Source organism: Haliotis rufescens, unplaced genomic scaffold, assembly GCF_023055435.1.
Source record: "Haliotis rufescens isolate VD_foot unplaced genomic scaffold, xgHalRufe1.0.p SCAF_17, whole genome shotgun sequence".
NCBI lineage: Eukaryota > Metazoa > Mollusca > Gastropoda > Lepetellida > Haliotidae > Haliotis > Haliotis rufescens.
Genome location: NW_025963857.1, coordinates 24,567,962 through 24,684,144, shown reverse-complemented (window position 1 = coordinate 24,684,144; position 116,183 = coordinate 24,567,962). Strand labels below are relative to the sequence as shown.

At 40.1% G+C, this 116,183-nt stretch overlaps 2 protein-coding genes across 5 annotated transcripts; both read right to left on the bottom strand.

Annotated features, from left to right (window-relative positions):
• Positions 1-11,241: 11,241 nt before the first annotated feature.
• On the bottom strand, positions 11,242-93,770 carry LOC124118755 (GTP-binding protein ypt1-like). Of its 4 annotated transcripts, none has more exons than XM_048397779.1 (3): positions 93,034-93,770; positions 23,702-23,888; positions 11,242-12,446 (listed from the first exon to the last, which is right to left on the bottom strand). In XM_048397779.1, the coding sequence occupies exons 1-3, from the start codon at positions 93,102-93,104 to the stop codon at positions 12,009-12,011; spliced, it is 696 nt and encodes a 231-aa protein (XP_048253736.1). In that variant the 5' UTR covers positions 93,105-93,770; the 3' UTR covers positions 11,242-12,008. The 4 variants fall into 4 exon arrangements, with proteins under 4 accessions (XP_048253736.1, XP_048253735.1, XP_048253734.1 ...); XM_048397778.1 differs by lacking the exon at positions 93,034-93,770 and adding an exon at positions 85,358-85,452; XM_048397777.1 differs by lacking the exon at positions 93,034-93,770 and adding an exon at positions 70,177-71,173.
• Positions 93,771-103,045: 9,275 nt separating this feature from the next.
• LOC124118766 (trace amine-associated receptor 6-like) lies at positions 103,046-116,101 on the bottom strand. Its single transcript, XM_046481022.2, has 3 exons — positions 114,739-116,101; positions 111,539-111,737; positions 103,046-103,699 (listed from the first exon to the last, which is right to left on the bottom strand). The coding sequence occupies exons 1-3, from the start codon at positions 115,579-115,581 to the stop codon at positions 103,449-103,451; spliced, it is 1,293 nt and encodes a 430-aa protein (XP_046336978.1). The 5' UTR covers positions 115,582-116,101; the 3' UTR covers positions 103,046-103,448.
• Between the last annotated feature and the right edge of the window lie 82 nt (positions 116,102-116,183).

Genomic DNA, 116,183 nt, shown 5'->3' with positions numbered 1-116,183 from the left:
TGAAACAACAAACAAACAAATCATGACAGATCAACCATTGTAATATGAATGAATTTGGTGTTCTTAACTTCTTATGAGTGGTAAATTGGTCTTCTACATCCGCAGTCTTAACACCAGTCCTATTTCTTCAAGGCCTGTAGAGACCGCCTCCGTTGTCTAATGGTAGAGTGTCCGCCCGGAGAGCGGAAGGTCCGGGGTTCAACTTCCGATCGCGTCATACCAAAAGACATTAAAAGATGGTACTTGTTGTTACCCTGTTTGGCGCTCGGCATTAAGGGGCTCAACCAAGGACTGGTCGGCTCGGAGTCAGTATACTGTGTCTGAGTGGGGTATTCATGTTAAACTGCGGCATGGTATCTCAGTGAGCTAGCACTATAAATCGGCATCAGTCCGGACAAGCACGCACGCACACACACACACACGTCGCTATATAAGTGCAATAATCTTGATCGCGACATTAAACCCTATTTCACCTCACCTCACCTCAAGGCCTGTAGCCTCAATGATTGCTGACATGAGGGGAGGTGAAATGGGGTTTAATGTCAAGTTAATAGCAACAATTATATAGTGACAGTTGTGTGCTTGTACCAGTCTGAACTAGTGCTTGTTTTATAGTGCTAGCCCACTGAGAGACCATGCAGGAGTTTAACATGCATGCCCCACTCACAGTATACTACATCCGAGCCGACCAGTCCTTGTTTTACCCCCTTAATGCCAAGCGCCAGGCAGGGTAACAACAAGTGCCATCTTTTGACATCTTAATGGTATGGGATTGAAACACCAACCTTTGCTCTATCCACAAGGCCCCTGCCAACTATGAATGAGTATCGGGTTTTTAGAGTTGGACCTAGCTTACTGTGCGGACCGTGAAGATCCGGGATAGAATAGGTCTTCAGCAACCCATGTTTGTCTTAAGAGGCGACTAACGGGATCGGGTGGTCAGGCTCGCTGACTTGGTTGATGCATGTCATTGTATTCCAGTTGCGTGGATCGATGCTCATGATGTCAATTACTGGATTGTCTTGTCCAGACTCGATTATTTACAGACTGCCATCATATAGCTGGAATATTGCTGAGTGTGGCGTTAAACAACACACTAACAAACATACTGTGCATCTTTGTTCCCCAACAGTGAATCATCTTCTTTTGTTGTCAACCACTGGCTTGTTGAAATAATGCCAATTGTTGCATAAAACAATGTTTGCTTATGTCAGCACCTGACAATATGACCGCATACTTGCAACAGCTGCAGACACACTTTTTGTGGCACTCTCATTTACTAGGTGGCAAGGCTGTACTGAATGATACGTCTATAGATGCATAGTAATTCTATCCTTACAATAAGAGACCCATGAAAATCTGGGGCTGAATATGTCTTCAACAACCCATGCATGCCATAAAAGGCGACTATGCTTGTCATAAGAGGTGACTATCAGAATCGGGTGGTTAGGCTTGCTGACTTGGATGATGCATGTCGTCATATCCCAATTGCGTGGATCGATGCTCATGATGTCAATCACTTGACTGTCTGGTCCAGACTGGATTATTTACAGACTGCCATCATAGAGCTGGAATATTGCTGAGTGCTGCGTTAAACAAACAACATGTGTCGGGCCATCATGTTTTTGAAAAAAATATTTTGCAGTGAATTTTTGTTTTAAAATGTGCTTGTCATAAAAAAAACCTGTCCCTTTTCACCAGAATATTTGATGGTCGTTTAGGATCGATCAGAATAATCAAGCACACACATGATACAGTGAATGTTTATTCAAGTCATATATGTATTTTGCAATTGTATTTACACTTGAGGTACAATTCCTCAAACAGAAGAATGGTATGCAGGTACTGAACTAGAGTTCAATACAGAACAAGGTAGCTGAAACATTGATACACCACAGAGGCATATATATCCACCATGCAAGGACTGGTACAGAAGTTATATTTCAAATTGTGTGCTTCCAGCAACAAGTTTCCTTGTCAATGTTGCACACAACACAGCTTTAGAACAGAAAATGATTTAGAACTTGACTCATTTGTTCTGAAGCTACGAACCACAAGGACTTGCATGACAGGGCAGCAAGACAGCCAGAGTTAGCTCCCCTCAACCACACTGCATTCAAAATGAAAACCTTACATGCCTTCAATCTGAGGCCATTTCACTGGAGGGAATGATAGCACCTGTACACACCCTTATCAGGCTTGGACATTCTAGATTTACTGTAGTCAACATAATATATGTCAAGTGGCACTTATTAAATGCAACAAAGAGGTGTCATTACACGGAATGATTTTCCAACTTTATTAAATTTCATTCCTTCTTTATGTTTTTGTTGTTGTTTCACGCGGCACTCAGCAATATTCCAGCTATATGACGGCGCTTCTTTATGTGGAAGATTTAATTACATTCTTAGGTGCATGTGCTGCATGGGTACCAGCCCATTTGCAGCCAAGGTCTTGTGTGTTGAACAAAGGCATCGTGTCTCTGTAATTAGGCCTTGTGAACATCCAATTTAGAATAAATCTTCAGCAACCAATTCTTGTCATAAGCGGCAACAAACTGGATTGGGTCTCAGGCTTGCTGACTTGGTTGATGCATGTCATCATAACTATAATTTAATAACGTTTTTTTTCTTTAAAATATGTTCATTTCAAAGACTAGATGTTAGTCTAACCTACATCAATAAAGTCTTGACATCAATCTTGTTTTCTGTGTCTTGAACTAAACAAAAATGCACTTCTTGTTCAAATATTTAAGTGAGAAACTAATTTAATAGAATATATATGCATCTATGACCCTGTGAAGATAGGGGTTAGAATTCAACTCTTCAGCAACCTGTTAGAATTCAGGTCTTCAGCAACCCATGCTGCAGTTGGTCTGGCTTGCTGTCTTGGCAGATGCATGCCATGGTATCAAAGTTGCATAGATGGATGCTCATAGTGTCAGTCATTGCATTGTCTAGTCCATACTTGATTATTTACAGATCCCCATCATATAGCTGGAATATTGCAATTAACAAACATGGATATTATGATATTCATTAACGATCAACCGGTATACATAATACATTTATAGTTGAAGACAAAAAAAGTGGATTTGCAATCATTTGCAATAATTTGAATCAATTTTGCTAGAAACTGGGGTTTGTCGTTTCTTCATTTACTCACAAAACAGGAAACTGGTATTTCTATTAAAGCCAATATTTTCTTGTTGACCCTCTGACACAAATAAAAACTATCGACACGGCTGATCCAATGAAAGTTGAAAATGAAAGAGAATACCACATTAATCCTAAGACAACAGGATCCTACTTTGTAAGACTAGTTTATTATTTTTCCATAAATTTATTTTCATTTTCCTAGTCCCAGACGAGAAGACTAGCATCCGCTTGGAGAGCAGAAGTTATGCGATTAAATGAGACCCTCTCAGGTAATGTCATCAACATGAAACCCAGCAGTTTAAGAGGACTTGTTTCTATGGCACATTCATCCATTACGAAAGCCAAACAATCAGCCTGGGACATGTACCGCAAAGCAATCTTAGCGCTATGACTGTTGCAGGTTAATGTTGGTGTATGAGACTTACGATCATCTAAGCTACGACTGTTGCAGGTTAATGTTGGTGTATGAGACTTACGATCATCTTAGCTACGACTGTTGCAGGTTAATGTTGGTGTATGAGACTTACGATCATTTAAGCTATGACTGTTGCAGGTTAATGTTGGTGTATGAGACTTACGATCATCTTAGCTACGACTGTTGCAGGTTAATGTTGGTGTATGAGACTTACGATCATTTAAGCTATGACTGTTGCAGGTTAATGTTGGTGTATGAGACTTACGATCATCTAAGCTATGACTGTTGCAGGTTAATGTTGGTGTATGAGACTTACGATAATCTTAGCTACGACTGTTGCAGGTTAATGTTGGTGTATGAGACTTACGATCATCTTAGCTACGACTGTTGCAGGTAAATGTTGGTGTATGAGACTTACGATCATCTAAGCTACGACTGTTGCAGGTTAATGTTAGTGTATGAGACTTACGATCATTTAAGCTATGACTGTTGCAGGTTAATGTTAGTGTATGAGACTTATGATCATCTAAGCTACGACTGTTGCAGGTTAATGTTGGTGTATGAGACTTACGATCATCTTAGCTACGACTGTTGCAGGTTAATGTTGGTGTATGAGACTTACGATCATTAAGGCTATGACTGTTGCAGGTTAATGTTGGTGTATGAGACTTACGATCATCTTAGCTGCGACTGTTGCAGGTTAATGTTGGTGTATGAGACTTACGATCATTTAAGCTATGACTGTTGCAGGTTAATGTTGGTGTATAAGACTTACGATCATATAAGCTATGACTGTTGCAGGTTAATGTTGGTGTATGAGACTTACGATAATCTTAGCTACGACTGTTGCAGGTTAATGTTGGTGTATGAGACTTACGATCATCTTAGCTACGACTGTTGCAGGTTAATGTTGGTGTATGAGACTTACGATCATTTAAGCTATGACTGTTGCAGGTTAATGTTGGTGTATGAGACTTACGATCATCTAAGCTACGACTGTTGCAGGTTAATGTTGGTGTATGAGACTTACGATCATCTTAGCTACGACTGTTGCAGGTTAATGTTGGTGTATGAGACTTACGATCATTTAAGCTATGACTGTTGCAGGTTAATGTTGGTGTATGAGACTTACGATAATCTTAGCTACGACTGTTGCAGGTTAATGTTGGTGTATGAGACTTACGATCATCTTAGCTACGACTGTTGCAGGTAAATGTTGGTGTATGAGACTTACGATCATTTAAGCTACGACTGTTGCAGGTTAATGTTGGTGTATGAGACTTACGATCATTTAAGCTATGACTGTTGCAGGTTAATGTTGGTGTATGAGACTTACGATAATCTTAGCTACGACTGTTGCAGGTTAATGTTGGTGTATGAGACTTACGATCATCTTAGCTACGACTGTTGCAGGTAAATGTTGGTGTATGAGACTTACGATCATTTAAGCTATGACTGTTGCAGGTTAATGTTGGTGTATGAGACTTACGATCATTTAAGCTACGACTGTTGCAGGTTAATGTTGGTGTATGAGACTTACGATCATTTAAGCTATGACTGTTGCAGGTCAATGTTAATGCATGAAATACATTTATCTTAGCGCTAAGATCTCTTTGTGGAAATAACCCTATGCATTACAGTTAACAAAAGTTTCTTTTAAAATACATACATATCTGTAATACAAATTAACGTTTTACAACAAAAAAGTATGATAATAAAATATAATCATCTAATATATATACGATTATTTCCATACATTCATTGATGCATAAGATCATTTCAATTCCTGCAATCTTGGGGTATACACACTCACAGAGTGTTTGCACGTTTCTGGTCATGCTGCCAGTATACATGGACAGAACAAGACTTGGAATAAATACAATGTACAACAAATGGTCCTTGAAGATTGTGCCTATTACCCATTATGTTTCCATACTATACTGAACAAAAGAAGTTAGGGATCATGATTTTGGGGATATTTTCTTGTGAACACTGAACACACAATTTCATGAACACATCCCCGAAATATTCATGAGCCTAAGTTGTTTTGTTCCGTATATTATATATACGTACCCTGAAAGCATTTGCCATCATAGTTTCGTTTCGGACATGATGCACCATCTTTATTTCTTATCCATCACTATCCTAGCACGTAATTACTCCCACTCATAGCTTGAAATCAACAACTTTTCTAAAAGAGTGTTTGTCATAAATTGGCACCCGCATAGATGAACTTAAAGTATTCCTTACTTTCACATAAAACAAATTGGCATGGAAATAAATAAAATTAGCTGCGAGACTGAGGAAAGTCAAAATACAAGCCAAATTAAACAATTTGGTTTTTCACCTTATCATCTGCATCGCTTGATTATGAGTGAGTGAGTGAGTTGGGTTTAACGCCGCTTTCAACAGTATTCCAGTTATATCACAGCGTGTCAGCTTGATGTGTGAGGAATGCCGAAGTGATGCAGGTCTCAGACACTTACCACTTCGGTGAAACCCACGATCACGGGTATGGTGCTGACAAACCTAGAAACATAATTGGGGCGAACTGGGATTCGAAACACAATCATAGGTTTCTGGCGTGCCCAGGGGACGCAACTCTGCACAGTGAATCGCGGCGCCTTAGACGACTGGGCCACATGTGCCCCCTGCTTGATTATGATATTGCTCAACAGATCATGTGGCTGGCTGCTGGTATGATTTGCATTTTAAAAAGTCACTGGAAGAAATAAATGCTGTATATATCCTGGTGTACATGCCACCTCAACAAGTGTGGAATCTTTTCTGAAAACGTTTCTGATTGACTATCCCTTATTCTCAATAATTCAGACATTTGTAGAAATCTACGTTTGTTAGGCGCTTACAATATATAAGATTCAAAATATATTTTAAAATAAATCTTTTGTATTTAGTGTAAAATTTGTAAAATTAATTTATGTATAGTACTCAAAGTTAGAGTAAAACAACATCAGTATCACTATCAAAAGTTGAGTAGTATATTAATTCTCCCCATATCTAGCATGCACAGAGGTCTTTTCTTTAATATAAGATATATAAAACTTTTAACAGGGAAAGATTTAGATTTAAAAAATAATTTTTGAATGAATTATCATGCTTATTCTTAATTTCTGTAATTACAGCTTGCTTTATGACAAATCACACCTTACAGCCCAGTTCCAGACGTGTAACAAAGGGACATCACTCTGCAACACAAGGTGTACCGCCATTGTGCTGCAGAGGTGGTACAAGGCTGAAGGTTGGTACACCTTCTGTAAACAGCTGTATGTCACCAGAGACCTCTATCATATGGTCTCTGATGTCACACAGTGGTGGCTTACGGTATTAACAACCATTCTTTGACCAGGCAAAGTCCACTGGGTACTCACAAAATATATTCGTCTACAAAGGAAGTTGTGTTAGGTGGACTTTCTAATCAGTATGGAGGTTTCAAAATCCTTGATTGGAGTAAATATATTTTTAATTATTTGGAGTAGCATAGTCTTATCTGACTTCTGTATCTCACAAGTGAAAGTAAAAAGGCAAAATGGTCGCTGTGTTTACGATCTATTTTACACTCTGTAATTTGAAACCTTGTCTTTCAATCAACAACATTAGGACTTCTCTATGCAGTGGTTTCATTTCTACGATACCATGCATATAGAACTCAAGGCAGCCATTTTTCCAATGAAGCCAAATAGTTTTAAAAAGCTGTCATCTGATTGGCTAAAACAGCATGCAGCCTCCAATGTGATTGGCCGGTCCAAATTCACCGAAGGTAGACTTCCAACTTCATCCAATGGAGGCTTTATCAGATCCTTTATTGAGGATCGGAAAAATAGATCTGATTTTAAGTTTGAATGAAAACTCCACAGATTATCAAGCAGTGATAAATAGGCATTACCCTTTATTTCAACAGGATATCCTTCATAAATATGACCAACTAAAATAATATCGCATGGCAACTGATCCATTCTTGTTATAATGCACCTATTTGTTGCTTCACGCTTCACACAGCAATATTTCAGCTATATGACAGTGGCCTGTAAATAATAAAGTCTGGATCAGACAATCCAGGGATTGAAATTGTGAACAAAGATCCACACACGGGTACGATGTCACACTTTCAAGCAAGTCACTAAGTCTGACCAACCGATGTTTGGTCGCCACTTACGACTAGCATAGGTTGCCACGCACCTATTCTGACTAGCATAGGTTGCCACGCACCTATTCTGACCCAGAATGCTACCACAGAATAATGCATCATCTTTGATGATAAAACAAATGTTACTTGCATCTCAGCTGCACATTCATTATTTCAGCTGTCCATTCTTTACAAAACTATATATATAAAGACAAAAATTATTGCTCAGCAACTGTCTCCAATGTGTAACTGGAACAAACAGAATTTGATGTCTACTACATATGCAAACAAATGCTCCTAGTTTTCAGTGAGGGAGTCACAGCTACTTGTAACAGTATTTCAGATTCATCATGGTGGGCTGTTTATATTGTGCATAGAAATACCCAATCTCATTAAAATCAGATCTTAGTTCTCCCTATCGCTAAACAAAGATCTGAGGACATCCCATGACGGGTCACGTCAGAACGACCTTTCATCCGACCAATCAGAGCGTCGCTTACCAGATTATGAAAGTGACAGACAGAATGTGTTTTCTGATCATGCAGCCTCGAAATATTTAACAGAGTATTCCAAACGACAGTTACGGGCTTTATGATTATATCCATACAATCTAGGTCATCTGTAAGCCATTCCAGAATGTTCTTTTTATCAGTTTAAGAAAGCTGCCTTCTGATTGGCTAATGTCGATTTCTTGTCAGTCATTTCATTGATCGGTCAAAGTTCGCGAGAGGTCATTCTGACGTGACCTGTAATGGGATGTCCTCAGATCTTTGTTTAGCGGTAGCGAAAACTAAGATTTGATTTTAATGTGATTGAGAAATACCCAGCCTTGATTATCCAGGGAATCATATCTGAATTTTTTAGGATAAAACCTTGGACCCATTCGCTGCCCTGGCTGGCATCACCGTCTCCATCTGTGTAATCAGTAACATTGTACAGAGGTTCGCCAGCTTATGGGTGCACATTGATTGGATGGCTGTTTCTAGCGTATCATGTTTCGAATCAGAGACTCAAACTGAATCAATCATGCAGAATGGGTCCAGAGTATTTATCAAAACAGAATGGAGGTATTATACGCTAGAAAATCGAACAAGGCAGTGGTTCCGGTTGAAGACAGCCACTCCCATTTTGTTAATTGGTCATAATCTAAGATTCAAACAGACATGCAGGCGAATTAGGCTCCCAAGGGACACAACTCTCCCAAATATGGTGCCTTAGACCATTAAGCTTTTTCACAAATTTGCTTTATGGATCATCCGACCCAAAATACTGAGGAAATGGAATTAAAAAAAATGTTTTTTATCACTGCCATCCCCAATACTTTTTGTAAAAGAATGAAAAATATACCCCGGTATTTCTAGAATCTTGAAATGCAGCAAAGAGATGAAAAAGTTATCGTAACTCGCTACTTTACAGAGGAAATCGCTTCTGCAATGAGTTACATGACAATGCATTGTGACACTAAGGGGCAGTAACTCCAATCGCATCCATGTACCTTGCCTTGTCCTGTCAAAACAGATTTTGGATTGAAAAGTCTGCTTACCAACAAAAACAGGAAGGAAAAGACCTTAGCCTTAGAACCACTCTGTAGCTTGCGGAAATAACACTTGAGATAAAAGTCTTGGTAGACAAGAAATATTTGGTGGAGATTACGGAAGACATGAAAACCATGTACACAACGTACAACAAAACATTCAACATGAACGTATATCCTCAACAGGGCTGTAACGATACTGTCACAATAGACCTATCACTCTGATACAGTCATAGTGTGATACACAATACGATGTATGACATATTCAGCATCGAAGGGACCAAACCACATTTCAGTTAAAACTAGTAATGAATAGGGGAGATATAGGAAAGATTAAGAAGGGAAATAGTATTTTATTTTACAATTCATTTTCATAGCATACAAGTGGTCCTTATATATATACGTATATATAATCTAGCATCTATACATCACCTCATGATACAATACACAGGGCTCCAGATATGGTTTTGAACCACTGAGTGTTTACTCGCAAGGGAGTGAGTGAGTGAGTGAATATGGTTTTACCCCGCTTTTAGCAATATTCCAGCAATATCACGGCAGGGGACACCAGAAATGGGCCTCACACATTGTATCCATGTCGGGAATCGAACCCGGGTCTTCAGCGTGACGAGCGAACGCTTTAACCACTAGGCTACCCGACCGCCCCTTACTCGCACGTTATCATTCACATTGGGTGTTGATAGTTCTCTTTGGGTACCGTATTCAATTAATATTTACTACCCTGGGGCCAGACTATCAGGTATTTTTACACCAATGAGTAGACATTTTTTAAAAGAATTCTCACTGGTTTAGTTGACTCCTAATTTGTGTTTGATTGTGAGTGAGTATGGTTTTACGCCGCTTTTAGCAATATTCCAGCAATATCACGGCAGGGGACACCAGAAATGGGCTTCACACATTGTACCCATGTCGGGAATCGAACCCGGGTCTTCTGCGTGACGAGCGAACGCTTTAACCACTAGGCTACCCGACCATCCCTTACTCGCACGTTATCATTCACATTGGGTGTTGATAGTTCTCTTTGGGTACCGTATTCAATCAATATTTACTACCCTGGGGCCAGACTATCAGGTATTTTTACACCAATGAGTAGACTTTTTTTAAAAGAATTCTCACTGGTTGAGTTGACTTCTAATTTGTGTTTGTGAGTGAGTTTGGTAAAAGTTTTATGCCGCTTTTAGCAATATTCCAGCAATATCACAGCAGGGGACACCAGAAATGGGCTTCATACATTGTACCCATGTCGGGAATCGAACCGGGTTTTCAGCGTGATGAGCGAACTCTGTAACCCCTAGGCTACCTGACCGCCCCTTGTGTTTGTTTGTGTGCTGTCCTAATTGTGCGGTGAGACATAGCTCTCTTTTAAGCATTATTCACTGCAGTGGAGTTCATGTGTGGGGGATGCCTGCATTCGATCAGTGAACAAGGACCTGTAAAGAAATGTAGGTACATCTGTTCCAATTTGTTGATTGGTATTTCCGCTGTTGCGTGCCAGTTATCAGCTGGTAATGTTATTTGCGATGGGGAAATAACATTGTGTCAGTGTAAAATTTGAGTTTATTAAAAATGTATATAAATTTTGGGACCTATGCCTTACCGCATGCCATACCCGAGTGAGTGTGTGAGTGTGAGTTGGATTTAACGCCGCTTTTAACAGTATTCCAGTTATAATCACGGCGTGTCAGCTTAATGTGGGAGGAAAGCCCCAAGTGATGCAGGTTTCAGACGTTTACCACTTTGGTGAAACCCACGAGCACGGGTATGGTGCTGACAAACCTAGAAACATAATCGGGCCGAACCGGGATTCGAACCCACAATCATAGGTTTCTGGCGTGCCCAAGGGACGCAACTCTGCACAGCGAATCGCGGTGCCTTAGACGACTTGGCCACCCGTGCCCCCCGGAGTGAGTACTATATTGAAGGACGCAATAGCAGGGAAACATTGTTATATTATAAGAAGGGTGTGTTCTTACACTATCAGTTTTTAAAAATCTTTCAAGGGTATTTGTTCACAAACAATTCAAACTTAATTGGGTAATGGTGATCTATTTTGCATATTTTACTCAACTACAGAGCATATCTGGAGCTCTGAATAGGTACATGATGGCACAGAAGGTAATATTTCACCAAAACTTGGATGAATTGTTACATCACATCCTCAGAGAACATTTGTAATACCACAAAGTCTGTTCACTTGAATCACTACATCAGCTTGATGGGATGACATGAAAAGCACCCACAGAAGAACACCACATGAACACCTCCATATGCAGTCACCATGATGAACATCCAATTGAAGAACATTCAATAGCATCCATCAGAAGACCAACATCTTGTAGAACATCCAATAGGATCAATCAGAAGACCAACATCTTGTAGAACATCCAATAGGATCAATCAGAAGACCAACATCTTGAAGAACATTCAGTAGCATCCATCCGAAGACCAACATCTTGTAGAACATCCAATAGCATCCATCCGAAGACCAACATCTTGTGGAACATCCAATAGGATCAATCAGAAGACCAACATCTTGTAGAACATCCAATAGCATCCATCAGAAGACCATACACAGTACCACCAGTCTTCATTGCAGACAATATCACATTGCCCAAGATCATGGATATACCCACCCATGCAACCATTATGAAGAACCACATCACCAATAGGGCTGGTTATTGCAACATCAAGAGATAATATCACATACAGACCATATATACACTCATGCACTCATCATCAACAACACTTTTTCTTCCCATTCAAATTATCGGGAGTTTCCCCCGGCCGTATGTAGTCTCGCCGAATCGTCATTTTGCTCATCGCCTCTTCATGTAATATTTTCGCCATATCGGTGAACATTTCCTGGATGCCAACATTGTCTTTACAAGAAACTTGGTACACGGCAGACAAAACGTCGCCACACTCACTCATGAAAGCGTCAAAGTCGCTCTCCGTGACAGTTTCACTGTCTCCATTGGAATCGGCCATGTTTCCACAGAGGAATATCTTGGCACCTTCAGCATTCATGACAATGTCAAGGATGTACTGGGAAAGGATTGTGAAGGTGTCTTTGTTATTCACATTGTAGCACAACAAGGCCGCCTGTGCCCCTCGATAGTAGCTCGACCCGATGAAGCTCATCCTCTCCATGCCGCCTGTGTCCCATAAGGTCAGCTGTAACAAAAAAACGAAAATGTTAACCAAATACAGTAGAGTACGGTTATAATGAACTCAAAGGGACTACTAATATTAGTTCGTAATAACCGTAGTTCGTTATAAGCATATATACAGCATAACTACAGCAAATAGTCAGGACCAAAAAAGTAGGTTTGTTATATCCGTCAGTTCGTTATAAGCGTGTTCGGTATAACTGTAGTTTACTGTAACACACCATCTAACAATCCAGCGTATATCTGCATCATATTATAATAAATAACACAGACTCTTTTGCTATCATAGCTTGTTTCAAGTGAAACCCATGTGTGTATGGTGCTGACAATCAAAGTATTATTAATCAAAGCTTTCTAATTCCTTATTCATAAAATTAATTCTTTGCAAAAGTTAAATTGTAAATTAATATATATTAAAGCAATTTTGTCTGTGTGTTATTGATCTAAAGTATAATTTTTTTCATATGTCCTTGTTGTGTTTCTATACTGCACGGAAGGAATACCAAAATATGGAAACGATACACTAACACATTTGAAATAGCCTAAATGCATATTGCTCCCAGATCCCTTCCCAGATTGTTAGTTTGTTGTTTAATTGTTTAACGCCACACCCAGCAATATTCCAGCTATATGATGGCAGTCTGTAAATAATTGTGTCTGTTTAGTTCAAGACACAGAAATCAAGATTGATGTCAAGACTTTATTGATGTAGGTTAGACTAACATCTAGTCTCTGAAATAAACATATTTTACAAAAAAACAAACAAACATTGTTAAATTATGGTTATAAAATAAAATAAAAAGGAGCCCAGAGACTTTCTTCATCCTCATAATGGAGTAATCTAGACTTGCCAAACATTATAGACTTGCATGGGCTGTATTGGATATATTTGTTTCAAGGTCCGTTTGACAGACTAGATGTAGGTATACAGTAGTAGTTACAAAGCTACAATAAACCTGACGAACCATTGATAAAAGAAATGATGTGGTAGCCTAGTGGTTCAAGCAATCGCTTATCATGCCGATGTCCGAGTTCGATTTCCACCAAGGTACAGTGAAACTAGGGCTGAAATGGTTACAAGTAAGAGTCAAGTATGAGACAACTACTTGAGCAGTAATATTACTTGAGTGCTCAAAGAGTTATCTCCCTTGTTCAGTTTAATTATCTCCCTTTCTTACTAGCTATGGTGGACAGCTACTGCTCATCTGTGTGGCAATTCTTGAACTGTCAGTGGATAAAACAAATACTAAATGCACAATTTGCACCATTTGACTCTCTTTTAAGGGTGGGACAGCTTGTACAATGAGTAAGTACCTGAAGCTGAAACATTCAGAGTGAGTGAGTGAGTTGGGTTTTATGCCACTTTTAACATTATTCCAGTTATATCACGGGGTGTCAGCTTAATGTGGGAGGAAAGCCTGAAGTGATGCAGGTCTCAGACGTTTACCACTTTGGTGAAACCCACGAGCACGGGTATGGTGCTGACAAACCTAGAAACATAATTGGGGCAAACCGAGATTCGAACCCACAAACATAAGTTTCTGGCATGCCCAAGGGAGGCAACTCTGCACAGTGAATCGCAGTGCCTCAGACGACTGGGCCACCCGTGCCCCCTGAAACATTCAGAACTACTGCAAACAGATTCAACTGCGTCCTCTTTGTCAAGTGTTGCTGGTGTAGCAGGACGTGGAGTCATCTCACAGATGACATCCTTACCTTGTGAACTTGCTGACGGGGTTAACCTCTTTGGTCATGTGGACAGAAGGTCCATGGTTCAAATCCCATCACGGGGACTCGGAGATTTTATGGCCGCTACATTGGCGACCAACGTTGGGCTGAGCACGTTCATATTAGATTTGAGCAAAATAAGCCTCATTACCCTACTATGCGGCCCGGGATGTGCCTTCTGTTGACGGGGGAGTATGTAGCAGGGCGTGGAGTCATCCCACAGATGACATCCTTACCTTTCCTTACCTTGTCAGCTTGCTGACAGGGTTAACCTCTTTGGTCATGTGGACAAGGCATCCGACCTTGGATCAGTAGGTCCGTAGTTTGAATCCCATCACGGGACTCTGAAATTTTATGGCCACTACAGTGGCAAGACTCAAGCCCGACTTTTTGACATTTACAGGCCAAACAGAACACATGTTGAGACTCCACTAACTACACTCCACTAACCACACATGTACAAAAACTGGCTGAGTAATGGCCATAAAGATGTTTTTCAAGATGTCTGCCATGGCAGCCATATTGAAAATAGGAATTGAACCTCGTGAACAAATTGGAGCGTCATCATTGGTTGGAACAAGTTTGTGAAGCTTCAGTTTTATTGGTTCCTGACGAGAAATTGTTTACAATAGACGATGCACGCCGAAAAAACAGGCCATGACATAAGTTTCCTTGACCTTGAGTCAGTCTGGGGATTGGATACAGAGCCAGACAGAGGTATGACAGGCAGACATACTCAGCATTAATTACATGGAAGTTTCATATTTATCAAAGTTTAAGTCTAAAATTCACAAATCATGCAACCCAAAATTCTACTGTCATTGTTTCATAAATGAATGTTGAAGCGTATATCCTTTAACCATTTACTTCACATCAAAGCTGCTAAAACTTCAGTCAAATATATCTTCCTTCTGATGAAACCCTGAAAACAGCAACTGGCTCTCCAAACTCCTTCACTCAATGAGGACATATGAAACTTGTGTGGTGAGTCACATTATCAGAAGTGTTGAAATAGAAAAATACAGTATCTCCAATGTGTCAGACATCATGTCTGAAAATGTTGTTTTATAACTAAAGAAACGCTCCTGATAATTTTCAAAACACATAAAAATTGAAATAAAAATATGTTTAAGTGATTAATGAATCTGTTCATTGACAGGTTGAGTAATTTTGTTGATAATGCTGCATGCTTATTTCACTTAAACATGCCCGAGGCCTATTTCATGGACCAGGAAGTTGTAATATGATACTCAAGAGAAAGCTGGCAAATAATTGTTACACTTTATTTACTGGACAAGCATTATTCCATAATTCTGTTTAACATTTTTTCATTTTGAAGAAGTTGAGCGAAACATTGCTTTTTTTGTTTACAGATTCGAGCAACTAAGCCTAAAGTTTTGTGTTTGTTGTCAAACACCAAACTCAGCAATATTGCAACTATTTGATGGCAGTCTGTAAATAGAGTGACTGACATCATGAGCATCGATCTACCCAGTTGGGATACGATGACCAAGTCAGTGAGTCTGACCATCCGATCCCATTAGTCACCTCTTACAACAAGAACAGGTTGCTGAAGACAAAGTCTAACACAGATCTTCATGGGTGACTGGCCTTGAGTGAGTGAGTGAGTGAGTGAGTGAGTGAGTGAGTGAGTGAGTGAGTGAGTGAGTGAGTGAGTGAGTGAGTGAGTGAGTGAGTGAGTGAGTGAGTGAGTGAGTGAGTGAGTACGGTTTTACTCCACTTTTGGCAATATTCCTGCAATATCACAGTGGTGGACACAAGAAATCGGCTTAACACATTGTACCCATGTGGGGAATCGAACCCAGGTCTTCGGCTTGATGAGCGAACGCATAAACCACAAGGCTACCCCACCGCCCCGGCCTTGAGTGCCATCATATCAATAAAATAGCCCAGAGTAAATACAAACATGAACATATCACTGATAGACCCAGTCAGCACTGAAAACAGAATTAATATTAATGTCTAATAAAACTGACCCAAACAAGTCCATAAAAAAACACAACAATTATTGAGGTACAAAACTATGTATATTTTGACTTTGACCTATCATACTGAAAGGGCTTTGAAGCATGGTATCTGGCTATCAGAGACCTTCTGTTGTCCATTTTCACCATTTTAGATACAAGGTAATTTTAATATATTATCACGCTAATAAATGATAAAGTTAAACATTTAAGTTCATAACAGTAAACATATTAACTGGTTGAATCACACAATCTGTAGACTATACAATTAAAATAAGTTGTTGAAAAGAATTTGAACAGATTAACCAGGCTCAGCATGTTAGAAAATTGGTTTGCAATTAAATGTTGAGAAAGAGTTGGGTTTAACACTGCTTTGAACAGTATTCCAGTTATATCACGGCGTGTCAGCTTAATGTGGAAGGAAAGCCTGATGTGATGCAGGTCTCAGACATTTACCACTTCGGTGAAACCTACAAACATTGGTATCACAATTAAAAGCGTTGATAATTTACAAGGGTTCAAATAATGAATCTGACCTTTCAAATACCAACTAAACTTTGCCCTTCATATTTCAATTTAGTGGTATACATTTACCTAATCAGCTATACAAATATTAGCTGGGACAAACAGCCCATATTCCCATCAATCATAACCAGACATGTTCAGAAGCCTATATGACAGTCTCAATGATACATTGACATCTGAACCACTTACTGGAGCTCAGGCCTCTCAGAGCATCCTTCCATTGTTATTGTTCGTGCCATCCGAAAGGTCACACCCAGAATGGCGACAATCATTCCAGCTATTTCAGCTAGTTATATGAGCATACACATGCAGTTATACCTCCCTGTTAACTTTTGAACTTCTAAAAGCAAAATAATCCATTGTAAAGGGAATCTGTTTTCAAGAACAGGTGTTAAGTATTTTGAGGCTTAAGTCTGCACATGTGGAAAACAAAATGGCTGCCAACTGAGTGAAACACCTTGGTGGTAATTGAAAGTTCATCACCTTGTTTTAGAGAGATCTTTCTTGGTGTTTCTAGCATGTTTTCAGGGATCTTTCAACACCAAATACCTTGCACCTGTTTCCTTGGGGGCTTAGGTTAATGGCAGATGCATGGTATTTAGTCATTGTCAGTCACATGAACAGAAATGTTTTTCCAAAACAAAAGTTCCTCAGTTGGTTCTTGTATACATTCTGTAGATACATTTGTCTTCCATTCTAGAACTATTTCTGCTGGGGTTCATCTGGATCTGCTAAGAGGCTGATATTCGACCCCAAGTCAGAAAATGTTGGTAAATATACCCCAGTTTAATGAACATCTTCGAATTCATGTTGTAATAGTTACAGAGCTACAGATAAGCTGCGTATCTGTGTGAAATACGCATCAGAAATGCAGAAATACACAGTAAAATAAAATCCAAACGTATCAAATACACAACGAACATTACAGATACGCTACAAAAATAAAACTTGCGCGTATCATCAAAATATTGTGAAGTAACCCTGCGTATTCAATCAGCAAATCAGCAACTTATTTTGAAATAATAAACGGACATTCCGTCAACCTTGCCAAACTCCACGATGACAGTTACATCATGATCATTTGCCATCACACTTTCTTGTGGAAGTATCGTGGTATTTTTGAGTCCTATAAAGCTCTCAAACCCACACGACACCAGTTTGCAGGAACTAGATGAATAATGTTTTTAAATATTTTACTTAAATACCCACATGTGTAAAAACTAGTGGGTAACAGAAATTTGAATACGCGGATAGAATTACTGATACCCAATGATTTTAAAATGCATGGGTAAAATACCCACAATACCAAAAGCTTATCTGGAGCTCTGAGTTACAACTAATGTTATGGCTTTGAATATATGTGTTCCCAGTCAAGAGTTTTAACAAAATGTTTCTTCCATTTGGTTTGCGGATTTGTAAAGAAACAGCTTTAGTCAACTTCTGTGTATGCATGATCAGATCATTTTATATGTGTCTCTAAACAGTTTTTGCCAGGGTTTCGGTAAAACAATTCACAATCGGACAACTCTTAAAACCTACAGCAGGTACCTGGGTTGAGTCAGGTAATAGGGGATCGGTTACCTGGGTAGTAAATTAGTTCTCGTTCCAGCCCCAGTGGAAGACACTTAAAAACTGTACATCCATTAACAACTTACTGTAATCGCCCATGCTATGAAAGAAATTTAATAATTAATGTAGACTTACACATAGTCCCTGATTACAAATGTAGAATAAAGTTACCTGGATGTGCCTGCTTTTATCAGACTTGTTTCTATTAGAACGTATATTCAGATATTTCGCGTAATGGTGCAGGATGATAACGAAATAGCAGGGATGAACACACAAACATTTTACTGACCAGCTTACAGTTATTTTACAAAACAAGATCATTCTATATCAAATGTTATATTTTGGGACAACACTTTCTCAGTAAACTACAGATTCTTGTACTTTTTGGGTTGAATCCCAATCAGGTTCGAACCCACCCTGATCCTTCTTGTGAAGGAGGAACGAGCTTACACTATATTACACAACAAGATCCTTCTAGATAGGTAGGGACTTTTTCTGTGAATTGCACCGTAGTGTACAGGTATCCCTATATTCTGTCATACAGACCCTGAAACAAATATAACCAATACAGCCCAAGCAAGTCTATAATAGTTGGCAAGTCTAGATTACTGCAGTTTCAGGGAAATGAATAAAGTCTCTGGGCTCCTTTTTATTAAATGTTAATATTATAAGTTGTAGCAGGATCACGAGGGGTACATGTTTTTTTTATGCGTCCCGCGTTACGTAGCCGGAGGGGTGTGGTATAAAACCTAACGAGGGATGCATAAAACCCCATGTACCCCTTGTGATCCTGCTACAACAAATTTATCTTACAGACATGTTTTAATGTGACATTGTAAGAGAATAAACACAAATTCAAAACTGATAGAAAAGAGCTGTTCAAGTGAGCTGAGGTCAACTTGTGCTATGTCATGTGACTTCCTTTGACTCGGGGGAAAAAGCGTACAGCTTTTTGCTTTGAAGCGGAGTGCAAAGGATTTATTTTTCCTCTCAGAAATCCACATGCAACCTGTATTGCTCGTGCTCCAAGGCGGTTCACACAGTATTTTATCAAGAACATGTGGACCAATCAGATCTTGTCATTCTGACACGGTGGTATGATAAGATAGTTTTACGTGTTTTTTTGTAAAATATTTGTATTTCAGAGACCAGATATTATTCTAGTATCCCAAAGGCTAGGAGATATTCAGGCTCCATGCATTATCGCTAGTCAGCATTTCAGGATTATTTCAACCACTGAAAGAGGCCACGTATTTTACCCTGGCCTCTGTGAGCCTAAACCTATGTGATATCTTTGAAACATTTTGATGATAATTAATTCCAACGAGGATAACGCTTTCTCACTCCAGAGCCCTGATTAAGTTCATCACAAAAAGTCATTAGTCATACTCCTGGCCTATCTTTGCACCCACAGCATACATTATCAATGTACACCTTTACAACCAGACCATGAGGATGAGATAACATGTCCTTTTCATCAAGGAACATTTTCTGAAATCTATTTCTAACCTGATGAAAAGTCTGTGTTGATAACAAAAATAAATGCATGTTATCTTAATCAGATAACCTCCCCTTCACAGAAGGCACGCAGTACATCAGCCTTTCAAAATAACTTGAATTAATTACCTTCGACCATCAACAAAATCTGCTTAATTATACACTAGCTACACACTATTACATATTCTATTTTATCTGTCCTTGATATACCACTAAAAAAATGTTAAGGACCACCCAATTCTTTCATATTATCAGTGAGTGAGTGAGTGAGTGGTTTGGGGTTAACGCCGCTTTTAACAGTATTCCAGTTATATCACGGCGTGTCAGCTTAATGTGGGAGGAAAGCCCCAAGTGATGCAGGTCTCAGACGTTTACCACTTCGGTGAAACCCACGAGCACGGGTATGGTGCTGACAAACCTAGAAAAAATAATCGGGGCGAACCGGGATTCGAACCCACAATCATAGGTTTCTGGACGTATCATAGTTTTAACTGTCGTGGCATGACAATAGTAATATGAAAGAATCGGGTGGTCCTTACTTTATCCAAGACTATCACTAAGTGACTGAGTGAGTTGGGTCAGATTCTGATTTAAACACTATTTCAGTCATCTGGTCACATGGCATATCAGTGTGGCACAGGTCTCAGAGAATAGTTTTTCAGCAACCCATGCTTGCCATAAAAGGAGACTGTGCTTGTTGCTAGAGGTGACTAACGGGATCGGGTGGTCAGGCTCACTGACTTGGTTGATGCATGTCATCGATCCCAATTGCGTGGATCGATGCTGATGATATCAATCACTAGACTGTCTGGTCCAGACCCGATTATTTACAGACCGTCATATAGCTGGAATATTGCTGAGTGCAGCATTCAACAAGAAAACCAACCAACCAACCAACAGGTCTCAGAATTTACTACCAGATGAAACCCAAGAGTACATGGATGGTGCTGACAGACCAAGAATCATAATTATAATGAATGAAGGCATCAAAGAAGGTACGGAATGCCTATGCCTATAACATGTATAACTGTTCTGAGGTAATTCACCTTTTCACAGATCACAGGTAATTTTTCCATATGTTTCACAATCATGGATAATTATCATCTAAATTAGTTCATATTTCATAGAGATAAGAAATGATCCATTCTTAGTTATCAATCTGATAGTGACTTAAACCAAATAATTTACAAGTTTGTTTTTGCAAGCATAAACTAGGGCAGCACCTCATATTCTTGTAATTCTTGGTAACAACTTGTCAGACAGACCACCTTGGGCGTTTCTTGAGAGTTTTGGGCTGTTCCCCAAATTTACTACATGGTGTTCCTAGTTTCGATATAAAAATCATAATGAATAATGTCATTTCATGAGAGAGAAAAAGACATTTCACGGCAAAAAATAATAATTATTTGCAAATTCCAGATAACAGGACTGTTGAGACATGGCAATTTAAAAGAGCAATTTAAAAGAGCCAATAATGTATAACGAAATGGGTATTCCCTACCCGTGTCAAACCCATGACCAGGTATCCTGGTAGCAAGACGATACTGGACATCAGACAGACCACTGGTTGGTTGGTTGGTTGTTTAACGCCACATTCAGCAATATTCCAGCTATATGACGGCGGTCTGTAAATAATCGAATCTGGACCAGACAATCCAGTGATTGATATCATAAGCATCGATCCACGCAATTGTTATTGATGACATGCATCAACCAAGTCTGCGAGCCTGACCACCCGATCCCGTTAGTCGCCTTTTACGACAAGCAAAGTCACCTTTTACGGCAAGAATGGGTTGCTGAAGACCTATTTTACCTGGAATCTTCACGGGTCGACAGACCACTGACGTGGTTCATGGTGTTAAATTGAATACTGATACATTTCATTGTTAATTTCATACAATTACCTGTATTTCAGTAGTCAGAGATAATCTCTTCAAGACAAATGTACTACTCAATAGTGAAAGAACACCCGATTCTTTCACATTACTATAGTTATGCCAAGACAGGTTATCTGTAGTAATATGAAAGAATTGAGTGTGCATTAACTTCTTTTAGGGCTGGGACGAGTCCAAATTTACTACCCAGGTACCCACACCCCTATTATCCGACCCTACCCAGGTACCCGCTGTTGGTGTCAAGAGATAGGTACAAAATGTTCCATTGGGAATAGTTTGACAGTAGCCCTGGCAGAATGTTTTTAGATACACGTATAAAACAATGTGGTCATGCATACACTGAAGTTGACTGAAGTTTTAGCTTTGTTCAAACATATTTAAGTTAGAAGGAACGTGTTCATAGTCATGAAGAAATGCGAACATTAGAGACTTAAAATTGTTGTGTAACCATGTAGTTATATAGTGAATTTTTGTCATGAAACAATATATCAAGTGACTCACCACGGGGTATTCCTGTGGGAACCCACGTCCTACTCAGTACCCACCCGACCCGGGTACCTGAGTTACCCGTCCCAGCCCTAACTTCTTTTGAGGAGTGTATATATAGTGACATTTGGCTTATGTCATTTTCAAAACAAACAGCTCCTTCGTTTCAAGTTATGACATTCTTACCAATTTCCAAACTTAAAACAAATTTATTTATTAGTTTTTCTATTTGGTCATGTATCCTGAGATGCTAATATAATTTCAAAATCTTAATATGCCTTACAACACAGATGTAAGAAAAAAAACCTTTGAAACACTTTATTCACTTCCTCATCATTGAGGAACAAGGTTCCGTAGTTGAAGAAACAGGATTTACTACAGGTTCTATAATTGCCTAACTAATCAAGAACACAAGAATGAGGTTTCTTCATTAAATGTCCCACTAATAATATGTAATACCGTATTTGACGTAATAAGCGCCCACGGCGATATTTGCTAATATATTGGCTAGTGAACAATCCCATTTAGCACCCCTTACGATTGATCAATGTACACAAGACTTATTTATTCGTGTATAATACGTGTGTTATATGCATCCTTAATTGTGGGAAATTAGATTCTGGAAAAATACATCTGTCGTATATAAACATTTCAGGCTGTCAGCATAAACCACGAAATTTACGATCTTTTAACCTGTTGTTTTTCACCAAAATAATATTCTAATAAGAGCCCCCTTTTTCTAATTTTGAGAGCGATCTGGGTGCTTATTATGTCGAATACGGTAAATATTTGTTGCCCCATCAGATTCAAACTTGTCAGCACTCATCTATGTAGACAGCCGGCAAATGAGCTATGTAGATAACTACCCAATATGTACTGTTCTGTTAAAAAGGTTCTGTAGTTGAAGAAACGATATATACTTAAGGTTCTATAATTGCCCAACTAATCAGATTCTTCTCACAGTGCTCTCAAGATGCGGACCTCGCCCTTTCAAGGGGTCAACAATTTGATGTGTGGGTCATATGACTGGAAGCCCTTATTGGAAACATCAGAATTAGTTCTTATTGTCATTATTATTCCACCGATTTCTGCACCAGAGATGACTGAATAATGAGTGGCCTGATCCTGTTTAAAATCTTTACATTAATTATCATCTTAAATGTTTTGAAGCACTGACTGAATACATACTTTGTCTCAAAGTGAGTGAGTGGGTGGGTGGGTGGGTGAGTGGGTGAGTGGGTGAGTGAGTGAGTGAGTGAGTGAGTGAGTGAGTGAGTGAGTGAGTGAGTGAGTGAGTGAGAGAGAGAGAGAGAGAGAGGGAAGGAGGGAGGGTGGGTGGGTGGGTGGGTGGGTGAGCGAGCGAGTATTGTTTTACATCTCTTTTAGCAATATTCCAGCAATATCATGGCGGGGGACACCAGAAATGGGCCTCACACATTGTACCCATGTGGGGAATCAACCTGTGTCTTCGGCGTGACGAGTAAACGCTTTAACCCAAAGGCTACCCGACTGCCCCTCAAGCCCAAAGAAAGTGAGTGATGGTCCTCAAGCATGTGAATGTTTGGAATTTCTACCTTTACATCGGAACCCTTGACTTCAAACACCTGCGTGCTCTGGTCCAATCCAATGGTAGATTTCTTCCCTGTTTCTTCAATGTAGGTATTATTGCGGAATCGTCTGAAGATAGAACTCTTGCCGACCCCATACTCCCCACACAAGATGATCTTGTAGTTGGGGCTGCCGGTCGCCATCTTCAGTGGTCTGAAAACAAATGAACAAATTGACGTCAAATTAAACAAATTCTCTTCCTGATTTTGTGAATGTTCCTGGTTAAATGAAACTACTACAAGTCTCTTAGTCAGATGAAGCAGATCAATATTCCCTGTCATGAAATATTATACAGATACAGTGACACAGGACTGTTTCCTGGGTTTGTCAGGGGTGTATACCTAATGCCTAATGGAGGAAGAAGGGCGGAGGGAGAGAAATCCCACGGCACCCCAAATACACCTGTGCTTTGAAATACACCTCCTGGTTGGACAGACAAGTGGACACGCACCCACCCTGAAAGTTAATATTTAAAAGAATGCCACCCACCAAATTCACACAGTCATCCTGGTGTGTCCCTTTAAATCAATGTCAAAGTCTGTCATTTACAACAGTTTTAGCACAGAGGCAGTTTGGAGGAAGCCATCATAATTACATTAAATCTATAATGAACAAAAGGGAGCTTCGACAGTCATACATCTACAATCTCCTCATGGAAAGAACTCTGGTCGTGTAAGTTAAGGTACAACTGACAAAGGTCATACGAGGCCACGACAAATTAATCATCACATTTTCATTCCTGCCTGACTCACTTATAAAAAGGCTTACGATACCATGTATTGTGTCCACATGTAGAAGAAAATCACTGCGTTCCCTTCCTCCTTACTTCAGGAAGTACACAGACTTGTATAAGTTTCGTAGGAAATGACAGTTAATTTAAATCACAATTCCTAGAATAAGCAATAAATAAGAACAAGTTGTCCCTATAAAAGGGTGGCGCTTACTGTCGGCTCATCATGACTTTCTTATTATAGGGTTTCAGTTTCATATTCTTTACCGCCGCACTCAGCAATATTCCAGCTATATGACGGCGGTCTGTAAATAATCAAGTCTGGACCAGACAATCAAGAAACAAACAAACAAACGCAGCAAGGCTATGAAGTAGACTGTTTAAAAAAAGATAAAATATAAATTCAATAGCTTTTCCTGAGTTATCTAAAAGTTTGGATGAAAAGCTAATAATTAATTTAATGTGGCCTAGGTGCATTGTCACGAGATTGACAGGGCTGAAAAAATGACACTAATTTGAGAAGGGCTGAAAGGATTCTCTATTTTAAATCCATTCAAAATCATTGAAGTAAGCTAAATAGGATTGACCAGACTGGTTTGATGTAGCATCAGAACTCCAGATCATTTTTTGAGCCATTGAATATTTACTCACATGTTATCATCCACAGTGGGTATTGATAGTTTTCTTGGGTATTCAATATACTCTTACTCTCTTGGGTTCAGTCTTTTGGGTTTTGAAAACCGATGAGTAGACATTTTATCAAATAATTCCGCTTCAATGCTGTTTCATGTAGTCTCTAATGTGTTCATGTGCTGCCCCAAGTGTGGTGCATGCTGCATAACCTCATAACAGTAATATATGTCTTATAGTAAGCAAGACCCGGGGAAGAATAGGTCTCCAGCAACCCATGCTTGTTGTAAGAGGCGACTATGCTTGTTGTAAGAGGCGACTAACGGGATCGGGTGGTCAGGCTCGCGGACTTGGTTGATGCATGTCATTGTATCCCAATTGCGTGGATCGATGCTCATGATGTCAATCACTAGACTGTCTGGTCCAGACTTGATTATTAAAAGACTGGAATATTGCTTAGTGCGGCGTTATACAACAAACAAAACAAAATACAGTAAGCAAGACGTAGCACATCTGTGCATTGCTCACTGCAGTGAGTTCATGTGTACATTGTGATGCCTACAATAACTCAGTAAGAAAAGGACCCGTGAAGATTCCGGGATAGAATAGGTCTTCAGCAACCCATGCTTGCCGTAAAAGGCGACTATGCTTGTCGTAAGAGGCGACTAACAGGATTGGGTGGTCAGGCTCGCTGACTTGGTTGATGCATGTCATCGATCCCAATTGCGTGGATCGATGCTCATGATATTAATCACTGGATTGTCTGGTCCAGACTTGATTATTTACAGACCGCCGTCATATAGCTGGAATATTGCTGGAGTGCGGCGTTAAACAACAAACCAACAACAGTAAGAGAAGACCTATAAAGAAATACATGTACACAAGCTGAAAAGGCTACATTGAATAATTACGTGTTTTTTTTACTGTTGGGTTATCAAATGTCTTCATACGTAAGTATGCAAGCGTCTCAAAATTAATTACGATGATTTAGGTTGCGTATTTTACAGAAATACACAGCTCTCTGGTAGCAAGCACTGCCACGATGGTGGAGTTTGAGCCTTCTAGCAGCACATGGATGGCTGCATGTTCTTCAATGGAATCAAAGTCCAGTAATAATGTGATCTTTGACCTCCTTGCTACATCGGCCAGGATTAACAAGTTGCTCTAGAGCACAATGACCTAGGTACATGTCTCCAATCTAGTACACAGGATAGTTTGTGCATTCCAACATGGAAACCATGCACCATATCTCCAGGGCTTGCGTTTCAGTAAACCTACAATAGCTCCTTGACCCCTTCCCCTGGTTCTTGCAAACCCAAATTACCTGCCCTTGATTTCCATTTGACAATTTGATTGGCTATGTTACCAATCAGAATGCGAGTTATTAACCAGCCTCAAAGTTTGGTTGTCAATATGGCGGCCAGTCACATTGATAATGATCGAGTTTGAGAGAAATTCAACATTGAAAAACTAACTGACATGTTAAAGAAAGCCCATAATAATCTTTTAGATGGAAAGGATGTCAGTGGCTTTGGTTTCTAGGTAATACAAGTCCTTTTACCCAATCAAGGAAGGGTAATTTGCGATCGCAAGAAGCACAGCAATGGATCCTGGGGTTAGCGTAGGTTTACTGAAATGCAAGCACTGGAAATATAGAGGATGCATGGAGCTTGTTCCTTCTGTGTAACAGACGTGACGAAGTGTAACACCTTGCCAGAATACCTTCGCCATCATCAACAGTTCCGTCACTCATACATTTCAAATCTCAACAGAAAACCCATCTTTTTGAAACATACTTCTCTTGAACCAGACTTTGTGTCAGTTTGTGTCAAGTGCTTGTTGGTAGAGAAGTGTGTTCACAGTGAACCACCAAGTTCCTGATGCCCCTCCCCTGAATAAGAACGCTCACTGGATTTAGCGCAAATTTAATGGACATATACTGAACAAAGAAAGTTAGGGATAATGAAATATGTTTCTATACCAGACACATTTAAAGAAAATATCCCCGAAAATATTCATTATCCTTACCCATTATTGTTCATTTTTATCATTTACAGATTAAATAAATAAATGCAGCAAAAGAGATGTGAGAGGAAAGCCCACAGCGATGCAGGTCTTACCACCTTGTTTACCTCTTTGGTGAAACCCACGAGTATTGGTCTGGTGCTGACAAACCTAGAAACCTAATCAGGGTGAATCTGGGATGAGAACTCACGATCACTGGTGTATAGCATGTCTAAGGGATGCAACTCTCAAGAAGAATCTCAACGACTTAGATGACCCTAAAAATGGCAGAAATGGGAAAAGAATATGACCAAATTACTCCACAATTCAACAGTGACAGTCGACCTGGGAAGATCCGGGGTAGTATAGGTCCTCAGCAACCCATGCTTGCCGTAAAAGCGACTATGCTTGTCGTAAGAGATGACACAGGATCGGGTGGTCGGGGTCGCTGACTTGGTTGATGCATGTCAACTAATCCAATTGTCTGGATCAATGCTCATCATTTTAATCATGGGTTGTCTGGTCCAGACTCAATTATTTACAGACCCCTGTCATATAGCTTGAATATTGCTGAGTGCGGCATTAAAAAACATACAACAACAGTGACAGTCCTAATGAAGTCTTCTCTCAACAGGCCTGCATCATGCCCAACTTACAAACGCTGTAACTTATTAATGACATTAGTTGTGTAACGATACGGCGATACAGTATTGTATCCCGATGTACAGCCCACGATACGATGCATCGATTTGGAAAGCATGTATCGCGATACATACAATATTTTCATAACACAGTTTTACTTACCGAATACTTTTAAACATGACATACGTTTAACAGTTTCAAAGCCAGTTTGTTGTTTCAGTAAAACATACTGTATTGCTGACAATTTGCTATAACAGTAAATAAACACCTTATATCTTCTTCAACTGTACTTGTCACATCTTTTAGAGAGCAGAAAGACTGTATTGTGATACGTATCGTATCGCGACCCCTGTATCGTGATACGTATCGTATCGCGACCCTCCCGTATTGTTACACCTCTAAATGACATGGTCTCATTAACATAACTACATATCATTATGGGACTGACTGTCCACACACAAACTGAAAGACATCCTGTCAACTCGTCACAAAGAAGCCCTATCCTACTGTACGACCCTGATTTATTAAGTTGCACCAGTGTGTTCCAACTACCCTCACCAGTAGAGACCTGTTTCATTATTCAGTCTCAAACATCTTTTTTTTAGGAATCAGAACAATATTTTGAAGTCTTAATTTCCTTCCTGTAAGCTGCAAAATGGACGATGAACTAACCGGATTCAAAATGTCAAAAATAAATCCCACTTCAGGCCCATTTCAATCGCACAAACTTTAGCTAAAGTCCAACCACAGGGGCTTACCTAGCAGTCCAAACTGCCCTTGCCGGGAAATTATCTAAAAAAGTGTTTTTTTGGTTAAAGTTCTTATTTTCAGAGGTTGCTCAACATCGCATTCAATACAATAATGTAACATTAAGCCACTTCCTGTTAACTGGTTCCATTATCTGTGAAGTCTCCTTGATCAAGCAATAACTTGAAATAGGAACTTCATAATTCCCATTTAGGAATTTTTACGAACAATTGCTGTAGACTTGGGTCCGAATATCGGTCTCTGGGCGGGTTCTAGCTAAACCCCTAAACCAATAGTCAAATAGAGCGGAGCTTACAATAAAGACCGGCACTGACAATTAATCATCTTGATATTTATCATAAGTATTACCTCACAAATACAGGGGGCGGTCGGGTAGCCTAGTGGTTAAAGCGTTCGCTCGTCATGCCGAAGACCCGGGTTCGAATCCCGACATGGGTACAATGTGTGAAGCCCATTTCTGGTGTCCCCCGCCGTGATATTGCTGGAATATTGCTAAAAGCGGCGTAAAACCAAACTCACTCACTCACTCACAAACACAGTCCATCCAGAACTATTTCAATAACTACCAATATCACAATACAGTAATGTGTTAGCTCAAACACAAGTCTGAAAGTTTCCCATTCGCTCTGGTGAGCTTAGGTATTACTGGCACTTAGTTTGACCTGATCAGAGCTTCCAGCTAGGGTCTATGACACTGCCTGCTGACCAGTGAATACCACTTTACTATATACCTTCATCGATTCTAACATATCTGCTAAATACTCAACAAGATACTCAACTCTTTTTCCGAGTCTTGTCCATGAATTTTCCTAAACGAGGACACTGTATCACTTTCTTCTGAGGACTCTTTTACATCCAGATCAGAGGAAATTCGAAGCTTAGTATCCGGGGCAAAACGCACACTTTTCTCCGATTTCTCCTTCATTTCAGAAGATCGCCTGTTTTTCTTAAACTCGGCAGATCTTCGCACGACAACAACTTCTTCCTCTTGGCCTTCCATCTTAATTCAGTGGCTCTCGAACACACTAACACACACTCCCTTGCACTCACTCTGCAGCTACTTAGCTGGAGCAACAGGAAGAAACAATCTAAAAGTTGACCATCTGATACTATTAAATATTTCCCTTTACGACCGAAACTTATTGACAGCTTGTCATTGTACATAGCACTTGAAAAACAACTTGACGAGGAAACATTGAAATAGACACCCATGATGACCCCATTTGTCATTTGTAAACACATTAAGAATTATGAATATGATCTATTTGGTTTCACATCAAAAGTGTCCTTGATGCGGTTATTCCGTATAAGATGTATACTTTTAAGTTCACATGTTTCTGCCATCTTCCTAAGGCAAGGGAGTTAACTGACCATAAAAGTCCAGTTTCCACCCTTGCCGCGAATTAGGCTGGAATTATGGAGTTCCAGCCAGGACCAGCCAGTCTATGCAGAGTCCAATCAAAATCGCGTTATGAAATCAACATCGGTTCGTAAACTGCCGTGCAGATTTCCATTGATTGCAGGATTTGCAAAGCATGTACATGTACCCCCATCTTGGCTTCAACAGATATTTTCCTAATCTTTTCATGTTTTTAATCAAGGTGCACAAATGATTTGTGAAGTAAGACCCATTTTATTACAAAATAGATCTTGATTATTGATCAGATTATCTGAACTGGGAGCCAACATTGTGTTTGAAGCAAATGCAAGTCATATGAGAAGTGTAATCTGATTGATCAATGTGGGACATAGAATGTACATTACTCGTAATAGCCACTGGGGGCGCTACGATTGAGCCCAGAAATTGGACTTTTACAGTCGGTCGACTACCTTGCCTCGGAAAGAGATGTTTCTGCATATGTGTCTGCATCTTAAACTGCACAGGGAACTATGGCATAGTGGGTTTCATAGTAAGTTACTGAGCTAGTGTTCAGTGTTTTATTATTACGAGTCAGCTTAATGTGGGAAAAAGCTCAGTTTCTAGCTTGCCCAAGGGACGGAACACTGCACAACAAGTCTGCGGCGCCTTAGATGACTGGGCCACCCATGACCCCTGGTCTGTTCTGTAAGCTCATCCCTATGGTGTAGTGGATAGAGCATCTGCTTCTAGAGCGGAAGGTGAGTGCTTTGATCCTTGGACGTGTCACACAAAAGATGGTACTTGTTGTTAACCTGCCTGGCACTCGTCATTAAGGGGACAGAGCATGGACTGGTCAGCTCGGGTGTGAGGGCATAACGTGTCAGAGCAGGGTATCCAGTTAAACTACGGCTAATCATCTCAGTGGGCTAGCACCATTAAATCAGCAATTTATCCAAGTAGTACAAGCACAAACCTCACAACAATAAGGATGTCTTTGGTTGTGTTTACATCTCGGTTACACATTACCAGAGTGACCAGAGTGAGTGAGTTTTGACGCTACTTCAGCAATATCCTAGCAATATCACAGCAGAGACACCAGAAAAAACAGCTCACACCTTAACCACGAGGCTATGGATATATTTTGCATTATTTCTGTTTGTGCTCGTAATCAACATTTCAGTCCAGGAGGCCCTCAGTAGTCAGTATTTAGGATGTTTACAGCATGCTGAACTCTGCTTCCTGACCAGTCACGATCACATATATATAGGAAGGATACATCATCATGGACCCGCCAGCCCATTGGAGGCATTGTGTCACAACATATTGAACAACCATCAGCACAACCAACCGTCCTCATCATATTCTAAACGGACTAGAAGTCATTCAATCCCTATCAACTAAAATATTCCAACTTATTTTACATAACTACTGATCTTTGCATGATGTATCTTCATTTAAAATATTAAATAAATAAATAAATAAATAAATAAATAAATAAATAAATAAAGTATATATTTATTATCATTTAAAATAAATAAATAAATAAATAAATAAATAAATAAATAAATAAATAAATATTTATAATGCGCCAACTCCACACCCTAAAGCATGCTCAAAGTGCTACATTATTACTCCAGTCAATTGGGAGTATACAACTCATGCTGCCTTAACAGTCACATTACAATCTCATCCCACTGTGAACTACCTTCAGCTGCAGTCACCAATTGTCCAGCTATATCTAGGGGGCTCATAAATAATCAAGTCTAGGCAATTCAAATAAAAAAATAAAAACCATCCAAATGAAAATCCATAAATATGACTTTTTGGATCACAAAAATAAAATGACATCAGTCTCAAACTAGACTAAACTCTTGTTTTTGAAATTAAAATATTTAAAAGAAAAAAATGGTAAAATTATCTAAATAAAATACAATAAAAAGGATCCCAGTAATCTGCAGTAATCTAGACTTGCTAGCTATCATAGACTCACATGGGCTCTATTGGATATATTTGTTTCATGGTCTGTATAACAGGCTACCTCAAACACGTACAGCCATAAGTGTTACACTTCAAAATTGGATAAGACCCAAAAATAACAAAAAGTATTAAAATGCTTAAATGCTGAAACACTGAAAACTGAAGGTCCAAGACACATCTATGATACCTGTATCAAATAAACCACAATTTCTGGTTGGTTTGAACTTTAACTCTTTCAACACCAGTCAACCAGAAGTGTTTACTGCTGGGACACCGAGTTCCCAGAGACTCTTGTGTGATAGATGAAGCCAACATTTATCAAAGAAAATACCTGCTTGTAAAATATATTTGCTACTACATGTTATACACCATTTGAAAGGTCTGATCCTATGGTTTATAAATATGAAAGTTATGTTTTTCACATTATTTAAAATAATGCATTTACAACTTAATTAAATTCGTTGTAAATAAAAAAATGTACGCTAACACGTTGTTAACATCCAGATTAAGGACCAAGGAAGCGAAAACTTGACGATTTTCGGCAAATATATGATTTCATAATATCCACGTACCTATTTCTGTTTTATTTTCATTGTTTACGTAATTGGAAAATCATTTTAAAAAGAATTATAGACAGTTTCTGTCATCACCCATTTCCCGATAACAGCGACTGTCCGTTCAGTAAAATGAAGAAATACCCCCGTTTTCGAGGTTTCGTATGAATAACACGTTCGTCGAAGAATGGCATATGACACATCGCTGGAAAGCTTATTCCTTCATCTACACGCACGTTACATCGACTGGTTTTTTTTCGTAGTTATAACAAGCGATTTCATTGGATTAAAATTGGTTTCTAATGACGCTTTCTTGCTGAAATCTGCTACAAGTTTCGTGATTGGTCAATTTTGAGCACGTGACCTAAGGCAGCCAATCAAATTACAGCTGTGATACCAAGCTCGTGGTCGAAAAATTACAGACGTTTGCGAAAGAATTTTGTTAAATCGTGTTATTCTGAACGTTTTTAGCAGGAAATCACGATATATATTAAAAATATGGAACTTCGTGAATGTATCGTGCTAGGTTACGAGCTGTGACAAAGATTTTTCATGCATATATTTTTGCATCAAACATCGTGTCCGAGCCGAGAATTCAAGGCGACGAAAGCCGAGATGTCATTTGACTTACATTACACGCGATCGCACGAAAAGATGGAAATAATAACTTAGATGTAAGTTTGATTACTTTAAGATATATTTTTGTTGATTTTATTTATTACTTTGTATAATATATTTAAAGATTTGTTTAAAACGTCTTTATTTTCTTCTTTGACATGTTCGATGTGGACCCGTTGTCGAAATGTGTGTCCGAGAATTTTATTTTCAATAACATCGCGAGAAATAGTGAATAATTTTTTAATTTAAAGATAAAAAATGTTAAATTGATATGGAATATGTATTTCAGACATTGTGAAATGTGATAGATTTAATAAATGAATGACATTACAGGTAGGTCCATAAAAATATATACTATTTTGACGTGACTACGGCTTGGCCGGATAACCGGCCTGCGGTGTCTGGGGACTCAATGCTTCTTGGCCGGATAACCGGCCTACGGTGTTGAAAGAGTTAACCACCATCAAACATGTGTCTGCTTTCTTTGCCCTACAGTTGATGTGTCTTTCATATCTTGATATAAGACTTTGGTTCTATCATTGTGCCTTGAATCACTTGTTCTGACTGTAGTACAAGTGTGCATGATTATGCATTATGATTAATTTAAGTCATAAATCATTACATCATGTACATGCATCCTTGCATTCTCGAAGATTCACTCAAAATTATCACAATAATTTTGTTTCACATTTGCACTCATCATTTTGATTGTTCCAGACCAGAAAAATATCAACAGGAACTCGTCAAATCTAAATAATTAATCATTATTCAAGAGTGAGTGAGTGAGTGAGTGAGTGAGTGAGTGAGTGAGTGAGTGAGTGAGTGAGTGAGTGAGTGAGTGAGTGAGTGAGTGAGTGAGTGGTTTTACGCCGCCTTTAGCAATATTCCAGCTATATCACCAGGGACACCAGAAATGAGCTTCACACATTGTATTATGCACCCATGTGGGGAATCAAACCCAGGTCTTCGGCGTGACGAGCGGACGCTTTAACCACCAGGCTACCCTACCATCCTTATTCAATACTGCTTGTGGGAGAGGTGTGTTAGCTATGACCACAGTGCTAGTTGTTGGCCCACTTTCCCATGCTCTGTGTACAACAGGAGGTGGTACATCCTGTGCATGCTGTGGGAGCTATGCAAGGGAAGGGTGCACTTCAATACAGTCGACACTCAACAACTCATTCAACAATCCATTTCAAGGAAGTATTTGAAAACATTATTTTCATAACCATTGCTAATGTCACCATCAACATTTAGTATCACCATCAACATTTAACATCACCATCAACATTTAACATCACCATCAACATTTAACATCACAATGTCACTGTCGACATTTAACATCACCATCAACATTTAACATCACCATCAACATTTAACATCACCATCAACATTTAACATCACCATCAACATTTAACATCACCAACAAAATTTAACATCACAATGTCACTGTCGACATTTAACATCACCACTAACATTTAACATCACCATGTCACCATCAACATTTAACATCACCAACAAAATTTAACATCACAATGTCACCATCAACATTTAACATCACCATCAACATTTAACATCACCATCAACATTTAACATCACCAACAAAATTTAACATCACAATGTCACTGTCGACATTTAACATCACCACTAACATTTAACATCACAATGTCACCATCAACATTTAACATCACCATTAACATTTAACATCACCATTGACATTTAGTATCAGATTATCTATTGTAATAGTGTATTTATTTGTTGTTTAACCTCGCAATATTCCAGCTATATGATGGCGGTTTGTACATAATCGAGTCTGGACAATCCAGTGATTGACATCATGAGTATCGATCTCAGCAATGAGGATATGACAAGCATGAACAAAATTATTAATACATGTATCAAGTTTGGATAATAAAGCTTGAATAGCGTTTTAGTTTTAATCAGGAAACGACATCTACCTCTGTTGTTTCCATGGAAGCAGGGAAAACGTAAATTTTGCAAAATTCTTAAATAGCAAAAGGCACCTCAGCCTCTAGTTATTACATGTACCAAGTTTGGATGGAAGTCTTTCAGGTTTTCTCAAGTTATGCTCCAGACACGAAATACAGATGGACAGAGACAGGGATACAAACTAACATAAATTCCACCGTCATGGCGCAGGACTATCCTCACTGACCAAGTAGCATTTGAGGCTTATAATTCTGAACCAGTTCTCAATGGTTCATTTTGGCTAATTGGAACTGAATAAAACGGGACTCAAGTAAATATTTTTGTCTCATTCAAGCAGGGCAGGACTAGCTGCAAACTGAGGAGTAGTGAAAAAAAGTTCCCACTAGTCCTCTGGACTGGGCTTAAAGGAAACAAATCTCTATGGCGGTGGTGAGGTGAAATGGGGTTTAACCTTGCATCCAAGATTATTGCACTTATATAGCGACGTGCATGTACGTGTGTGTGTTTGTGTGGCTGCTTGTACTAGTCCGATTTATAGTGCTAGCTCACTGAGATACCATGCCGCAGTTTAACATGAATACCCCACTCAGACACAGTATACTGACTCCGAGCCGACCAGTCCTTGTCGCGGCTGGGGATCGAATCCCGGACCTTCCGCTCTCCGGGCGGACGCTCTACCACTAGACCACGGAGGCAGTCAAATCTCTATGGCTTCCTTATTACATGTCTTGTTTGCCATTCATGACCCCAGGCAATCACCGAGCAATATATTTCATCCCATAAACGACTTCCTTCACCACCAATCAATGGGATTGGATGCCAACTACCAGTATATCTGCAACATTTCAGGGCATTAGCCCCATTGTGTGAGATCACTGCAACAACTACATCACGTACACCGCTCTTCAACCCAATGGAGGAAAATACCGCCAGTGCTATGCACAAGATGCTAACAGGTCTGTCTGACAGACACATGCCTTGGAAGCAAGCAGTTCGTTTGATAAATGGGCCCAGCTATCGTGTCCAAGTGCCCACATGTGGATCTAGAATCACTGGTGGAAGCCGAGGGGAAACACCTTGTGCAACCTGACTAATCAGACAGCCTTTCAACCCTGAGCTGGCCCCACCTTTGTACTGACCTTATAAACCGCCTGTGACATCATCCCTTTGTTCTGTAAGCTGGTTAAATCTCATAATCAAGGATGTTACAATATCCCAGGGCTCTTATGTATAAAATCCTAAAGATGTTACCTTCACTAAGGCCAAACGTTTTTAATTTTCTTTACCGATTTTTTGCGGGAAAATACCTGTTGGTAGGTGAAAAAAAGCAGCAATTCAATTTTTTATAGTTTTTTGCTCAACTACAGGTCGGCTGGGATAAAAGAATAAATACTTGTTTAACATGGAAAAAGAGCCTGCACCACACCTGAAAACCTGAACGATCAAACAGGAATACTGTTCTGTATCAATGCATCCTATCAATTTTAGGAAAAACAAACTTTATGGATCACTCGGGGTACATGTGGTTTTATGCATCCTGCGTTGGTTTTATACCATGTACCCTGAGTGATCCTGCTACAGCTTATATTGATATCCCACTGAGATCTCATGCCACAGTTTAACATGAATACCCACTCAGACACAATATGCAGACTCCCAAGATGACCAGTCTTATCCCTTTAATGACGAGTGCCACGCAGGATAACAACAAGCACCATCTTTCAACATCTAATTGTATAACGGAGGGATCGAACCATCTACATTGCTCTCTCCAGGTAGACGTTCTATCCACCAGACCACGAGACACAACAATGAATGAATAACAATGTATTAACCATGACAGCCCATCATGACCTGATGCGGATTAAAGTTCAGAGCTATAAATTCACACAGACCAGCCATCTGAAAAGCCAATCTTGAAAACTTTCATATTCTTAAAATTGCAATAAGACATTTATCACTCAGAATGATAAACGGTAAACCAAATTCTGACAACAGCTGCAAGATGCCAGATTATACCCAACAGAAGCTTCCACCAGAAGTTGTAGTCGTAGCTCACCTCTCAAGTTTAAAATAGCATGATAACATTCAGAGACTGATAAGTCCCGATAGTGGCTGATACCTATGGATGTGCAGGTGGTGTCAGGGAGCAAACAAGGTACCACCGATCAACAGCTGTCTTGTAATAATTTGTTTCTTTTTTGTTAAAAAACAGACAGAATGGTGACACTTTTCTTATTCTTTGATCTACAGATTTGAGCAAAAAAACACACTCAAAAATAAAAATAGTTTACATTTATTATTATAATTTGTCAGACCAGGATATATTTGGATTAGAAAAATACAAAGATGCAACTTCAAAATGAAACATTGACGTACCTGTTAACTTTTTATTGCAAATTTGGCAAACGTATTGCAAATTTTTTCTGACCACTCCAAATACCTATTAAAGGTCGACCAGATAGGAGTGCCCAACATCTGTAGCTAGCTGATGTTATCTACTTCATCATGAGGTAGAAGGGCCTTGTTTATACATGTATGTTTCAATTAACAAACTTTACTTATTAATAGTGTTGATTGCCTCTGTGGTCTCATGGAAGAGCGTCAGCCTGGAGAGAGGAAGGTTGGAGGTTCGCTGCTTTGGCCGCGTCATACCAAAAGACGTTAAAAGAAGGTACTTGTTGTTACCCTTTCTGGCGCTCGGCATTAAGGGGCTAAAACAAGGACTGGTTGGCTCGGAGTCAGTACACTGTGTCGGAGTGAGGTATTCATTCATGTTAACTGCAGCATGGCACCTCAGTGGGCTAGCACTATAAATCGGCATAAGTCCGGACTAGTACAAGCAGCCACACACACATGCACGCACAACTCTATATATAAGTGCAATAATCTTGGATGCGACGTCAAACCTCATTTCACCTCACCTTAATAGTGTCAATGGTTTGTCCAATTCTTGGTTTATGCTACCGTTTAAAAAGAAAAGATATGTCACTGAATGAAGAAAATATATCTACATGTCACAGTAAAATAGCAATTTCCCTGCACTTTGAAGAGAATAACATTTATTGTTTCCTTCTAAACCAACTTTCCAAAACAACTTTATGCCAAATAGTACAACAACATAGAGATTCACAAATTCATTATTATTTCTATTTAGACCTATCCAAGTTCATTCCAGACATACATTTGTAAGCTATGAAATTTTAAATGTGTGGCCTACAAAGCAGACCTTTCAGAGCCCCAATCCACAAAACGATCTTATAGGGCAAAAAGTTATGTTTTTTAGGTTTGTGGGATTCTTTTGGCTCAAGTTTATTTTTTTTACCCTCAATCAATTCTCTGTGCAAGGTTCAAGAAATCCATTACCAGGGGTAGTCCCATTGTTTTGTCAGCCATATTGGATTTCAAAATGGCCCAAATCCTAAATATACATATGCTGGTTGGATCCAAGCCAAGGGATTGTAAATTGTTTTATTTTTACATCAATAACATCAAATATTTTGTTGTTGCACCTTTTATTCAAAATTGAGATTCACTCAGTTACGCACATGTACAAACATCGGAAAGTTAGTACACTCAATCTTTCTTCCCAAAAGGTGATAAAGGAAACTTTATATTTTTAACATATATCACCAACATAAATCAGGAATTAATAGTAAGAATACATTATTTGTTACTGAAATACCTTCTGCTGTAAGAGATGTAGCAATCCAATAATGTCAATACTAATTTATCCCTAACCTTACACGCTTACTGATGATAGTCTTTACATGATCTGATTTCGGTGAGATCACATTAAGCCACGCTGAAAGCAGTCATTTGTTCATCCAGGCGAAATAATACTCAGGCTTCTAAAAGTGATCTCTTTATCATTACATGATTAGGCCCTGTGATGTCTGCATCAGTCTCACCAGTCTTATATTACTGTAGGCATCAAGTTAATGCAGAAAATTTTCAAATTACGTTTTCATAGGTTTCGGTAATGACTTTTGTGTTTCTATATCATTTGAAAAGTTAATTCTATCATTTCATTGTATGTATATTTAAACCAACGGACACTTTCTATTTTATTTTTTTGGAGGGAGGGGAGGATATTTTCATACATGATGAGTGAGTGAGTGAGTGAGTTGTGTTTAACGCCGCTTTTAACAGTATTCCAGTTATGTCGCGGCGTGTCAGCTTTAATGTGGGAGGAAAGCCCGAAGTGATGCAGGTCTCAGACGTTTATCACTTCGGTGAAACCCGCGAGCACGGGTAAGGTGCTGACAAACCTAGAAACATAATCAGGGCGAACCAGGATTCGAACCCACAATCATAGGTTTCTGGCGTGTCCACAGGACGCAACTCTGCACAGCGAATCGTGGCACCTTAGACGACTGGGCCACCCGTGCCCCCTACAAGATGAGTGAAATGAACACCTATTATCATGATTTTGTATCAATAATACTGCTTTTGTCGAAAAATATAATTCATTCAATAGTGAAGCAAAATTATTTTCGAATTAACCACATCCCAAGAAGCTAATGACATCTCTCATTTGAGCAAACATGTAATTTATAGATTCTGCAATTGGTCATCTATTTTCCATGTCAGTTGCTATAAGTCTTGTTAGAATATATTCCTTGTTCCTCACACCATCTGTACCCCTGATGACTCCACCTTAATATTTTTTGTTTTATTTAAAAGTACCCTTAAGATAGGACTTCAGTCCAGATTTCAACGCTTTGTAAATACTATGCCCTTTAGGCCTCCAGTGTGTCATATGGGCGCGGCGGTCACTATGGCCTGGGTCCACTTCTTCACATTTTGAGGGGACGATAGGGTAGCCTAATGGTTAAAGCATTTGCTTGTTACCCCAAAGGCCGGGTTCGATTCCCCACATGGGTACACCATGTAGCCTATTTCAAGTGTGATATTGCTGGAATAGCTGAAAGGGGCGTAAAATCAAACTCACTCACGCACATTTTTGGATGCAATGGAGCATGGCAAAAACAGGTCCAGTGGTTGCATATAATACAAGAGTCAAGTTTACCTACAGATTGTTTGCTTGTTGTTTAACACCGCACTCAGCAATATATGACAGCGGTCTGTAAATAATCGAGTCTGGACCAGACAATCTAGTGATCCACATCATGAACATCGATCCACGCAAATGGGATATGACATGCATCAACCAAGTCAGCAAGCCTGACCACCCGATCCCATTATTCGCCTCTTACGACAAGCATAGTTGCCATTTATGGCAAGCATGGTTTGCTGAAGACCTATTCTAACCCGGATCTTCACGGGTTTCTACAGAAGAGAAAAAATAAATATATACTACTCAAAAGAAGTTAAAGAACACCTGATTCTTTCATATGATTATAGTTCTGTCCTGGTGAACAATGTTGATGCATGACAGATCAGGGCTTGATTTAGTTATATAAAACATGTACCATGCAACCTATTATTGAAAAAAATTATGTCTGCCTAACCCCTACTTGTCCAGACAATGATCTTTGGGTACTACAAGATTATGTGCCTATACGTTTTAACATAAAACATCATTATTTAATGTGACACAGGCAGCAGATCGACCTAACCTTCAACTTTGATAAATTTGTGGGACATTCTAAGGGTGCAACCTGGTTCAGTCTGGGGAAACTGGGATTTCATGTCAATATGTAGACTAACATCTAGTCTCTGAAATGAACATATCTTACAGAAAAAAACCAGTTGTTAAACTATCTTTAAAAAAATATAATAAAAAGGAGCCCAGAGACTCTTTCATTTTCATTTTGCAGTAATCTAGACTTGCCAAACAGTATAGACTTGCATGGGCTGTATTGGAAATATTTGTATCAGGGTCTGTATGACAGACTACTTATGATGACTCCCAATTTTTAATGTCTAGGGCAAACCCTGGACTAGTGAACATGCACCAGGTGACCTTAAAAACGACATTTCCTACACAATCTGCCTGTCCTCACCTATGAAAATTATAACTTGTGTTAATACTGTCATATATACACATGTTAATACCTACACTTGTAACAATATACATGAAATGGAATAATAACAAGTATTTGTCACAGAAGTGACGAAATGTCCATAGTACCATAGTACCAAATATGAAGACAATCCAGCGATTACTTCTTGAGATATCGCGGCAACACCGTTTTCTAACTCCAAAAGCAGATTTACCTGCTGTGACCTTGAAAATGGGGTCAAGGTCACCAAAACCGACTGGTGTCTGCGGAGTCTGTATATACACCATAGTTCCAAATATGAAAACAATCCAGTGTTTAGTTCTTGAGATATCGCGGCAACACCGTTTTCCAACTCCAAAAGCAGATTTGCCTGCTGTGACCTTGAAAATGGGGTCAAGGTCACCAAAACCGACTGGTGTCTGCGGTGTCTGTATATACACCATAGTTCCAAATATGAAGACAATCCAGCGATTACTTCTTGAGATATCGCGGCAACACCGTTTTCCAACTCCAAAAGCAGATTTACCTGCTGTGACCTTGAAAATGGGGTCAAGGTCACCAAAACCGACTGGTGTCTGCGGAGTCTGTATATACACCATAGTTCCAAATATGAAAACAATCCAGTGTTTAGTTCTTGAGATATCGCGGCAACACCGTTTTCCAACTCCAAAAGCAGATTTGCCTGCTGTGACCTTGAAAATGGGGTCAAGGTCACCAAAACCGACTGGTGTCTGCGGTGTCTGTATATACACCATAGTTCCAAATATGAAGACAATCCAGCGATTACTTCTTGAGATATCGCGGCAACACCGTTTTCCAACTCCAAAAGCAGATTTACCTGCTGTGACCTTGAAAATGGGGTCAAGGTCACCAAAACCGACTGGTGTCTGTGGAGTCTGTATATACACCATAATTCCAAATATGAAAACAATCCAGTGTTTAGTTCTCGAGATATCACGGCAACACCGTTTTCAAACTCAAAAAGCAGATTTGCCTGCTGTGACCTTGAAAATGGGGTCAAGGTCATCAAAACCGACTGGTGTCTGCGGTGTCTGTATATACACAATAGTTCCAAACATGAAGACAATCCAGTGTTTAGTTCTTGAGATATCGCGGCAACAAACAGGTGGGACGTACGGACGTACGGACGGACGGACGGTCGTGAATACTATATCCCCCACTTTGCGCTTTCGCGCGGCGGGGGATAAAAAAACAAGTAAAAAAAACCATGCACCAGGTGCAAGTTAGATCAAATTCCTGAAATCAAACCCTGCAGATTAATTAAAGTAATATATGTTCTTTAACTTCTTTAACTTCTTTTGAGTAGTATAGAATCCTCCCCCCCTGTAAGGTTTCAAAAAAGGTACGAGAAACAAAAAGATAATTTAACTAGCTTAATCAGGGGAGTTCTGCATCCTGTCCATGCTTCAGTAGTCGGCAGTCAAGCTGTTTTTTTAACAGTAAACAACCATGCCTCAAAGCCAAGCTCTCAAAGCACTGGGACCATATGACCATATTTCTTCTTCAAATATGCTACAATAACATAACAGCAAATGTTAGCTCCAGATGGCAATAACACAATGTCAACACAATGTCGACACAACATCACCTCTACATATGGAGAACGCATCAGGCACACATGGCACAAAAACTCCAACCGGACTCTACCAAGATCACATGAATCTTCATCATGATCACACATCTGTGAGCATCACAGATTGTGCTGGGTGCAGTTAGGTAATAACACACATCTATGTGAGTGCTGGGTCTAATGGAAAGCCTGTTTTTAGCATCTCCTGGGGGCAATATCTTCTCAAATCTGAAGAACATTCAGTGCATCAAAATAAACCTGCTTCTCCATTCATCTTTGAGATAAATTGCTAGATCTTGACATATGTCTGCAAGTTTTTTCATCCTCGTCTCATGTGTACATGCATGTTACATAATGACGTTATCAGACACAGTATATGGTTTCACCTGGCTCCATTCATAAGATAGTCCGGGGCTCGCTACCTTTAAGACAGATATCCATGTTTTAACCTTTTAAAACAAAATTTCTTCAAGTTGAGTTTTCAAAAGAAATCCCAAAATGTGACTTGTTACTCTGCTCTGTCCTGGGTGTTCAACAAAAGAGAAATTCAAATAACTGGCACTGGAATTTAAAAACAACATAATTCTTGGAAATTGTGAGAACAAAAATAATTTGGACTTGGGAAAAAACTAACTGTTTGAAGGACATGCTGGAGAATGTCCTGAGAAAACGTGTTGTGGATACCCAACTAAAATTGTTTTACTTTTGATTGTTTGTTGTTTCATGCCGCACTCAGCAATACCGTGTATAATGCGCACCCCCTTCTACACAGCTGTGTTTTTTGGAAAAAAAGTGCACACTATACTCAAGAAAATGCGGTATTCCAGCTATGACGGTGGTCAAAGTGACAATCCAGTGATCCATGTCAGGAACATCGATCCACAAAATTGGGACACACTGACATGCATTAACGAAGACAGCGGGCTTGATTACCCGATCCCGTTAGTCATCTCTTACGACAAGTCTAGTCACCTCTTATGACAAGCAGTCACCTCTTATGACAAGCAGTCACCTCTTATGACAAGCGTAGGTTGCTGAAGCCTATTCTAATCCGGATCTTCACTTGACAATTGTTTTACTCCTCCATTCTGACAAAACAATTGTGTGGCCTGAAGCAGTGACAGAAACAGAAAGTATACATTGTCTCAAACAAAACTCCATGGCACACATCCCCTAGAGTATTTTATGTTTGGTTTCAAGCCATGCTAACAATGCGATTCTGTTATCAAGGTAGACAAATTTAAACCCATCTTTTTCTCATCTCAAATATTTTGAGTACGACTGAACACTTTGAGAATTTGCTGAAGATAATCAGTTTTGTGCCAATGCTACACAAGTGAGTGAGTGAGTGAGTGAGTGAGTGAGTGAGTATGGTTTTACGCCGCTTTTAGTAATATTCCAGCAATATCACGGCGAGGGACACCAGAAATGGGCTTCACACATTGTACCCATGTCGGGAATCGAACCCGGGTCTTTGGCTTGACGAGCGAACGCTTTAACCACTAGGCTACCCGACCGCCCCAAAGCTACACAAAGGCAGTAACTCCACAGGTCTACCACTCCCAGGTGGCCATCAAGTCATGTGCTGCCTCTCTGGCATGCTCCTATCTAGCAATGGTCAATTGATTCTCTGGCAGTAATACTCCTATCAACAACACACTGCCAGTACCATACACTGCCAGGTTCTGGGCCCACTTGCGCAAAGCGATCTTAGCGCTAAGACTGTTATAAGCCTATGCTGAAGTATGGGAGTAACAATCATCTTAGCGCTAAGATCGCTTTGTGCAAGTGGGCCCAGGTCTTTAATGAACCCAGCTTGTTTGACAAATGCTTCAGCAGGTTACCAAGGTCGTTCAGTGTGACAAGGTCACAGGCTGAACAGATGTCATCATATTCCTGGGGATAGTCCATCATCTTGGTCCAAGAATTAAGATAATTATGACAGTTTGAAATGGTGTCAGGAGGAACATAAATATAGTTAATGAGAAGAGCAATGTGTCTTTAATATCCTGGCAGGGCAACACCAGAAAAGGGCTTCACAACTTGATAATGTTGGGAATTGTACCAGCATCTTTGCTGTTGCAAGCCACAAAGCCAAATAACCACTAGACTGCCTCACCTCTGGCCATAAATGTTGTGCCAATGTGGGGAATTGAATCTGGTTCTTTTGGGAGGCAATTAAATGCTTTAACCACAAAAAAATTAGCATCAGCTAATAAATGTTGTGCCAATGTGGGGAATTGTACCAGGTTCTTTGTTGTGGCAAGCCATGCGGCCCAACCCTTTAACCTCTCGGCTGCCTCACATCTGGCAATAAATGTTGTGCCATGTAGGAAATTGAACCTGGTTGTTTGGTGGGGCAAGCAAACCCTTTGACCACAAGGCTACTCCACTGTATTAAGTAATAAATGTCATGGAATGTGTATTCCATATCAATCTGAACTCATAACCTAGAACCTGATCATGCACTCTTGACAGTAACGTTTGATACCTCACCTTCAGATCTAATTCTGAAATTAACGATCCAATGTCTGGAAATCAAATCTATGATGACTTTTGAATATTTCAGCTTGTGTCTTGCAGTTTGGTCAAGCTTTGGTCGGGACTAGAAGTGTAAGTTGCTTTTCTGATCAAATACACATCACTGAAGGAATTTCACACCTTGAATATCAATCACACAGACTTAAATCAAGCTAAAAACCACACTACAATAGAATGTATCCTGTCTAATTACTGGCTTGAATATTTCTTTCCTGCCTTGTCTCTCTTACAGTTTCTGAATCCAAGATATCCAAAAAATGGCCAAGCAAATCTACAATATTTTACCAAGTCATGGTTTCTACAGTTTCAGGCCTGAAATAATTACATATTTTTTCAATCATTTAACTAATCTTTTGCAGAAAACAATTCAACATTCTTCTATGATACACATGTCTCTGTTCACAGTTGTAGAAATAGTCTGCACACACCCTGAAACGATTATATCCAATATACCTAATGCAAGTTTATAATAGTTTGCAAGTTCTGGTTATGCCATCTCCCCGAGACAAGAGAGTTGACCGACTTTAAAAGTCCAGTTTCCACCCTTGCCAAACTAGGCTCGAATTCCTGGGCTCGATCGTAGCGCCACCAGTGGCTATTACGAGTTATGTCCCTTCTAAGGCTCTCCTATGGACCAATCAGATTCCACCTCTCGTTTCACTTGCATTTGCTTGAAACAACATGGAGGCGCCCAGTCAAGACGATCTGATCGATAATCAAGATCTATATTGTTATAAAATGGGTCTTACATCGTGCAGTGCATTGAATTGAATTATGTGAGCACTTTGATTAAAAACATGAAAAGATTGAGAAAATATCTGTTGACGAGTTGGCAGTGCACATGATTTGCAAATCCTGCAATCGACTGAAATCTGCCCGACAGTTCACAAAGCAGATTTCGATTTCATGGCACGATTTTGATTGGACTATGCATAGACTCGTTTGTTCGGCAAATTGGACTTTCATAGTCAGTGAATCCCTTTGCCTCAGGAAGATGAGGTTACGCCAATATCAGGCTGAAGAGTCTCTGGGCTCCTTTTTAATATATTTTATAAAGATAATTAAACAACTGTCTTTTCTGGAACATATTTTCATTTCCGAGTCTGGTCTATTGTAGAAACTATGAAACATTATTCAAAACGTCATTTATGTAGTCCTTATTGAAGGGAGGTAACTAGGTCTGACTGAACTGGGACACAACATGGCCGAAGCTGGGCAGTGTGGATCAGTTTCTGACGGACAACATCTATCATCTCTCACTTGTCCCAGAATCCCTACTTGCTGGATCTTTCAGCAGCCTGGGTCATATTGTCAATTAAGGCCCCTGCTGAGCACTTTCTGGAACTTATCAAGGCTTTTGTAATGGCTGATTAAAGCAGGAAGCAGCTTAAGTACACCAATGAGGTTCGGTGAATAGTAAAAATAGCTCCTATAGTCACCCGTAGTCACTCTTGTCACAATATTTTCACTTTGGAAAGAGGAACCTAGCCTTGCTCCAAGGCCATACTAAAAGATAAGTCCATGGATGTGTAGTAATTCTATCTTCCTAATAGGCAAATCTAGATAGCATGTATGTGGACAGTTTCTTATAGGGACAACTTGTTCTTATTATTTACATAATCTAGAAATTGAGATTCAAACTAATAATTATTGCCTTAGAGACTTGTACAAGTCAAGGAGGAACTGAACAATTTTCTCTTTCTACATTTTTTTCAGGAAGTCCAGTACCCCCACTGAACAATTATATTGTCCTCTAAAACCAGGGACAAAATTATATTATTTACAGTATTTTGTAAAGAAAGAGTCCCTAACTACCCAGAGTAATGGTGGGTCACATACAGCACTAATCAGCTTCCCATAAACTAAACTTGTCTGGATTACGGAAAAGAATATAGGTCCCCATTTATGCTAGTGGTAAGAGGCGACCACAAGGATCAGGTGGTCAGACTCTGTGACTTGGCTGATTGCATGTCATTGAGTGTCAATTGGATTTATCATCCAAAACTGGCTCCCACAGGAAATATGGCTTGGATTAGGTCAAGCGCTGCAATGAAATAACATCACAATGCTTTGCAGACCATTGTGACGTCATTGGTTACCATGACGTCACAATCAAATGACATCACTTATGGCTCTGCTACTGAAGCTGTTAGCAGTACTTTTTACACTGAAGACACTGCTAATTACTGTCTACAAATTGAAAATGTTGGAAGAATGATGTTGGATGATAAATAAAATCTCACCCTCGTGTCTTTTGATATCAAATATATCAACACTAGTTGATAAAAGTGGCAAATATCCTCTGCAAGCCTCGGAATTTTTCCCTTTTTATCAACTCGTGTTGATATATTTGATATCAAAAGACACTCGGGTGAGATTCTCTATATATGCTCATAATGTTAACGACTGGATTTTGCTGGCACAGACTCATTTATTTACAGATTGCCGTCATACAGCAGGAACATTGCTGAATGAGGTGTTTAACAACATTCAAAAAATTCCACATGTGCACTTTAGAGATTCACAGTGTTGATTGGACAGTTGAAGCCATATGCCATCAACGTGCATCAAATACCATATGACATTATCCACTGATCAGGACGACACACACTGATTATATCATGTCATGTGAACAATAGGCTGCTCAGAGAAGTTTCTCTGTAGGGTTGTCAACATGTCATTTCATACATTGTTCTTCATTTCTCTCCTGAAGTGTCATTAGACATGCATCAACCAAGTCAGCGAGTCCCTTCCGATCCCGTTAGTTGCCTCTTACGACAAGCATGGGTTGCTTATCATGCTTATGACCCCAGATCTTCACAGGTTTGTCAACATGTCATTTCACACATTTTGTCTTCATTTCTCTCCAGAATTGTCAATGAATAATCTATAGAATAACCTCAGGATTAACACCATGCCTTCACTCGGGACAGAATCCGTAATCCCTTGCAGCTGGTTGGACATCCTCTAGCTCTATCATGGCAATACTCAGGCATTATCTGCCCACAAACAGGGGCACCTGCTGCCAAATGCATCTCACAACAAACACCAGTTCATCTAAACAAAATAGGAAAATGTCGAACAATTTGTTCTTTCAATAAACACTCCAGCATCACACAAAACCCAAACCCCAGGCCATGGTCTGTAGTGTAAACTTATACCAGTGGGAGGTCTTGTATATATTGCAATACAGTCCACCTGGGAGATAGTACAAACAGAGTTGTCTTTCCTTGAGCATGTTAACTCCCATCATGGCCAGGTGTTCAGATTTGTGATGGAGACAAGATAGAAAGGGGCATGTTTGCGTTATACTTTGGTTATCTACTTGGTTACATCGAGTCCGTCCATCTGGCAGTATTTATCAAGTAGACAGGCTGCATCACAAACTTCCAGTAATTATATTTTGATTTCAGTGTGCAAAATATAAGCATTGCTATTATCATAGTTGAGAGATGAGAAGGGGATTACCGTATTCGACTTAATAAGCGCTCAGGTGCTCTCAAAATTAGAAATAGGGGGCTCTTATTAGAATATAATTTTGGTGAAAGAGTTGAAAGATCGTAAATTTCGTGGTTTATGCTGACAGCCTGAAATGATACGTAAGAAAAGTCTGTGAGTATTGTACACGACAGATATATTTTTCCAGAATTTAATTGCCCGTAATTAAGGGTGCATATAACACACGAGTGTGTATTATACACGAATAAATAAGTCTTGTGTACAAAATTATAAATCAGAAGAGGTGCTAATATATTAGCAAATATCACCGTAGGTGCTTATTAGAACGGGGCGCTTATTATGTTGAATACGGTAGTATAGGCTGCTTGAGTTGAGAAGGGTATGAAAGTGGAATAAAACTGGAATGAAGGTTCATGTTTTGTTTATTAAAAATATGCTCTGGGGCTAGGCTAAAATCTCATCCCTCAAGTGAAATACTGAACAGAAAAAAACAGTTGTTAAATTATCTTTATAAACTATAGACCCCAAAGACTTTCTTCATTTCTTGAAACTGCCGTAATCTAGACTTGCCAACTGTTTTGGACTTGCATGGGCTGTAGGACAGACAAGCTTTGGAGTCTGTCAGGGACCAACCATTTGAGAGGGTGGGGTGGGGGGTGGGCTGGGATTTTATCGAATAACTTGTCCCTGAAAATTCTTTAAAAAAATAGTTATGCTTCACAAAAATGACCTTGTTGCAAGGTGTTCTTCTTACAAAACATTCAGGATCATAGCTTAAAAAATATATATCTTGTTTTCAAGTTGATGCTGGAAAAAAATCCACACAAAATCCCAGGCCACCCCCCATAATATCAAATGGTTGGTCCCTAAGAGAGACTATGTTTTAGGCCTATTCTAGCAAGGTTCTTTAATCATTGAACAACATGACAACACTGAACATACAGAATCCCATTGAATATAATATCTAAAAGCCTTATTTACTATCATAACCATGATAAGTATGTAACAAATATCATACTTGGGATTACACTTTCACAGTGAAGTACAAATTCCAGTACATTTTGGGTTGAGTCCCATCCAGGATTCGAACCAATGGATGTGAACTATTTTTTTCGACTCTGTTTAATCAAAATTAACATAGAAATAGGCTCAGGGCAATATTCGCCAACATCTGGCATGTACTGTGATAAATACTTCAGCTACACATGGCGACAGCTAATATTCAGTGACAATGTCTAATAAAGCTCTTGTCATACTTATTAACACCAGCATATCATTGATCAGACATTTATTCTTGGGTTTGGAGGGACTTAGTTGTCATGGTGACGACCTATGGGGTCTGAATGAACATTTAATTCCAACGGCTTACTACCCTGTAGCAATAACATGCATATGTCTCGAATCACATAATTGATGCTAATCCCAAATGTTAATCCTCATTTCAAAGTACATTGACCGTCAGACATCTTGAACAAGCTGTGCAATGATGTCACTTCTCATAATTTCTGTTGCATATATTTATATGACTTTATCCATGTCAGTTAGGCAGGTGCTCCATGGACAGCATATATATATACAGTTAGGCAGGTGCTCCGTGGACAGTATATATATACAGTTAGGCAGGTGCTCCGTGGACAGCATATATATACAGTTAGGCAGGTGCTCCATGGACAGCATATATATACAGTTAGGCAGGTGCTCCGTGGACAGCATATATATACAGTTAGGCAGGTGCTCCGTGGACAGCATATATATACAGTTAGGCAGGTGCTCCGTGGACAGCATATATATACAGTTAGGCAGGTGCTCCGTGGACAGCATATATATACAGTTAGGCAGGTGCTCTGTGGACAGCATATATATATATATATATCCAGCAAACGTGTACACACTGCAAGCCACCAACTCCATGTTGTCAGTTCCTACCAAGAACTGTACACCGCGACCACATGCAACATGCATACAGGGGGGACCGGGTAGCCTAGTGGTTAAAACGTTCGCTCGTCACGCCGAATACCCGGTTTCGATTCCCAACATGGTTATAATGTGCGAAGCCCATTTCTGGTGTAGTCAGCCCTGATATTGCTGGAATATTGCTAAAAGGGGCGTAAAACCATACTCACTCACTGGCATACAGGAATATGCAAATAATCTTATCAACATCATGTGTGTCTTCAAAGCACCCACATCCCACATTGCCCATGAAGCCCAAAGGATGCATAGAGATGTATTTTGAAGTGTGCTGCATGGCACTCATAAAGAGTGAGTGAGTGAGTGAGTTGGGTTTAACGCCGCTTTTAACAGTATTCCAGTTATATCGCGGCGTGTCAGCTTAATGTGGGAGGAAAGCCCGAAGTGATGCAGGTCTCAGACGTTTACGACTTCGGTGAAACCCACGAGCACGGTTATGGTGCTGACAAACCTAGAAACATAATCGGGGCGAACCGGGATTCAACCCACAATCATAGGTTTCTGGCGTACCCAAGGGACGCAACTCTGCACAGCGAATCGCGGCGCCTTAGACGACTGTACCACCAGTGCCCCCCCACTCATAAAGAACTTAGAGATGTGCATTTGGGAATTAAAGTGTACCGACTAGAAGAATAGTTGTGATCCATCATCAAACTTGCTGAATGTTTTTTCGCCAGGCTAGATAATTAGCAGTTTTGCAAGTTTTCCCCCTCCTTTTCATTGACATTGATAATACGCTTTTCAGTTCCGAATAGTCAGACCCAATTTTATTCTGTGGACAAAGTGTGTTCATAATGTTCTTCCATATGTTTATCATGTTCAATTGTGGTTTTGTGGTTCCAAGGTATTGTTGTTAAATAAATAGCATTTCTAAGTTTATCATAACTTTTCACTTATTTTAACGATGCCATTACGACTTTAATCCTACCATCAGCACTACAACATTAGAAAATTAGAATCCTGCAATTTAATGTTTATCCGTCTCCACCAACGAACTGGACCAAACCATTCTGGAGAGTTAGACCTGCCGTGTCCCACAGAGGAAGTTAGCCCTAACCACTGCCGAAAGTCATAGTTCAAGCTGGGCATTAAGATCCTCACAATACTAACATTACAGTCCGCACCAATGAAATGCAAAATAAATACCCCGGTATATATCCAAAAGCGTGAAATGGCGTAAAAGTTATTTATTTTTCCATTCCAACTCATCACCATAATTTCAGACATTGTCATGAGGGGTAGAAAAAGTTGTTTAACACACTCTCATTTTGGTGGTTTAATGTCTGTTGTTACCATGGTTACAAGGGGGTCTGCACTGTAAACTGAACAGCCCCACATTCGCAAGTGAAATTTGCCCATGTCAGGTCGAACTACTGCTCTCTTTCCTGTAATAAAGTCTTGACAAATAAAAAGTCCAAATCATAATTTCTGTAGTAGTTATGAAACGGAATATACAATGAGAAGCTGTAAAACATTCTCAAAGCAGTGTTAGTGATGTTTTTGGTATTGTTATCCAGCCAATTTCAAATGCAAATAATAAAATAAACAGAAAATAAACAAGCTCAATATATCATTACATTATACAGATGATGTGAAACCCTTGGCATTCATGTTTATGATTATTGTAACATGTAACAGGGGGTGCACTGACAAAGTTGAACCCAGAATAAAAGCTTCATATTGTAAAAGAGATGGTTTAGATCATGCAACTGTCAGTCGAATTATTATTTCAGTTGACAGTAACAGTGACCTTGACGATGAAAATATTTCTGAATAGTAATTTTGAGACTATCCCTTTGTTCCGAGATGCCCTTAAGCTGTTATGCTTATTGTGCAAACTCCATTGTAACCATGGTAACAACAGGCATTAAACCTGTTGTTACATGATAGTTTGTAAAACAACTTTTTCTCTACTTCATGACAATGTCTGAAATTATGGAGACGAGTTGAAATTTTGAGACTATCCCTTTGTTCCGAGATGCCCTTAAGCTGTTATGCTTATTGTGCAAACTCCATTGTAACCATGGTAACAACAGGCATTAAACCTGTTGTTACATGATAGTTTGTAAAACAACTTTTTCTCTACTTCATGACAATGTCTGAAATTATGGAGACGAGTTGGTACGGACAAATAAACAACTTTCACGTCATTTAAGATTAATTGTTTGCGGATTTATGTCTATTTCGTATTTTATCGGTACGATTTTAAGCAAACGGACTGTACCTTGGGGGACCAAACATAAACTTCCAGGACCCTGTTGGGGAACAAAGATGCACAGTATGTTTGTTTGTGTGTTGTGTAATGCCGCACTCAACAATGTTCCAGCCATATGACGGCGGTCTGTAAATAATCGAGTCTGACCAGACAATTCAGTGATTGACATCATGAGCATCGATCTACGCAATTGGGAGCGATGTGCAACCAACGAATGAATGTTGTTAGTCAATATTAAACTATATGAGATACAAATATGCTTAAGGCCCACGTGCACAAAGCAGCCATCATCAACTTAAGCCCCATTCACATGGACACTTTTACTTACGTGAGTATATATACTTACGTAAGTAAATTTACTTAAGGTGGCATGTGATCGCATTTGCTTACATGAGTAAATATACTCCAGGAGTAAAGAGACTTGAGTAAAAGTATATTTGCTACACCTGATGAGGTCTAGTAAAAGTATATTTACTCATAAGTATAAATGCTCCTGGAGTATTTCTGGTCATGTGAACAGATTCACTATTTGCTTACGTAAGCATATTAAATCCAAGATACTGATAATCAGGAAAATACGGCTGTAGTTCCTTGCAAAGACATGTTCATAAAATGTTTCACGTGTCATGCGAAAGTTATCAATCCACAGTTTATCATGAAATGATCGTTTGACGACATTGTTCCACCAGTGTTGAGAACGTTGTCTCTTCCACAGTTCTCTTTCCTGGCATAATCCTAAGACTAATCCCACACTAAGAAAGTATGGAAAGTCTCTCTTTCGCCTCTGGTTGACTATCTCCGACAGCGACATGGCCTCAAGTGATAAAAGTCCACAATTTATTTATGAAATGATGTTTACTTCTGCCTTGCATAAACTTCATGTGAACGCAATGTAAATATACTTTTGCTTACATGAGTAAATATACTCCATGAGTAAATTTGCTTACATGAGTAAATTTTGTCCATGTGAATGGGGCTTTAGTGTCATGACTATCGTAAGTCTATATCAAAGTATGGGAGTTGTGATGGGTGTAGCGCTAGGATCTATCAGGACATGAATGGATGGGTGGACGTGGCTTGTTTGACAAAGCAATGTTAGTGCTAGACTAACATTTAGTCTCTGAAATATTATATTACACAATATCCTTCTTGACTCTAAAAATTAAAAAAAATTCCCTATGCTGTGGAATAGAGCTAGCTTGAGCTGGCTAGACTTGCTTTTGTATGCATTTCTAGATTATTTTTTCATAAAATAAATATATTCCACGGTCATGGTGCAGGACTATGTTAGTGCCAAAACTGTCGTAACTTGTTAGTTGAAACGACATTCATGATCGCCTTCTGAAATGAGGATCAGGTCCCGGATGTTCAAAGCTCCAGAAATACAGGTGTATGATTTGTTGGAGACCTTGTCTCATTCCACAAAGCTATCTTAGCACTAACAGTCGTAACGCTATGGTCACCTTTTGAAATGAGGCTCAGGTCCCACAAACAGAGATCACAACCCTGTTCCACAAACAATCTAAGCGTTAAAACAGTCATTATTCATCACTACTGAGACAGTTGTAGCACTTAGATCATTTTTTGGCACAGGGACAAGCAAGCTACAACTCAATATTTTACAAATAAAACCATCCCCAACCCGTGAAGATCCGGGTTAGAATAGGTCTTCAGCAACCCATGCTTGCTGTAAAAGGCGACTATGCTTGTCATAAGCATGATAAGAGGCGACAAACAGGTCATTTAAACGGGATCAGGCGGTCAGGCTCACTGATGTGGTTGATGCATATCATCGTATCCCCATTGCGTGGATCGACGCTCATGATATCAATCACTGGATTGTCTGTTCCAGACTCAATTATTTACAGACTGCTGGCACAAATCTCTCATATAGCTGAATGCAGCGTTAAACAAACAAACAAACAAATAAATCCCCAAAGTGAAAAACAGACATATGAGTATCCACCCACCTCTCGTCTTAATGACATCCATCATAACTGTTTCAAACAAAAAATCCATCTGGTATCCAAGTGGGTCTGTATCAGAAGCATAGGGGATGAAACTTGTGATGAAGGCATCACTCTTGGTGTTCACATCAGACTTTTGTTGACAGCAGAACATAACCCTTGACAGAAACCTCACAAAATCCCGCCAGCATCGACCCATCGCGAAATAATAATCTCACTTAACACGCAACTCCAAAACACACACTCTCTCATGTCACAGTAGACCTGGACTACTTGCTAAGCAACAGGTGATACACACTTGTGTGGAACATGAAATATACCAGTGTATTGTGACAAATGAATTGGTTTTGTCATTGTGTTTGTGGATGAATGCTTTTGTTATGTTTAGGCATTCTAATTATGCTTGTCACATCCAGGGACACCTGACACATCCTGTAATTCAACATTAGAATGATCCATCACACCATGACCACTTGATTAAAGAGCAATAATAGGGTATATCAAACATACATCATGATCAGGCTCCATGCAACGTTATATAACAAGCATGATCCATCCTTGATTATACAGCATGTTATTGTGAGTGAGTAGTCATAATCATTACAGCACTTTTGCAGTTATTCGCGTCGAGCACTGTATTATATGTCCAGGACAGCCTCTTTTTGGAAATGATGCTACCATTATTTTAACACCATCCTCATTTATCCAGTGTTGTTTGTTAGTTTGCTGTTTTATGCCGACTTAGCAACATTCCAGCTATATGATGAGTCTGTAAATAATCGAGTCTGGAAAAGACAATCCAGTGATTGACATCATGAGCATCGATCTACGCAATTGGGATACAATGACATGCATCACCCATGTCAGCGAGCCTGACCACCCGATCCCATTAGTCGCCTTTTACGACAAGCATATTCGCCATTTACGGCAAGCATGGGTTGCTGAAGACCTATTCTACCCCGGATCTTCATATTTATCCAGTGTATTATACCTCCATTGGGGCCGCCATAGGTTCATTATGGAAATGATGTCACCACCTCTTTTAACACGATGGTTGCATAGAGGTCATCTCACTCACAAAGTAATCTGTAGGACGGCTATATTCAGTGCTGTGTCACTTGACAGCACTTAAACAAAGGCATGGTCACGGCCGCGAATATGACCAGTGTATTATCATTGTCTTTGATGAGTTAGACTAAATGAAAGTTACAACAATAAGTCAAAGTCATTTTTCCCTAAACCAACTGAACAAAGGCACTGTGTAGAGGTGAGGTAAAATTGGGTTTAATGTCGCTTTCAAGCTTGTCGCACCTATATAGTGATGCGTATGTGTGTGTATTAGGGACTGCTTGTACTAGTCTGGACTAATGCCGGTTTTATAGTGCTAGCCCACTGATAAACCATAGGGAGATCACCATGTAACATAGTAGCATGAAGACGTGAGCATGTCTTACATGTTAGCCTGTTCTGACAAAACTTTGAAAGATGTCCTGGCTTGAGACATCCAAAGCACACTTGACTGTCTATGAAGAACTGTTTTCTTTCAATCAAAGGTTTAGACAACAATGTCTCACAATCATCAAGCTTGTGTTGACCTTTACAGAAAAGGCAAGTTTCAAATTTCACATTTGATTTCTTGTCTAATTTACCTGTGACAGTGCTTAGAGATGAATCTCTCAGATTTATGTCAAACACTGTACCATGTGGTCGTTTAGCTGTCTGATGCTGTGACGATGCACGAGTGTTCCGGGGTTGTTCTCATGTTTCAATTCCAAGGGAAAAGAAGTGACAGGATCACACATTATTTCTGCTTCCTTAGCAACGAAAGTCACAAATCTTGAGAATTTAGGAAATTCTGATGTCTGTTCCCTATATTCGGCGACTTTACGTCTCCAACAATTGAGGAGCCAATCAGGTAGCTTCTGAATAAGCTTACGATTTTCACGTTCATCATTTAGGATGTCTAGTGATCTGACGCTTGACATTGCTGTTTCACACTGTCTGAGAAAGTCTGCAAACTTACGTAATGCATTACCATCCCTTGCTGGTAGTTTCGGCCATGAATCTAGACGGTCACGAAACGCACCTCCAATAATGAAATGGTTTCCAAAACGTTCATCAAGCAATTTGATCGCCTCACTGAATGCATTCTCTGACGATAAAAGAAAAAATCCCTCGACAGCCTCTTTGGCTTGTCCACAAAGATAGCGTTGCAAATAATAGATTTTTTCACCTTCAGGAATACCTCGCCTCCCTATGAGGACATTGAATGCACTTTTCCATTTTGGGTACATTAGAGGGTCCCCAGAGAAAGTTCCTGGCTCTGGTGGAGGTAAACGCCCAATGTTTATCTGATTTGCTAAGGCCTTGATTAAATCTTCATTCTGAGAGTTTTTACTGAACAGAACATTTTGCGAGTCTTGAACGTTTTTAATCGGAACAGATTCTATGTCTACATTCACAATGTCACTTTTGACACATGACTCATGTGGAGCTTTAATTTCACTTTGTGTCAGATTCTCAACCTGAACTGAGTCAATATAATCTTGTACAAACATGTTTTTTCCATCCGGACATAAAGCAGGAGAATGAACAGAATCCTCATTCACTTCACTTTCTAATTTCTCTACAGCTTCTAATTGTGCCATAGCCATAGATAATTTCATTTCAGTTTGACACCTTTCAAGCTCAGCTCTCTTTTGATTTTCAACTTCAAGAAATTTCAATTTAGTCTTTAATGCTGCAGCTTCGGCTGTAGCGGCAATTTTGGTCTCATACAGTTTTGACACATTCGACATTTTTGATGACTTAGTCTTTACAGATTTACATGATTTGCTGTCAGCGAATTTCCGTTCACTCAAACCAAATTCAAGTTCACACAGTTTATCACTCACTGATTTAATTAAATCAAAATGTTTTGATTCAATCTCGTCAAATTTTGCAAGCATATGTTCATCAGAATAATTGAATTCAGTTAGTTTCCCATGTTCACTACACACAATTGCCATACGGTCTTCTAAACAATCACGAATTGAACGCAGTTCAGATATGTCCACACTGTCAGATACTAACTTCATGACACTACTCGCCTGCCGACGCCATGCAGATAGTGCAGATTTGAAACGTTTCACACATAGTTCAATCTTATAATCAGTGTATTCTTGTGTAGGTTTAGCCGCACGGCTTATATCATCATCACAATTGTTCATATTGTCAATATTCAAATCCATGCTGACACTATTGAAATTCAACTTACTCCCGGTACACGTTCTTTCCACTCAATCGATGTTTTACTATAATGTTTTCGAAAACTCTGAACGGAGAAACTGAGTATTCATGATGTTTATTTTACAGAATTTCTAATATAGAGAACTCACAGTTGTCCAATTCCCTGAAATCCGTAAAACATCTTGACGGAATGCGGATAAACATAGGCCTTTCTCACCGGAAAGCATGCTACTCGCTCCATACCCCAAGGGAGCTAAAAACAATACTCACCACTAATGAGAAGAAACAATAAAGCGCTATTAAAATATCTTATTACCATATCTGACTGACTACCGTTACACTATTGTTTCACATAAATACCCCACTCAGACACAGTATACTGATTCCAAGCTGACCAGTCCCTGTTTTAGCCCTAAATGACAATCAAAACCATACACAATTTAAATTTATTAAGTTCTCAGGGATTGGGAGGTAAAGTGAACACATTTAGTTCAAATGTTGTTTAAACTAAATACTTTTTCGATAATAGTGACTGTGCAATACTATATCCCTTCTGCAATTTCCATGTCCAAAACTATCTCAATCTATCACAATTGTACATTGTACCATCAGAATGAAATGTAAAATGTAACCGCCATTGCGATCATGGTATTCATTGCTTGTAATTGTTATGCTTTTGTACCAGCGTTGGTGGAAATTTGAGGATGAAGAATGAAATTGAATCAACTCAATGAATGTCAATTCACCAAGGCCAGATAATAAGCAGCTGTCATTTTGAAATTATACCCCTTACTTTTTATAACACTGATAATACTCTTTTTCTTTCTGAACAAAAAGACATATCCCTCGGTCTGGTGCAATTCAGAAATGGAGTTTGGCTACTTATACCCCACTTTTGGATCACAGCCCTTGGATACCTTCAGTTTGGTGAAGATAAAAATAATGCAGTTTAGTCAATATACCAATTCATCAAAAGGCACCAGTTTACTACTAGATTGATCTGTATGGCAAGCTTCATCAAGAAATATTCAACATTTTTGGACTTCTGCTCTGGAAACGAGCATGCTGATCGCTAAAAAACCAGGGGGAATATTAAATTAATTTTATGAATGATACTGTTTATTAATCATGTACACATGTTCATCATTTTCTATGTGTTTGTCACGTTTATTGTGACAGATTTCATTTAAAAACATTGTGACAAGGCATTCAATGTTATGAAAATATCAGATTTGAAAGTGCCCTTTAGGCACTGTTAACTATTTTAACCCTAACGTAATGACTTCAACAATGTCACTGGCACTAAATTACGAGGTATTTTCAACCTGTTATTAAGTGTCCATGTCGTATCTAGACAGGCAATGATCCCATTTCCTTGTACGTGCTACTCATCGGGTGCTCAAGAACACAGAACCACACTCCCTAAATTAGAGTCAAATCTCAATAGTAATTCATAGAAAATGTGAATTTCATCCCAACAGAGCAGCACAAAATCAATACAAAGTCCCTAACATCAAAGTTAGATAATGTAATTAACATACCTGAGATAACGAGTTTGACAGGTAGGTTTATTTACATGGCCACAACCTCCAGATCCCACTCGTCATTCACCTATGACCAATACAATCTACACGTCTAATCTTCCCTCGTTGACTGATAAGTTTCACTAAATATTTATAATGTCATTCATTCAAGGAGTGGCAGAGGCAAATGGGATATGACAATTCGTTTCCTAACCTGCTCCAATGTGTAATATGAATTATAATGTGGTGAATCCAACTTTGAAACATTTCACATACATGCATACTGTGAAACCTTGTTAACTGGACCCTGTTAATGTGGAAACCTCACCTTCTGGTTTGTTTGCTTGTTGTTTAACGCCGCACTCAGCAATATTCAAGCTATATGACAGTGGTCTGTAAATAATCGAGTCTGGACCAGAAAATCCAGTGATTGATGTCATGAGCATTGATCCACGCAATTGGGATAAGATGATAGCATCAACCAAGTCAGCGAGGTTGACCGATCTAGTTAGTCGCCTCTTATGACAAGCAAAGTTGCCTTTTATGGCAACCTGGATCTTTAAACTTTTAGGAAGATCTATACAGTAAAGACTACAGCATGGTTTAATCTAGAATTCCAAACTACAAGTTTGTTTGTTAGTTGTTTAACGCCACACTCAGCAATATTCCAGCTATATGACGGCGGTCCTTAAATAATTTAGTCTGGACCAGACAATCCAGTGATTGCCATCAACATGGATATACGCAATTGGATACGATGACATGCATCAACCAAGTCAGCAAGCCTCACCACCCGTCCCGTTGCCTCTTACGATAAGCATGAGTTGCTGAAGTTGCTGAAGACCTATTCTAACCCAGGTCTTTACGGGTTTAGAGGTTATTGTGAAAGTTCTTACACAAAATCATCTTACATATATAAGCAATGTCGACTCAGTGTACGTGAACTACACCTCATATTTACATCAGACTCTCTTACAGGTGAGACGAGGTTCAAGATTATTGCACTTATATAGCGACGTTGGATCGATGACATGCATCAACCAAGTCAGCGATCCTGACCACCCGATCCCGTTAGTCGCCTCTTACAAGCATAGTTGCCTTTTAAGGTTATAAAGCAAGGGTGGCTGAAAACCTATTCTAACCCGGATCTTCAAGGGTAGATAACAAATGTGCATGGTGACTTTATAAATTTAGTCTGAATGCATATAGGTCCACAAGCTGTATCATTAATCATGTCATTTGTTCCTTAACGCCACACTCGTAAACCTTCCGGCTATATGACATGTTTGACGTCAGTCTATAAATAATTACTTGTAGGCCTGACAAACCAGTGATTGAGATTATGAGCAACGTGCCACTATGTTGGGTTACAATGACACACATTCAACAATGCACCGAGTGACCACTTGATCCATTGCGTCACCTCAATTGACAAGCACAGTTTGCTGGGAACCTGATCTAACACAGAATTCCCACGGGGAGACGGTTACAGAAGTTGAACATATGTATTACTACTATAGGTGAGATAAGGACGTAAATACTTGCTGGTCTGCCTGAAACATTACTGGCCAAAAAAATAACAGGATGGGAAGACACGAAGAGGTGAATCCAACAAGTACAATGTTCAAGATACACTTGTGGATTATGTAGAACTTCTCGAGTTAAACATCAGAATAATAGCCACAACCAACCCAGACGGTGTCTAACCGGGAGAGCCACATTTCAGAAATGGCTATTGCCGGTAGAGCCACATTTTCAGCTGAGTGCATTTCACCTATTCTAGCGGGTAATTAATTAATCCGATTACCGATACCTTTATATGAGTGTCCCACATTTAAATTACTAAGCGTGATGTTCTTTAGAGATACCTTTAAATGAGTGTCCAAAATTTAAATTACTAAGCGTGGTGTTCTTGTAAAGTTTTGATGAATATGTTATCCTTGTTGAATAAAAAATGAGAAAACAAGACTTGTTTTGTTATATACGGTAACATGTTAGAATCACAAAGCATGTTTTGACAGCATAGCCGCGAGAGCCACATTATACAATCACGCAACCATAACCATTGCCGCGAGAGCCACATCAATTTGGGCTATCTATTTTCGAAATGTGGCTTTGCCGGCCTGTAACCACCCAGACCCACAATCAGGTACAGTGAGGACTTCCACTACAACACTGCCACAAGCTAATTTGCATATCATGTGACCAGACATTTCTCTGTCGGGCAGGACAATATATCTTTATACATAAAGCAACCGTACCGCCAGCTTTGTTTTTTTGGTTTGTTGTTTCACACCACACTCAAGCATATGACGGTGCTCTGTAAATAATCAAGCCTGGGCCAGACAATTCAGTATTTGACATCATGAGCATCGATCCACGCAGTCGAGATATGATGACATGCATCAACCAAGTCAGCGAGCCTGACCACCCGATCCCGTTAGTCGCCTCTTAGTCGCCTTTTATGGCAAGCATGGGATGCTGAAGACCTATTCTAACCTGGATCTTCACGGGCCCCTGGGTAGGAGAGTGACCTTGACTGTCATGCAGGTACTTCAGTCACACAGTGAAAAATACTGACCGCTGCCTGAACAGCGACAGAAATGAAATTTCATGAGTGCTAAAAATCAGCTAGAATGGACTCACTATTCACACGATTGTGTCGGCTTGGTGGTTATGCCCATATCATCAATGCTACATCTTCGTCACGCCTGTAGGTCATCGTCTGATACCATGGGAAGTTATCTTTGTGGTCAGGGTACAGGCAACATGATCAGCAGGTCACAGTGTACCTATCTCAGTCAGCATTTAGCCAGAATCCAGGTATGCTGCGTATTTGCATATAAAACGCAAAATAAATCACCATCACACAAATACTTTTGAGCTGCTTGCCCAGAATTTTTTTTTAAAATAACTCAGTTGTACAACACACTGGGTAATTACCTAATGAAAGGACCCGTGAAGATTCCGGGGTAGAATAGGTCTTCAGCAACCCATACTTGCCGTAAAAGGCGACTATGCTTGTCGTAAAAGGCGACTAACAGGATCGGGTGGTCAGGCTCGCTGACTTGGTTGATACATGTCATCGATCCCAATTGCATGGATCGATGCTCATGATGTCAATCACTGGATTGTCTGGTCCAGACTCGATTATTTTACAGACCGCCGTCATATAGCTGGAATATTGCTGAGAGCGGCGTTTAACAACAAACAAAAACAACCTAATGAATACTTTTCAACCTGTAGACCTGAATTTCTTTACAGATCTATATTTCCTGATCGAATGCAGGTATCACATATCCATGAACTCTACATAATATAATATGCATAGAAAAGGCCCTCAGTCTTACTTATAAATTGACTTTCACTTTGTGTGAGTTCATTGGAGTACGAACCTTCATAGAATGAGGACAAACTGTATGAATGTCAGAGATTGCGACAACGTTTATACAATATTTGGCCCTCACTCTATGAAGGTTCATACTCCAATGAACTCACACAAAGTGAAAGTCAGTTCTTATCATATTTTATTTCACTATGTTTTACCTCGAAGGATTGAGTGCTAGATCTCTACACAATTTTATTTAAAGAGGTAAGTGTCACTTCTTGTATAGACTGACAGCCATACAACAACATTAACGTCAAATTTCACAGTCATTTGACCGACCTCTCATCCCATGGAAAGCCGTATATTGTGTAAACTTCACATTAAAATTTATTTATTGTTAACTAGACATGTTGTTGTGACTTTAGCGACATGTTGCACATTTGGGGGAAGCACTGAACATGCTGAACAGATACAAAACAGAATTTTCAGCAGAATTATGTTAAACAAAATTCTGAACATTGGTGTCATAGACACCATCCAACAGACTTGACCCAAGGGAATAAAAAGCGAATAGTCGACGAAGTCATCTACATCCCCTGCCCATTTTAAAATGTTATGGTCCCAAACCAGGTAACTGACCCAACATTGCTCTTAGCCTGTCAAAATACCTGCAATTAAAATTCTAAAATATAAATTACTAAAAGTGCTAAATATCAAAAGGCACCAGTTCAGTATGTGCCTGGTAGCATGCAATGTTTTGTAAGAAAGTATTTAACAGTTTTTGAGTTGCGCTCCAGAAATGAACACCACCCTTATAGAACCTAAGTCAAACTTGTTGCCATGGAAACGTAAAAAAAAAGGTTTTGTTGAGAAATATTTAACGGTTTCTGAGTTATGCTCCGGAAATGATTTCGGGACACACGCACACACCGATGTACAGATGGAACCCATTTCAATATCCCCTGCCAACTTCGTTGGGGCAATGACTCAAAAAATATCTGGCGTCCTGCATAGGGTCCAATCACTAAATACTGTCCTTTCGGGAGGGAGACTGTGTGGAATCTTATTTGGTCCCTGCCACTGCTTCAAGACATACAAGGACACACAGGTGGCCCTGTCATCTGGGTCGCCACATTTCGCTGTGCAGAGTTGCATCCCCTGGGCATGGGCATCTGAATCCCAGTGCTTGTGGGTTTCACCAAAGTGGTATTCATCTGAGACCTGCATTACTTTGGGCTTTCCTCCCACATCAAGCCGACACACCATGAAATAAAACTGGAACACTGTTCAAAGCGGCAATAAACTCAATTCACTCACTCAAGGCAAACAATTATTTTTCTCGAAAAAACTACGTGATTTTACAGGTGACCATGATATCCAAAATGTTCAGCAAACAGTGTTGTTTATTATAGAGTGAAAAAACAAACAATCTCATTAAAATCAGATCTAAGTTCTCGCTGCCGCTAAACAAAGATCTGAGGACATCCCATTACGGGTCACGTCAGAACGACCTTTCGCAAACTTTGACCGATCATTGAAATGACTAACCAGAAGTCGACATCATCCAATTAGAAAGCAGCTTTCTCAAGCTTTACGGCACTCCTTTCAACCTGGCAACTTCCATTTCAGACTACACTTGAAAAATATGTTGACACAGTTCTCGATTAAAATTTTGAAAACTGAACAAACGAACATTCCGGAATGTCTAATATATGATTGAGATTGTATGGCAGTGCTTCTCGCGTACTGTGCAACGCCTCCCCCGTTCAAATGTTTATCCCACGGAAACGAGAGATAGACGATAATTTTGACGGAATCAGTCGTAACTGTCGTTAAGAATACCCCGTGTTAACGTTTTCAAGGTTGCATGACTAGAAAACACATTCCGAATGTCACTTTCATGATCTGGTAAGCGATGCTTTCATTGGTCGGATGAAAGGTTGTTCTGACGTGATCCCTAATGGGATGTCTTCAGATCTTTGTTTAGCGGTAGCGAGAACTAAGGTCTTGATTTTAATGAGAGTGAAAAAAACCAGGCAAAATGATCCCAGTCCCCATCCCACTAAGCCCCATGTCCAACGCATCCAATCTACTAGATAAAATAAAGATACTGTTTTCGTAACAGGTGAGGTGAGATGAAATGGGGTTTAACGCCATCCCGTTTACTACAGCTGTATGCATGCACTAGTGTGCTGGGCTGCTTGTACTCGTCCCGATTTATGCCGGTTTTTTTATACAGATGGCCCACTGAGATACCATGTCCTAGTTTAACTAAAAGGCACCAGTTAAGTATGTGCCTGGTAGACATGCAAAGTTTTGTTTTTGCTGTTTTTGCTGTGCAGAGACATATTATACCACACCGTGCTGACCAGTCCTTGTTTTATCCCCTTAACCGAGCCCCAGGCAGGGTAACAACATGTACCATCTTTTTACGTCTTTGGTATGCAGGGTCAAGGATTGAAGCACAGACTATTCATGATAGCATGGAGGTGGTTGTCTTTCAACAGGAAACTAGGACAGTATAAACACTACCATAACAGGGTGGAACAATTCATCATAGCTTTGTCTTGTTGGTTTGTTGTTTAATGCCGCACTCAGCAATATTCCAGCTATATGACGGCGGTCTGTAAATAATCAGGTCTGGACCAGACAATCCAGTGATTGCATGAGCATCAACCCACGCAATTGGGATAGGATGACATGCATCAACCAAGTCAGCAAGACTGACCACCCGATCCCGTTAGTCGCCTCTTACGACAAGCATAGTCACCTGTTTCAGCAAGCATGGGTTGCTGTAGACTAGTCTTACCCGTATCTGAATGGTGCTTCTGGCCTTGTATTCTCTTGCATAACCAACATCAAGAAGACAAAACCATAACAATGTCAAGCCTCCTAACTCACTTCCATGCTGTTCCATCAAATCAAGACACTGTTTTCCTAACAGGTGATTGGGACAACTTTAACACTACAATAGCAGAGTAGAACAATAACAATTTGCAAGCCCCCATCAGTGGGACGTCTAGTATCATTACCACAGTGTCAGCACCTAATGCTGTCTCTGATAGTCCATTCCCAACTGCTGAAATAATTTTCCTGCTTATCCCATGTTGTGACAGATGCTACTAGTTCTACAACTATTTATTGACACAATAGACCCTAACCTGGACAGTGCATATCGTTTCTCCTTAACCCCTGGTTATTATTTGTCCATATGTTTGAGAGGAGTTCATGGAAACAAAGAAATAACTGAGACGTGGGGAGTGGGAACATGAAAAAGACCACAGATCTCACTGAACACAATATTACCCTTCTAACTACAGATCTCACTGAACACAATATTACCCTTCTAACTACAGATCTCACTGAACACAATATTACCCTTCTAACTACAGATCTCACTGAACACAATATTACCCTTCTATTTACAGATCTCACTAAACACAATATTACCCTTCTTACTACATATCTCACTGAACACAATATTACCCTTCTAACTACAGATCTCACTAAACACAATATTACCCCTCTAACTACAAGTCTCACTAAACACAATATTACCCCTCTAACTACAAATTTCACTGAACACAATATTACCCTTCTAACTACAGATCTCTCTGAACACAATATTACCCTTCTAACTACAGATCTCACTGAACACAATATCACCTATCTAACTACAGATGTCACTGAACACAATATTACCCCTCTAACTACAGATCTCTCTGAACACAATATTACCCTTCAAACTACAGATCTCACTGAACACAATATTACCCTTCTAACTACATATCTCACTGAACACAATATTACCCTTCTAACTACAGATCTCACTGAACACAATATTACCCTTCTAACTACAGATCTCACTGAACACAATATTACCCTTCTAACTAAAGATCTCTCTGAACACAATATTACCCCTATAACTACAAGTCTCACTAAACACAATAATACCCCTCTAACTACAGATCTCACTAAACACAATATTACCCCTCTAACTACAAGTCTCACTAAACACAATATTACCCCTCTAACTACAGATCTCACTGAACACAATATTACCCCTCTAACTACAGATCTCACTAAACACAATATTACCCCTCTAACTACAGATCTCACTGAACACAATATTACCCTTCTAACTACAGATCTCACTGAACACAATATTACCCTTCTAACTACAGATCTCACTGAACACAATATTACCCCTCTAACTACAGATCTCTCTGAACACAATAGTACACCTCTAACTACAGATCTCACTGAACACAATATTACCCTTCTAACTACATATCTCACTGAACACAATATTACCCTTCTAACTACAGATCTCACTGAACACAATATTACCCTTCTAACTACAGATCTCACTGAACACAATATTACCCTTCTAACTAAAGATCTCTCTGAACACAATATTACCCCTCTAACTACAAGTCTCACTAAACACAATATTACCCCTCTAACTACAGATCCCACTGAACACAATATTACCCCTCTAACTACAGATCTCTCTGAACACAATATTACCCTTCTTACTACAGATCTCTCTGAACACAATATTACCCTTCTAACTACAGATCTCACTGAACACAATATTACCCTTCTAACTAAAGATCTCACTGAACACAATATTACCCCTCTAACTACAAGTCTCACTAAACACAATATTACCCCTCTAACTACAGATCTCACTGAACACAATATTACCCTTCTAACTACAGATCTCACTAAACACAATATTACCCCTCTAACTACAGATCTCTCTGAACACAATAGTACACCTCTAACTACAGATCTCAATGAACACAATATTACCCTTCTAACTACAGATCTCACTGAACACAATATTACCCTCTAACTACAGATCTCACTGAACACAATATTACCCCTCTAACTGCAGATCTCACTAAACACAATATTACCCTTCTAACTACAGATCTCACTGAACACAATATCACCTATCTAACTACAGATGTCACTGAACACAATATTACCCCTCTAACTACAGATCTCTCTGAACACAATATTACCCTTCAAACTACAGATCTCACTGAACACAATATTACCCTTCTAACTACAGATCTCACTGAACACAATATTACCCTTCTAACTACAGATCTCACTGAACACAATATTACCCTTCTAACTGCAGATCTCACTGAACACAATATTACCCTTCTAACTAAAGATCTCTCTGAACACAATATTACCCCTATAACTACAAGTCTCACTAAACACAATAATACCCCTCTAACTACAGATCTCACTGAACACAATATTACCCCTCTAACTACAGATCTCTCTGAACACAATATTACCCTTCTAACTACAGATCTCTCTGAACACAATATTACCCTTCTAACTACAGATCTCACTGAACACAATATTACCCTTCTAACTACAGATCTCACTGAACACAATATTACCCTCTAACTACAGATCTCACTGAACACAATATTACCCCTCTAACTACAGATCTCTCTGAATACAATATTACCCTTCTAACTACAGATCTCAATGAACACAATATTACCCTTCTAACTACAGATCTCTCTGAACACAATATTACCCTTCTTACTACTGATCTCACTGAACACAATATTACCCTTCTTACTACTGATCTCACTGAACACAATATTACCCCTCTAACTACAGATCTCACTGAACACAATATTACCCTTCTAACTACAGATCTCACTGAACACAATATTACCCCTCTAACTACAGACCTCACTGAACACAATATTACCCTTCTTACTACAGATCTTACTAAACACAATATTACCCTTCTAACTAAAGATCTCTCTGAACACAATATTACCCTTCTAACTGCAGATCTCACTGAACACAATATTACCCTTCTAACTAAAGATCTCTCTGAACACAATATTACCCCTATAACTACAAGTCTCACTAAACACAATAATACCCCTCTAACTACAGATCTCACTGAACACAATATTACCCCTCTAACTACAGATCTCTCTGAACACAATATTACCCTTCTAACTACAGATCTCTCTGAACACAATATTACCCTTCTAACTACAGATCTCACTGAACACAATATTACCCCTCTAACTACAGATCTCTCTGAATACAATATTACCCTTCTAACTACAGATCTCAATGAACACAATATTACCCTTCTAACTACAGATCTCTCTGAACACAATATTACCCTTCTTACTACTGATCTCACTGAACACAATATTACCCTTCTTACTACTGATCTCACTGAACACAATATTACCCCTCTAACTACAGATCTCACTGAACACAATATTACCCTTCTAACTACAGATCTCACTGAACACAATATTACCCCTCTAACTACAGACCTCACTGAACACAATATTACCCTTCTTACTACAGATCTTACTGAACACAATATTACCCTTCTAACTACAGATCTCTCTGAACACAATATTACCCTTCTTACTACTGATCTCACTGAACACAATATTACCCTTCTAACTAAAGATCTCACTGAACAAAATATTACCCTTCTAACTACAGTTCACACTGAACACAATATTACCCCTCTAACTACAGATCTCACTGAACACAATATTACCCTTCTTACTACTGATCTCACAGAACACAATATTACCCTTCTTACTACTGATCTCACAGAACACAATATTACCCACTGATTCTAGTTCCTTATAACCGTAGTTCATAATAAGCATATATACAGCATATACACAGCAAATGGACAGGACCAAAAAGCAGTTCGTAATATTCGTCATTTCGTTATAAGTGTGTTCGTTATAAATGTAGTTTACTGTACAAATATTACTGAACACACTATTATCCTTATAACTAAGAAGTATCAACGTCATAATCATTAAGACATCTTGTTCTGTCCTGAGAATTAGTTAACATTTCAATGGTATATTCAATGGCACACAAAGTTGTGCCAATGTGCCTGAGCATGTATTTGATACATTAACATAAGTGTGTGTCAATAACATGCTAACTGAATATTCTGTCTTTCCATTAAATGTTGTTGTTTTTTGTTGTTGTTTAATGCTGTACTCTGCAATATTCCAACATAATGACGTCAGTCTGAAAATAATGAAATCTGGACCAGACAGTCCAGTAATTGACTTCATGAGCATCGAGCTGCTCAACTGGGATACTATGACATGCATCAACCAAGTTAGCAAGCATGGCCTCCCGATCCTGCTAGTCGTTTTCTACGACAAGCTTAGTCGCTTCTTAAGACAAGCATGGGTTGCTCAACCCAGTGCAGCCAGCGGTTGATAGCGTGAACATCAATCAATATCATTAGGGTTCAGGGACACATTATCCAAGGATATAACAAGGAAAACATGTCACCATTAGTTTAAGAGGCAGAATTTTGATCCCATAAAAGGAATATTGAGATATTCCCATCATATAACCTACCTCTTATCCTCAACTGAATTGTCTGTACAATCGGGAGTGGAACTGGCGCCACGTTTGGTACATCCAATAACCGAACACAAAGGTCTCAGACACCCCTCCATAATGCCAGGCGCTATCTCCTCCTAATCACGACTTAAATAGAATATTCACTGCTTCCTCACTGACCACCATCGTACGGAATCGTCTCCACACAACCTGGCGACCAACTTCTTATATAGCGTATATCCATTGCTGCTGCTGAGTCAGACTATTTGTCCAATGTTGGCCAATTCCGTTACACTCCTTTCCATTATCGCGCTGCCCTCTGGAGGCAGAGCTATTGAATATTAACACACACTGCTGTTAGGAGTCATCAGCCAGACTTGCAGCATGCCACAACACAGGGAAAAACTTGCAGAATTTAACAAATACCATTTGTCTCTGGAGTGTTCACTGATTCCAGTCGGGCTTGAGGTTGAAGGACGATGTCAAAGGTAAAACCATTTATTATTAAATAACTTCCAGGAAGTCTAAATATTACATAATTCCTTGTAAAGATATTAACCACTGGCTAGCTTAACATAATGTTTACAAGTCACAAACACATTATTTGATTACATGCTGGCTCTAATGTATTATGCAGACGGAATGAATCACTAACCTCTGGGACATAAATATCCAGTTTATGGCACATGTTGAACAAGGGTGAGCGGTCAAATAGGAGCTTGGTTTTATGGTCATATAGAATTATTAATCCACAGTGAAAAAGAGTGTATTTTAAGAAAATTGATCTCAGTACCAGAGCAGTGCAGCGATCAACAAATACACTGTTGCACATATTAACACCACATTGCACACCGTCCACATGATGTTGCACACAGTTGTCGAGAGAGGGGAAAATATATCTTCATATCCACCAGCTTTGGGCACCATGACATAAAAGAAATCTTCAAATCACCATGACAAATCTTAGCATGGATGATGCAGAAACGTTATCTCCAACAAAATGGAAGTAAACTGTCAAATCACAAGTTCTTTCCTGCTACAGCAGACAAGATGTGCTGGATGCAGTAGACAGTCTGACGATAGACCAGTGTAGACAGACGTACCCAAACCTTAGCGTGGAGGAACACAGATATTGATTTTGGAGAACACCAATGCAAGATGCTCTGCCCCTGTTAGCTCATACATGGAAAACAATTTGTTGACTTGATTTATGACCAAACGTTTAATGGAAACATGCCTCTAACTGTGTCAACTTGTACTTGGGTCACCATGACCTGCACTGTTCAATGCTACACAGACATGGTGATGAAGTCAGGATTAGGTCTCCAGTCAGGGAGTAATGGCCACAAATTACACACACACATCCTTTCAGTGACTCACACATAGCAAACTTGGTCAATATCAGTGGATAACAGTTATGCTTTAAACATTTATTCACAGGGATGTTATCGATATTGTGATATCGATGTATCAATAATTTTTTTAAATTTTAATGTTGATACCAGGGCTGGACATCCATACAGATCATAGAGATTGATAATCGTTAACTAAATATCGATCAATTATCGATCAATTTAAAAAAAAGTAACTTTGAGCAAAAAAAAACTCCAAAAGAAAACGACATATTTCACTCCACTAGTGTGTGGTGGCACATTCAAGCAGGGGTTACTTTGTGGACATTTGAGTTACTTTCCATCTTCAGCAATTGACATTTTTGACAAAAAAAAGTCTGTTTTGGTCAATCTAAACTTTATTTCATAAGATATTATCGATGACACAATTTTCATATTGATAATCATTAATATTTCTTTCCATTGATGATAATTCTGATCATCAATCATTTTTGCCAGCCCTAGTTGATACAGTACCGTTGGTCTTATCTTGACTTTTAAAACAGGGGCTACAGGGGGTCTCTAATAATGGGTAGTTAATTCAAGAGTTCTTACAGGAAATATGCAGGTCCTGTAAAATGATTAAATGGTGTTGTGTAGTGTAATGTAAGATAATTACATTAATTACAGGAACATTACATTTCTTGTCAAGAATTTAGTACAATGAATATTATTGTGTCTCCCTCCAGACGTATTAGTTTTGTTCTAAGCATCCATTCTATACATTTGTGCACACTTGACAAGCATTTCCTCATCATGTAAAACCTTAGTATCGATACAAATTTATGAATATCAATGTTAAATGAATAATTCACTACCCCAGAAATGTTTACATTTATAAGATTGAAGCAGAAGCAGAAAATTCAATCTTCATCTATACACATACAGAATAATTAATCATATTATTAATCAATATATTGTGATATCCATGAGTCGATGTATCAATCCTAAAGTTCCCAATGACTTCTCAAGTATTTCAGTTCTGTCATGGTTTGTTTGTTTGTTTGTTGATTAACGCCACACTCAGCAATATTCCAGCTATATGACGGCGGTGTGTAAATAATCGAGTCTGGACCAGACAGTCCAGTGATTGACATCATGAGCATCAATCTATGCAATTGGGATACGATGACATGCATCAACCAAGTCAGCGAGCCTGACCACCTGATCCTGTTAGTCGCCTCTTACGACGCACATAGTCGCCTTTTACGTCAAGCATTGGTTGCTGAAGACCCATTTTAACCCAGGTCTTCACGAGTGTCAGGAATGGTTTGTCTAATCCAAACAAAAACAAACTTCATGTAAGAACCTTGTTTTCACAGAGGCAATATACCACAGCTGTAGTTAACTGTTACAGTCCTTGACGTGAAACCCGCTCACACAGTATGTATACATGCAATATGTTCCACACAGGTACAGCATAGCATAGTCGCTTTTTAAGGCAAGCATGGGTGGCTGAAGACCTATTCTACCCCGGATCTTCACGAGTGTCAGGAATGGTTTGTCTAACTTCATGAAAGAACCTTGTTTTCACAGAGGCAATATACCACAGCTGTAGTTAACTGTTACAGTCCTTGACGTGAAACTCGCTCACACAGTATGTATACATGCAATATGTTCCACACAGGTTTAGCCTTAGACATTCCTTCTTAAGACTAGTCCAAAGGACTAGTGTAAAGCTTATTCCACTTGTCCTCCGTGCTTGTAGCTAGTCCTGCTTGAACAAGACAAAAATGATTACTATTTACCATTTCTGTCAGTTTTAATCAGTTTCAATTAGTAGCCAAAATGAAGTATTATCCTCACAGTCGTAGCCAAGAAATGCTAGTAGTCAATGGGGACTACCATAATTCAAATTTTACTTGTCCCCAAGCATAATTTAGTTGTCCCAGACTGACGGAATAGCATGCATTTTGAAGGTTGGAGTTGCATTGCAGAACATGTTCATTCTCTCGTGTTCGGCTTAGTATCAGTATCTAATTTCATGCAACAATGTCACAACTGCAAATAACTCTGGAAGTAGCAGCCATTACCGTTACAGATGTTGCACAAACTGGTGTAAATATGCAATAAATCCCAGTTCTCTACATAGTTCCAGGTTGATGATACTGCATGTCCCATATGACCCGTACATTCCTCTCCAGGCATCTATTTAGTGTGACACAGACTCGTAAACACACCGTGTGTGAGATACGTGTGGACAGACTGGTATATGTGTTACGTCTATTATTGCATAAAGTCATAGTGAGATTATCAGCGGTATTTTTGTTCCGATCAACAGTGAAACCTCTTTAATCCAAACAGTACCACCTCCTTGTGAAACCCCATTAATTCACACAGTACCACAACTAGTCAAACCCCATTAATCCAGACAGTACTACTCCCAGTGAAACCTCACTAATCCAGACAGTACAATTCCAGGTGAAACCTCATTATTCCAGACAGTACCACTCCCAGGGAAACCCCATTATTCCAGGCAGAACCACTCCCAGTGAAACCCCATTAATCCAGACAGTACCACTCCCAGTGAAACCCCATTAATCCAGACAGTACCACTCCAAGTGAAAACCAATTATTCCAGACAGTACTACTCCCAGTAAAACGCCATTAATCCAGACAGTACCACTCCCAGTGAAACCCCATTAATCCAGGCAGTACCACTTCCAGTGAAACCCCATTATTCCAGGCAGAACCACTCCAAGTGAAACCCCATTAATCCAGACAGTACCACTCCCAGTAAAATGCCATTAATCCAGACAGTACCACTCCCAGTAAAACGCTATTAATACAGACAGTACCACTCCCAGTGAAACCCCATTAATCAAGACAGTACTACTCCCAGTGAAACCCCATTAATCCAGACAGTACCACTCCCAGTGAAACCCCATTAATCCAGACAGTACCACTCCCAGTGAAACCCAATTAATCAAGACAGTACTACTCCCAGTGAAACCCCATTAATCCAGACAGTACCGCTCCCAGTGAAACCCAATTAATCCAGACAGTACCGCTCTCCGTGAAACCCCATTAATCCAGACAGGTCCACTCCAAGTGAAACCCCATTAATCCAGACAGTACCACTCCCAGTAAAACGCCATTAATCCCGACAGTACCACTCCCAGTAAAACGCTATTAATACAGACAGTACCACTCCCAGTGAAACCCCATTAATCAAGACAGTACTACTCCCAGTGAAACCCCATTAATCCAGACAGTACCACTCCCAGTGAAACCCCATTAATCCAGACAGTACCACTCCCAGTGAAACCCAATTAATCAAGACAGTACTACTCCCAGTGAAACCCCATTAATCCAGACAGTACCGCTCCCAGTGAAACCCAATTAATCCAGACAGTACCGCTCTCCGTGAAACCCCATTAATCCAGACAGGTCCACTCCAAGTGAAACCCCATTAATCCAGACAGTACCACTCCCAGTAAAACGCCATTAATCCAGACAGTACCACTCCCAGTAAAACGCCATTAATCCAGACAGTACCACTCCCAGGGAAACCCAATTAATCCAGACAGTACCGCTCTCCGTGAAACCCCATTAATCCAGACAGTACCACTCCAAGTGAAACCCCATTAATCCAGACAGTACCACTCCCAGTAAAATGCCATTAATCCAGAAAGTACCACTCCCAGTGAAACCTCACTAATCCAGACAGTATTACTCCCAGTGAAACATCACTAATCCAGACAGTACCACTCCCCGTGAAACCCCATTAATCCAGACAGTACTTCTCCCAGGGAAACATCACTAATCCAGGCAGTACCACTCCCTGTGAAACCCCATTAATCCAGACAGTACTTCTCCCAGGGAAACATCACTAATCCAGACAGTACCACTCCCCATGAAACCCCATTAATCTAGACAGTACTTCTCCCAGGGAAACATCACTAATCCAGACAGTACCACTCCCAGTGAAACCTTACTTATCCAGAGAGTACTACTCCCAGTGAAACCTCACTAATCCGGACAATACCACTCCATGTGAAACCCCATTATTCCAGACAATACCACTCCTAGTGAAACCCCATTAATCCAGACAGTACTCCTCCCAGTGAAACCTCACTAATCCAGCCAATACCACACCAGGTGAAACCCCATTATTCCAGACAGTACCACTCCCAGTGAAACCTCACTAATCCAGCCAATACCACTCCAGGTGAAACCCCATTATTCCAGACAGTACCATTCCCAGTAAAACCCCATTAAACCAGACAGTACCATTCAAAGTGAAATCATCCAGGAAATGTTCATTATCAGATTATCAATACATAGTGACAGAGCAATGACGTTGGCATACACATAAAACTCACATACCCTTACTCAGCATTCACCCTATGGTTATCATATCTTCTTATATATACAAGGGGCGGTCGGGTAGCCTAGTGGTTAAAGCGTTCGCTTGTCACGCCGAAACCCAGGTTTGATTCCCGACATGGGTACAATGTGTGAAGCCCATTTCTGGTGTCCCCCGCCATGATATTGCGGGAATAATTGCTAAAAGCGGCGTAAAACCAAACTCACTCACTCACTCATTATATATACAAATGTAACAGTCCAGAAAGCAAGGTTTCCATATTAGCAGGGTCTGGTCTGACAGGGAACCAGTGCACATGTATTTACCTGGATTTTGCAGGTGTCCAATATATGATGTCAACTCCAGAGAATAATCCTGATTATCTGCCGAAAACAGATTCCATTGGGTGTACAAGGCAAATAGTAATGAAAAATATATGAATGGATCACTGGAAATCAGTGATGACACCAGGTGTTCGCGAATAGGGTAAGCATGACCTGCTCCACCTGGACAGAGAGAACAAAGGCCTCGGAAACAGAGCCTCTGTTACACAAGCATGCCTGTTCGTGACCCACAAACAAACTGTTCCAACAACGTCACGTAACCATGGGCCCTAGTACTTCATACTCTAGTCAGCCTGGTTGTAAATTTGGTTCTATGTGAACCAGGTACCTAGACTTGCACAAGTCTCTGAGGCAATTACTATTAGTTTAAATCAGAAGTTCTAGATTATGTAAATGATAAGAACAAGTTGTCCCTATAAGAGACTGGAGTCTGGACTTGCCTATTAGGAAGATAGAATTACTACATATCCCTGGACTTTTCTTTCAATACAGCCTTGGAGCAAGGCTACCAGGTACCTTGCCAAAGCCCTGGTAAACTTCACACGGGTTGATATTCCTTGTTGAGTAAGAATATGAGAGTGAGTGAGTTTTTATGCCACTTTTAGTAATATTGCAGCAATATTCCAGCAATATCAAGGCAGGGGACACCAGAAATGGGCTTCACACCATGTACCCATGTCAGGAATCGAACCCGGTCTTCGGTGTGATGAGCGAACGCTTTAACCACGACCGCCCAAGAATATGAGTGAGTGAGTGAGTTTATGCTTTATGTCACAACAGCAATATTTCAGCCATATCGTGACGAGGCAAGAATATTAGAGAAAAATTATTCATGATGTGAAACAAACAAGTGATTATGGATCCTTGAGAAACATTTAGAAGTTTGATATGTACCTAAAGACAAGATATCACTGATGATGAACTACTTATAAATATGGTTGTGATATTTATCCACCATAGCAGTTTGGAGTCTACCCGAATATGGTCTCGGACCACAGTAAATATTTTGTGCCTGGTAGAGTGTTCTCCAAAAGCCTTTTCAACCAAACATATGTGTTCTAGATGTACGGGTTGGCAGATATGTAGATCACGCTTGCATAAGTGCCTCTTCTGGTGATTATTAATAGATACTTATGAGTATGACTTTAGAAATATGTCGTACCCCTGGTTTTGTATTTGCACTGGACTTGGGAACCAGTCCTCACACTAGAGCATGTATACTAGCCTATATTAAAAATCTTTTGATAAGGGCCGGTGGACACTCTTGCCTTCAGGAAGATCACTTAGGCTGATAAAACTTGTAAATAATATATTTCGACAAATATTTGGATATACAGTGTATATAATAAATCAGTGTCATGATTTATTGCCAGTAAATATAAAATTGCTGATCTATCATTTTCATGATTTTAGGTGTTTTGTGAAAACAATTTTTATTTTTTTTAAAGATATTTAATATCTAAAACTAAGTACATACCCCTCAAATGCAATTTGGAAAAAAAATAATTTTTTGTTCGAAATTGGGATTTTAGCAAAGTTGTTATTTTCTTAAGATCAGATGTATTTTGACATTGCATTCAATGGAACAACTAAAACTAAAGCCTCTTCCTCGTACCATGCGTACTGGGGAGTGAAATACAAGACACCTCAACATAACATTAGTTATAACTATGTAACATAAATTGCGAAATTCGTAATCTGAATTGGGATTTTTTACTGACATTTGCTGTAGCCTTGGGGCTGAATATCAGCCTCTGAGCATGTCGAGCTAAATCCCTGGTCTACGTCTAGGAGCTATACAGCAAGTGTTTATCTACTGTCCCTTTAACAGAGCCTTTAACAATATACACTGTCAACGTCACTAGTTCCCTGGAAATTCCTGGAAATTCCTGGACAAGATAGGTCATCAGTATGACTGTGTGTCATCGTACCTTACTTAAAGATCTTTGCTCATTCTATCAACCACTAGTTTACACCCACGAGGATTCTAGGTTAGAATTGGTCCATAGCAACTTATGTTTGTCATATGTCGTGGCTAAAAGAATCAGTCGGTTAGGCTTGGTGACTTGGTAGATTGCATGTGATCAACCAAACCTGATTATTTATTTATGAGTGCGACATACAAACAAATAAACAAACAAATAACCATTGATTTGACTCGCCCAAACTTGACAATTTACATGCGACTGAGAGATGGCTGGAATATTGCTGACTGCGTAGTAAAACAATATTCACTCACTCACTCAAGATCAACAGAGCACAGCCCTGTCAGTATCATGGATCATTCCGGCATCCATCTGTAGCTGATACATGTGATATAAGATATGAAAATATGAAATTGGTCACTGATGATTAAACATGCACCTTGTGGTACAATTAATCACCCAGCATCATCAGCATGATAAAGCTCTGACCTCATTTCCCATTGTCAACAAAACTGCTGACTCGGCGTGCTGATTAATAATAACACTTATATTGTACTGACAGCTGTCACCACTTGTCATTAAACATGCTAAACAACCAGTGTCAATATAGCGATAACAATGCACAGATTGGCAACATTATATTACATAGGCATGATAGGTGAAATCACAATTCAGTTGTGCGAGGGGCAAGGGTGGCCCAGTCGTCAAAGGCGCCGCGATTCGCTGTGCAGAATTGCGTCCCTAGGGCATGCTAGAAACTTATGATTGTGGGTTCGAATCCAGGTTCGCCCCGTTTATGTTTCTAGGTTTGTCAGCACTATACCCGTGCTCGTGGGTTTCACCGAAGTGGTAAACGTCTGAGACCTGCATCACTTCGGGCTTTCCTCCCACGTTAAGCTGACACGCTGTGATATAACTGGAATCCTTTTAAACGCAGCATTAAACCCAACTCACTCACTCAGTTGGGCGAACTGTCTCAGTTTGGATTGTATAATGAATTTATATCATGTATATGGATCATCAGTCAGACGAGGGCCCACATGCACAAAGCAATCTTAGCACTACGATTATCGTAAGTCTATGTTTGGGTATCGAAACGACAATCCTAATCAGCTTGTTTACCCACATGCAAACCCTGATTTTTGCAAAAGTGAGGATAATTTATAAAAAGTACATTTATCTTTTGAAATTGGCATTCTTGTTTAACATTTTTAACAGCTTTTGCTCAAACTATTATTTCAAGAATATTTTTTAAGGACGCTCAAACATGTAAAATAAATCTAACAATTCTAAAAGAATAAAAAGTCCCCCTCCTCTTGAGTAAGTGACCAAGAAAACGAGGAATTACAGAGGCTGGCTTAGATGATATAACACATATAAGAGACACCATTCATTGATCAGGTTTTATCAAAATGTTAAACAACCAATATCATGAAGTCTTTGAATGGCATATGGAAGTGAAGTGATAGAAGTGTATATGCCTACTCCTTCATTAGATATCATGACTAAAAGCAGATATAAAAAGGGGAAATAATCACATAGTCATGCTCATCTTAAGAGGTAAATATTTTGTGCCTGGTAGAGTGTTCTCCAAAAGCCTTTTCAACCAAACATATGTGTTCTAGATGTACGGGTTGGCAGATATGTAGATCACGCTTGCATAAGTGCCTCTTCTGGTGATTATTAATAGATACTTATGAGTATGACTTTAGAAATATGTCGTACCCCTGGTTTTGTATTTGCACTGGACTTGGGAACCAGTCCTCACACTAGAGCATGTATACTAGCCTATATTAAAAATCTTTTGATAAGGGCCGGTGGACACTCTTGCCTTCAGGAAGATCACTTAGGCTGATAAAACTTGTAAATAATATATTTCGACAAATATTTGGATATACAGTGTATATAATAAATCAGTGTCATGATTTATTGCCAGTAAATATAAAATTGCTGATCTATCATTTTCATGATTTTAGGTGTTTTATGAAAACAATTTTTATTTTTTTTAAAGATATTTAATATCTAAAACTAAGTACATACCCCTCAAATGCAATTTGGAAAAAAAATAATTTTTTGTTCGAAATTGGGATTTTAGCAAAGTTGTTATTTTCTTAAGATCAGATGTATTTTGACATTGCATTCAATGGAACAACTAAAACTAAAGCCTCTTCCTCGTACCATGCGTACTGGGAAGTGAAATACAAGACACCTCAACATAACATTAGTTATAACTATGTAACATAAATTGCGAAATTCGTAATCTGAATTGGGATTTTTTACTGACATTTGCTGTAGCCTTGGGGCTGAATATCAGCCTCTGAGCATGTCGAGCTAAATCCCTGGTCTACGTCTAGGAGCTATACAGCAAGTGTTTATCTACTGTCCCTTTAACAGAGCCTTTAACAATATACACTGTCAACGTCACTAGTTCCCTGGAAATTCCTGGAAATTCCTGGACAAGATAGGTCATCAGTATGACTGTGTGTCATCGTACCTTACTTAAAGATCTTTGCTCATTCTATCAACCACTAGTTTACACCCACGAGGATTCTAGGTTAGAATTGGTCCATAGCAACTTATGTTTGTCATATGTCGTGGCTAAAAGAATCAGTCGGTTAGGCTCGGTGACTTGGTAGATTGCATGTGATCAACCAAACCTGATTATTTATTTATGAGTGCGACATACAAACAAATAAACAAACAAATAACCATTGATTTGACTCGCCCAAACTTGACAATTTACATGCGACTGAGAGATGGCTGGAATATTGCTGACTGCGTAGTAAAACAATATTCACTCACTCACTCACTCAAGATCAACAGAGCACAACCCTGTCAGTATCATGGATCATTCCGGCATCCATCTGTAGCTGATACATGTGATATGAGATATGAAAATATGAAATTGGTCACTGATGATTAAACATGCACCTTGTGGTACAATTAATCACCCAGCATCATCAGCATGATAAAGCTCTGACCTCATTTCCCATTGTCAACAAAACTGCTGACTCGGCTTGCTGATTAATAATAACACTTATATTGTACTGACAGCTGTCACCACTTGTCATTAAACATGCTAAACAACCAGTGTCAATATAGCGATAACAATGCACAGATTGGCAACATTATATTACATAGGTGAAATCTCAATTCTCAATTCTCAATTCAGGGGTGGCCCAGATGTCAAAGGCGCCACAATTCGCCGTGCAGAATTGTGTCCCTTGGGCACGCTAGAAAGTGGTAAACCTCTAAGACCTGCATCACTTTGGGCTTTCCTCCCACGTTAACCTGACACGCTGTGATATAACTGGAATCCTTTTAAAAGCAGCATTAAACCCAACTCACTCACTCAGTTGTGTGCACTGTCTCAGTTTGGATTAAATAATGAATTTATATCATGTATATGGATCATCAGTCAGACGAGGGCCCACATGCACAAAGCAATCTTAGCACTACGATTATCGTAAGTCTATGTTTGGGTATCGAAACGACAATCATAATCAGCTTGTTTACCCACATGCAAACCCTGATTTTTACAGAAGTGAGGATAATTTATAAAAAGTACATTTATCTTTTGAAATTGGCATTCTTGTTTAACATTTTTAACAGCTTTTGCTCAAACTATTATTTCAAGAATATTTTTTAAGGACGCTCAAACATGTAAAATAAATCTAACAATTCTAAAAGAATAAAAAGTCCCCCTCCTCTTGAGTAGGTGACCAAGAAAACGAGGAATTACAGAGGCTGGCTTAGATGATATAACACATATAAGAGACACCATTCATTGATCAGGTTTTATCAAAATGTTAAACAACCAATATCATGAAGTCTTTGAATGGCATATGGAAGTGAAGTGATAGAAGTGTATATGCCTACTCCTTCATTAGATATCATGACTAAAAGCAGATATAAAAAGGGGAAATAATCACATAGTCATGCTCATCTTAAGAGGTGCCTAAACAGTATTGAGTGATAAAGCTTAGTAACCATAGTAACCTTGGTATGGGTCAGTGTTCATGACATCAGCCACTGGGTTGCCTGGCTCAGGTTTAATTATTAAGAGACTAGCATGACCATGATGATAGAGCTGAAATATGGCTGACAGCGGCATTAGTGAGTGAGTGACCTTGGTTTAACGCCGCTTTTATCAGTATTCCAGTTATATCACAGTGTGTCAGCTTAATGTGGGAGGAAAGCCCGAAGTGATGCAGGTCTCAGACATTTACCACTTCGGTGAAACCCGCGAGCACGGGTATGGTGCTGACAAACCTAGAAACATAATCAGAGCGAACCTGGATTCGAACCCACAATCATAGGTTTCTGGCGTGCCCAGGGGACGCAACTTAGACGAGTGGGACACCCGTGCCCATAACAGCGGCATTAAACAAGAACAGCGTACAATGTCACAAATTATGAAGGTGATGTGTTCATACTGTAGATTTAATCTACATTCAGCTTCAAATAAATCACAGCAGATGACAAATTATATGTGTCGTCACATATAAATTTGGTTGTATGCTGCAAAGTGTCTCACCCATTGTATAAAAACATAAAAAGCATCCACCATTTTGTTAACAGATATGATACAAAGTTGTTAAACTTGAATGTATGACACTCCCAGTACAATTAAACCCTCTGTTCCATATTGTAACCACATTGTATTCCACAGATTGTTTGCTCTTCATAAATCCACGAACTAAGTGCATATTTGACAATAAGGTTCGTGGTTGAGCGATCTTGCATGTGTATAACGACACGAAAACACACATAAATGTCTGAAAAATGATGGATAATGGAGCATGGGTGCAATGTCATTTTGAGAAGTTTGAACTTCTTGCCCCTATCACTGTAATTTAAACAAAAAAGTGGTTTTGACAAATCTTTGATGTTTAACTCAAATGTTTCTTAAATGGTTTAAGGTTAACACATTTCATAAATGCTTCATGTCACTTAATAACATAGTATGATGCAGCTGACTGATATTACATTTATGATACAGTTTGTTTGTTTGTTGTTTAACGCCACACTCAGCAATATTCCAGCTCTATGACGGCGGTTTGTAAATAATCGAGTCTGGACCGGACAATCCAGTGATTGCCATCATGAGCATCGATTCACGCAATTGGGATACGATGACATGGATCAATCAAGTCAGCGAGCCTAACCACCTGATCCCGTTTGTCGCCTCTGAACACGTATTTTCACAGGTCCCATGATCCAGTGTTGCACATTAGCTGGGTCCTGGGGTCCTATAGCTTTTCACTCATAGTCTTTGAATCTACACCCCCCCCACCCCCCCCACACCCTTACGCTTACTTACACTAAATAGGGGACACCTTTGAATTTTAACTTTGAACCGGACTTACTGTTGAATGCACATAAAGATTTGTCTCAACTAATGAAATGCCACATAGTAACTTTGGTAGAGCGTAAGTTATTAACTTAAGGAAGATCACTCCAAATTAATAAATATCCAAATTTAAATCCATTGTCCTAAATATGGAAGTCCCGGTAAGATCGATACTGTCATTATACTATTATAACATGGTTTTTTTAACCACTTGATCTATAGATGGTATACAGCCTGTCTGCAAAATATATTCATCATGACCATAATTGTATACAGCCTGTCTGAAAGTATATTCATCATAACCATAAATGCACAAACTATACGGTCTTGACTAAACAGCTGCTGACTGTCATTTATATATTTGTTCATATACTAATCCATGTCATTATGACCCAATACAGCTATACACAATGACAATAATAAATTGTAACAATATTATGTACTTACTATTCAACCAAGTGTTGTGCTTATATCACTGTTATCTCATGGGGCCAATATTACTTTTATCCACTGTTCAACGTCTCCCGTGAACTCTGTACTTGGGTGTGAACAATCGTGTTGTTGTTTACATAGGTCAGCTGATTTGAGACAATGCTCTCAGGTTTCCTCGTTTCGTTTGACCTAGTTGTTGAGAGAAAACCTCAGCATTTGAGCTCAGTAAGAACAGTTTCATATCAGGCTCTAGTCTCCAAAACTATGTCGATTACTGTCAATACATACGTTAAAATAACAACGTGTTTTATCTCAAAGTCCCACGACTCGATATCGGAACTCGCCACGTTGTCACGATAAGTTCGGATGTTTGAATGACAGTTACCAATTCCACGAGGTACCCGATCTTTTCCGACTGTTACCAGAAGTTGCCGTGCGAGTTTTCCTTCGTCCGAATATCGATCACAGTTGTGTTATCATGCATGTCACGTGAATATGGCCCGTGAAACCGGACATAAACAAACATATTCACATCAGTTTGGTACCAGTAACTACCGATAACGTCCCTTTTCCACGGACAGGAAGTATTTTCTAAACTGAAAATAACGCCAGAGAGGTCACGTGATGGGAATTTCCGTCTCGCGCCAAGTCGGCCGTGCGGGAAACACCCCGTTGTTAAAAAGAGCGGATGACCTCATCATTTTGTAATACCTCAGCTGACAGCCTGACAGTGAGGGCCGACCTCAACAACGACATGGTGGTTTATTGCGGAGGCGAGCGTGAATGAATGCAAACTTTAGTAAGACGCCTGACACACATTTCGGTGTTTGTACTCGCTGAATGGGGTACTATCACCATAGCAATAAACAATATAGACATACAATGTAAGATATTTTCACTGATACTTATTATCAATACATGATTCATCTTGGTATGATATCACGTACCATGTGACAATATCTACACTGAAACCCAGTTAATTATTTGTAGGGACCTCTGTATGTTTGGCTGCATTAACTCGAAGGGCATGGCTCAATACATATCAAATGTGTTAGTGACCCGTCATTTATTACATGGAGTGAGGTTTGTTTGTTTGTTGTTTAACGCGGCGCGCAGCAATATTCCAGCTATTTGACGTCGGTCTGAAAATAATCGAGTCTGGACCAGACAATCCAGTGTTTGACATTAGGAGCATCGATCCACGCAACTGGGATACAATGACATGCATCAACCAAGTCTGACCACCCGATCCCGTTAGTCAGAGAGTTTTGATGCACTAAGGTAGGGAAAATAATAACACTACAGATACTTCCTAAATAAAATATAAATGTTTCCATCTCGTGTAGCCAATCTGTTAATTGTATCGACATTATCAGGTTATTGTAAATCGCCAATGAGACATGTCCAAGAAATTGTGGGAAAGATCAAGAATATAAACTTACACAAAATGTGAAGACTTGAAGGAGACGAGGCTATGTCCAAATCTTAAGTAGCTAGTATTGATATTCATATGCGTACTTGTGTACCCCATACAGGAATTGAATCACCTGGTCGTGAACCTACCTTATTCGCGAGCTTCCGTGTACATAAACCAAAAGTGTTCAGCGTCTCTTATGATATGTGGATCCGAAGTGAACTGAATCGTTTTATATACAACTCGGTCACGTGTAAAATATACGCGGGTATGTTCATTGTTCGATTCTTATCTACCCTAGAATATAAATAAATATATATGCAAGTATCAGGTGCAGTCATGGATAAAAATAAACATGACCGGGTAGTGTTTTCCTTGACAAATGGTCATTCGCAATTCTGAGCACAAAACAGCAAGTGAAATTGAAAGCATGTTTTCTTTGTCGTTTTTTACAACGTCGATCGCGTTATATTTATTTAATCTGTAGTTTTGATTTGTTTGTTTGTTGTTTAACACCATTCTCAGCAATAATCCAGCTGTATTACGGCGGTCTATAAATAATAGTCTGGGCCAGATAATCCAGTGATTGACATTTTAGGATCAATTGGGATACGATGACAAGCATCAACAATTTCAGCAAGCCAGACCACCCGATCCCGTTATGTATTTTTTAAATTAAAAAGTCACATTCGAGAGTTCACGTTTACCCGATGCCTCTGACGTAACGCTTATTTGGAATCTATGTAACGTGGCTTGTGTAAATATAAACGACATGTCATAACAGTAAACTAATATTTTAATACAAAAGAGCCTATGAATTTAACGGGATCGTGGCGAATTTGTGTCCGACATAAATAAGCCTATACATGTGTAAACAACAACAAACAACGCTTCTTAAAGCAACCACCTACATATTGTAAATTTGATTAAATTACTATTATGCTATTTGTCCCCGACGGTAAAAAAGGCATGGCTATATATACATGCACGAAAATAAGGCTGCGTCACTCTCTTAAAGAAGATCTTATTTCAGATGAGGTGTGCTAAGTAAGCAGTCAGCTTTTTGCATAAAAAATGTAGAATCATGAATATAAATATCAATAGCAGTGACTGAGTATTTCCCACTCTGATAATACGGATGACAAGCATGGTCGATAAGAAGTGTCTGAGCTTAAGAAAGGAAAATAAATGGGTGACGTAACGCTCGTGCTTGAAGTATGATATACGCTTGTTATAGCCACCCTACACATTGGACGTTGGTCCTTTATAGATCCTTTGGACAGAATAATCATGCTGTCATCACTAGTGAAATCATGATTGTCATCATAGTAGTAGTGAGTGAGTGAGTGAGTATGGTTTAGCAATATTCCAGCAATATCACGGCGGGGGACACCAGAAATGGGCTTCACACATTGTCATAGTAATAGTAGTAGTAATTGTCGTCATCGTCGTCGTCTTCGTAGTAGTAGTAGTAGTAGTAGATGTAGTAGTAGCAATAGTTGTAGTAGTAACAGTAATAGTCGTAGTAGTAGTAGTAGTAGTAGTAGTAGTAGTAGTCGTAGCAGTAGATGTAGATGTAGTAGCAGTAGTAACAGTTGTAGTAGTAACAGTAATAGTCGTAGTAGTAATAATAGTAATATTTGTTGTGGTAGTAACAGTAGTAGTAGTAGTAGTAGTAGTAGTAGTAGTAGATGTAGTAATAGTAGTCTCATCAGTAGTAAGAGTCGTAGTCGAAGTAGTCGTAGAGAAAGTGGTAGGCGTACAATTGCAGTAGTATAAAGTAACTTGAGAAGATCTTAAATCACATTTTTGTAAAAACAATCACCCCCAATTCAATTCATATCCCTTACTCAGGTCTAACAGCTTACTCTCATGCCCTTTTCAGCTCCTAAAATTAAGAGAGTTCCTTCATAGAAATAGTTTTGAAACTTTGTACTTCGAGGATTATATGTTAGTCTATATAACTTCTGATGCAATCAGTCGCTATATGGCTGAAATAATCCCGTGCGACGTTAGAATTTTAACTCAGTCACTCTGATGCAATCACTGTTAACGCCCCACATCTAGTCACTGTATATATTTGTGGTAATATCCGAGATCTATGCCTGACTCCTTCAACACTGGAACTGACCTACATATAATATAATACCCTTGAAGATCCGGGTCAGAAGTGACTTTCAGAAACGAATGCTTGTCGTAAGACGCGACTGTCGGGACCGGGTGGTCAGGCGCGCCGACATGGTTGATGCATGTCACCGTATCCCAATCGTGTTGATAGATGCTCATGATGTTTGTTTGTTTGTTTGTTTGTTTGTTGTTTAACGCCGCACTCAGCAATATTACAGCTATATGACGGCGGTCTGTAAAATAATCGCGTCTGGACCAGACAATGCACTGATTGACATCATGAGCATCGATCCACTCAATTGGGATCGATGACATGGATCAACCAAGTCAGCGAGCCTGACCACCCGATCCCGTTAGTTGCCCTTTACGACAAGCATAGTCACCTTTTACGGCAAGCATGGGTTGCTGAAGACCTATTCTACCCCGGAATCTTCACGGGTCGCTCATGATGTCAATCACTGGATTTTCCAGATTTTGTTATCCTCAGACCGCCGCCATATAGCTGAGTGCGGCGTTAAACTACATACAAAAAGATCTACATATAAAGCAGACAACATTCCCCGACCCCCAAGCACACACACGCACACACACACACATACACCGTTACCTTTATTAATAGAACCACACAAGGTGCAACCCACTTGCGTCGCTATCTAACATAGAAATATAACTGACTTCATCAAGATTCAAACTGACTGCAGTTACCTGTAGCTGACTCATCAACCAAAATAGAATGATGCCATATACGACATTAAATGGTGTTCCTAAACCGTAAGACATAAACAGATAAACATAATGATAGCAAAGACTGTGCTACCGTCTGATAAATGTTCCCCAAAGATGGACACGCACGAATCACTGCGCGTCCGCATAATGAAGGCGGTAATCAGAGATAAGCGCTATCTATAGGACTGTGTGTGGAGCTCAAGATTTATCGCACCTGTTCTTTATGAATCATAGGAGGTTATCGATATTTTACAAATAACAGATACATTGCCACCTGTCCCCTGTAAAATCTGATAACGTTGTCTAATTAACTCAAGGGGAAAAATAAACAAGTAATATAAATATACTAGGCGATCACAGACTTAAGCTTTATGACTGCCGCCTGTACACAGGGAATATTCCAATACACAAAAGCGACAAAACTGGGTACTGTTTGGTCACAATGGCTGCTGTCCATGAGAAAGACAATACTCCATCTTCAGGGTAGTGGTCCTTAGAGGTGGTGGGTAGCTCAGTGGTCAAACGTAGATTGAATGAATGTGTTTTTATGCCGCTCTTGGCAATATTGTGACGGGTGAACCCAATCTCATTAAAATCAGATCTTAGTTCTCGCTATCGCTAAACAAAGATGAGGACATCCCATTACGGGTCACGTCAGACCGACCTTGCGCGAACTTTGACCGACGAATGGAATGACCAATCAGAAGGCAGCTTTCTCGTGCTTTACGGCACAAATTTCAAATTGGCGACTACGCTGTGAAACATATTTTGACAAATTCTTGATTACAAATTTGAAACCTGAACAAAAAGAGAATCGAATCCGGTGTTCGGCGTGATTAGGGAACGGTGTTGCCACAGGACCATCCACCTCTTTCACATATAATACGTATAACGGTTTCGAAGGACACCCGAGGATGAAAGGACTCTCTTCTTATTACAAAACCATTTGCTTTGATTTCAATGAAGCCGGAGGCATGGGTGACCCAGACGTATAAGGCACCGCAATTCGCTGTACAGAGTTGCGTCCCTTTGACACCCGAGGATGAAAGGACTCTCTTCTTATTACAAAACCATTTGCTTTGATTTCAATGAAGCCGGAGGCATGGGTGACCCAGACGTATAAGGCACCGCAATTCGCTGTACAGAGTTGCGTCCCTTGGGCACACCAGAAACCTATGATTGTGAGTTCTAATCCTGATTCGGCCCAATTATGTTTCCAGGTTTGTCGACCAGTGAAGATCAAGGATAGATAAGGCCTTCAGTAACCCATGCTTGTCGTAAGAGGCGACTAAGAGGGTCGGGTGGTCAGGCTGCTGACTTGGTTGATGCATTTGCAGACTGGTGCTCATGATATAAATCAGAGGATTGTCTGGTCTAGACTCGATTATTTACATACCGCCATCATATATCTGGAATATGGCTGAGTGCGGCGTTAAACAACAAAGAAACATTTTTTTGGGTACAAGTCTGAGGCCTGCATCAATTCTGGCTTTCTTGCTACATTAAGCTGACACGCCGTGATATGACTGGAATACTGTTCAAAAAGGTTTTAAACCCAACTCGCTCACTCACTGAATGACACCCTGAATGAGTACAAAATAAACATAAACATTACACTTTTGATTTACACACAACGCAAATGTTTTGTTTATTAATCAGGACACGATGTGCACCGATCCACACGCAAATTGCCGACACGTCACAACAACGCTTCTTAATACAAGACACATGCACCGGGTCAACTTGACCTTGCGGAGACAAATCTCCGTCCATTAAAGAACCACGCAATCAGTGTCTGCGAGGATAAGATCTCGCCCACATTCCACACGGCTCGCACGGTAGCATCCTGTCCCCCTAGAGGTTAGAGTAACCCCGGGGGTCCCTTTTCTAGTGATTACCGACCTCCACATGGCGAGTGTATCGCCGTCTATTTGACACCACCGGGAGGGGAGAGGGTGGCGGACAAAGAAAAGCCAGAGGCTGAAGTGTCACAGTTGAAACGATGGGAACATGTGGTTTAGTCATACATCCCGTTAGCGTTGGCCTTGGAACCGTTTGTTTATATTCTATCCTTCATTGACAGTGTTGAATTGTTTTACCATTTACCGCTTCCCATGCTTCTGACAGTACTAATACTAACACGTGGGAAACATTCGCCTAGAATCACTATTTCCTTAGTTGAGTAATAAATGGTTGCATGTTTCAAGCATACCTTGGGGGCACGGGTGGCCCAGTCGTCTAAGGCGGTGGGGTAGCCTAGTGGTTAAAGGGTTCGCTCGGGTTCGATTCCCCACATGGGTACAATGTGTGTAGCCGATTTCTGGCGTCCCCAGCCGTGACATTGCTGGAATATTGACAAAGCGGCGTAATACCGTACTCACTCACTTAAATCACATCCCAGTCATACCACTGATCGGGCACTGGTGGCCCAGCCGTATAAGGCTTTTCAACTCTCTGTACATAGTTGTGTCCCTTAGGTGTGTCATGATCCTTTGATGGTTGGAATCCCAGATTCGCCCAGATCATTGGCTTTACTGCATTTTACCCGTGCTCGTGCATTGGTTTAAAAGCGGTAGCGTGTAATAAAATACTAGCATCACTTCAGGCCACTCTTCCACACGATTGCGTGGATCGAGGGTCATGATGTCAATCACTGGATTGTCTGGTCCAGTTCTTACAAAACGTTCTAACAAGGTTAATACAGTTCTTACAAAACGTTCTAACAAGGTTAAAGTTCTTACAAAACGTTCTAACAAGGTTAAAGTTCTTACATAACGTTTTAACACGGTCAAAGTTCTTTAATAACGTTCTAACAAGGTCAAAGTTCTTTAATAACGTTCTAACAAGGTTAAAGTTCTTGCAAAACGTTCTAACAAGGTCAAAGTTCTTACAAAACGTTCTAACAAGGTTAAAGTTCTAACAAAACGTTCTAATAAGGTCAAAGTTCTTACAAAACGTTCTAACAAGGTTAAAGTTCTTACATAACATTCTAACAAGGTTAAAGTTCTTGCAAAGCCAATGTCCTTACAGGGTTAAAGGTTCCCACTCTATACCGGTAAATCTATAGGAAACAAACACATTAGTACATTAAAATACCATCTGGTTGTACCCGGATGTCGCTATTCTAAGTATTCTCACTGGAAATGTCCGCAATTTCATGTAAAAAAAACCCTCCAGTTTTCGAAACGTCAGTTCTTAAAACGCAAATTTCTCTCATTTGGTTGTTCCGACAGTGGATCGTAAGTGAAAACATTCATACACTGCACTAGAGTTTAAGAGTCCAATTTCGGAAGGAGAAGATCACAAGACTTGAAAGTAATGTCAACATAACACTTAATAACATATAAACTTCTGTCAGACATGTGCGCCATCGCGGAGAAGACACTCAGAACTAACGCAGCGTGGTTATACATCTCGGCGCAACACTCGGAGAGAGGCTGACTCTATTTAATTGTTCTCGTATCCCCGAGAAGGCCGGCCATCATTCATGGGCTTGAACGTATACAACAGTAAACATTAGCTTTCAGAAGTGAATGAGTTACGCCATTTTAAGCTTTATTCCAGCCTACTGTGGCAACATCATAGGATTATCTGACGTGGCAACGCTTTAGCCACAAAGCTGACCCACTAACTGGAGCTAAGAAACACTGTTGTCTATTGATATTACCATGTATTTTGAAATGCGTATATACACATATCCTACTTTTGAGATAAACGTATAGTGTTTAATGTTACATTTTGATAGTGAAATAAGTTGAAATAACAACCGAACACCATTGCGGCTTGAGGTTCCACATGTTACAGTTTGCAACGTTGATTATTGTCATCCAGCGCATAACCATCGCCGATTTCGAGAGTTCCACACAATCAATGTAATTTTTCTCATGACATGCGTTTGGTGATCCAATTACGAAACTATTTGTATTATAATATTATTACTCATAGTAATGGAATTGAAACGTTTTCATAAACACTTTCATCTCGGTATGTAAACAGCCACCAGATAACCCAAAAGTTCACGACCGTAACGCATTGAACTCCGTCAACACCGAGAGTTATACACGGGATTCCCATGCCCATGGCTTCACCTTAATCCTCCTCCCCCCCCCCCCCCCCCCCCCCACACACACACACACACATAATTTAAAATAAAAAAATAATTCTCCACTTCGTCCCCATGACACTTTCCAGAGTAACGCTTTAAAGATTCAGCTAGAAATTTAAAAGCACGCAAGGATTATCCATTATATAATCAAATTGGGTCGTGCGTCTTGGAAATTCTTCGTCCGAGTTCATGGTTGCACTGAAGAGTTCCACTGTGATGTAATTTGATATGGGCTTGCCATGCTCCCAGCGCTGACATATTTATGACAAAGACAAGAGGCAGAAAGATGGTCGAACGATTAAATACTCCGTGGTGTCGGACAAATGTGTTCATACATCCACATACTGAACCGAACACACACATCCTCATCTACACGGGTATAGAAAACAATACTGAGCTCCGATTTCTTTTAAAAATAATGTTAATGGGCTTGAATTTAATAACTGTTAAGTTAAATGGGAGTGAAGTAAAATGTTTTCAAGTTGAGGTTTTCAGTATCTACAGACTCAAAATAAACAGTTGGAGTGGACAACAAGAGCAAAGGCACACATTCAGACTGTTATTGTTTGTTGTAAGTCAACTTTTAGAAAGCGTAATCCAACATCTTTCCATTATCCGAACAGGCGGATAAGCGCGAGACAGTGTGTAATCCAGTTCATGGTAGTTACATCGATGAAGATGGCAAAACAATATATTTTGAATATTCAGATCGCTGTTATGTATTTACATAAGTAAAATATACTTACGTTTCAATGTAATCGCACGTTAATCCAGGATGCGGGAAGATGAAAGCCCGACGATTCATTTTCACCGTCATGTTTCTTCTAAGGAGGGTCCTCGGCAACGTGTTGAGTGCATCAAAGCTCGAGCTGTGTCCCCGCACGTTTTTTGGATAATTTCACAAGGAAGGGTAGAGGATGGGGTTTCACGTGCTAAAAGTTAAATTTTCTCTCGCTGATTCAGAGACCCCTTTGTCTAGCTCGTCACATATGACACTTATCAACACAGAGCAACAATAGAACGCTGGCAGACTTGACCCAGTCCACTCAAAACAAAGCCATATCTGTACCACATGACCGCGGAGAATTCAAATTTCAAAAGCTTGGATAATTCCTGGTTTGTATGGAAGACTTATACTGTTAGCACACGTTCAGTACACTTAAACAATGATTGACAATTTTGATAAACTTGTCAAACTAACAATAACCCTTTTTATGACAGATCACATCTCAGTTATAAAGAGAGCAATAACGCTCCTCTCAAAACTTTCCCGACTTTGTTAAATCCAGCGACAGGCCTGTCCCAAACATTTGGAATCGCTCAGACAGCATTTCAATTGAGAGCAAGCTGTACACTAAGAAAAGTGTAGATTTCACACAGTTCCATAAAGAAACGCAGACACTTCCAACGCGTTATCGCAAAATCCCCGCAATCCGAACGTATCCACCAAATCTACAGATAAAAATGACTCTTGTATCGCTGGATGAGCCATGGACGTAAACAAATCTGAAATAGTCCATGTCAATTCATCGCACGTGAGATACGCGCGAGAGAGGATGCGAACGCATGTGGTTGGCTGACCTCTGACCTCGACCTATGAGATCCGGCACTCAAATTTCAGGTGCTAAGTATATGCATCTGACCTTAGGATTCCTGGAGATGCCTGCAACGAGGTCCCGCTGACTGTGACGGCCGCTCAGTAATTGACAAATTGTTTCAATTATTTCTCAAATTTGCGGAGTAATTACCCAACATGGATGCTGGTACTGGCTGGTAAATGTCATAAGAATTTAAATTCTGTGCATTTTCATTCGTTATGACATTTTGCACGTTTGCTTTAAACGCCAGCGTTGAGCTGTTTGAATTCTGAGCAACGCGTCATAAGTTAACCTTTAACCTTTAACCTTTAACTAAACTCCTCAGAACGCCATGTCACCAAGACCTATGAGCAGAGAAATGCCGTTACAGATTCAGTATGGAATATGTCGTATATCCAGACACAGAATAGACTTTTGACGTACAATCAAACATACTATTTTTACCAAGATTTCAAAAGAGCGTCATACGAAGTTGTTTGATCAAGCTAAACAACATTCATGGCCTCTGTAAACTTTAAAAAAGTTTTATGGTAGACACGTGGATGATATTTCCAAATTTGAAACATCAAGTGACAAAACTATGTCAGATGCAATTCCTAATTTTTGTACCATATGTTCCCGTGATTTTTCAGGTGAAATAATTGCCTCGTCTTTGCATGTGTTTGTGATTGGTACCACCGGCAGAGCAGGACACGCTCATCTTTTCACGAATCATCACTATTTGATAGTCACTCTATTTTGTTTACTGAACGTCCTCATTGGACAGGGTACATAGTACATGTAATATATATTTGGAGCAATAATACATTATATTTAAATACATAGCTACGTAAACTATACATAATCAATTAACACGTTAACAAGCTCCCCTCACGAAAGCGTATCCGTTGGGAAGTCGACAATCGTCTTGGTAGACTGAAGAATTTCTGTATGTGGATGCCGCTGAGTGAGTGAGTGAGTGAGTGAGTGAGTCAACACTTTAGACTTTAAAGGACAATCTTTAAAAGAAGTTTCATTTTTACCAACAGGCTTTTTCTACAAACTGTTTTAAATCTTTAATTTGTATGTTACTCTTTCTGTCCTTGTATTTGACTCCTATTTGTTTGTTTGTTTGTTGGTTGGTTTGTTGTTTAACGCCTCATGCAGCAATATTCCAGCTATATGACGGCGGTCTGTAAATTATCGAGTCTGGACCAGACAATCCAGTGATTGACATCATGAGCATCGATCCACGCAATTGGGACACAGTGACATCCATTAACCATGTCAGCGAGCCTGATCACCCGATCCCGTTAGTCGCCTTCCGACAAGCATTGTCGCCTTTTACGGCAAGCATGGGTTGCTGAAGACCTATTCTACCCCGGATCTTCAAGGATAGGCTCCCATTTACGCATACAATCCATTCTTTCTTATTATTTTTCGTTCAGCATCTTTACATATTGAAGAATGTTAAATGATATGCACGTTCTTTTGTCTGGAATTAACGTGCTTAAAGAATAAAATATGTGATGATTTGGTGATAAGTGTAACTGCATGTCATAAGGAGCAGTTTGGTAGCCTAGTGGTTAAAGTGTTCGCTCTCACACCGAAAACCCGGGTCCGATTCCCAACATGGGTACAATGTGTGAAGCCCATTTCTGGTATCCCAAGCCGTGATATTGCTGGAATATAGCTAAAGCGGCGTAAAACCACACTCATTCACTCACGTTGTCATAAGAACAAAGAAATGTTTTACAAAATCGCCACTTCGATCATTATTTAGAACAGTGATTGAAGTGTTAGTAAAATCTCAAGTATTCGACAGATGTCTTCGTGAGATGTGATATTGGAGTTAACTCCCTTGAACAGTTTTTGTCAACGCTGTCAAACCAGTGAAGGTAAAGGTCTCAGGAGCAGCAGTAGCTGTTGTGCAAGCGAATTAAAGGAATCTTATTTAACATGAGCGGATGGCAATGAGCGCACCAGCATAAGATTAATTTTCCCACATGTAATTTAGAGGCGACCCACCAAACGCTTTCCAGACCATGCTTGTGATATAGTCAAAATTGCTTTTATTTTATTTACTAAACATCCTCATTGGACAGTTTACATAGTACATGTAATATATATTTTGCGCAATAATACATTCTATTTAAATACATAGAAACGTTAACTATACATAATCAATTAACACGTTAACAAGCTGGAGATGACTGCAATTACAATTGTTGTTTAAAAAAATTTGTACCATGTATAGATTATACCAATGATCTTAAAATAAACATTTGGTATATGGCATGTTGGTTTTTCGGTTTGTTTTTTAACGCCGCACCCAGCAATATTCCAGTCATATGACGGCGGTCTGTAAATAATCGAGTCTTTTGGCAGAAGCAGATGGAGGATTGAGGTGAATTTTTAGAAATATTACTGAATTTAGTCTTCTGAGTAATGATTGTGGGTTAGATCTACAGAACTGATACAGGGGACAAATCGTAGTGGAACATGTTCTTCATCTTCTACTTCATCACTTGAGCAATTCTTGCAATATCTTTCGTTAGATGGCGTATTGGTGTATCTGCCTTTTTTATTTGAAGATTCTGTGTATCCAGTCTCAGTTTTGTTAATAATACGCCGTGCTTGGCTAATTTGACAGAGTATTTGAATGTAGTGCTCTCAGTTTGTACATTTTAGAGCATTTTCAGTTTCGTTTTTTTATTGATTCAAAGAAATAATTAAAAAGGTAAAGGAAGCTTAGAAAACAAGCTAAGCTCAACTCTGGTGCTCATCCTCTTCCTCTTTGAGTGAGTGAGTGAGTCAACACTTTGGACTTTAAAGCACAAATTTTAAAAGAAGTTTAATTTTAACCAACAGGCTTTTTCTACAAACTGTTTTAAATCTTTAATTTGTATGTTACTCTTTCTGTCCTTGTATTTGGCTCCTATTTGTTTGTTTGTTTGTTTGTTTGTTGTTTAACGCCTCAATCATCAATATTCCAGCTATATGACGGCGGTCTGTAAATTATCGAGTCTGGACAAGACAATCCAGTGATTGACATCATGAGCATCGATCCACGCAATTGGGATACGATGGCATGCATCAACCAAGTCAGCGAGCCTGATCACCCGATCCCGTTAGTCGCCTTCCGACAAGCATTTTCGCCTTTTACGGCAAGCATGGGTTAGTGAAGACCTATTCTAACCCGGATCTTCAAGGGTAGGCTCCCATTTACGCATACGACCCATTCTTTCGGTGTAATATTTTTCGTTCAGCATCTTTACATATTGAAGAATGTTAAATGATATGCAAGTACTTTTGTCTGGAATTAACGTGCTAAAAGAATAAAATATGTGATGATTTGGTGATAAGTGTCAACTCCTTGTCATAAGGAGCAGTTTGGTAGCCTAGTGGTTAAAGCGTTCGCCCTCACATGGAAGACCCGGGTCCGATTCCCAACATGGGTACAATGTGTGAAGCCCATTTCTGGTATCCCAAGCCGTGATATTGCTGGAATATAGCTAAAAGCGGCGTAAAACCACACTCATTCACTCACGTTGTCATAAGAACAAAGAAATGTTTAAAAAAATCGCCACTTCGATCATTATTTAGAACAGTGATTGAAGTGTTAGTAAAATCTCAAGTATTCGACAGATGTCTTCGTGAGATGTGATATTGGAGTTAACTCCCTTGAACAGTTTTTTGTCAACGCTGTCAAACCAGTGAAGGAAAGGGTCTCAGAAGCAGCTGTAGCTGTTGTGCAAGCGAATTAAAGGAATCTTATTTAACATGGGCGGATGGCAATGAGCGCACCAGCATAAGATTAATTTTCCCACATGTAATTTAGAGGCGACCCACCAAACGCTTTCCAATAACTTTCGACCCGTGAAGATCCGGGGTATAATTGGTCTTCAGCAACCCATGCTTTTCGGAAGAGGCGGCTAACGGGATCGGGTGGTCAGGCTCGCTGACATGGTTGATGCATGTCATCGATCCCAATTGCGTGGATCGAGGCTCATGATGTCAATCACTGGATTGTCTGGTCCAGTCTCGATTATTTACAGACCGCTGCCATATAGCTGGAATATTGCTGAATGCGGCGTTAAACAACCAACCAACCAATTATTTTTTTCAAGAACAGTACCTAGATACTTATGCAGAAACTAGTCTCACTGGATTTAGTGAAGGAGTTGGTCGGTAGGTGCCATTTTGAATAGGTACAACTGCACTTAACGGTTTAATGTGAGCGGGAAGCCTAAATGGATTCAGGTCATATGCACTTACCGCTACCGCTATAGACATGGGATCAATTTCGGTGTGAATTCGGGATTCGAACACAAGATCAGCGAATTGCGACGCCTTAGTCGCAGAACTACCCCCCTGCGGATCGAGGTTTTGAAGAAACAGACCCAAGGACATGCATCCTTGAATATCTAGTGTGTAATATTATATAATATGCATTATTTCATATCAGTTGAGCCGCGGCTGTCCAGATCGTTGCTGTCGTTACAGTTGCACTTCACATCAGGGGCAAGTAGCCACGCTGTGCAGAGTTGCGTCCCATAGACGTGCAAGGATTCTATGATTGTGGGTTCGAATCCCAGATTTGCCCTGATTATTATTCTTGGTTTGTCAGAACCATACCTATGTTTGTAGGTTTCACCGACCTGCATCAATCAAGTGAAACAGTAGCACGTGATAGAACCGAAATACCATACAATCACTGACATAGATCAAGTCATCCTTTATCTCAGTAAGTATATAGTCATACCAAAAGATGTCAACATATGGTACTTGTTGTTACTCTGCCTGGCGCTCGGTACTAAGGGGATAAAACAAGGACTGGTCGGTTCGGAGTCTGAGAAGGGTATCCATGTTAAACTGCTGCGGCATGGTATCTCAGTGGGCTAGCACTATAAAATAAGTCCAGACTAATACAAGCAGACACACACACACACACACACACACAAGCGCGCACACACACGTCGTTATGTAAGAGTATAAATCCTAACCGTATTTTAATCCTGTTCAGCACATTCAAATAGAAATATATCTATATTTCTTTTTTAAATACAACGGATCCAAAATAAAACTTGCAAACTAAAATTTTGTAAATAAGTAAATTCTTTCCCCAGGTAATCCGATGGTAACATATCTAAAATAATATTTTAAAAGTTGAAATTCATATCCATTTACGCTTGTTTTTCTATCAAATTAACCTTTATTAGATGATTAGACCCGTGAAGATCCGGGGTAGAATAGGTCTTCAGCCACCCATGCTTGCCTTAAAAAGCGACTATGCTATGCTGTACCTGTGTGGAACATATTGCATGTATACATACTGTGTGAGCGAGTTTCACGTCAAGGACTGTAACAGTTAACTCCAGCTGTGGTATGTTGCATTTGTGAAAACAAGGTTCTTTCATGAAGTTTGACAAACCATTCCTGACACCGTGAAGATCCGGGTAAGAATGGGTCTCCAGCAACCCCCGAGTTACACAACGAACAAAACAAAGTTTGCTTGGATAAGAAGTAGACCTATTCCTTCTCTACCTCAGGAATCATCATGACACGTTTGGCCCGAGGACCAACCCCATCTTAGAAGGCTTCCAAATCCGCCTCGGTTCATCCTCATCCGAAACCCTTCAGATTCATAGAAATAATTAAAAAGATAAAGGAAGCTGAGAAAACAAGCTCAGCTCAACCCTGGTGCTCATCCCGCGCCCTCCCTCACGAAAGTAGACTGAAGAATCAACTTGTTCTTGGACTTAAGAACCCATTTCTGTATTTTGATGCCGCTGGAACCGAGTGTGTGAGTGAGTTGGGTTTTATGTCGCTTTGAACAGTATATCAGTTAAATATATAACAGCGCGTGATCCAAATGTCTGGAAAACAGTATTGAATGTTTATTGTTACTGTGAGCGAGTGAGTGAGTTTTTCTCCGCTTTTTACAATATCAAGGCGGGGAATGCCAGATATGAGATTCACATATTGTACTAATGTGGGGAATTAAACCCATGCATTCAGCATGACGAGGGAACGCTTTAACCACAAGGCGACTTCACAGCCCGAAATGGGTTAAATAATATCATAGAGCGCCAGCTTGGCGTATATATAAGTCCGATGTGTTGAAGGTTCTAAAATTTAGGGGCTTTGGTGGTGACAAACCATGAGCAAACCATAATCAGACCAAATGTTTGATTCGAACCCAGACCAAAGGATTCTGGCATACCCCAGGGACAAGACATCAGCAAATTGACAGGTCCAACAGCGCAACCTGTACTGAATCGTTACGAGGGGTGGTGGGGTAGCCTAGTGGTTAAGGTGTTCGCTCGTCACGCCGAAGACCCGACGGTTCGATTCCTTACATGGGTACAATGTATGAAGCACATGTCTGGTGTCCCCCGACGTGATATTGCTTGAATATTGCTAAAGGCGGCGTAAAACCATGCTCACTCACTCACTCACTCATTCGAAGTTATGACAGTTTTAATCAGCCTCGTGACCCACTCGTAATAAACTTCAAGTAAACTTGACGTCTGGATGGATTATATACCGATGGAAATAAATAAAGGAATGGTATGTAAGATTGTTATTTGTTTGTTGTTTAACGCCACACTCAGCAATATTCCAGCCATATGACGGCGGTCTGTAAATAATCGACTCAGGACCAGAAATTCCAGTGATTGACATCTTGAGCATCGATCCACGCAATTTGGATACGATCACATGCATCAACCAAGTCAGCGAGCCTGACCACCCGATCCCATTAGTCGTCTTTGACGGCAAGCATGGGTCGCTGAAGACCAATTCTACCCCGGATCTTCACGGGTAGGGGTATGTAAGAAAATATTGCTCAAACTTTAAATTCCGTATGTACCCTAGGGCAGATATACGTAGCATTATTTACAGACCGCCGTCATACAGCTGGAATATTGCTGAGTGCGGCGTTAACAAACAAACAAATGCAATAAACACTAACATTGTACTTATCCTGGAGCGCAGCAGTAAGTAATATCTGCAATAATACTATGTGTCCCTTATTTTGTACCATCAGTATATGGTGTAGTGGATAGGGTGTGCCCAGTCGGTGGTTCGATCCCCGGCTGCGTCAAACCAAAAGACGTTAAAAGATGGTACTCACTGGCTCCGAGTCAGTATAATGTGTCTCAGTGGGCTAGCGCTATAAAACCAGCAATAGTCCCGTCTAGTACCAGCACACACACACGTTGCACGTTGCTATAAGTGCAAAAGTGATTGAGTGAGTTGGGTTTTACGCCTCCTTTAGCAATATCCCAGCAATATCACGACGTGAAATGGGCTTCATACATTGTACCCACTTTGGGAATCGAATCCAGGCCTTCGGAGTGACGAGCGAACACTAAAACCACTAGGCTACCCCATAAGTGCAATAAGCTTGAATCTGACATAAAACACCATTTCGTCTTACCGCCCCAGCCACCCCCACCAGACGCCCATTTCTGGTGTCACCCGCCGTGATATTGCTGGAATATTGCTAAAAGCGGCTTAAAACCATACTCACTTTTACCTTACTAGGGGCGGTCGGGTAGCCTAGTGGTTAAAGCGTTCGCTCCTCACGCCGAAGACCCGGGTTCGATTCCCGACATGGGTACAATGTGTGAAGCCCATTTGTGGTGTCCCCCGCCGTGATATTGCTGGAATATTGCTAAAAGCGGCGTAAAACCATACTCACTCACTCTGAGGCGACTAACGGGATCGGGTAGTCAGGCTCGTTGACCTGGTTGATGCACGTCATCGTATCCCAATTGTTCGGATCGGCGCTTATGGTTTTAATCACTGGCCCAGACTCGATTATTGACAGATAAATATTATAGCTGGACTAGTGCGGCATTTAAATCCAAGTACACAACACTTGGGTGTACCAACTTGGACAACCTTTTGCATACACAACACAGGGTTTGTCAGGGGCGAGAAAATGTTTGTCTGGTGTGAGAATGTTTGTTGCTCTGGGAGAATAATTGTCAGTGTCAGAGAATGTTTGTCAGGTGTCAGAGAATGTTTATCACTGAAAGAGGATGTTTGACGGTGTGAGAGAATGTTTAGTTTGAGAGAATGTTTGTCAGATGTAAGAAGAATGCTGTTGTTGGAGAATGTTTGTGGGGCGTGGGAGAATGTTTGTCAGATGTCAGAAAATGTTTGTGGGACGTGAGGGAATGTTTGTCTAGTGTGAGAGAATGGCTAGTTTGAGAGAATGTTTGTCAGATGTAAGAAGAATGTTGGTGTTTGAGAATGTTTGTGGGGCGTAAGAGAATGTTTGTCAGGTGTCTGAAAAAGTTTGTGGGACGTGAGGGAACGTTTGTCTAGTGTGATAGAATGTCTAGTTTGAGACAATGTTTGTCAGATGTGAGGGGGAATGTTTGTCTGGTGTGAGAACATGTTTGTCTGGTGTGAGAACATGTTTGTCTGGTGTGAGAACATGTTTGTCTGGTGTGAGAACATGTTTCTCTAGAGTGAGATAATGTTTGTCGGTGTGAGAGTATGTCGGGTGTGAGAGAATGTTTGTGGGTTGTGAGAGAATGTTTGTTGGTTGTGAGAGAACCTTTGACGGGTGTGAGAGTGTTTGTAGATCATGGGAGAATATTTGTCGAGGGTGATGAATGTTTGTTTGTGTGACAGAATGTTTATAGATTGTGAGAGAATGTTTGGCGATTGTGATAGAATGTTTGTCGGGTGTGAGAAAGTTTGTTCGTGTGACAGAATTTTTGTAGTTTGTGAGAGAATGTTTGTGTGAGAGAATGTTTGACGGGTGTGATAGAATGTTTGTTGGTGTGACAGAATGTTTGTAGATTGAGAGAGAATGTTTGTCTGTGTGAGAGAATGATTGACGGGTGTGATAGAATGTTTGTTGGTGTGACAGAATGTTTGTAGATTGGGAGAGGATGTTTGTCTGTGTGAGAGAATGTTTGTCAGGGGTGAAATAATCTTTGTCGGATGTGAGAGAATATATGTTAGGTGTGCGAGAATGTTTTTCGGATATGGTGTTAGAGCTATTGTAAATCGTGAGAGAATGTTTTTCGGCGTGAGAGTGTTTGTCGGTTGAGATAACGTTTGTTAAGAGTGTGAGAATGTTTGTTGGTCTGGGAGTATGCCGGTTTTGAGAGAACGTTTGTCTGGCGTGAGAGAATGTCAATTTTGAGAGAACATTTGTCATTTTTATTAACAATTGTGAGAAAATGATATCAAGGTGGGATAGTATGTCAGACCAGTGACCATATCTTTGGTCAGACCTGCTGATATGTCAGTATGGCAGAAAACTGCACGTGTTCTGGCCATATTTTTCGATTTTTAAAGTATACCATACCACCCTCACATGTTGTTTCCTTAGTCATTCGTAATTCACCACAGCTGAAAACACTTTCCAGAAACCCGCAGAGTCCAAGCCATAATGTTACTCGGATTGCCTCGGTTGATTCCGTCATAACACGGTGGATTCCGGGTTACAGCAGTAAATGATTCATGACAAACTTTTCCCATTCCGGAACAAACCGAATACCTTCTGGTGGGATACGGAAAGATGCGAGTGGTGGCGAATGATACTCGGCATGTCTTTATGCAACGAAATCGCCTGAGTCACTGGCCTCCACAGTGTTAGGCAGATAAGACCCAACTGGCGGCTCTGTCACAGTACGTACACTCGACATTGGCTGTTCGTCACACAGCACAACAGAACGTTGCTTTCCTTCGGGGACGACAGAAATTGACTTGACTTTGCAATCCATGGTACCAGATCTCATCTTTAAGGGAGCCAGGCTACGACAGACCTTCATTGAGTCCCGCAGGTCGAAGACTTCACGCCCATCTGAAAAACAAATCAAGATATATGACAAGAGAGTTGGGGTGAGTGAGTGTTTGTCGTTTAACGCTGCACTTAGCAATATTCCATCTATATAACGGCTGTCTGTAAATTATCAAGTCTGGAAAAGAAATCTGTGATTGATATATCCCAATTCAGCGATCAGGCTAACACTTGGACATCAAAGCCGCCATAAGCATTCAACATGTAAGGTAAAATTGAGTGAGTGAGTGAGTATGGTTTTACGCCGCTTTTAGCAATATTCCAGCAATATCACGGCGGGGGACACCAGAAATAGGTTGGTTGGTTGGTTTGTTGTTTAACGCCGCACTCAGCAATATTCCAGCTATATGACGGCGGTCTGTAAATAATCGAGTCTGGACCAGACAATCCAGTGATTAATGTCATGAGCATCGATCCACGCAATTGGGATCGATGACATGCATCAACCAAGTCAGCGAGCCTGACCTCCCGATTCCGTTAGTCGCCTTTTACGACAAGCATAGTCCCCTTTTACGGCAAGCATGGGTTGCTGAAGGTCTATTCTACCCCGGATCTTCACGGGTACACCAGAAATGGGCTTCACACATTGTACCCATATCGGGAATCGAACCCGGGTCTTCGGCGTGACGAGCGAACGCTTTAACCACTAGGCTATCCGACCGCCCCTAGTAAGGTAAAAGGAAACAAACATATCCACAGTAAAAGAAACACGTCCCATATTAATTCTCGAAACTAATTTGACCAGGAACTCTTCGCGCTGTGGCCACTCTCGTTCAAAGGTATTTACAAAATTCAACATGATGTTTTCATGGGTACACACTAAGGAATAATTGTTTTTAAAAACTCAATCGAATATTCAAATTTTAAACTGTACTAGGCAAACAATTTACTTTGCTCAAAACCCATGTTTTTGTTTTCGAAATACATTAGGTGTTTCTACACGTATCATGACACATAATTCAACTCATTTTTAACTTAATTCTACTAATTGACTATGTTTTCTTTACTATTTTTTACCTTACGCAACTTCACCGTTACACAACTCCACAAACACGTGACCGTCACGCACTGGTGTTTGATCAACCGGTACAGCTGCGAGTAGTACTTAACTACGGTTTACAAACCATTCGGTTGAATTGAGTCTATCAGTCAGGTTTTCTCTTGATTATTGTGCCTCATAGAAAGTCTAACGAGTCATGAGGGGGATAAGCGATCAATGGAAACTGTGCCACCGTTGTCAATTGGCAACGTGTGTATATTTGGTACACGTGTCCCTAATGCACTTTATTTCTGTTTGTTCTAGCAGCGTTCGGCACAATAGAATATCTGTAAGTGCCATTAAGGAGTGTGTAGTTTCAACGAAGACAAAGGTTTACTTTGCCTTTAGTACCTTTATTAACCAACTGAGCAGACTATGGATGTTTAGTTAAGAATGACGCAAACAGAAATTAACAAAAAAAATCAACAAACATGTTGACAACCGATGACAGAGGATGAAGGGCAGGGATGAAGCCTGGAACAGCTTAATGGTTTGGTTGCAGTGTACATGTATGTTTCATTCTGTAATTATTAAATATAAGGTTTAGGTTAAAGTTTAACATTTTTCATTCACAAATGGTAAAGGATTAGGAACAAGTTGTCCAACTTAGGGCACCATCTCCTTGAATTATTAAGGTGGACTATGGCGCAAATGTTAAGTAAGTTCCTCACAGTTCTACGGTGATAAGATAAGTGAGGGCGTTGGGTTTAACGCCGTTTAACAGTATTCCAGTTATACCACGGCGTGTCAGCTTAATGTGGGCGGAAAGCCCGAAGTGATGCAGGTCTCAGACGTTTACCACTTCGGTGAAACCAACGACCACAGGTATGATGCTGACAAACCTAGAAACATAATCGGGGCGAACCGGGATTCGAACCCACAATCATAGGTTTCTGGCGTGCCCAAGGGAGGCAACTCTGCACTGTGAATCGTGGCGCCTTGGACGACTGGGCCACCCGTGCCCCGATTAGATAAGTGAGCAGATCGTAGGCGTCTACTGCCTTGGAGAAACACACGACTACGGGACGGAACTGAGAGAGCAAGGATTACAATCGGGTTAAATCTTGGATCCGACCCCTCACGCAACGACTCAAGGCTAACACGCCATAGACTAACGCCTAGTCTCTGGAAATACATAATTTTGATAGACACAAACAACTACATTTAAGAGGAGGAGACCCGATGGGATTGGAGATTCGGAACCCGTTACAGCATTACAGTACGGGCTGGGCGGAAGGGAATATAATATGGTTCAGAGGCTGAGACAGAGTGTACACTCCTGGGCCACACGTGGGTACCCGCAACAACAAAATAAAATAATAATTGATGATGATGATGATGATGATGTCACGTGTTGTACACTCAGTAGGCGTTAGGTGTACAGGCTTATAAGACACACGTTGCATAAACATACAATCATTAAAATATATTGCTAATTATACAATATATACACGCCACTAGATATGGCATCGCAGTAATAATAGCTAAATACAAATAAATAGATAAATAGATAAATAGATAAATAGATCACATCACATATGGCAGATGAATGCCGAAAAACTTTCAAAGTCCATAAATGACGTGATTGAGATACGAGGAATGCGTTTTGTTTTCTTTTATATATTATTAAAATAGATGCAGCTAGGGTTTCTCATACAGCTAGTTCTCCAGATCAAGAAGTAGGATGGTGATATAGATCATTTAACATACTCGCCTATATGACAGCTGGGTAATTGACACGCGTATTCATAACTGGTACATTGACAACATTTACCGTTATCTAACATGCAGGCCCAGTGTTTTATAACCGCTATCATATAAAAAGGCACTTAGACCTGCATTGCTTAATGATTACTTTGATCTACGGCCATTATGTGATTAATGGAATGGCGGCGATATTGGGAAACCCACGCACATGCTGTTTTCCACGAGGCGACAGTAATGCTGTCAAGTTCGTGCTTCTCTCCATAGAGCGTACACACACTATAATGAACAATCAGTGATTGTGTGTATATATTCAATGAAAGCGTAATCAATCTACAATGCATCACAACACACAACAAGGACATGCACTAGGGCCATAGGGCATTCGTGACCAACTCGTGTTATTCCGGGACAAATCGAATAGCGACTCGTGCCCCTCTCGTGGCCATTTTTACGACCGGGTTCCGTCTCAGCGCAAACGGGCATACCTAAAACAATTGTCAACTCGTTGCGTAATAGTTCACATATATTTCCCGACATATTATAAATATTTCAGATGCAGTTTAAAGCACATCGGGACAAGCGGAATTATACTGAACACATTTCACTGTGTCTTGGGTATATTTTTAGATGCAAGACACATGTGAAATCAAAAATTATTCTGAGGGTTCTTTGACGAAGAACTTGAAATCATACGCGCATTCTGATTGGTTTGTCGTATTTTCGCACATAACATTCATCGACAGGGGGACGAGTCTTCTTGCAGGTCACGGAAAGGGGCGAGTGGTTACGAATGGCAGTGAGTCATGCACTTTATTTAACGTTTATGCACTAAGAACCTGACATGATGTTATTTCCGGCCAAAATAACAACGTCACTCCTGGGAAGAGCGTAAAGCTTTTTATTATGTACTTCAGTGTGAAAGACTGAGTTTTCCGAAGTCGAGAAAAGGGAGATTTTCAATGAAGTGAACATAACAGTTGATATTTAACTGCAGTGAGCACAACCCTTGATATTTTACAGCTGTGAATATTATACTTTGACTGAACCATAGTCATACAAGAGTTACCTCCCCTCAAATTGTCTCCCTTTATCGTAAGTGTCTGTCCCGTACACCAACTATTGACTTCCATTTACGTTAGTTCCACATTGACAAGGCAAAATAATGACAGATGGTCATTTATGGAATTAGTATCGCTTCATGCCTTTTGTTATTCTCTTGAAAATATTTCGTTATGAAATGAAAAATTCTCATTTAACTCGTCAGTCGAAACTGTTCGTTTCGCAAAGCGCCATTTTTGTTACTTGACCAGCGTGTATTCTTTCGCTTCCAACAGCGGTCTCTTTGTTTTCAAGAATATTTTAGATTTAAGTTGAATGTGTATAATCATATGTATATGTATGATGCAGAATTTTCAGAATTTGGAAAACACCGTTCCTGTGTGTTTGGTAGCCCGGAGAATTTACATTTCGCGAGATACATGGAATATACTCTATATATTATGTCAGAGACCACATACCGATATGGTCTCTGATTATGGGAATATGACATGAAATATTAATATGACCATTTGACAAAAAACGGTAAAATAATGATTTAAATTGTTGATGTTCTTTGTGAACTTCGCTCGCAGTCAGTTAGTCAGTCTGCGAGCTGAGTTCGCACAAAGAACACCAACAATTTTCAATCTCTTTCCCATCTACCACGAATTCCAACATCCGTTCCCGCAGAAGCTTCCCTCTGTTCCAAATACATCATAACTCACAGATAAACATCATAACCCTCACATAAACAAGTGCCATCTGACGTGACCTTTGAACATATTATCTTCTGTCTAATCTTATAAACATAAAGGTCTCCCTAGATCTTGATACAAGGAGGAATCCAATCGGTGTAAAAGAAAAGATCTGATTTGGACGAGATTGGATAACGTCCACATCCCGATAGTGCATTGTTACGAATACTCTCGGTCTTACTTGAAGTACACACCAATCAGAACGGAATGTACGCATAACAGTATGCGCATTTGGATATTAATGTACTGCACGTGATCAAATGACACAGACACGCGCGCACGAACGCACGCACGCACGCACGCACGCACGCACGGATATACACACACAGACAGACAGACACACAACTCTTACACACAGAGAAACACACACACACACACACACACACACACACACACACACACACACACACACACACACACTCACTCACTCACTCACTCACTTACACAAAAAACGACGTTTAGAAAATTATTAAACATTAACAAGTTTTCATATAGATGACCAGTGCGACACCAGAAAAATATATTCACAGACTTAAAACGACTACCGCACCAACATTGTTCGCCTATTATTTGAAAAATTTGCACTTGTATTTTAGATTTGAACAAATAACATTTTTATTTCTCATGAAATGCCCGCACCTAATTTTTCCGACCTTGACAACTCAAATTTCGCAACTGCTATTTATTTCGACTTTTTGCACACGCCATACCATTAATAATGTGTCAGATCCTAGATCCGCCCCTTCATCCGGAACTTAGAATAAAGTTTACTTTCATAGATTTGAATACTTACTATCAGGAGGCTTCTGGGAAAGATTACCAGGCGAGTAGTGAGTGAGTGAGTTGGGTTTAACGCCGCTTTTAACATTATTTCAGTTTTATCACGGCGTGTCAGCTTTATGTGGGAGGAAAGCCCGAAGTGAAACCCACGAGCACGGGTATGGTGATGACAAAAACTAGAAACATAATCGGGGCGAACCATGATTCGAACCCACAATCACAGGTTTCTGGCGTGCCCAAGGGACGCAACTCTGCACAGCGAATCGCGGCGTCTTAGACGACTGGTGCCACCCGTGCCCCCTACCCGGCGAATAAGTGAGTTAGGTTAATGCTTCTTTAAAAGAATTTCAGTCATATCACGGTGTGTCAGTTTAAGTTCAACTTGGAAGCATAGTCCTAAGTGATGCAGGTCCTAGACGCTTACCACTTTCGTGAAACCCACGGGCACGGGTATGGTGCTGACAAACCAAGAAACATAAACAGTGTTTGTTTGTTTGTTGTTTAACGCCGCACTCAGCAATATTACAGCTATATGTCGGCGGTCTGTAAATTATCAAGTCTGGACCAGACAATCCAGTGATTGACATCATGAGCATCGATCCACGCAAGTGAGATATGATGACATGCATCAACCAAGTCAGCGAGCCTGACCACCCGATTCCGTTAGTCGCCTCTTACGACAAGCATAGTCGCCTTGTACGGCAAGAATGGGTTGCTGCATAAACAGTGCGAACTGGGATTCGAACCCACGATCACAGGTTCCTGGCACACCTAAGGGACGCAACTGTGTACGACGAATTGTGGTGCCTTAGATACGAGGGCCTCCCCGAAATATAAACCATTTATGAACAAAAAATGAAACAAAACAAAAATAAATCGCCCACAATCAGTTTTGAAAAAGGTCATGGTAAACAAGACTATTACTTTATCAGAACTCATGAAAATGCACCTCCTTTCTATACCCCCCCCCCCCCCCCCCCCCCCCCCATTTTATCAGCTGTACAAAAGGATTAAACAAAAACTGGTCTCCGTGAAATTGGCTGTTTGCCTTGCTTTCGAACGCCAACTTGTAAATGATAGACACTAATCGATCGTGTGGTATCCCCCAACAATGAAATACCAGGGGTTTGATTGACAGATTAGTGTGCCAGCACGTGCTAGGTAGACACGTGTACTGCTTGTACATTACAGTTGTATGACAGGTGGCTGTGCCAGTCCGTGCACGCGAGCCACCATTTTTGGACATCGGTGATCGATAAACCAACCTCAATAATGGACATATTCACGTGAACTTTACCAGTTTACGGTGGTTGTGTAAAGATTGGTCTCTGTGTTTTAGTGCTGCCGTTTCCATGTTTTCGAGGGGGCCTTAGTTAGGGTTGATTTGTAGAAACTGTGTGACGAAAACATAGCACGATCATGTAAGCTTCGTTTGGGGATTCGGGGCACGGGTGGCCCAGTCGTCTTAGGCGCCACGATTCGCTGTGCAGAGTTGCGTCCCCTGGACACGCCAGAAACCTATGATTGTGTGCGGTTCACCCCGATTATGTTTCTAGGTTTGTCGGCACCATACCCGTGCTCGTTGGTTTCACCGAAGTGGTAAACGTCTGTTACCTGCATCACTCCGTGCTTTCCTCCAACATTAAGCTGACACGCCGTGATATAACTGGAATACTGTTAAAAGCGGCGTTAAACCCAACTCACTCACTCGTTTTAGGATTAACCAGCGCTTAGAATGAATGCTCGATGACAACCTTTAGGCTTTGTTATTATTATTCACCCGTCTCTCTGCCCAGTGGGGATTCTGGGATAGAATTTGTCCCCATCACCCTAAGCTGGACGCAAAAGTGTATTTGTGAGTATGGTTTTACGCCGCTTTTAGCAATATTCCAACAATATCCCGTCGGGGTACACCAGAAATGGGCTTCAGATGGCGTACCCATGTGGGGAATCGAACCCGGATCTTCGGCATAACGAGCGAAGATCCGGGCTAGAATAGGTCTTCAGCAACCCATACGTGCTGTAAAAAGCGACTATGCTTGTCGTAAGAGGCGACTGAGCTTGTAAGAGGCGACTAACGGGATCGGGTGGTCAGGCTCGCTGACTTGGTTGATACGTGCAATTGCGTGGATCGATGCTCATGATATCAATCACTGGATTGTCTGGTCCAGACTCGATTATTTTCAGACCGCCGTCATTTAACTGGGATATTGATGAGTGTGGCGTTAAACAACAAACAAACGAGCGAACGCTTTAACCACTAGGCTACCCCACCACCCCTGTACGCAACATGAAGCTTGGAAGGGTAGTCCGGTTTGGTAACTTGGTTGATTGTGTTTCATTGTTCATAATAACAACCACTTGTTTATTTCACCCAGATTCGATACTTTACATAACCGCCGTCATATAGGAGGAATATTGTTGGGTGAGGCGTTTAAACAACAATCACTCACTATCGCCACAAACTGTTACCAAATGTATCCGTTTCACTCACTAACTTCTTCTCAGGATCGTAGTACTTACATTTTGGTTTTGGGATAAGCGTGCACGTCATGTAGTGTATGGTCATGTGTAGAAGGTAGATGTAACCTCTTCTGTAAGTTCTCTTCATAACTCCGTACACTATCGGGTTGACAGCGACGCCCATGTTGACTATACGCATCGCCCAAAACTCAAGCTCCTCACACTTACCAACTCCATTCAAACAGGCCACGTTTGCGAACTGAAAAAGAAAGGATGGAATGGTATGGAAACAACAATATCAATACCTGAAACAGAAATTAACCGAAGGGGTTTACGCAATCCTAATTTAAACTGCCGGGCAAAAGAAAGTATACACTTGTAAATTGGATTTAACCAAAGAAATGCCAACGTTATTTAAACGTTCTAGGCTGAAAACAGTCAGAACAGAAACACAGTATGATGCCCGTATCAAGTACATCACAATCATATGACAGTTTATCGTTTGTTTCATGTTTTCCACCATCAAACACGGGTGTATGCGTTCTTTTGCTCGGCGGGGGCACGGGTGGCCCAGACGTCTAAGGCGCCGCGATTCGCTGTGCAGAGTTGCGCCCCTTGGGCACGCCAGAAACCTATGATTGTGGGTTCGAATCCCGGTTCGCCCCGATTATGTTTCTAGGTTTGTCAGCACCATACCCGTGCTCGTGGGTTTCACCGAAGTTGTAAACGTCCGAGACCTGTATCACTTCGGGCTTTCCTCCCACATTAAGCTGACACGCCGCGATATAACTGGAATACTGTTAAAAGCGGCGTTAAACCCAACTCTCTTACTCACTCAGTCACTTTTGCTCGGCAGTTCGTGAGGTTTAACGCCGCTTCGAACAATATTTCAGAATTATCTTGTTATCCAGGTATCCAACTACATCCGGAGTTAGCGCAACTTTTTTACTTTTGTTTGCTGATGCTGTAATTCATTTGTTGGACACAACAAAAACGAATTTGTGGTCAATTTGGACAAATCTAAAGTGGTTGTCTTTAAAAATGGATTCACGGCTTCAAAGCACGCAACATGGTACTTGCAGGGTTACTACCGACTTTACACGCGAGGCAGTTTAGTCCCCGAACGTAGTGTGATGCTACGTGGCAGTGTAATTGACACTTCCACACAAAATGCCATAGAGAGAAGCGACATGGTCTCACAACACAGGCACCATATGATGGGAGGAACCGATTCCCACGTTGCATGCTTGTTTGATTGGATGCCGTCAAATACCGATGATGTATTGCATACCTAATCTTAGAACATGTCTGCAATCGAAACGGAATTACAAACTTTTAAATGACTATTCCCTTGGGTTATTTTTCTAAACAGACGCAGTTCATATCACAACGACCTTTGTAGCCACACATGAATGTGACAAACAAAACGTGCAAGTACCCAGTCATTTTTAACCTTCTTATTTATCGCCAGATTTAAGAAAGTACACTATATTGCTAACAATATTACGCGACTTCATGCTCTCAGTTAAATTATGACTTATTTAGAATAGATTTAAGTAAATGTAAAAGTTCGTTTCTTAGCTGTCCTCCGTCTTTTGTACATATTGGAGTGAGTTGGGTTTTAACGCCGCTTTTAACAGTATTCCAGTTATATCACGGCGTGTCAGCTTAATGTGGGAGGAAAGCCCGAAGTGATGCAGGTCTCAGACGTTTACCACTTCGGTGAAACCCACGAGCACGGGTATGGTGATGACAAACCTAGAAACATAATCGGGGCGAACCGGGATTGGAACCAACAATCATAGGTTTCTGGCGTGCCCAAGGGACGCAACTATGCACAGCGAATCGCGGCGCCTTAGACAACTGGGCCAACCGTGCCCCCTGTACATATTTGAACTGTGATAGTATGTAATTAACGAGAGGGAGAGGTCTGCTTGAGTTAAGAAAACTTATTCCAATTATTTCCTTGGGAATAAGATATGTTAAAATAAAAAAAAACAACACAAAAAACAAACAAGCGGCCATTTCAAATTGATCGAAATTGGCCAATATGTATTAAGGGCGTAAATATAGTTACACATTTAGCTGTAAAATAGTGGTTCGGGAGGAGATATTGAGAATGCAGTATATGTATTTTTCTGAGAATGTTTTATTTAGTCTTTTTAGAAATACCGACACGTATCATACACTCTTGTCAATACAAACAGATGATCCAACCTCTTAATGATATACATATATTCATAAACGGTGAAGTGAACATTCAAAATGATGTTTTCAATATGGCTGCCGTAGCGGCCATGTGTATTATCGGATCGGAATCACTTTTGAACACATGCCATTACCGTTTTCATATATAAATAGCATCATAAAGCCAGTGGACTCACATGGAATGTCCAGAATTTAAACTGTTGCATGGGCTCCGCGATTATAAAACAAGATGGAAGGGTAAACGAAAACTAATACAAACCGACAAAACGGATTATGTGTTGTAACATATACCACAATGACACATGCAGAAATTGCTACCGACGAAAAAAAGGGAAATAACTATTTGAATCTGTAAATAATCGAGTCTGGACAGGACAATCCAGTGATTGATGTCATGAGCAATTGGGATACGATGACATGCATCAACCAAGTCAGCGAGCCTGACCGCCCGATCCCATTTGTCGCCTCTTACGACAAGCATAGTCGCATTTTACGGCAAGCATGGGTTGCTGAAGACCTATTCTACCCCGGATCTTCACGGGGTTGCTGAGTTTTGAGCAATATGAGATGGCAGTTAAGCTTTGGTGTTTCGTCGGAACAATAAACTAAACATAGCTAAACAAAACCAAATGCTTTCGTTTAGATAGATAATGAATTTATTATCAGAAAATGAGAGAGCGAATGAGGTCTACGCCACTTTTAGCAATATTCCAGCATTTTCAAGGCTGGGGACGCCAGATAATCACCCAAGAAGTTGTAACCAACCTTAGTGAGCGGTTTTACGCCGCTTTCTTAAAAACAAAAATAGCAATATTTCAGCAATATCACGGCGGGTACACCAGAAATGGGCTTCACACATTGTACCCATGTCGGGAATCGAGCCCGGGTCTTCGGCGTGACGAGCGAACGTTTTAACCACTAGTCTCCCCGGCCGCCCTGTAATCAACCTTATTGTTGACATGAATACTACGGATATTACAACTTTTTGGGGTCTCTAGGCAGTCGATAATTCCGGAGTAGACTATACATACAACCCACGGAACAGTACTTACCAAATTCGGCAACCACGTGACGAGAAACAGCAAGGCAACAACGCCCATCAACTTCGCAAACTTCTTCTTCTTCTCTGTTTCCTTTGATCCAGGCTGTGATAGTTTGTTCTGATTGAGCTCATAAGCGATGCTGATGTTGCATCCGACCAGGGCAATGATACCGATGAATAGAAGGATAACGGTGATATAAACAATTTCTTCGACGTACAGGTCTCCAGGCGAACCGTCCGCCATCTTGCTGTCGGTAATGGCGCAGTACCACCCAGCCTTGAGTCGAACAGGATACTTCAACAACGGAATAGACGCCAGTAGAAGACAGAACAGCCCTTCAAGAGTTATAATGGCTTTGATTTTCATGGGCGTGAAGTTCATACGTTTGTATACAAATGGTTTGGTGATTGCAATCCATCGTTCTACGTTGATGAGGACGATGATGGCGAAGGTGGTGTAGATGTACCAGACGACGGTGGCGGCGCTGAACTCACAGAACACGCGGCTGTTGAAATACTCGCCTTTGATGGAGGCGATGATGCTGGGGGTGAACACGACGAAGGCGGTTAGGACGTCGTTTAATGCCAGACCTCCGATGAGGGTGTCGGGAACGCTGTCTCTGTACTTGGACATCATGCAGACGATGATGTACGTGAAGAGGTTGCCGATGTAGGCGACGGGGATGACGATGCCGTTGTAGAAAATGACGAAGGCGAGAGGAGGCGTGAAGTCGACACGAGGCCTGAGGTATTCATCCCCGATGCTGTTGGTGCTAGTATGGTTAGAAATCATGATCTTGGAGTCCTGGTGCTCGTGGTCTGTGTTGTTGATCATAATGGCGGAGGCAAGCATTACATTTGCTTAAAACAATTCATCAAGTTAATTCACTGAACAAAGCCTGATATATCCACTGAGACACGTTATAAACAGTGTTTCTGGATCAGGATAGTTTGTCTTTCAATGCTTCCTTGGAGGATTCCAGTAAAATTAAATGATGGCTTCTGTAGAATTTGAAAAAAATATATTTGAGACGTAATTCCTTTCTTCCTGAACACAAACAAACACGTCCCTTTCGAAACGATCCTGAAATGTCCGAGCGGGACAATCTGGCCGTATATATAATGATTTTCCCATGTTACACAAGTCCATCAATTACCATCTATGGATTCACAAACCCAGCACAACAGAAATCCCAGAGTAAAGTAACAGTTATCTCCCCTGATCTTCATCCTGCAGTTGCATAAGCTAGTCACGTTTCTCGCGGACAGAGGAATCCATTGATAGTACAGAACCCTTCCTGTCTGTGTTTACAACAGAGATAGGACTACGTGGCATTCGACAGTGAGTCTTCAGAGAGGGCAATCGCAGAGCCTGGCCTGGCTTCTTTCGTACCTCAGAGCTGGAACATCAAACGTAGACCACTGACACCTACTTCCTTCAATCACCAGTGCCGC

Coding starts and splice junctions, on each gene's coding strand:
- LOC124118755 (XM_046481010.2), bottom strand. CDS start 29,509: ATGGAAGGCCAAGAGGAAGAAGTTGTTGTCGTGCGAAGATCTGCCGAG. Junction 23,889..29,288: donor GGACAAGACTCGGAAAAAGA/GTTGAGTATCTT, acceptor ATTTGTTTTCAG/ACCACTGAAGATGGCGACCG. Junction 12,447..23,701: donor TCAAGGGTTCCGATGTAAAG/GTAGAAATTCCA, acceptor TTTTTGTTACAG/CTGACCTTATGGGACACAGG.
- LOC124118766 (XM_046481022.2), bottom strand. CDS start 115,581: ATGCTTGCCTCCGCCATTATGATCAACAACACAGACCACGAGCACCAG. Junction 111,738..114,738: donor TCACGTGGTTGCCGAATTTG/GTAAGTACTGTT, acceptor TTTCTTTTTCAG/TTCGCAAACGTGGCCTGTTT. Junction 103,700..111,538: donor GCTTATCCCAAAACCAAAAT/GTAAGTACTACG, acceptor TTTGTTTTTCAG/ATGGGCGTGAAGTCTTCGAC.